Genomic DNA, 144,179 nt, shown 5'->3' with positions numbered 1-144,179 from the left:
TATTACTATAATTTTATAATATTATTGTTGTGGAACTATGAATCCCAGCAAGCCTCCACTGCATGCAGTGACTTGGAGAACCACAAGTCCCAGCATGCGGGCATTAAAGGGCCCACTGGACTCCTTCATGTGGATCACATCCTCTTGATTCCCTGTCATCATACAGGTACAGTACTTGGCAAAAAAACAAATCGAGTACTCGTTCCAATACAAACAGCAAGAAGCACTGAATGTAGTGTTTACATTCAGCACTTCTCGCTGTCCAAATAGCGCTATTGGCCGCCAAATGGCCAACCAGGAGCTAATTTTCTGAAATCGGTTTCTGATTGGCCACTAGATACTTTGAAGCTTGACTCCATGCAGAGGCTTCATTGGTATTGGTGACACCAAGTGGGTATGACACATGTTCCGAAGGTGTGTGTCTGAAAGGGGCATGGCCTCATAAAGGGGCATCACAAAGGGGCATGGCATTACAAGCATACTCAAGCTTGTGGGCATGGCCTAGCTAGCTAGGGGAATCGATTTGGGAAGCATGTCCAGGATCCCGAAAGATTCTGGATATCCCTGGAGACTGGGCTTATGTAGTGCCAGCTCTTCCTCTGTGACAGGAGGCAGTTGCTGCAAGAAAATGTTGGCGTCATCATCCCTCTTCTGCAAGTATGCCTGTATTTTTAAAGCTAAAATTATTCAAATGGCAGAACCGACTGGGTTTTGCTTTGTAAATGATCGATGACTCCTTGCAGTTAAGACACTGGAATTTTTTGTATGATCCAATCTCAAATGCATTATGTCATCTTTTTTAATTTCTTAATGTAAGCATAGTGTTCTCTCAAAAACATCTGTTATAGAGATACATTTGGATAAATTAATTGTTTCCACTCAACAAGAAGGTCTTGATCACACACAAGTTTGATCATCAGTTTATCATAAAAATCAACAATTTCTCTTTGAATTTCCAACTCATTAGACATTTCACATTTTAAACATATTTCTATGAAATTACGATTTGTACTCTAAAAATATGTTATTCTCCTGGCTCTAGCAAGATCAATCAGTGACTCAACTGCCCACTTAATGGCCAAGCATTCCTGCTCAGCAGTTGAGAACTTGCACTCTCTGGGCAATGATATATGGCTAAGGTAGAGGATTGGCTAATCCTCTCTATCTACCTCTTGGAAGTGAACTGCTTCTAATCCTGTCCCAGAGGCATCCATCTGCAACACACATTGTTTTCTATAGTCGGGACCTTGCAAGACAGGCTTGGTACACAAAGCTAATCTTAAATCCTGACAAGCATTTTCCACTGGTCTAGACCATGTTATTTTGTCTGGGGACTGTTTCTTAAGTCATTCAGCTGCTCTTTCGGCGAAATCTCTATTGAACCTGCGATAATATCCCACCACACCATAAAATGTCCTAAGTTGTGACTTATTTTTCGGTTTAGACCAGACGAGAACTGCTTCTACATTACTAGGCTGAGGTTAAACCTGTCCTCTGCCCACAATGTACCCCAAATACTTGGCCTAAATCATACCAATGGCACATTTCTCAGGGTTGGCAGTAAACCCGTGTGTCTGTAGAGACTGTAAGACAGCTTCTACCTTTGGTAGGTGTGACTCCCAGTCAGAGCTGAAAACAACAATGTCATCTAAATATGCAGCCGCATATTCCCTGTGGGGCGATAGCAACTTATTTATAGCTCTCTGGAAGGTTGCTGGGGCACCATGTAAACCAATTGGAAGTACTTTATACTGGAATAAGCTCTCTGGGGAAGAGAAGGCTGTTTTTGCCTTAGCAGCTTCTGTTAACGGAATCTGCAATAACCTTTTGTCAAATCAAGTGTAGTGAGATACTGACTATTGGCTACATTTTCTACCAATTCATCAACCCGGGGCATAGTGTAAGCATCAAACCGGGGCACTTGATTTAGTTTATGGAAGTCATTGCAGAGCCTTAAAGCACCTGAAGGTTAAGTACTAAAATGATTGGATTATTTCGCTCACTGGTGGATTCTTCTATAACCCCTAGGCGTAAAATCTCTTCCACCTCTTGCTTTACCACTGCCTGCTTCACTACAGGTATGCGATATGGCCTTTGTTTAATGCCCAACCCAGGTGGAGTCACAACTTCATGCTGGATGATCTGTGTCTTTCCCGGAATGGGAGTTTCTGAATATGATTAATGTTGACTTCAATGGGTACCTGGCATTCTGTGACCTTTTTTGCCACCAAAAAGGTCTGACTAGCACTTTCCTTTCAAAGTTTTAAGATTTACATGGTAGATTTATACCTCTTTCCTTCTTCCCTCCTGCCGAACCTTGTAATTGGCCTACCCACCACTTCTATGATATCATATTGGCCATGCTATTGAGCATACATCTTGATTTCAGTAGTGGGCACAAACAGTAGCACCTTGTCTCCCGGTTTAAAAGACTTGTTTAATGCGGTGATGTCATAACTATGTTTTTGATGCAGCTGAGCCTTTTCCATATGTTCATTCAGGAGTGGCGCAACCTGCCTTAGTCTGCCATACAATTTGGACACAAACTTAAAAATGTTAGGTTCTTGGCATGGTTTTTGCTCCCGCCCTTTCTATTACAGATCCAGAATCCCCCTGGGTTGTCTCCCATAGATGAGTTCAAAGGGAATAAACCCTGTAGAAGTACTGGGGTACCTCTCTAATTGCGAATATTAAACATGGTAGGATTAAGTCCCAATCTAATATTTCTTGAGATACTGCCCTCTTTTGTTTAAGGGGCTGATTAAACCTTTTTACCAGGCCAGCTGATTGCGGGTTATAAACTGAGGTAGTAATCCTATCTACCTTTAACAACCGGAATAGATCTTTCATGAGTTTTGAAACAAACTGAGTACCTTGGTCTGTTAGTATCTGCTTTGGTATTCTCAGATGGGTGTACAGTGTTAGTAACTCTTTAGCAATAGTGCTAGACTTTATATTATGCAATGGCACAGCCTCCAGGTATCAGGTGGCATAGTCCACTATTAAATCCATACCTATTCTCTCAAAAGGCACAGAGATGATAGGGAGGGGTACAGATATAGCCAGGCTCATCTTGACTAAATTTCTGCACCTAGGCGCAGACAATGCTTCCTTTCAACTATTGTTCTCAGATGCGATACAATAGATAGAACAATACAGCAAGGGGATTAACAGGGGATTAGTGTGACTGGTCTTTCTCAATTAATCCTATTAAAGGCCAAGAAGAAAGAGGCTACATCTGTACCAGGGGAGCCCTATACTCTGGCCAGGGTGCTGTCTTCTGACATACTCTATATTTCTGGCAATAGCTTTGGACTCTTGCATAGATACTTGACCAGAAGAACCTTAACTGTATGCATTGGAGAGTTTTCTCTTCCCCTAAATGCCAACCCCACAGATGCTTATGTTTAGCTCCCAATACCAACTGCTTGAGATTTCAGGGAACTAATAACAAATCTACCTTTTTCACCTGTAAAGTGGCAACATGATATAACAAATCTTTCAACACATTATATGGTACACCCTCTGGTGGCAAAGCATCGACCACCTTACCATTAACCACTTTCACAGTTTCAAACACATGTATTAATGTCCTGTAGTTATACTGTCTCACTACTGTCTCACTAACAGGGTTCCACTGGGCCTCAGTCTCTGTTTACAGGGTTGGTTCAGTGGCTGCAGTAGCTCTTCTGAAGGCCAAGCTTTGGTATTCTCTGGTTACCTTTGGATTGCTGCATAGATGCTTGACCAGAAGAACCTCTAGCTCCAGAGATGCCTAAGCTGCTGATTATTTGTGAACAGCATGCCATGTTACCAGTTCTTGCAGCAGCTGGAAGTCACGGCCTAGGATATGTGGATAAGGTGGACTGGAGGTCACTGCAGCTACCACTTTAAGAGCCAGTCTTGAACTGTCAAGGGTAAGTAGATCCAGGGGCACTCCTCAATATCACCATGAATACACAGCAACCTGACAGTAGGAAGGACCTGGTCAACACCCGGAGGAACCATATTGGCAGAGACAATGATAAGCTCACTGGCGGTTTTGCAATGCTCAGCAATAAACCCTACTTTGGGTGGCAAATCTGACAGGGAATCACATAGACAAGATTGAAACAAAGTCTGGTTCTTTATTTGTAGCAGGTACACAGCATACCAGGATAACAGCCTGGCAATTCTTAGGTTACAGTAATAAAGTTCTCAAGTTACAGCAATGGCAGGTTGCAGCAGGCAACACACAGGCTTCACAAAAGGGTATTCCAGAGATACCCTAACATAATCCCCACATTCCCCCCAACCTATGGCCCAGCCACTAAAAGGCATTTGCAACATGACCGTATGCTCTGGACAAACATGTCAGCAAGGCAAGTGCAATAGTCTCAACACTCACTAGATGTGGATTCTCACTTGCTCTGCTTAGGAGCAGTAGGAGTTCTTGGAGTGGATAATTTGATCCAGAGGGAGGTTCTTGTACCCAGTTTGGCAGTGTGGTCGGCAATTCTTGTGCATGCTTGTGGTCCTGAGGTCTGGTTCGCGACAGTTGGTAGGCTGGAATCAGTAGGAATAGGTCCAATGTTTGGATAGATGTTCAACAAGTAAAGGAGAGGCTATCAGGATAGCATACCTACAATAACCCCCCTCTGGATCAAATTCTCCACTCCAGCTCCTAAGCACAGCCAACAACAAGTGAGAATCCACATCTAGTGAGTGTTGAGACTATTGCAATTTTGAGGGTATGGTCATCAAGGTTCCAGAGATCACACCTAGGAACAGGACTTTATATGGTAAAAAAAATACCAATGTAACTACACCTTTTATTATGACATTTTACTATGTGTTTATTACATTATGTTTCTTATATGTATTTTACATTATCATCATAAATAATTATTAAATTAATTGTATCTATCCCAATGTATTTTAATTTCTACTCAAAACAGGACTGTGATTTACTGTTTTTGTTTGTTGCCTGCCCCAGTGGAGCTTATAATATATATTCCCTACCACATGTACACAAACAGACATTCTAGGGTTCATTTTGTTGGGAGCCACTTAACTTACCAGTACAGTATATTTTTGGATTAAGGTAGGAAACCGAAGTACCCTGTGAAAACCCACGCAAGTACAGGAAAAATATACAAACTCTGCACAGTTGGTGGGAATCGTATTGATGTGCTATCAATCCAAATACGAACTGCCATATTTTCGGGATAGTAAATGTCAAAAATAAGTGTATTTCTGGATACAAATACACCTATTTTTTACAAATTTCCTTTAGTAAATTTCCCCCTTTATCTCTCACCATTTTATCTTTCTAAGCTTTAATAACTATGCCCCATAAAGTTGGCAGAAAACATCACCAGATTTTTAGGAACCTTCTAGCCATTCCAAAAGAGTAGGCAAGTATGCACCGTGCTATTTTTCAGAAGGAACTCAAGTTCCTGGACCTCTAATTAAATATGACATCATCAGAACTGGGTTCCTGAACCTGTTTTGGGCCAAGATGTACTTTCCATAAGATGTTTTATTTTAAAGTCACCTGTGCCTTTGTTTCTTTTTTTTTTTTTTTTTCAAACAAATTTTATTTGGTTTTAAAGTGCATATAAATAAAGCTGTTTAAACATTACAGTAACAACGGACGCTGTATCAAAGTAGGCGACATACATATAGGGTACATAGTGGTCACATCTGATAACATAAGTCCACTTTGGGTAGATGCTTTTGATTCTCAGGATCTGTGTAGTTTTGTGTACTACATTTGGCTCATAGGGGTAATGAGGTGTCCAGGGCATCGCATTTCAGGGGGAGTATGGGTGCAGTCCCGCTCAGAGATCATCGTTTTTCTCTTTAATTATTGCGATGTCCCGTATTCTCATATCTATCCCAAGTATCCTTACTGTGTTTGAGTAGAGTCATGTTACCAAATGTTATTCTCATAATATAAAAACACATTTAAAACATTTAGAAGAGAATGAAAAAGAGTTGAAGAGATGGAATAGAAGAGGGAAAAAAAGGGGGGGGGGGTCGGAGGGGGGGGGTAACTTGGGTTAGCAAGCACTCTGATTTACATTCAGCATATTTTGTGTTCCTCGTGAGTCAAAACTTTATTCCGGTAAAGGGAATAAGAGTGTATTTGGACCTGTTGTCTACTGTTTTGAGATCCTCTCATAGGGGCCTTATTTTGGTTCATTCTTTCTGACAAAATCCTTCTTAGATGGACAAAACCATGTGCACTGCAGGGGGGCAGATGTAACATGTGCAGAGAGAATTAGATTTGGGTGAGTAATTTTGTTTCTGTGTAGGGAAAATACTGACTGCTTTATTTTTACACTGCAATATAGATCTCACTTTGAAGTAAAACCCCACCCAAATCTAATTCTCTCTGCACAAGTAACACCTGCCCCACCTGCAGTGCACATGGTTTTGCCCATCTAAGAAGGATTTTGTCAGAAAGAATGAACCAAAATAAGGCCCATAGTGTTCCCATCTTTTGAGGAATCCTGTGCTAGAGGACCTCGGGAGAGAGGAGTCGTATTTATCAAAGTACATCATTTTAGTTAGCATGAGGAGTAGGTTTTGTAAGGTTGGGGTATGAGGGGTTATCCAGTTTTTAAGGATCAGCTTCTTCGCTGCTGTGACCAATATGATAAGGAAGGGAATGTGTTTGGTCTGGTATGTATTTAGTTGCCATCTGTCGAAATTAGCAAAGAGCATGGGTATGGGGTGGAGGGTGGGGGTAATTTCAAAGTTTATCTTAATATAGTTTATAATTTTATTCCAAAATTTTTTGATGTGTCCACAGGTCCACAGATTATGGAGGATCGTCGCAGGATTGCCTTTACATTTTGGACATTGCCCAGTTTCTCCGTCTACATAGTGACTTCTTTGTGATTGAGTTATATAGGCTCTGTTTATTGTCTTAATATGCGTTTCCTGCAATAAAGAAGTTCTCAATACACTCATTATGTTCGAGTGGTATTTAAATAGCGTATCATGGGAGAGGGTGTCTGGTAGGTCTCGGGTCCAAGATTGTGTGATTCGGGACCAAAGGGCTTCAGTGTGTGGAGCTAGTAGTTCTACATAGATCATTTTTGTTTTAAATTTTTTTTAAAGGAATTTGGAGGTGATCCTGTAGAATGGGTCTAGAGGAGTTTGGGAGAAAGTGTCTATTGGGAGGGATTTGACATAGTGTGTGAGTTGCATGATAGGGAATAAAGTACTGTGGGGGAGTCCAAAGTTCTCTCGTAGCTGCGAGAATGAGTACGTGCCTCCTCCCGGGTCATAGACTTGGGAAGTGAGGCATAGTCCTTTTGATTTGATGTGGTTAAACACCGCTGAGTTTACAGCCGGGGTGAACACTGGATTGCCCCAAAATGTCAGCCAGGGAGAATTTGATGGGTCTTTTTTAAGAGTTTTACAGAGGAAGAGCCACGCCTCATACGTGTCTTTAAAGAAGATGTTGGAGGATATCAGGGTTGGTATTAGCTTTTTGGGGGAGTGCAGCAATGCACAGGGTGAATAAGGTGAGAGTACAGCTTTATCTAGGTCGGGGATAGTGTATTGGTCTCTGTCAAGGATCCAGTCTAGGGCATATCTGTTGAGGAGGGCTTTAGAATAAAGGAGTAGGTCGGGGAAACCAAGGCCTCCAAGGTGTTTTGGTTGTTGCAGCTTCTTCATGGATATTTTGGGCTTTTTTGAGTGCCAGATGAATGAGCTACATATTTTTGTGGTGTGTAGGGCATCTTTCCTTGAGATACTGAGTGGGAGTAGCTGCATGATATACGTTAGTTTTGGGAGGAGTATGGTCTTTACAACTTCAGTACGTCCCAACAGGGACAGAGGGAGATCTTTCCATCCTGCCAGGGAGTTTGTTATTTTCAAAATAGTAGGGGTAAAATTTAATTTATATAGATTTTCAATTTTATTTGGTATTCTAATCTCTAGGTTTGAATTCTAATGGTTTTCAGTTCTGGGCTATCTGGGAACTCCGGGGGGGGCCCAGAGATGTTGAGTAATTCAGATTTTGCAATATTTATTTTGTAGCCTGAGAATGTTCCGAACTGATTGATAATTTCTAGGGATGCGGGGATGGAATGTTGAGGATTTGACAAGAAAAGCAGCATGTCGTCTGCAAACAGTGACACACGTATATCTGTATGTCCTACCATAATACCTGTGAATAGTGGGGATGTGCGAAGAGCGACAGCTAGGGGTTCTAGGGCGAGAGCGAACAGGAGAGGGGATAGGGGGCAGCCTTGTCTTGTGCCTCTGAGTACTTTGAAATGTTCTGATATAGAGCCGTTACATATGATTCTGGAGGACGAGGCCCCATACAGAGTTTGCAGCCATAAAATAAATTCCTCTGGGAAACCAAATCGGTCGAGAGTGTGGAATAGGTGATCCCAGTGAACCATGTCAAAGGCCTTCTCGGCATCCAGTGAAAGGATTGCCCTTGAAGGCCCCGACATGGAACCCTGGGATTGGGAGAGTACTGCCAGGACTTTCCTGATATTCGTCACCGGGTGACGCCCAGCGACAAAACCAGTCTGGTCGGGGTGGACCAAACTTGGGACCACCGGTTTTAGCCTGTCTGATAAAATTTTTGTTAAAAGCTTGTAGTCCAGGTTTAACAAGGAAATAGGTCTGTATGAGGCCGGGTCCGACAGATCCCTGCCTGGTTTGGGTAATACTCTGATATTAGCAGAGTTAAATAGCATTGGGGTAGTTTTTGACTTTAGGAGGGCATTAAACATAGAGGTGAGGGCTGGAGCCATATGGGGTAGGAGAAGTTTATAGTATTCGGCCGTGAAGCCATCAGGGCCAGGGGCTTTTCCTGGCTTTAGTTGGGATATGGCTTCAGTAACCTCCTCCAGGGTAATTTCAGCTATGATGGACTCTCTTGTTTTTTCATCTAGTTGGGGCAATGTGATGTTATTCCAGAATTGGTCTCGGTGTTGGGCCGCTGAGGTTGGGAGGGAGTATAGGTTAGCGTAGAATTCATTTAGAACTTTTGCTATTTTGCTGTTGCTTGTTGTGTGTGCACCATCAGGTTTGATTAAGGGGTGGATCGTGGATGGTGGTCTCTGTCCCTGTAGGAGGTTCGTCAGGAGTCTGCTCGATTTATTTCCATATTTATGGAATTTATATTCTCTTTTAAAGGTGAATCTTGCTTCAAGTTTGGAAAGTAGTTTATCAAATTGGGTTCTCCTCAGGTTATAGGTATTGCGATTTTGTGGGGAGGGGTGGGATTTATATGTTTGGTATGTTTCTGTTAGGGCAGTTTGGGCTGAAATATAGTCTGCTGTTAGCTTACGTTTCTGATGTGTGGTTAGTGATATTATTGTGCCTCTGATGACGGCCTTAGAGGCTTGCCAATAGAGCATTGGGTTGGTTTCAAGGGTTTCCGAATTGGATTTGTGGTAATTCTCCCATGCCTTCAGGACCTCGTCTCTCAGAGAGTGCGAGGAGGCTAGGGAAGGTGGGCATCTCCAAGAAATAAAGGTGGAGGGTTCTGGGGAGAGGGCTAGTTTTATCCATGTGACTGCGTGGTCAGAGAGTGTAATGGACTCTATATTAGCCTCTTCGATATTTGGCAGCATGTTAGACGATGTTAGGATGTAATCTATGCGGGAGAGCCCCCCCGTGGATGCCGATAGGCATGTAAATTCTGAGTCTGTGGGGTGTAGTGTGCACCACACATCAATAAGGTGCAGTTTTGAAGCTAGTGCTGAGACGCCAAATTTGGGCTGTCGTCTCTTTGTTTTTGTCATTATTTGTTTATCTAGCACCGGGTGTGCTAGCATATTCAGGTCACCACATAGCAATATAGGGAGATGTAAGTGAGGGGAAATTAGGGAAACCAACTTATCTAAAAATGGTTTTGAATAAACATTAGGGGCGTAAACATTCACACACACATAGACTTTGTCAGCAATCGTGATATGACACAGCAGAAAGCGGCCTTCTGGGTCAGGTGTTACCTGGTCAACCTTTACTGGGACTGAGCCTCTAGATAGTATCGCTAGGCCTCTTGCCTTGGAAGTGTATGGGGCTGCGGCTTGCATTTTCCATCCTAGGGTGGATAGTTTTAGAGACTCAGTGTCAGTCAGGTGTGTCTCCTGGAGACATACAATATCCACATGTAATTTACTCAAGTATATCAGAATTTTCTTTCGCTTGCAGGGGGTGTTGATTCCCCCTACATTCCAAGAGGCTATTTTAACAGACATTAAACATTATTACATAGGAATTTAAAAAGTTTCATACTCACTGAGGGTGACTCTTCATACATAAGGTTTCGTCGGCGTGCTTGGGAGGGAGGTGGGGAGGAGAGGAAAGATAGGGGAAAGAATAGAAAGTGAAAGAGTAAAAAGGGAAGAGAACAGGAAAACATTTCCATTAATATTATAACATGTAAACTTCCGGGAGGAATGCAGTTCAGGTATGCAGTTCTATGCATCATAGGTGGGAACACTCAAAAGCTCCCAAGGCTCTTCAGCCCAATAGAAATAAACTTATTAACTGTAACGCCAACAGGGGAGGGGGGGGGAGGGGGGAGATTGGTATGGGGGAGCCCATGATTCAGGAGACTTTCCTTGAGTTCTGTATTCTGGATCTGGGTGTTGTAGAATATTTCTGGGCTGGGTAGCGCAGCAGGTGAGGATAGGGGGGGGGGATTGGGTGTACTTGTCTTCAGGTCGCGTTCGGGTAGGAGTTCTCAGAGACAAGAGGGAGTAAGACTATATAGATAGGTAGTCTCTGCGGTCGTTTCCTCTGTAAATATGGTTGAAATTTTGAGGGGTTGTAGGGTAGAGCCCTCAATCAGGTCGCGGGGCCTCTGCTCAGTGTGGATCATCTGTGTATGGGTATAGTTGCATGAAGGTCTTCGCATGGTTGGTGATGGGAGGGAGAGGATTGTGAATGGAGGTTAAGTGGAGAAGGTGCAGCATCTCTGAGGCTGAGTGTGCGGTAGATTCAGTCGCATTCCGACATAGAGCGGGGTGATGCGTGGGTCTGAGAGTCCTCATTCAGATACTGCTCAGCATCGAGGGGAGTGGAAAACTCTTTAAATGAATTTCCGTCGAATATACGCAGTTTGGCCGGGAATATAAGTGCAAATTTTCTTTCAGCCTTTATCAGCCTGGTGCATATCGGGGAGAAGTCTTTCCTTGCCTTTGCGACCTCTGCTGAGAAATCCTGGAATAGGAGAATTTTGTTGCCCTCCCACTCAATATTTCTGTGTCTGCGTGAGGCACTCCAGATTAATTCCTTGTGTAAATAGTTCAGCAGTTTGAAGATTACAGCCCTGGGTCTGGCTCCCTCTTGAGGGCGCAGAGGGCCTAATCTGTGAGCTCTCTCTAGAACCATATCTGTACATCTGTCCTGTATCTGAAGCAGGTTGGGGAGTGTGAGCTTTATAAAGTCATACAGGTTTTGGCCCTTGACTGTTTCTGGGAGGCCGATAATTCTCAGGTTATTTCTCCTGGACCTGTTCTCCAGGTCCTGGAGTTTGTTGTGAACCTGGTATAGTTCTTGTGTATGTCTGTGTGATTCTTGCTTGAGTTCAGCAATCGCCATAAAGTTCTCTCCCACCCTGTGCTCATTTATTAGTGTCCTCTGAGACAATTGAGCTATCTGCTGTTTAATATCAGCAGTTTGCTCCTTGAGTAAAGGTCCAATAGTAGCTCTTATGGCCTGAACCATATCCCCATATGTGACTGGGTGCGAGGGTGCTGGGAGTACCTGAATGGGATCTGGAGCAGTATCCTCCGACTGGAAAGGTGCTGTGCTGGTGTCCCCGCTATGGGGGGTCGGCGATCGGCGTGCTGGGGTGTCTGGAATCAGGAGGGGTCCGGGCGCGGCGTCTGATGTGCCGGGCGCCATCTTGGATTTTTTTTCAGCGTCGCGCTGTGCTCGGCTTTTGGCGGCGGGCATCGCTGTTAGCTGCGTCTCCATGCAGCGGAAGGCTTCTGGGGAGGGAGGGCTGGTGGATGGCGGCGTCTGGGAGGCAAATTTGCCGTGTGAAGTGTGGTCTGGGCGGCCTCGTGAGCGGAGCTGCAGCGTTCAGCCTCCTCTCATCAGAGAGCCGGAACCGGAAGCCCTGTGCCTTTGTTTCTAAATACAATATATACATCTCTTTCTCTCTCTCTCTCTCTCTCTCTCTCTCTCTCTCTCTCTCTCTGTCTCTCTATTTTTATTCAATCAATCCACCCCCAGACCCAGAGTTCCTGGACCTATTTTTCCAGAATATACATAAAGTTACATTATAGACAATGAGAAATGTAACTTTTGTGCAGTTGATAATTCATACAGTGCCAGAGCAGGGAAAGATCATTTCATCTGGATTTCAACACAGCTCACCCTGATAACAACACATACAGAGAAAGACAGACATCCAGAGAGAATAACAAGTATCTTTTGCGTGAAATACAATTTATCTTATTACAACTACAAAATGATGTAAGAAAACGAGAGAAGACTCACTGGGGAAATATGTAATGCCAGAACTTATATAACAAAACCCATTATCCTTTCTATGATTAGGATTATTTTCTTCTTTCTCTTCTCCACCAGCCTCCGTTTTCCTAATTAATAACATGAGAACTGTTTACAGTTCATGTATGGCAGGCACTTCAATAAGTACAGCATGTATTTGTAAATCAGTTTTATTTTAATTTAACTCCGTTGTTTCCTAAAGAGGATTATATCCTGCATACAGTTATCGCGCTGCCTGAAAATGCTGCCTTTTCTCAGGAGTGATATAAGCTGATCCTTCAGGATACACACATTCACAGCAAGTAGTAAATTGATCCGCAATCATGGAAACAGCAGTATTCACACGATTTATATAAATCAGAGCCAATTCACCATGTGGCAGGACGATCCCACTGCTTTATTTGTTTCAGCAGGAACCAATAAACATACAATAGAGGCTGCTTGGAATTACACTGCTGATAACATTAATAATTGTACAATACCATATGATCATATGTAAACGTTTAGAAGAAAAGATTTTGGTAATAAATCTGTGAGTGTGGAAACAGGTCATAACTCTTATCTGTCTCCAAGTGAACTGTATAAAGTTGTTGGTTTTTTTCCCCAAAACAAGCAAAGCTTTATTTGGTGATACATGTTAATACATTTTTTGTTTATTTATTTTTTATTATGAAGGGAAAAGTGATTGATAATTTGATAAAAATATAATGTTTTCAACTTATGATGGTTCATAATTAATAAGCATTGTTATACAGATATACCTAAACTTAAATATTTGCATTTTTTCTGGACAAGTTTTGTATTTGTATTAAATAAATTATGGGGTTATGCAGCGTAGGAAAAACAGTTTGTCCATAATTAAGTGTAAATTGTAGTATTTATTACTGTGCCTGTGTAGTAAATTTGCATAAGGCCCTCTTCACTAATGACTGCATACATAAAAGAGACATATTTGGGGATGTATGGAATGGGCTTGTGCAACATACGGTTCTTGTTAACATTCTCTGAATGTCAAGGAGAGCCCTGGTGATCTTCTTGACCCCCTAAAAAATCCAACAATTTCTCTGAGACCAGGATGTGTGTACACAACTCTCCACCCACTGTGGAGGAAACACTGTGGAGAAGAAGAAGGAAGTTGCTACAAGAAAATGGCCATCATGCTACAGCACACCGCTGGCTACATGCTCAAAGAATGTGTGATGACTTGAAGAGAATGTGTAACACATCGCATAAACCTTGTGTAATAGATACCCTTTTCACATCACACAAAAAAAGCCCTGTCGGCTCCGGGCTCAGGTTGAGGTGCATTGTTAACACAATGGTTATAAGAAGGGTGGTTAAACCCAGGTTGCCCTCTTTATAAGGGGTGGCCTAGGTTTAATCTAAAAGCACTGGACCAGGTCTAACCAAGGTTTGCGATGTGAAAGGGGTAGAAGTGAGTTAAGGCCACCACACACTTCAGCAACTTTTTCCCGCAGAGAAGTCAAACGCAATCCCCTCTTGAGCCACCCAGAAAGGTCCCAAGCATCAGGGTTGCATGCAATATATTGTTTAATGTCTCAGTGCTAGCTTTATTTTCCTTTACAGAGAGTGTGATAAACCGGAAATCAATGGAAGTATGGTGATAAGTATAATTGAACTTAAGGCCGAAATCATTAATGTTTACATTTTCCGTGAAATCGGTGAGTTAGGTTAGATCCAATCCCAAATAATAAATAAATCATCAATATATCTGCCAAAGAGGACCAAGTTTGCTCCAAATTGCTCACCCCACAAATGGCGCCCCTCAAAGGTGACCATGTATAGGTTGGTGAAACCGGGGCAAATGTCCCCTGTGTTTGTAGATTATAAAAATAATTGTGTTCTAATATAAACTTAATAAAGTGTAAAATTAGTGCACATGGAGAGTCTGTGATTTTTAAATCACTTCCTAGGTAGTTTCTCGCTACCTCTATACCCAACTCATGTGCAATGTTATAATATAGTGCTTCCATGTCACATGTAAACAGTACAAACTATCCTTCCAGTTTGTTATTTGTCACATTAAAAAAATGTTTAGTGTCCTTAATGTTTGATTTCAGACTCTCTATGTGACTTTGCAAATAGTGATCAACAAAGGATGACACATTATTTGTTAACGACCCAACACCGGAAATAATGGGATGACCGGGTGGGTTGTGGAGTGACTTGTGTATTTTTTTTAGAAAGTAAAAATTAGGAGTGATGGGTTGTGTATTAAATAAAAAGTGAAAAGTTTCCTTGGATATCGCTGGACTTCAGAAATTGACTACAAATGTGTATAGCAAAGGAAGGCCAATATCATATTCCAGATCAATTAAAAATAAACTATATTCCATGCACTTCCATGCATTCCAGCACAGTAGGTTAAAAAATAATTCTGTATTGCTTGGTTAAGCAACAATATAAAATCTTTCTTATAACCTAAGAGTGACAAATAAAACATGATATTAATTGCATCATTTTCCAGAAAATAAAATAACAAAATCCCATGTTCTGTGTTTAAAATAAGCATTTCTTGATCTAGGATCACCTATTAACTATGGGAAACAGAGATTAATCACTTACACTATCAGATGCTATGGACTCATTAATCTCCTTAAACTCATACAAGGAGATTAAACTGCTGCATTGAGCTTTTGAAGATCATCACACTCTACAATGATTAATTTTCACTTGTGCAGCACAAATCACTGTAAACAATTAGGGGGTTATTCTGGTTGATTTGCTCGAATGCAAATTTGCACCCTTGCAAGTCACCTAGAACCTGCGCCTGGGAATGATGGTATGTCCAAACCCCCCTCCCCCCCCCTTGCACTCTGTGTACGTTTGCACGGGCTGCAAATGGATGGTTTACATAAACATCCATTGGCATGCCAGGGGGAACCTCTCACATTTTTCGATGGTCGCCAACCTTTGAAAGATGTGGGCATGCACACATATATAAAGTGACTTATATATGTGTGCACATTCGGGAGGAAATGGGAGGGGCAGTTGACATCCGGTGATGTCAGCTGCCCACCCACGATACCCAGTGATTTCCATGAGAATGGCCAGCATTTACATGAGAACTCCCATGTAACACTGGGTGTTCCCATGGGCGCCACTATCCACCGCTGCCCCATGCCCACCACCAGAACCACGCTACCGCCCTATGCCATCCTGCCCGAACAGTATGTTCACCATGGCTGCACACACCATTTTTTTTTTTACAAATGTTTTATGTTTTTCTTCATTCATAATTTCAGATTATAATAAAAATGTAGGGTTCTATACAGTAAACTTTGGAGAAAGATGAATTACAGCAGTCATTTTCAACCTTTTTTAACTCACGACACACCAAACAAGATTAAAAAATTTCTAAGGCACACCATGAGATCCTCACAGGGAAAAACACACTGAACCCCACAGGAAAAAACAAACATAGTGGCTCCCATATGAAAAAACAACACTGGTTCCACAGGTAACTTTGGCATTTTACATGAAAACGAGTCCAGTAAATAACAGTCGAACTGGTGGTGGCTGTAATAAACTGGTGTGGACATCTTTAGATCCGGGGGGCACACTTGAGGCCAGCACAAGGCACACAGTGTGCGCCACAGCACTGTGGTTGAATAATGCAGAAGTAGAGAGAAAAAGTATCAACATATCTGCTCCTAACTGTCATTTTTCAAATGCAACCTGTGCTGTGACAGCTAGGATGGAGCTGATTGGTTAGTACTTAGTCTCTCTACGCGGCTTAGTAAATAGACCACTTATTTCTTAGTTTAAATAATAATAATAATAATAATAATAAAAAATATATATATATATATATATATATATATATATCAAATTTTAGAATCCATCTACTTGCTACATTTCGAAAAACAGTTAAGCCGTGTTTTGCATGTTGTTCCAAATTGAGAAAAATAGCCAAAATGTATGTGGACACATCTGTATACTGTTTCTCCATCTTTGCAGGGGCTGGCAAAACTATCACCACCCCCCGCCAGGGGGCGCACTCACATGAGATACTCGTGCACACCATGGTGACGGAGCTTCCCTCCGCCATCCGCTGCCTCCCCCGCCGCCAGAGCCGGTCCCCACTGCCGCCCGACTCCCCCTAATGCTGCCCATCTCCCTGAAGTGGAGATGGGCAGGGACCCTCTGCCCAGCCGCTGAGAGACTGTGATGCCCCTGCATGTGAGTGCTCACCAGAGGGGACGTTCTGGCGGGCGCCGGGCAAAGACAGGAGGGGCTCCATTTGTATATACAGTATACTGTATATATCAGTGGTTCAAAAACTGGGTGCTGTAGCACCATGGGGTGCCTTGAGCCCTTGCAGGGATACTCTGGGTTGGTGGTCTAGGATCAATTTAAATTATTTATAGCCAATTTAAAATATTGTTAGATGGATGACTTCAGGGAAATAAGCAGAGAAATAAGTACACCACTCTGATCAACTACAACCTGTGAACACATTCCTCTCCCTCGGATCAGAATGTCCTGCTCTTATCTTGTGTAAACACTTGAGGGAGTTGTTTAAGTCAGAGACATAAACCTGGACCCCATCCATTAGTTATTGGTCCTGTCAGCAGTCATGGCAGAGTTCCCTTCAGACCTACTGTAGAAGTAGTTTGCCGTTCGCTTCCATTTTCCATCAGTGGTGACTGTTATGAATAACTTGATAAAAATGTTAGATATCATGACAAAAGAGTCAGATATAATATGTAAATTACTGGTCACCAAAGGGTATATCTGCATAGTATAAAATAAAGTCCCCGGTAGGTGCCTGTATGTTTGTTTGGACTAATCCTGAAAACCACTGGATTGCGGTTTTCAAAATTCTTTAGGGCATTTGTTGAGTAAGGTTTGCAATATGTGCATGAAACATCCGAGCACTGTATTGGGTTAAAAAAAAAATGTGTATATAGTACCACTGGGGTGCTAAACAGGCGCTGTCACCGGCTCAATTCAAATCTAGCAGCAGTTTAGAAATAGGGGTGGTCAGCCCCTAAAAATGGAATCTAGAGGAAGGGAATCACAATAATCAATTTATTAAAAATTATATATATATATATATATTATGAATAATTTCACATTAAAACACTTTTTAAATAGGTGAAGTATCACACAACATTATAACATCTTCGAATAGGTAGGATATTGTATAACATCACATTGATGATGGCCTATGGTGCAAGCCAAATTGAGATGAATAAATGAAATGAAATAAAAACCCCTTTGAATTGATTTGGGGATATTTAGGGCAAGCACCCCACTGGTCCTTCCTATATGGATCCTATTTGGACTCCAAATGGACAAAAGTTAATGGGGGGACAGTTGAGTAACTCACATATCCAGGATGATAGCCACAGTTCTTTGTTGTGGTGGAAGCTGGTCCCCGTGAGATAGATGCACTGTCCTTATTTTGTGATTTTGTAGAACCCCACTGAATGGCACAGTCCACTTTTGTAGTCCTGGTTCAGGTATCCTTGTGTAGATTGAAGCTCTGGTCCACCGATTTGGTAGGAAGAAGAGGCAGGGGTGCTGTAGACTGACGCGTTTCGCTGGGTATCCCCCAGCTTTTCAAAGCATCCGTCTCACGGGAACCACCTTCCACCACAACAAAGAACTGTGGCTATCATCCTGCATATGTGAGTTACTCAACTGTAGCACCATGAAAATGTTTTTCAAAGGAAGTTATTTACTGTTTTGTTTGAAAAATCAACCAGTGTTATGTCTATAATACAAAGGTTTCTCTTCACACTCATTCCAAAACTCTACCGCATTTTTCTTAAAAATCCCATCACCTATTCAAAGTCTCATCTGCAAATCTTAAGCTGCAACTCCCGCCCCTCACCGTACCTGAGACGGGACTGGTATCGTAGCTTCATTGCCAGTACCAATAAAACTATAGAGAAGATAATGATTAATTGTTACCTAATGGGTACCCAAGAGGCATGGAGCATCTGAATATAAGCTGTAATATTCTATTTTTAATTACTTTAAAATAAATGTGCAGGCTTCCCCTTCCCTACTTGATCATTAATCATTAATCATTCTTTATTTTGTAAATCAAGGATCCCGTGCAGGGTAATGTGTTTTTGCATGCTATACCTGCTTCATATATTTGACTAAATAGGTTTATTGATTACATCTGCAACCATATAGATACAGTCATCACTATCAACTTTACACTAACACAAGTGTCAAAGCTCACCCAAATGAAACCCCTACAGTAGGCTTAGTTTGAGATAGTTAGTTTTGGCAGCCATTTTTATTTAACGTAAGTCTACATGCCCAGAGCACTCCCTTATTGTAGTTTTGCTGCAACTGCACACCATCAGCAGCTATTAAATCCCAGCCCCTAAGCCACAGGGACAGGGGCTGGCTGGCAACTTTTAGCCTGGGGGGCAAGTCCAGAGCACTGGCCCATAAGTAACAGCGCACCAATAAATGGAGTTTTTTTCATTTAAAAAATATCTATTAATAAAAATCTGCAGGTGCTGGTGGTCTCTGCTGGTGACACTGCCACCAGGCCGCCCAACTTCTTGCCGTCAGGCCGCCCATCTCCCTGCTACTGGTGACACTACTGCTGGCTCTTGAAACACAACAAGCTGTTCCACAGGCTCTCCTATAGGCCGCGCCCACCACACCACCGTGGGAGGGGGGACCCGCTGCACATCGCCGGCCACCGCCTTTGTGTTAATAATTGCATATGTTACTGCATATGCGATTATTAACAATGCGAGTGCCGGCGATGTGCGGCCGGGATTATTGGAGAATCCCGCCCTGTATATGTATTTAAAATTTACAATACATACACCAGCAATATATTTAAATGGTTTTCTTACATTAACAATCAGACAGTCAGCCTGACCTTACCCTTCCCCCACCTGCAGACTAAAGCTAACACTCCCCACATAATCACCAACTGGGATGCCGGCAGTCAGTAATCCAGTGTTGGCATCCTGACTGCCGGAAAATATATAATATGTAAATCAAGGATCCCGTGCAGGGTAATGTGTTTTTGCATGCTATACCTGCTTCATATATTTGAATAAATAGGTTTATTGATTACATCTGCAACCATATAGATACAGTCATCACTATCAACTTTACACTAACACAAGTGTCAAAGCTCACCCAAATGAAACGCCTACAGTAGGCTTAGTTTGAGATAGTTAGTTTTGGCAGCCATTTTTATTTAACGTAAGTCTACATGCCCAGAGCACTCCCTTATTGTAGTTTTGCTGCAACTGCACACCATCAGCAGCTATTAAATCCCAGCCCCTAAGCCACAGGGACAGGGGCTGGCTGGCAACTTTTAGCCTGGGGGGCAAGTCCAGAGCACTGGCCCATAAGTAACAGCGCACCAATAAATGGAGTTTTTTTTCATTTAAAAAATATCTATTAATAAAAATCTGCAGGTGCTGGTGGTCTCTGCTGGTGACACTGCCACCAGGCCGCCCAACTTCTTGCCGTCAGGCCGCCCATCTCCCTGCTACTGGTGACACTACTGCTGGCTCTTGAAACACAACAAGCTGTTCCACAGGCTCTCCTATAGGCCGCGCCCACCACACCACCGTGGGAGGGGGGACCCGCTGCACATCGCCGGCCACCGCCTTTGTGTTAATAATTGCATATGTTACTGCATATGCGATTATTAACAATGCGAGTGCCGGCGATGTGCGGCCGGGATTATTGGAGAATCCTGCCCTGTATATGTATTTAAAATTTACAATACATACACCAGCAATATATTTAAATGGTTTTCTTACATTAACAATCAGACAGTCAGCCTGACCTTACCCTTCCCCCACCTGCAGACTAAAGCTAACCCGCCCCACATAATCACCAACTGGGATGCCGGCAGTCAGTAATCCAGTGTTGGCATCCTGACTGCCGGAAAATATATAATATGTAAATCACCCCCCTTACACCCATCCCTTATGTACATATATGCCTATCCCCCCCCCCACATCAATTATACATACATATACATACGTGCCTGCCTATTACCCTCCCACAATCATTATACGTACATGACTGTAATCCCCCACATCCATTATACATACATATATGACTATCAGCCCCAGTGGCGTAACTATAAATTTTGCTCACCCCTGCCAAAAAGTTTGTGATTAATTATAGTAACCCTCTCCCCCTCCCATGGCATGAGATATATATGAACAGTGCCAGTCAGGCACAACAGAGAACAAACCCAGCTCACTTTAATATATGGTATAATAACAAGAAGTGAGTGACTGTGGGTGGGCTGTGCTCACTGCTCCCTCTCTGCTAGCTTCAGGCTCCTCTCCAGCATGTCTCACTCGCCCCTGCGTGATGCGAGGGTTAGGCTGCGAGTAGGGAGGGTTGGGTGCTATAAAGGGGGTATAAATATATAATCAGTTTCTATGGACCAATCGTATGCATATTGAACTATGTTCACACTGTAGTTGGACTACAAAACAAAGCACTATGGGTAACGTTCTGTCTCCTTAGTGAGACGCAGCCACATTACAACAGATGGCGACGAGCCCTTGTGCAAACTGAGGCGTGACACGCATGACGCGCCGGGACTACAGCGCGCGACGCTGTACGGCCTTCAGAAAGAGGCTTGACCCGGCCACGTAACGGGCATCGGGCGGAAGCGGATGTAACCGCTATAAATAAGCACAAGAGTGCAACAGTGAACTATCCATTTCCTGAGGAAGCCGCTGATCTTGAATAGGCAGAGAAACGCGTTCTGGCAGCACAAAGACCGGTACCATTGTCTTTTCCTTGACAAGACCGCAACAATTTGGATAAGCACCAGCGGTCGGGGAACACTATTGGGGACTGGCAGCCGAACCCTCACTTGCAAGTATTCACTAACCAACTAATAACCACTAATATGTGCATGAGTGGGGGAATGTGAACTTTATTAACATCAAGCTGGATACCAAAGTTTACAAATACTAATCCGTCACAAGGACAGCATGCATGCATATTAACCCTTACCACTGAGTGAATATAGCGGAATGTGTGTTTTATGTGTGTACGTCTTGTCTATGTTGCTGGCCACAACAGTATTAACACTGTATTTTAAATAAATTTTCTATATTATTTTGCACAAGCGCTGCTTACATTTTTTCTTTCTATAAAGGGGGAGTTAGGTGGTAAAAAAGGGGGGTTAGGGACTAAGTGGCAAGGGTTAGGCTGTGAGGGGGGACGAGTCAGGGTTAGACACTAAGAGGGGGGTGTTAGGCATTAGGTAGGGTGAAATAGGAGGGTTGGGGGAGAGGGTTACTATAATTACCCAGGCCCTCCAAGGCTCTACTGAACACTAACACCCCACCCACAGGCCAAACATAGTGAACCCAACTGTAGCAGTGTAGTAAGTTACTGTTGAGGATAAAGCAACACACACACATTTATACAATACACACATATGCACCCTCTACCACCATACACACACACACACACACACACACACACACACACACACAGGCACCCCTCTCCCATCATACACACAGGCTACCCCCCACCCACCATACACATACATACAAACACACACACACACAGGCACCCCCTTCACCCCCATCATAAACACACACAGGCACTCCATTCACACCATACACACAGATACTGTGTAAACCCCCCCCCCCCTCCCCCCGTAGTCACAGCTTACCGGGTCTCTGAAGTTGTGAAATCAGCCATGCCCATGAGCAAAGAAAAGAAGCAGGAGACACAGCATGGAGAGGACGCTGTGGGACAGTCACTCACAGACACAGAGGGCATGATGGGAGCGGAGGCAGGACAGGCGACTGGCGAGGCCAGCCTTTAAAGAAGTGCAGCTTATTGGTGGTTGGTCCGATGGGAGGGGCCAGCTACTGTACAGCACAGCAGCTGTTACATGATCCTGCCTGTAACCTGCAATCTCTGCCCAGCGCTGCACAGCAAGAAACAGCCCTCCCCTGCTGCTCCTACATACTGCCTGTCAGGAGCTGAGCTCCGATCGCGCTGTAATAGGAGCACAATGAGAGCAAGGTATAGTGCCCCCCCACCCCCCGAAAGACAAACCCATTCATCCCTACCTGTCTGTGGGGAGAGAACTTAGTGGCATGTCAATGCGCTGGGGGGCTCCAATTATCTCTGGACTTCAGTGTTGGTGCCGCTCCTGGATGCACTGTCCTCTGAGAACGCAGAGCTCTGTCTTTGGCCCCTGTGTGGGCACTGAGTACAGCCAGCCAGACAAATGTGGAAGCGGGAGCTGAACATTTTCCCCTTCCCTGCAGAGCGCAGTCATAGTAGAGCTGCCTGGGCGTGTGAGGTACCCCAGCTGGCTGCCGCAGGCTGAAAGGCAGCTGTCACCCTGCCCCGTTAATCAGCCTGCCCTGAGGTACTGGCCGGCAGCAGGAGGCGGCAGGTATAGCACTCTTGCTCCCTGTCAGAGCTCCCGGCCACTGCTACCTAGTACCAATGCGCTGGGGCCGGCTTCTTATTACTGACGTCAAAAGGTCGCGTCTATTTCTCGCATTCGTAACCCGCATAAGCCCGGCCGGGAGAAGGGTATGCAACACTGATTTAAGGCGGCCCGCTGCACTAATGGATCGAGCGGCCCGGGGGGCACATGGCTCCCTGCCCCCAGGCCCAGCCCGCCCCTGCACAGGGAGTCTTCAGACTGGAGACAGAAAAAATTACGTGTAAAGGGAGAAAATGTGACTGCCATAAATTACAGCATTTCTAAGCGAGAAGGCAACCTTGCACTTTATAGGGTATAAGCATTCCCACTATAGCAAAGCCATACCACAGTATCACAATTACTAATTTTGGGAGTTGTGATACAGAAAGCATTATAGAGATTACCATACAATACAGATTGCATCTCAGTGACTACAGTAGTACAGGTTAAGTATCCCTTATCCAAAATGCTCAGGACCAGAAGAATTTTGGATAAAGGATTATTCCGTATTTCGGAATATTTTTAAATTTTAATGATGTATCTTGCATTTATGTTGTATAAACACATCAAACACATGAAATACACACAAATATATATATTTTTATGCATAAAACTAGAGATGGGTGACGGGTCAGAAGATTTGGATTTATCGCTGGGATTTGGATTTGTCGAGCGGTGGTGAAAAGCTTTGGATTTGGATTTTTTTTTAAATGGTCAAAAACGCCCAAATCACATAATTTTTGCTTTTTTTTTTTGTCCCTAGAGTAATATTTACCTCAATAACATTAATTTCCAGCCCTTTCCAGACAATTTTGACCACTTTACAGCTCACAATGTTGTTTTCATTCAATTTAGGCCAAGGTCTGACAGTATCAGTATGGTGCTTTGGGGTGCAGTACACACAAACAATAAAGAAGAGCAAGATAAAAAATGGATGGGGCTTGTCCAACACTGTGCGGAGGCAGAACAATCACATACAGAACTTGTACTGAGTCTGACAGTAGAGTCTCACTATGGTGTATTGGGGTGCAGTACAGTGCAGTGCAGCACACCAGACACCACAAATAATGTAAAAAATGAAAACCTGACTGACACAGCCTGCCTGTGTATTGTACACTACACTACACTGACAGCCTCTGCCCTCTGCGCACTGACACACTGACACAGCCTAACTAATACGACCAGTACACTGACACTGCATACTTGCCTACTTTTGAAAACTAGTTTCAGGGAGATTATAGTTGGTAGAAGTATTTTGCACATCGCCCCATTGAGGGGGCGTGTTATGCTCCACTTAAAGGACATGTCTAGTTCCATATATGTAGAGATTGTGAATGTGGCACCTAGAAGCGTGGGTGTGTACTGCTACATCTGAGAGGAATCTTTTAAAATGACTGATATCCATATGTAGATGAGCCCCAAAGCAGTTAGTAAGAGATACTATACTTGTTAAAGTGCTGGGAAATGGTGCAGAGCTGTGCGCTGCTTGGGGAGGTGTGGGACAAATGGCGCTGAATCCACGGAATTGGAACCGCTCATCTCTACATAAAACAAGGTTTCAAAACATGAAACAAAATTTGTGTACTATATCAGATACTGAATTTAAATGCCAAGCAATCATTTTCTTGCACATATTTAGGGCCAGTTACATATTATGTCCTCATGAGTGCTGTTACAGATGTCCACAGTAGTGCTTTTAGCAAAAAAAAATATCAGTTTATGGAATGTATGGATTTCAGAATAATTTGGATAATGGATATATGGAGAAGGGATACTCAACCTGTACAGCAATTTGTGACAAATGTACTATACAGATGGAGCAGGCTTCTTCTTTGCTGGCGAATCGCCAGAATGTCAGCGCTGGCGATCCGCCAGCAGCCTGGCTAACCATCTGACTGAGACGCGTGTCTCAATCTCCATCGGTGGGGCGACGGGAACCCTGTCCGTCTCCGCTTCAGGGAGATGGACAGGGTTAGGGGGGGGTGCGGGCAGGCGACGGGGACCCTGGATGGCCGTCGACAAGCCGGCGGTGACCCGGGGGAAGCGCTGGAAGTGCGCGCGCGTCCCCTTCTCGCTATAGTGATGGTGCTGGCGGGGGATGGCGGTTGGCGTCTCCATCGCCATCCCCTGCAAAGATGGGACCTGCACCATCTGTACAGAGACAATTCTATTAACCAATATGCAATACAGAAAGCATTCTAGTTATAGAAATTCCAAAGACTTCCATATGGTAGCCTTTTAATTATCATTACTAGAATCCTCTGTATTTTAAATTATAGAGCATTTCAATTCAATATAGAGAACATCTTAGTAACAGATATTTAATAAACAAAGCCTGCTTGTGACCGATAGAATAAACCAAGCTTTCTAGAGACTCAAATACTATAGCAATCATCCTTGATACCATAATAAAATATAGAGAGCAAAATAAATAAAAGAGCATCCTAGTGACCATTATCCAATGTAGATAAAGTAAATTTAATTTATCACAACATAAACAGCGCTGTGAAGGAGAACATGGAGTTATTTAAATGACCACAGTGTTAAACCTGGCTAGAATGTTCCTGGTTGCACCCCTCCAGAAGTGCTAGCAAAGATATGACTATGGAAATGCTACAATGCTTTTTTATGCCTTTAATGTGGCACAAAAAGCATCACAACAGGCACATACTGTAGGTCGTACAGTGAGCAATTAAAAACAGAGCATTCTAGTGATCACCATGTAATATATTAGTGTTAAAAAATGGGTAACTTCATGACTGTTAATGAATTACATTAGAATGTAAAGTGATGCTGTCACTCTAGTCCTCCTGCCTGATGGTGTTCAAATATTATGAGGACTATCCATATGTTTCTGGATTAAAAGATCTACCGTGTCTAGATAGATAGTCAATAGGTCAATGGCAAAAGGTTGTGTCAACTTTTTGTTTACGTAGTGCATGCAGAGCTATTGGTGTCAACCTTTTCCTGTTTCCTTTATTCAATCCCACAACATGTTGAAGCCACGGTTTAAACCGTTTTTCTAAGTAAACACTGAGTGTATGTGAAATCTAAAATTTCAAACTCAAGGAGAGGTAAGTCCAGGATTAAAAATGGTTAGATAGACTGGCTTTTGGGATGTACAGTATGTGCTATATCTCAGTTGTGTGGGGTAGCAGACTATGACCAATACAATATTAATAACAAAATGTAAATTCAGAGCTTCAAAATGAAATACATCAGGGTTCATGTAATGTAAGACACATGCCTATGTAAACTCTAGGTCCAAACATTCCAGACTGATGTTTTCATTACCCCATCAATTTCTTTGCATGATAAACCACAAAAAGATGAAAATGTATCATAAATCTCCTGGTCATTCTTATAGGGAATCGTACCGTCTTTGGAAACTTGTGCCAACCGCTTTGAAATGCAAGTATAACTGGATGCTTTAGTATTTTTGATAAAATACTGCTCATAGACACTGGTCAGACCAAGTCGTGCTGTATCTACTGTAATTAACCTAGTAATAACTTTAATTCAAACTTCTGCCAGGGCCGTAACTAGGGGGGGGCTGGGGGGGCACGCGCACCGGGCGCTGGAGGCTGGGGGGCGCTGGAGGCAGGGTGTCGCTGGTGTGAGCAGCGGCAGCAGCGGGGAGCTAGCGCCGCAGACATAGATGTATGTCTGCGGCACCGCTGCCACATCAAAGATGGCCGCCGCCATGAAACAACAGACAGACACTAGAGGTGCGCTTGACCTCTAGTGTCTGTGATAAACACAGTGCGCGCCCAGCAATACGCGCTGGGGCTGGAGTCTGGACAAGCCCTGCCTGTCTCTTCATGGGGCAAACTACATCTCCCTCCTCCTGCAGCAGGCACCCCCTTCGCCCTGTCCCTGGATCCACTGGCTACCTGGACACCCTGCAGCTCCCCCCACAAATTGGTGAGTGCCCAGGGATTGACCCCCCTGACCCCCCTGTACTCCCTTCCCCCATGTGTGACCCCTGTTACCCCCTTCCTCTGTGTCTGTGACCCTATCTGCCCCAATTTCCCTGGTGTCTGATCCCCTCTTCCCCATATGTGTGTGTGTGTGACACCTTTTACCCAAATTAAAATGTGTAATGGGCATTACGGTGTGTGCTATAAATTGTAATGGGCATTACGGCATGTGATATTATGTGTAGTGGGCATTACGGTCAGTGGCATTATGTGTAATGGGCATTACAGCATGTAATATTATGTGTAAGGGGCATTGCAGTGTGTAATATGCGTAATGGGCATTAGCGTGTGTGGCATATGTAATGGTAATGAGCATTACGGTGTGTGTCATTTTGTATAATGGGCATCACAGTGTTTGGTATAATGTGTACTGGGCATTACGGTTTGTGGTGTAATGTGCTCTGGGCATTACGGTTTGTGGTGTAATGTGCTCTGGGTATTAGGGTGTGTGCTAGAATATGTACTGGGCATTACGGTGTGTTCTATAATGTGAATTGATACTACTATGTGACCACCCCCCCCCCCCCCCCCAAAAAATGCCCTAAATTTTTAACTGTCCCAGTTTAATGTCCCCCTTCTGCTGTCTATAAGCACACATAAATGGCTTCTGATTAATGTGTACTGGGCATTACGGTGTGTTCTATAATGTGAATTGATACTACTATGTGACCACACCACTCTCCCCCCCCCCCCTAAAAAAAAATGCCCTAAATTTTTAGTGCGACCTTCGGCGCGCACTGTCCCTGTTTACTGTCCCCCTTCTGCTGTCTATAAGCACACATAAATGGCTTCTGATTAATGTTTTTCTTTCTGTGCAAAACCAAATGCCAAATGTGTGCCTGCTTCTGGAAAAAAAAATAAAAAAAAATATTTTTATATATATATATATATATATATATATATATATATATATATAAAAAAATTTTTTTTTTTGGGGGGGGGGGGGGGGCACTAAATGTATGTCTTGCCCCGGGCACCAGAAACCCTAGTTTCGGCCCTGCTTCTGCATATACAGAAACACTTGATTTATTCAGTAACAAACATTATAAACATAATGCTAAGTATTTAGAGTTGGATTGTGATATTTTTGCTCATGCACACCAATGTTGCATAAGTATATACAGTATCCATATAAAGCATACTTGCCTACTTTTTAAAACTAGTTTCAGGGATATTATAGTTGGTAGTAGAATTTTGCACAGCACCCTGTTGAGGGTGTGTGTCATGCTCCACCCAAAGGGCGTGCCTCGTACCATAAATGGAGAGATTGTAAAAAGAGATTCTCAATGTGGCAACTAGAATCAAGTGTGTGTACTGCTACATCTGAGAGGTGTGTCATAAAATGACTTATATCTAAATGTAGATGAGTACCAAAGCAGTTAATAAGAGCTACTCTACTTGCTAAAGAAAAGTCACTGATACGTGTCAGGAAATGTTCATCTATTGCATTTCACACGTGGTTCCATATAAATGGCCATAAAAGTAGCCAGATATAGATAATTGTGGTTTATCACCAATGCTAGGAAATGGTGCAGATGATTCAATGTAAATGTATCTATTTCTCATTCCTTTTTTCCCAAAAATGTAACAGCTACACAATGTGGGCTAGGTGAAATGAGGGAGATTGCTAGACTAATCAGGGAGAGAGGGAGATTGCTGCTATTTCAGGGAGTCAATTGGGGTTTTCTTGAGCGCTAGGGGCACGTGTGCTGTGTGGTACAGAATGCTGCCCTCTGGTATAGGGATGCCGCCCTAACAAGAGTGCTTACAAAGAAAAGAGAGCCAGTGGGCGCCTTCTGTACACTAAAAAGATTTAATCGATATACACATAGATACAATACACAAAACACAGATTACATATGACGAATAGTATGCATGCATGCAAACAGAATAAAAATGTATATTCTGTATAGAGATATTCTAAAAATTGAAAACAAAATTATAAAAATTATAAAAATGAAAAAATGGATATAAAAACTGAACTGCAGCAAATATTTACCAAGTCCTGATTGGATGGTGTAGGGGCCAATATTTATAGTCCCATCACGGGTTCAGACCTCTCCAGAGTTATAATAGGAAGAGCTGTATAATAATGTGCAGAACGAGACGGGTTAATCACCTCTTGCCGCTCACTATTTGGATGCCTGATAGTTGTTAGTGGCACCTGTGTTGTAAATAGCACTTATTCACGCAAGAGTGACACTTCAAATCTTGTGTTAGACAGGGCTGAATAGTTGTCACTACAGCATCCCCTGGTTTTATCTTCCCACTGGAAATAGGCTTGCGCCTCAGTTGTAATCCACTGGCGTCTGCCGTACCACCTCTGTTGCCGGAGTCTGCCGCGTCGACTCTGTTGTTTGCGGTCGGCTGGGGTGATGTGTATCACAGTGGATGAAGGTACCCACTTGCGGGGATCAGGTCCTTGTAGGGCAGCGTGATTAGAGACCCGGAAACAGGCTTGCGCCTCAGTTGGTAAATTACCGGCGTCTATCGTGCCGCTTCTATTGTCGGCGTCTGCCGCACCGCTTCTGATGTCTGCGGACGGCTGCAGTGGTCAGTGTCACAGTAGTGGAAGATACCCTCTTGCGAGGATCAGGTCCTTTATAAGTGAACGTGACTTGGAGGCCGTAGGTTAGTGTCGGTCAAAAAGCACAGCGGCAGTGATGTGCCCGTCGGGTCCTAGGCTGCAGTGTTCAGTAAGTGACTCCTCAAGAAAACTAGTTTCGCCACGCTCAGGTGGCTTTTTCAATTCAGGAATGACTTGCGTGAATAAGTGCTATTTACAACACAGGTGCCACTAACAACTATCAGGCATCCAAATAGTGAGCGGCAAGAGGTGATTAACCCGTCTCGTTCTGCACATTATTATACAACTCTTCCTATTATAACTCTGGAGAGGTCTGAACCCGTGATGGGACTATAAATATTGGCCCCTACACCATCCAATCAGGACTTGGTAAATATTTGCTGCAGTTCAGTTTTTATATCCATTTTTTCATTTTTAAAATTTTTTTCAATTTTTAGAATATCTCTATACAGAATATACATTTTTATTCTGTTTGCATGCATGCATACTATTCGTCATATGTAATCTGTGTTTTGTGTATTGTATCTATGTGTATATCGATTAAATCTTTTTAGTGTACAGAAGGCGCCCACTGGCTCTCTTTTCTTTATTTCAGGGAGTCTCCTGCAGAATGCAGGAGGGTAGGCAACTATGATATAAAGATTTCACAATATCTTTAACAAGAGCTGTAAAGGTGGTAGAAAATATTTAATTTGCCAATTTTCAAGACTTTTTGTTAGTTACTAGTTACCAGCCCGTCAAAATGAATCGACAACAGCAATGTCAGTCCGGTATCTGTGTCCAAACGAAGTACTGAATACTTGAATTGCTCTGCTGGTCACCATCTTGTGGCCGCCAGCAGGCAAAACACTTGAATTAACCCCAGGAGGTCAGGAGCAGCATTATCCTTTTGTTATACACAGTAGGATATTAAATATATTAATCTCTCTTTTTTTTATATAATAGATTTCCGCAGTTGAAAACTAACTTTAACCAACTGGGGATGTTGAAAATCTATTCACCCAAAACTCATCTGAGGATTTTAATTATTTCAATTGAATATTCAGAAAAATTTTAATTGCTTTTTAAATAGGCAAAATCAGGAAAAATCGTATGAAAACTAAAATTCCATGTTTTAATACTTTTCAAATAAGCCCTTTAGAATTAAGCATTTAATGTCTTTCATATAACAGGCTAAAATGATGACATTAGAATTCTCAAATGTTCCATTAGACATGTCAAGTTCTGTTTTGGAGTTATTTATTAGATAAGGTAGAGGAAACATTTATTCGATTTTATTCTTGAGTTCACATAATGGTCCCAGCACTCAAACCTTAAACCATATTAATATTGTAATTGGGTAAAAAAAAATTACATTTGTTTTATGATTATGTATTTTAGTAAAACATACAGTATATGTTTACTATCTATCTATCTATCTATCTATCTATCTATCTATCTATCTATCTATCTATCTACAGATAGGGCCGGGCTCATCTTTGCTGGCGAATCGCCAGAACGTCACCGCTGGCGATCCGCCAGCACCCGGCTCACCATCTGACTGAGACGCGCATCTCAGTGTCCATGCGCCGGGGCAACGGGACCCTGTCCGTCTCCGCTTCAGGAAGACGGACAGAGTTGGGGGGGGGGTGCGGGGAGGCGGTGGGGACCCCGGGTGACCGCCGACAAGCCGGCGGGGACCCGGGGGAAGCCGTTGCGCACGTCCCCTTTCGCAAATACAGATGGCGGGTGATGGGGGATGGCAGATGGCATCGCCATCGCCATCCCCTGCAAAGATGAGCCCGGCCCCATCTGTATCTATCTATCTATCTATCTGATCCGAGTACACCGGCACTCCCATATGAGTAATGATAACAATGTAATAACAATATCAGTCCCGAGGTAGATGTCAGTCAGGAATTTTAAATAAGTACAGGTTGAGTATCCCTTATCCGAATATCCGTTATCCGAATTATTCCGAAAACCATACATTCCATTTTTTTTTTGATAAAAACTTACTGGGGTCATCTGTAACAGCACTACTGAGGACATGATATGTAACTGGCACTACTGGGGACATCTGTAACAGCACTACTGAGGACATGATATGTAACTGGCACAACTGGGGACATCTGTAACAGCACTACTGAGGACATGATATGTAACTGGCACTAAACATGTGCAAGAAAATGATTGGTTGGCATTCACATTCAGTACCTTAGATAGTACACAAACTTTGTTTCATGTTTTGAAACCTTGTTTTTTGAACAAATAAAATGTATTTGTTTTTATTTCATGTAGTTAATGTGTTTATACAGCATAAATGCAAAATACTTCAAAATACATCATTGAAATATTAAAATATTCCGAAATACGGAATAATCCATTATCCAAAATTCTCCTGGTCCCGAGCATTTTGGATAAGGGATACTCAACCAGTACACGCAACTGCAATCAAGTAGTCAACGTTTCAGGGGATGAGCCCTTTTATCAAGAACTGAAAAACAGTGTGAATAAGCAAGTACTGTATATATCAGGGTTGCCGACTTTAAGATTTTCCTCTCCGGGAGCCCGGAGAGGAGAGTTTCAGCAGCCGCTCAGGGGGCGGGGCTTACGAGTGACATCACTAAGCCCCGCCCCCATGCTGTTAAAGCATCGAATTCACGTATCTCCGTGGAGGGGGCGGGGCTAAAATGACGCGATTGTGCCGTTTTAGCTCCGCCCCCTCCTCTGAGACCCGAGGATTGCGGCATTTTAATGCCGCAATCGGGGGGTCAGCGGGGGTCCCCCCTGAATCCGGGAGGGTTGCCCACCCTTCCGGGGGACCGGGAGGGGGTACCCGATTTTCGGGAGACTCCCGGAAATTCCGTGAGGGTCGGCAACCCTGGTATATATAACAAACAACACTTACATTTGATGTGCGCCCTTCAATAACATTGCCTCCTGTTCGGGTCCGGTGACGACATGACTGCACGCCCACAGTGGCTCAGATGTTGTCATGGCAACCTCTGTTGTGTATAGCAACACAGTGCGTACTGTCCCGAGGAGAAAGAGTAGTGACCGGTGTCTTGCTAGAACAGCGCTGACGGACGGAACTCCTCTGGGAACTGGTTCAATATAAAAAACACGGGGGAGTACACTGTGGGAGAAAGATAATATACATGTAAATCACCTCCGTGCTAATAAAGTTAAATAAAGAATAGGACCAAAGCAACAAGGGGGACTGAGGAATGCTGCCCATATGTGACAGCGAGGGATGCATACAATAAGTGCACTAAAGAATTAATCAGAAAAAGGCATGTGACACAGCCATTGTAAAATGTCATATCAGTATCAGATTGGTGACCGAACTGTGAATAAATGCATACATGCTTTGATATACGAGGCTGTGTCCCTTGCTGGGGGGAATCAATGAGGGGAATCATTGCATTGGGGACATGCATTCATCCAAGGCAGTTGTATGACCTTCACTACATTCACATGGGCATGTACTGAATGACTGGCAAGTCATACATGCATGTGTATTAAGCAGCAATACAAGGGGACCGAGATGTGTTATTTAATGCTTTATTTCCACATCCTGATTTCGGGTTCATGACACGAGTCCTTCTGTGCATAAGTCGGATGAGGCATGCGCCTCATGGAACACGGGCCAATTCAGACCTGATTGGACGGTCACACATTTTCAGTGGTCAGCATTCAGGTAGATGCCACTCCGCCAGAGTTATATTCGCTGTAGATATTTTCGCAGCTGTGCGAAAATTATCAAAACCATTGGTAAGCCACTCACCATTGAATGATTTTTGTACTGGGCACCAGTCATGGCAAGCTGAGAGTAGTCAGAGACTTACTCGACGGCTGTGATGGATACAGGTATATCCTATATCCGGCCTAATGCTGATGTCACACTCCCCGAAAACGCTTGGGCATGCCTGCCTTTTCTCTGTCACTTCCAGCGTTTTCATCTGCCCGCCTGGTGTTTTCTTGGCACTCCCATAAAACCGCCAATTACCACCCCAAGGTACCTACTTCTTGTCAATCACCAGTGATTCAAAAATGAGCAGGACTTTATCACAGAACGTGCACACTTCATTCCATACGCATGCACAGTCTATCAATACTCGGTCACTGTGTGAATTTGTGCCCATGGAAACAGGTCTGAATTAGCCCCACTGGGAGGAATCCAAATGGAACCGCTTCTGTGCACAATACATAAAGAAGCCTATGACACTGCTTTATGGGTCCAAGCCCCCTTTGTGTGTAAAACCTGGCCAAATCTCAGCAAACCACAGTTTTCAGCATTTTGGCTGCATTTTGCTATTAGTACATATATCTGAAATGAACATTTATATATTTAACTCCAAACATCTTTCCTTGGATACAGTACAGCTTTTTTTTTTTTTTTTGCAGTACGCTCAGTAATAGCTGATCAGAAACAGCTTGGAAAATGTCATATATTTTTTTGAATTTTTTTTTGTGAAATGACTTAATACTATGGAAAAAGTGGTTCATTGTGATGGAGTGTTTATTTAGGATGTCATGTTGCGTTTGTTTGCCAGCTCTCTGTGAGTCTGTGAGGAAGCTAGCCAGACAAGTCTGCTCCCTGACCTCAGCACCCCTAGACTTTTGCAGTTGATTCCTTTCCATCCCAGCAGCACTTGCAGGAACTCCTTCTCCCTTTTTGGCAAAAAAGTACTATTTCTTTCATATGGAAAAATTATTTGAAAGTACCAGTTTAATGGTCTGCCTCTGTGCACTCCGACTTCTCCAGCTGAAAGGTTATACTGAAATAACCTACTTAAAAAAGCTATATTTTTTTTAATTTTCAAGTAGTTGGCAAAAAGTGTACATTAAGAATCATCATTTGCATATTCCACAAGTTTTGGTCAAATGTGATATTGGCAAAATAGATGGACATAAAAATAGTTTTATTCTGAAATTTATTTTATTCTTCTATATACTGTAGCTCAGCTGGTGGATTTAACATTGCTTATTACAAATGTGCTCATGATTTATTGCACTCACAGTGTCTAAATATAGGCAAAAGTATTTGCTGGAAGTCCCCCGTCTGTGTGGTGGAATGGTTGCAATTAATGAAACAAATTAAATTGCCTCTATACATCAATGTAAGGAACGACGCATACAGTATAACCTTTCTACATATTGACCTGATGCATTTTGTAATATGTACAGTATGTTTGTAAAGGGCAGGAAAAGGGCAAGCATTGGGAGCAGACAGCGAACATTGCTAAGGTCTGTCATGTGACCTGTCACCTGCATGCAAATTCTTCACATTCTCTCACGTCATGATTAGTTTTTTGTTTTTTTGTAGACTCCATGTTACTGTCCTTTACTGAACTCCAATGGTAGCAGAGATCCATCGAGAAGAAACAAAGCTGATTTTTACTGGTAGAGGAGACGGATCTCAGAAGCTCAGCGTTAACACCCATTAGCCACCCGAGAAAGAACTGCACATTATATACTTGCCACCAGGGAAAGGGCTGCACATTATAAACTAGCCACAAGAGAAAGGGCTGCACGTTGTTATTCTTATTATTATTATTATTATTACAATTATTGACTACCTTAATCACTACTTTTCATGCTCAAGTTCAAAATTTTGCCTGTGCTGCACCCCTTAAGTGGAATGCGATACCCCGCTCCATTATACTCTCCCCAACTCTGGAAAGCTTCAAATGGCAATGAAAACCCACTTATTCATCACAGCATACCCTTCTGCTGCATAACCTAGTCATGAGGATGCTCCTCCAACCCCATGCCTCATGCCTTGACCATCTCTGATTTTCTTACATCCTGTCATCAGACCACCTCCAGCTTGTTTGCATCCCATGTCATCTGTTTGTTACGCCCTCCCACTAGATTGTTAGCTCCTTAGAGGCATCCTATGCAACCGAGCATTTGACTCACCTTTCTCATTGCCTTGTTGCATCACTTTTCTGCCTGCAAGTCGCTTGAAATAGTGACCCCTAAATCCATTTTCCTCTTCAGTAGTTTGTAGTAAAGTACCCTTAATGCCATAGCTTTGAAAAGCTGGAATTCTGTAAGTTGTTTGATTTTAGATATTCCACTACTCTCTCTTTCAATAGTGTTTGTATTACTTCTCCCTACTATTGATGCAAGGCTTACTTATCAGTATTTACTTGCTTCTTTCTCTACTTTTGTGCAGTGGTACAACATTTTGAAGTCCTCTGAATTTGCACCTTTAGTGTTTTCCAGCACATTTTTTAGATCTTTTAGTATCCATGAATGTATCCGATTTGGACCCATTGATTTATCCACTTTCAGTTTTGAGAGGTCCTTCTAATTTCACTTATATACTTAAAATAAAGTTTTGCCCTCTATGTCTACTTGTCCATTTCATCCTCGCTTTTGCATTCCTATTCACCTTCTTAGCCTCCTTTCCTCTGGCAAGAAACTGTCATTATTATTTTGAATCTGTTTGTATTGCTGTGTATTTAGCTTTAACGTCAGTTGATACCTTGTTTTGTGAACTGCAGTACACTGGCTTCCTTTTCTTGGTGCTTTTCTTAACCCGTTTGATACAAATGTCTGTTGCTTTTAGTATTTACCATTTCTCCTGTACTCCATTCAAGTTCATCCAATCCACCATTAAATCACTTAAAACACACCACACCTGTGCATAGTCAGCCATCCGAAAATCCAACACTTTTTTTTTTTTGTGACAGGAGTTGTACCCTGTCTTTATACTGGCCATTGGGGAAAGAGCTCTTTATTGCAGAAAAGCCACCAGGGACAGGATTCTGTACTGTACAGCAGTCACCTGGCCAACAGGAAAAGGGCTCTGGTATACTGTACACAGCAAATAGTCTTAGTATTATATGCTAGCAAACAGACAAGGGGTCCAGTAATGTATAATGTAATTGGAGGTCAGAGTATTGTAGTGCCCCTATGAATTGTGTTCTATCAGTTGTGTAACTCCCATAGGTAAAGGAGACACCTGCCTCCGGCCGCCAAGCTCTGAAGAGGCCCCTGCATGTATAGCAGCACCTGTGTGGTTCACACGGGGATCCAGGTGTAGCTTCTGCTCTTCCAACAGAGCTCTGTAGCGCACCTGCTGCATAGTCATTTGGCTCTATTTCAGGAACCCTGCTAACACCCGCAATAGGGGGTAGGACTGCTTTCACGTAGTACCGCTCAGCCTGTGCTGCGGCAAGCGACAGCGTGGCACCCTGCTGCTGGACTGTGAGATGGGACCTGCTGGTGATTGCTGATTCTGAATGTTAATAAGTCTGACCCAACGGCCACTCTCACGCAGTGTAGCTGGAGCCCTGACAATTCTCTGTGGGCTCCAGTACACCTAATATTTGTTCTCCCTTTTTTATTAAGTAGTTGGGGGGGGGGCACCAAACTCCAACTTGCCTTGCCGTGATTGAGATGAACTTGAGCCCCGTGAGAACTAGCCAGTATATAATGGAATGTGTATTGCATACTGGTCACAACAGTTACTTTGGCATTTTTACAGTAATGGCAGTACGGGTGGTGTAATGGTTAGCATTACTGCCTCACAGCACTGAGGTCATGGGTTCAATTCCCACCTGGCCCTAACTGAGCGGATTTTGTATATTCTACCCGTACTTGCGTGGGTTTCCTCCGGGTACTCTGGTTTCCTCCCACAGTCCAAAAATATACTGGGAGATTAATTGGCTCCCAACAAAATTAACCTTAGAATGTCTGTGTGTGTGCGTGTATATGTGGTAGGGAATATAGATTGTAAGCACCACTGGGGCAGGGCTGATGTGAATGTTCAAATATTCTCTTTGTGAAGCGCTGCGGAATATGTGTGCGCTATATAAGAAACTGTTAATAAATAAATACATTATTGGGCAGATGTATTAAGCCTAATGAAGAGATAAAGTAGAGATAAAGTTGAAGGTGATAATGCATCAGACAAACATCTGTGTTTAAAAAGTTTTAATGAGTTGATTGGCTGGTGCGTTACCACCTTCCACTTTATCTCTTCACCAGGCTTAATACATCTGCCCCAATGTGTGAATAGTCATTGTGGCAAGACAACATGTCTTACTTGTGATGTTGGAGGCAGGAGTCATATTGCTAACTTTATCTTGGTTCCTATCAGTGCTTCCAACCAAGTACTAAAATGCACACACACTTCCATTAAAATGCAGTAAGTATGTGGAGCATTCTAAACCTGGTGAAAAATGAAAGCAATCCTGGTACTTGTTTCCTAGCATGGCCACAATCTTGTCCATCGTGTACCTTAAAGTTAAGGTACACGATGGACGTGATGGACCCGATTTCCTTTGAAATCAGGTCCATTTTGCCGGCAAAGGCAAAATCGGGACCATCGCGTCGGTCGCGTGCATTAACATGGCCCGCGACGCGACCGACGCGATGGACGCGATTTTGCCATAGGCTTTAATGTTAAAATATTTTTAACATTGAAATCGGGAGCATCGCGTCGGTCTTGTGCCATTATAATGGCACAAGATGAGATGGACTTGATTAAGTCCATTTTGCATATCATACAATGGCCCTTATTCTGATTGACGCGTACTTTCCCGCATACTTTCGGATCGCGTCTTTACGGCGTCTGCGCATGCGTGGAGAACGCCACGCGCATGTGCCACGCCTTGACTCCGTACCTGTTCGGGCAAATCCCGTACAAAACTGGTCACCGCAATCATTCGGGAAATATGGGCGTATTATGGGCGTCATGCGGAATGACACATGGGCGTAGTTTCAAAGTGGGCAAAACGGGGCGGAAACATGGGCGGACACGGGGGAGTACACTTATGTTGGGGGGCGTGCATTCGGATAGCACTCCGAATGCACGCGAACAAAAAGGGAAGAAATGTGCGGTGTCCAAAAGGCCACTATTGCTTTGCGGACACCACTCGTTCCTGCGGGAGGCGAACGGACCGCCTAATGACTACAAGCATTAACACCTGAACCCAATAAAATCGACTCCTTTACTCATTAATCACTAATAGGACGCTTGTCAGTGCTTTAATTGAAACCATTGCTGCTTCAAGGAAACCTTACTAATCACCCACATATGCTGTACTTCTGACACACTTTAAACCTGCTAACAATGGACATGACTGAATATTAATACTAGCAATACACATGTGTATGCGACATGTACTAATTAAACCACACAATTGTTGTAAAGTAAAGCAATTTATTTATATAAATTTCACAGTCAATGCCACTGTGATGCAATGACAAAAAAATAAAAATACCAAAAAAAACAAACCATGGCAGGAATGTACCAAAATAAATTATAATACAAAACAAATATAATTGCACACAGATGGACTCCAGCACCTCCTATGTGCCACTGCACATGCGGCCAGTGGGAAATGAGGAGGCTGCTGGCCCTTCTACAGCAGGCCAACCTGCACCTGACCATTCTACAGCAGGGCAACCTACACCTGGCCCTTCTGCAGCAGGCCAACCTGCAGCTGGCTCATATGCACCATCAGCAGAATCATTTGGAACACAACCGGGGACTTAGCAACATCACATCAAGTGCAGCTGACAGTAATGGCAGGCAAAAGAGGGCAACAGGGGAACCAAAAAGGACATTGGAAGCAAGGGCTCATCTGGTTACCCTCAGCACGTGATTGGACACAAGAAGCTGACACACACAGTACAATGGAAGATTTGGGATGAGATAACGGTGGAGATTAATGCAGCCACAAGTTCATTTTCGACCACGTTTGGCCTTGGTAGGCTCCTTGGCCTGTGCAGCAGCTCTTCGGCCACGGACAGATGCTGGGGCAGGTGGAGCAGATGCTGGTGAGGGGTTGGCTGGTCTACCCCTCCTGCCAGCAGGGAGTGTTGCTGGTGGTAATGCACCAGAAACGGATGACATTAGGACCCTGTTGCTGTTAACCAGCTCCACCATAAGCTCATTATGGTGGAGGAGGAGATCATTTTGGCGGGTGGCTTGCTCGGCCAGCACCTGAGCACTTGCAGCCATGGCCTGATGCGCCTCAGCCATGGCCTGCAGGCTCCCAGCGATGGCCTGCTGGGTGCTGACCAAGCTCGCCATGATCTCCTCGGTCCTATGCATCCGTTCTGATGCCAACTCTCCCTGCTGGTTTATGTCCCCAAGCATCTGGGCCAACCTGGCCAAATCGGCTTGGGCCGATGGCTGCTGCTGCACAGGCCTACCACTGGGGCCAGGTGGCACGGACTCCTCCACCTCCTGAGCAGAGTCGTCACCAAGCAGTGGGGTGTCTGTGGAAAATGATAAACACAATTAGGACACATTCTAAGATAATTACTTGCACAAGCTTATGGCATGACCAATATTTACCTTCCAGAAAAGACGCAAACACTTCAGCTGGGGCCTCGCTATCCATCGTGCTCACCCCCCTGACCTCCTCAACTGATATACAGCTCTCGGCCATCAACTCCAGGGGGGTGAGCTCTAGCCCTGATGGCATGGGCCCGGCCCCAGATGTCTGGCTGTGTTCCCACCGCTTGGTCATCTTCCTCTTCAGGTTGGTTTTGAAGTCCTGCCACCTGCAATGTAAGTTGACATATTAATACATGTCACTCCAGATGTTTGCTGTTGCAGCCATTGCTCTGTGCTACATATTACGACATGTGCTTAATGTCCAAAAGATAACATTACATGCAACTATGATATCAACCGTTACAATACACATTCACAATCACCATACTCTAACTCTCAACTAAATAACATGGCAATAATGTCTGTGTATCGTAACAACCTCACGGGCCATTTGCAAAATCCATCTAAGCATGAATTCAATCATTACTTGTCTATTACTGGGCACATGTATCACAAAACAACTTGCCTCTTCTTCACATGGTCCGTCTCACGAACTTGTGGCGCTACTTCATTAATCTCTGCCGTTATCTGTTCCCAAATCTTCCATCTGCGTGTGTGTGTGTGTGTCAGCTTCTCCGATGGACACTCAATCCAATCACGTGCTCGGGGAACCAGGATGGCAAGCTCCTGTGCTTCATATGCCTTATTTCTTGTAGTTGGTTCCTCTGTTGCCCTCGCTCTCCCCTTGCCACGTCCATGGCCACGCCCCCTGGCACGTGTCGCTGCACTTGAAGTGCTGGCCATGGTACTATCTTGTGAAGTCCCCGGTTGTGTTCCAAAAGATTCTGCTGATGGTGCATATGAGCCAGCTGCAGGTTGCCCTGCTGCAGAAGGGCCAGGTGTAGGTTGCCCTGCTGTAGAATGGTCAGGTGCAGGTTGGCCTGCTGTAGAAGGGCCAGCAGCCTCCTCATTTCCCACTGGCCGCATGTGCAGTGGCACATAGGTGGTGCTGGAGTCCATCTGGTCAAATAGTTGCTGCAGGTCTGGGTCCACCTCTGGTTGTGATCCAGACATGTTAGCAACAACATTGTCACCTTCGAATACACCTTTATATACTGTTTGTGTATCCTGTTTGGCGGACATCAGCGGCAGCTGCGTTCCGTGCACGAGCGTACGTCGCTGTTTTTTCGCGCCGCATACGGTGGCAGAAATTCCATTGTGTAAAACCTGGCGAAACTTCGACATGAAATACTGGTCACCAATTCTAACATTGCATAGAATCTTCTGCTACACCTGTGACTATCGCACAATACACATGCTATTTGGTTCATGACTACTGTGGTATTGTGGCGTTTGATTGCAAGCTAAAAGTAGCCCAATCCCTTAGAAAATCCAGGCCACAAGTCATGCAATACTCATCACTACTGTTATAGACCACACATGTGACAGGCCTATAAATAGTGAATTGCTGCTAGAATCATTTGTCTCCAGATCTGGACTTGTCAGGGTCTAAGGTAAGCTCTTCCATGGTCCTTGTAGATATGTTATCCATTAACAATGTAAGTGTATGAATGTATGCACCATTGCCTCACTGACTACAGATTGTTGGGCCAGCAAAGTCTTTGTAGCATTATTGCAACATGTCACATGTTCACTATTTCACTCACAGGTCTGAAACCTGTGTGTGTTCATCTATTGCAGGACAACATGTCCCAGCAATAGCTGGAATGTCTCATAGTACATGATGTCGGCAACAAATGCAGACACCTTTGATACTCAAGTAGTGTTTAGTAGTTCGATGTTGTAAGCATCTGTGTGTTTAGGACGGTGTGTATTGAGTTCATATTATTGTTACATCATTATAGAGTCAAATGGATCTTCGGGATTTTACGGGGCGGCCATCTATTGTACGTATTGAAGCCTACAAATCTATTTGTAGTGGGATATGGCCATTATGTGCATAGGTGCATCAGTATTTATGTTCATTTCTTTATAGGTTGCTGAAGCAATGCTGCGGGACATGGAAAGGAGGCTAAGGGCACTTGCGGCTCTCCCCACTCGTCGCCCAAGGAGGCCAGGACGTGCTAGAATCTATCGCACACGGGTGACTCTGTTTGCTATGCCCGATGATGAGGTACTTACTAGGTACCGGTTACCGCCACATGTAATTCTGGATCTGCTCTCGTTAATTGAGAGTGATCTGGAACCTCTACACGGGATCACGACAGCAATTCCGCCTCACACACAGCTGCTGGCGGTGTTGCATTTCTGCGCCTCAGGATCATTCCAACAAGTAGTGGCAGTACTTGCTGGAATATCTCAGCCGGCCTTCTGCCGAATCCTGAGGCGTGTGACGTCGGCCATGTTCAGGCGCAAGGGGCACTTCATGGCCATGACATTTGCCACCGAGACCCTGCGCAGAAGCCAGCAGGCCTTCCATCAAATTGCTGGCTTCCCTAATGTGATAGGGGCTGTGGATGGCACCCATGTACCATTTGTGCCTCCATCTCGAAGTGAGAAGATATATAGGAACCGCAAATTGTTCCACTCACTGAACGTGATGGTGGTATGTGGCCCATCCATGGAGATTCTCGCCTTCAACTCGAAGTTTCCCGGAAGTGCCCATGACTCTCATGTCATCCGACAAACCGGGATATGGCAAAGACTACAAGAGCTGGAAGGCCGTGATGCGTGGGTTCTGGGTGACTCCGGTTACCCATGTACGCCCTGGCTACTTACGCCGTACAGCTACCCAGCACCGGGCCCACAGGAGGCATTCAATGTGGCGCATGTTGCCACCAGGCAAGTGGTGGAGCGCTCAATTGGCCTTTTAAAGGGTAGATTTAGAGTGCTCCACCGCACTGGTGGTGACTTACAGTATGCGCCTCAAATGGTGTCGAGGATCGTGGGCCTGTGTATATTTTTCCACAACATTGCTGTGCGGCGTGAGATACCCTTTGATGAGTGGGAGGTACCATCTGAGCCGCAAGATCCGCCCATGCGCCCATCCCGCGCCCCTGAATGCCGGAGGGGATACCAGCTGCGGGACTCTGTGGCGCAAAGATACTTCAGGTACATTTTATCTAGTTGACCAGAACACACCAATTGTTGTAAAAATCACCCCTTCAAATAAGTACAGTGTGGTAGTTGTCAGTGTTACAAAACGACAATTATCCAGCCTGCCCTCCTAATGGCAAAGAAATAGTAGATATTTATCATATGTGCTTAGTTTTGGGGGAAGTACAATATAGGTGCTCATTATTATACCTTCTACAAGGGATCTTATGTGTTTGTTATATCTTCATTATTGTAGTTGATACTATCCCTGATGACTGGTGAGTACATTGATTTATTCTCTAATGTGTTGGGGATTTTTTCCTGTGTTGATGTATGATTTGTTTGCAGATATATATATATATATATATATATATATATATGATATTTGAATTTATTAACATGTTTAAACATTTCAAGGAGCAGGCAGGCAGGCAGGCAGGCAGGCAGGCACCCAGGCAGGCAGCCAGGCAGCCAGCGCTGGTGTATAATGCTGGACTCAGGATACCTGCAAGTATGTGTATGTGTCTTTTAAACATAAATGTACGCATACACATAGATGCATAGAGTAAGTAATGCTAAGTACAGCTATGCGTTGCTAAGCTATAGCACGCGTTGCTTGGCGGAGCGAGGCGTCATTGGATTTGCTAAGTGCATACACACTGTGTTTTATATATATCAGATTTGTTCATTGCCATACATCAGCACTACTGTTTTGAAGGCATGCGAATTTGTCACCATTTGTGTTGGCGCAGAGACGCTGCTCATGTAAAGATGAACAATAAAGTTATTAACACAAATAACTGTGATAAACCAATGCCACCACCTGATTGGTTGATTGATGCCATTGTTAACATGGCGGAGACACGAAGGGCAGACCCGTTTTCTCCTGCGGAGCTGAGGGTTCTTGTCTCCGTCATGGAGACAAGGCTGGGCCGTGCTGGGCCCTTTATCAGCAACCGACATAAACGCCGGGCCTATGCTGCGGCAGGGCGCAGGATTTACGCCCGCACTCGGGTGCGGAGGACCATCGGGCAGCTCGAGAGGCGGTGGTCGGACCTCCGCAGGCGCCAGCCCCAGCTGTTACAGCAAATTAGGGGCGAAATAGCTGATTGTGAGTATTTTAGCTATGAAATTTCGCACTTACAACATAGCATATAGAAACAATAAAATGTGTCTCATGATAAGTGGGTGTCCATGGGTTTAAAAGTCCATAGACTGTTATGTGTGCTTCTTCCTGGTTAACATGCAGTCATGTGGCTTTTATATGTAATGACATAGCATTGATGATTCTGATGCATACAATGTGCCAGATCTAATATGTGTTACACATTGATAAATGCCAGGGTTGTAATGTTTGAACAAATTACTAAGAATCACATAATATTTTAAATGTCACATTTTGGAGTCCATTAACAGTAAGGAGCTACTTTCCAGCATCGTTTGCCATCATTATCACCCTTCCATGTATGTCTTGTTATGGATTAATACATGTGCCCCAATGACCCGACATTGACCATGATTTTTTTTTCTACCACACAGCACGAGCCCGAGCCCGACAGGCACGTGAAGAGGCCGAGGCAGCCCTGGCCGAGGAGGAGGGGCAAGAGCCTGAGGAGGAGGAGGTGGCGGCAAGGGTGGAGGAGGACCAAGTGGAGGAGGAGGAGGAAATGTTGGAGGAGCAAGTGGAGGAGATGGTGGAGGAGATGGTGGAGGAGGTGGTGGAGGAGGAGGAGGTGCCTGAGGAGGTGGTGGTGGAGGAGGTGGAAGAGGAGTTGGTGGCAGAGGAGGAGGTGTTGGTGGCGGAGGAGGAGGTGGAGGAGGAGGTGGTGGTGGTGGAGGAGGTGGTGGAGGAGGAGGTGGAGGAGGAGGTGGTGGTGGTGGAGGAGTTGGTTGTGGCGGAGGAGGTGGACGAGGTGATGGTGGCGGAGGAGCTGGCGGAGGAGGGGGCTGAGGAGGCCACGGTTGCCCCAGAGGTGTCCGATTCCGAGGGGGAGGAGGCGTGTCAGGCCCCGGAGTCCCATCTGATCGGTATGTTTACATAATGCATCATTCATGAAGTAGTTGTACTGGTATTTGTTATGTAGCACTGGCGATAAAAAAATTTGGTACAATACTATTAATACAGACCCCAAAGTGGGTAGCTACAGATACAGGTACGGGTTAGATGGGGTGTCCAAGGCATCCCTTTCATCCAGGACACCTCTGAATTACACAGGTTTGTGGGATGGCTTTGAGCTCCATTTTGACTGCCACATAACCGTTGTAGTTAAACAGGATCCTGGAGTAAAGGGATGAGTGGATCATTTGTGGATTAAATTCACCTGCTGCAAGCGTTGATTATGACCCATCAAATAGTGGAATCTATATTGTTGGTGAATGTTATTTATAAACTATAGGATGTATGCTATAAATGGAGTATGGCCCGGCCTACCTTGGAATGGAGTCACAAGTTGCCAGTGTCCCAGGAGCCTCCTCTACCTAAACACCCCCTGTAGTTCAGATTGTTTTTTTGCCCTCACAGAATTGTAGGTTGGTTTAGACAGAATTATGATTTTGAGGATGTGTACTGTGCATTCCTGACATTTGCATAACTCCCATGCCACGAACCATCACTGAACTTAGACTGAGGAGATTGTGACAAGTTCTTATTGACGGAGGCCATGACATGCTTGTCATTGGTTAGTCATGGGTGGGTTGTGAGAAGATATATAGGAACCGCAAATTGTTCCACTCACTGAACGTGATGGTGGTATGTGGCCCATCCATGGAGATTCTCGCCTTCAACTCGAAGTTTCCCGGAAGTGCCCATGACTCTCATGTCATCCGACAAACCGGGATATGGCAAAGACTACAAGAGCTGGAAGGCCGTGATGCGTGGGTTCTGGGTGACTCCGGTTACCCATGTACGCCCTGGCTACTTACGCCGTACAGCTACCCAGCACCGGGCCCACAGGAGGCATTCAATGTGGCGCATGTTGCCACCAGGCAAGTGGTGGAGCGCTCAATTGGCCTTTTAAAGGGTAGATTTAGAGTGCTCCACCGCACTGGTGGTGACTTACAGTATGCGCCTCAAATGGTGTCGAGGATCGTGGGCCTGTGTATATTTTTCCACAACATTGCTGTGCGGCGTGAGATACCCTTTGATGAGTGGGAGGTACCATCTGAGCCGCAAGATCCGCCCATGCGCCCATCCCGCGCCCCTGAATGCCGGAGGGGATACCAGCTGCGGGACTCTGTGGCGCAAAGATACTTCAGGTACATTTTATCTAGTTGACCAGAACACACCAATTGTTGTAAAAATCACCCCTTCAAATAAGTACAGTGTGGTAGTTGTCAGTGTTACAAAACGACAATTATCCAGCCTGCCCTCCTAATGGCAAAGAAATAGTAGATATTTATCATATGTGCTTAGTTTTGGGGGAAGTACAATATAGGTGCTCATTATTATACCTTCTACAAGGGATCTTATGTGTTTGTTATATCTTCATTATTGTAGTTGATACTATCCCTGATGACTGGTGAGTACATTGATTTATTCTCTAATGTGTTGGGGATTTTTTCCTGTGTTGATGTATGATTTGTTTGCAGATATATATATATATATATATATGATATTTGAATTTATTAACATGTTTAAACATTTCAAGGAGCAGGCAGGCAGGCAGGCAGGCAGGCACCCAGGCAGGCAGCCAGGCAGCCAGCGCTGGTGTATAATGCTGGACTCAGGATACCTGCAAGTATGTGTATGTGTCTTTTAAACATAAATGTACGCATACACATAGATGCATAGAGTAAGTAATGCTAAGTACAGCTATGCGTTGCTAAGCTATAGCACGCGTTGCTTGGCGGAGCGAGGCGTCATTGGATTTGCTAAGTGCATACACACTGTGTTTTATATATATCAGATTTGTTCATTGCCATACATCAGCACTACTGTTTTGAAGGCATGCGAATTTGTCACCATTTGTGTTGGCGCAGAGACGCTGCTCATGTAAAGATGAACAATAAAGTTATTAACACAAATAACTGTGATAAACCAATGCCACCACCTGATTGGTTGATTGATGCCATTGTTAACATGGCGGAGACACGAAGGGCAGACCCGTTTTCTCCTGCGGAGCTGAGGGTTCTTGTCTCCGTCATGGAGACAAGGCTGGGCCGTGCTGGGCCCTTTATCAGCAACCGACATAAACGCCGGGCCTATGCTGCGGCAGGGCGCAGGATTTACGCCCGCACTCGGGTGCGGAGGACCATCGGGCAGCTCGAGAGGCGGTGGTCGGACCTCCGCAGGCGCCAGCCCCAGCTGTTACAGCAAATTAGGGGCGAAATAGCTGATTGTGAGTATTTTAGCTATGAAATTTCGCACTTACAACATAGCATATAGAAACAATAAAATGTGTCTCATGATAAGTGGGTGTCCATGGGTTTAAAAGTCCATAGACTGTTATGTGTGCTTCTTCCTGGTTAACATGCAGTCATGTGGCTTTTATATGTAATGACATAGCATTGATGATTCTGATGCATACAATGTGCCAGATCTAATATGTGTTACACATTGATAAATGCCAGGGTTGTAATGTTTGAACAAATTACTAAGAATCACATAATATTTTAAATGTCACATTTTGGAGTCCATTAACAGTAAGGAGCTACTTTCCAGCATCGTTTGCCATCATTATCACCCTTCCATGTATGTCTTGTTATGGATTAATACATGTGCCCCAATGACCCGACATTGACCATGATTTTTTTTTCTACCACACAGCACGAGCCCGAGCCCGACAGGCACGTGAAGAGGCCGAGGCAGCCCTGGCCGAGGAGGAGGGGCAAGAGCCTGAGGAGGAGGAGGTGGCGGCAAGGGTGGAGGAGGACCAAGTGGAGGAGGAGGAGGAAATGTTGGAGGAGCAAGTGGAGGAGATGGTGGAGGAGATGGTGGAGGAGGTGGTGGAGGAGGAGGAGGTGCCTGAGGAGGTGGTGGTGGAGGAGGTGGAAGAGGAGTTGGTGGCAGAGGAGGAGGTGTTGGTGGCGGAGGAGGAGGTGGAGGAGGAGGTGGTGGTGGTGGAGGAGGTGGTGGAGGAGGAGGTGGAGGAGGAGGTGGTGGTGGTGGAGGAGTTGGTTGTGGCGGAGGAGGTGGACGAGGTGATGGTGGCGGAGGAGCTGGCGGAGGAGGGGGCTGAGGAGGCCACGGTTGCCCCAGAGGTGTCCGATTCCGAGGGGGAGGAGGCGTGTCAGGCCCCGGAGTCCCATCTGATCGGTATGTTTACATAATGCATCATTCATGAAGTAGTTGTACTGGTATTTGTTATGTAGCACTGGCGATAAAAAAATTTGGTACAATACTATTAATACAGACCCCAAAGTGGGTAGCTACAGATACAGGTACGGGTTAGATGGGGTGTCCAAGGCATCCCTTTCATCCAGGACACCTCTGAATTACACAGGTTTGTGGGATGGCTTTGAGCTCCATTTTGACTGCCACATAACCGTTGTAGTTAAACAGGATCCTGGAGTAAAGGGATGAGTGGATCATTTGTGGATTAAATTCACCTGCTGCAAGCGTTGATTATGACCCATCAAATAGTGGAATCTATATTGTTGGTGAATGTTATTTATAAACTATAGGATGTATGCTATAAATGGAGTATGGCCCGGCCTACCTTGGAATGGAGTCACAAGTTGCCAGTGTCCCAGGAGCCTCCTCTACCTAAACACCCCCTGTAGTTCAGATTGTTTTTTTGCCCTCACAGAATTGTAGGTTGGTTTAGACAGAATTATGATTTTGAGGATGTGTACTGTGCATTCCTGACATTTGCATAACTCCCATGCCACGAACCATCACTGAACTTAGACTGAGGAGATTGTGACAAGTTCTTATTGACGGAGGCCATGACATGCTTGTCATTGGTTAGTCATGGGTGGGTTGTGACTGAGAAGAAACACTATGACTGTTATGTCTTCTGCAGAGTAAAGGGTAGAGGGAAAAAAACACAGTATGTAGTAAATAAGTTTGCATGTATGTATATATGTATGTGTCATATCTATTTATCTATGTGTGTCTCTATCTCTCTACATAGATATATATATATATATATATATATATATATATATATATACACACACATGTCACCTAGCATTTGTGCAATTTATGTAGCAGTATGTGAAATGTATGCATGAATATCATGACTAATTTTTGCCCCTTTGACATGCCCACAGATGACACCACACCGGCAGATGAGGGGGTTCGTGGGGCCCTCCTGCGGGCGGAGCACCATTTGAGGCTATTAGTAGCCGATCTGCAGGACCTGCGAGATCTCCTAATCTAATTTATTATTGTATATTTTTTTAGTTAAATGTTAATTTTTGATTCTAATAAATGTTTTATGCAAGTTCACAGTTGTTGGTTTTATTTGCACATTAAACAGTATATGTGTAGATTGTTTATAATCTTTTACACAGGGTCTAATACAAACCATTGCACTTAAATTGCTGTAAGGGTTAATGTGTGCAATGCATGTGTTAGGCATGCTTGTAAGGATATATTGGCATCTAATTGATTCCAATTCAAAATAAGCAGTTTTTTATGAGGATAGGTAATTGAATAAGTGGGTCATGTGATGTATTGCAGAAGATACATAATAGTGGGTTGTTTGGCGTAAATACTCCGCTTACGGGCGGTAGCACCGCTTGGCTCCCGTTCGGATGCGGTATTCCCGAGCATACTCTGTAATACTCTGTAATACCGTGCAGAATCTGAGTGTTTCTCCCGCACACGCATGGTTTGTATGTCGTCCGTAAACACGCCCTGTTCTTAAAGAGTGAGTCCGTCCGAATGCGGAGGACACGTGGGCGTTTCTACGGACGATGGCCGCACGCGGCAGAACACCGTGGCGTGCGGACCGCTCCGTAAGAATGCGGGAATATCCGCACCGATCAGAATAAGGGCCAATGTGAAATGGGCCAATATGACCCATTTCACATTGTATATGGCCCCGTCATTGTTAAAAAGTTAAGCAACCCCATTGGGAGCGTCACCCCACGATTGACGCCAACCCGGGAGGGGACCCGTATACCTGTGAAGTTATACGCATCCCCTCGCCACGCTTCGGGCTCGGTGGCTCGCTGCACTTGCCACACTTTATATTCTCAACTCCACGCCGACGTGGATAGTAGGGGTATGAAAAGGTCGGAGGACGCGTACCGCCGCCCCTCGCGGGCTCGCTGCGCTCGCCACGCTTTGGGTTGGCGTCAATCGTGGGGTGCCGTTGAGGGGGTAAAATTTGGGGTCTGGGGACTACTTTGTAAAATAGGGTCCCAGGGTCCCTATTCACATTTGATTCAATGTAAAAATCGGGTCATCGCGTCGGTCGAATCGCATGCGATTTGGTCGCATGCGATGCGACCGACGCGATTTTTCCGACCCGATCACCCCGATACAAATCGGTGTGGCCATGCTAGGAAACAAGTACCGCAATCCTTAATAGTATTTGTAGCTCATAAATGAAATCCAGTAGGACGTATAGCATTAAAAGCTCCACACTGCTGTAACCTGCGATGTCTACAACAGTTTAAAGTATTCCAAGTACACTACGGGATTAACTATTCTGTAATATAATAGTATAGCACATCATGATCAGCAAGCATATCAGAGGAGTAAAAATTATCCTGAACCTTGGAACATTCAAAGACTAAAAGCACAAGAGAAAGCTCAAAGCTAGGACGTTATGATATAAAGCTAGCAGTTATGATATAAGTATGGCTAGTGTCTACTATTAAAATGAATAAACTCACCATCAGATATCTCCAGGCCCACACTTTATAAACATAACCACACTTAACCATAACTTAACCTTAACTTAACTAATAACTTAACCTGAAATAAATACACGGACACAAGTGCTGGCATTTCAAAATGAATGTCAAAATTTATTTTGACAACTTAAACATAATAACTATAAATGGTGGCGGCACCAAAGAATGGTCAATAAAAGGAAAGTGGGGGTAAACATCACCATGCATACACACATCATTGGTGATCACTCTCCCTGCTCAAACCACCCTTGCAAATGGTGTGGCCATTCCCCGGGCAGAAGCATGGCCCATGACAATTGATGTCAAGGGAGAGTGCACCAACTATCTACATACACACAGAGCTATTAAAGATGACCGTTCTTTACCGCCTCGGAAGAAGGAAAAATAGGGAAGGGTGGGTGGGGCTTTCTAGGACAGAGGCAGATCACTCTAGCACGTGATCACTCCTAACCTTCCTACTCCCTCCCCCTGCTCTGATAGGCCTTATGCCTACCTCCTTAGCACAACACATGACTAACTACCGGTACTAAAGTGCAGCCTGCAAGAACCCTTCAGTGGATTATGTCTACCTCACTGCTTAATCAGCATGCAGTGTCTCTTTACTCTGGAAATGTAAGTGTAAAGGAAGAAAAAAAAACACATTTTTATTGCTCCTTTAAGTGGCAGTAATAAGTAGTCACACTCACAGAGAGAGCTGTAGAAATGTGTAAATACTACAACTCTACAATCATGTACTGTAGCATCTGCACTATAATGAATGATTTTCATGCCAGCAAGTATTATAGGGAATGTGCCAAAATGGCATTAAGAATTATTAGAAGTTTGCATGTAATATTTGCTACAAACAAGTACATAGAAATGTTTTGCTTTAAAAAAAAATCAGTTATTTTCTATAAAAGTATTACATTTGTGTGATAATTATCAAATCAATCCAATAAGTAAACATAGTTACAGAAGAACGGGTTTACATCAAAGATAATGCATTGCAGCTGTTGGTATGTTCTACATCAGTCTTCCCTTCAAAAAATGAATCCCACATGATACAGTTTTGGAGTCAAATGGGTTTATTGTCTAACATCATTTGGCACCGCATGAATAATGATCTATGTCATAAAATGACCTGTCCAAAATGGTGATGCTTAGAAAAATGCTAAACATTTGGCATCAATTGTGGCTGTAAAATACATATACAAGTATGTGTGCCATTATTTACAGTGAAAGAACATTGCTTTCTTAACAGAACCACTTAACGTTCAAGATGCAGATTAACAATATTTGCAGCAAACTGTAACGGCATCAAGATGTGTGTTTTATGTTTCAGCCAATCAAGATGCATTTTTGTGCTATACAGAAAAAGCATTTTGGGGCTGCTGAAGAGTTTAATCAGTAAAATTGGGAATTCCCATAGTGCATGAAAAATGGGTGATGCAGTGTTCAAAGCATGTTTATCTCATCTACACAGACAAAGAGGGAAAATGGAACAAATGCATCCATGCACACATGTATATGTGCGATCAGTTTTATATTGTTTGTACTTTGAATGCCTCTGCACACTGCTTATGATGCAAGAGCAAATGCAGGATTTCTAGGAGGTTTGCTAATGCTTGGTTTTATAATAATTGTACCTATGTAACATGTTATAGGGGCAGTGGCGTAGCTATAGCACCGCAGCCCCCGCGGTCGCGGGGGGGGGGGCGCTGTGCATATGGGGGCGCCGGGGGGGCTGCGGTGCTATAGTAATCCCCCCGCCCCCCATCCCCCGCAGGCTTACCTGTCCGCGCGTCCCGGCTCCCCTCCTGGCTTCAATCAATGCTATGGAGACGGACCACGATAAAATGGCCGCCCCATAAAGCAGACTGTTCTCTGAAACTGTCTGCGGTATGGGGGCGGCCATTTTATCGTGGTCCGTCTGCATAGAATTAATTGAAGCCAGGAGGGGAGCCGGGACGCGCGGACAGGTAAGCCTGCGGTAATGGGGGGGGGGCATGGGGGGCACGGGCAGCCAGGGGGGGGGAGAGGGGGCGCCCCCCCATTAACGCAGGCTTACCTGTCCGCCCCAAACAAAGCTACGCCACTGTATTGGGGTAAATGTAATACCCTGCCAACTGTCAATGCCTGCATTTCACAGACAGTTACATTTACCCATACCTCCCAACATGACCCTCTCCAGGAGGGACAGAATGCTCTATTCCTGGACTTCTGTCTTAATTTATGATTGCCATCACCTGTGTGGAAACGCCTTTCTTATCACTTAATCTGTTCACAGCAGGTGATGGCAATCATAAATTAAGGGGAAGTCCAGAAACAGAGCATTGTGTCCCTCCTGGAGAGGGTCATGTTGGGAGCTATGATTTACCCCATAGTCTCCCTCATACAAAGTGTAGTATACAGTATGCATACCTCCCAACATGACCCTCTCCAGGAGGGACACAAAGCTCTGTTCCTAGACTTCCCTCTTAATGTATGATTGTCATCACCTGTGTTGAAACTCCTTTCTCAGCAATTAACCTGTTCAACACAGGTGATGGCAATCATACATTAAGAGGGAAGTCCAGGAAAAGAGAGATGTGTCCCTCCTGGAGAGGGTCATGTTGGGAGGTATGAGTATGTAACTAATCAGATACAGATGTAGCCATACTCATTGTTGGCACGACAATTACCACATGCGATATCCATAGCGATTCAAGCGCTCCTGTCGCCATGCTTGTGTGTCTAATGTGTCACACACGTGGCTCATAGAAAAGCATTGAGCGGCGATGGTGACTGCTGCACCAAACAGGCACTAGCGGCCATATCAAAGCAACGATAAGTGCGTCTACATCCTGTATACACAGGGTCAGCTATCATAGTAAGCCAACAGATGCTGCATTATTATCGGCCCGGTTAATCTAATTTTTTATCTGGATGGAAGCCCCATTCCACAATCCCAGGCTCCTGCTTTGCGGAGCGCTAGAGACAGTCCAGGAGTCTGGGGAAGTGTCAGAAGAACCTACAGTAGCACCAGCACTGGAAAAGTACTGTATGTACACATTGGTTTCCTTATACCATATAATATACTGAATAGTGTATATAACACATGCAACTTCATAATAAACAGAAACTGTACATATTATAAGATGCAGTAATACAGTATTAAAAATAAATACACTATAAATGATCTGCAGCATAATCTGTAAGGGAGAGAAATCTAAAGAACAAACTTTTGGTATCTAACAGAAGGGAGGTTTCTGGGCATTAATTAGCCTATGGTCTTCATTAGCCTATGTGATGTATAAGTAAGCCAGATGAATATGTTACATGGGCAAGTGCAAACTACTCTATAAGACAGCCACATGTGCTACCTATGCATCAGTAATGTATTCCATATAAACCTCATCCTTGTCTAAATCTATTCATGTATATCAGATCATTTAGAATGTAATGATGATGTATTGCTGGGTTGCTGGCTCCTGACAATAAAGCTGATGGAATGAGTGGTTGATCCTCTTTTGGTAATTTCAATGTTAGGTTGTTTGCCATAGCATTAACCAAGCTAACTTTATTAACCATTGTTTATTAGCACATGGTCTTGTACTAGCGCCTAGTTTCCAGTCACAGCAAACAGCGGGTAAGGAAATTTTAGTCATTGTGTAGATTCCACTCATTGTTAGACTTATGGGGAATCAAATAGCCACTGTAATTTGTGGCTCTCCAGCACTATCTTCCTGTGACTCTCCACCTGATCACCCTGCATCTCTCCAGCACCACCCTCCTGTGACTCTCCAACATTATTCTCCTGCATCTCTCCAGCACCATCTTCCTGTGTCTCCCCAGTAATATCCTCCTATGACTCTCCAGCACCATCCTCCTTTTACTCTCTGGCATTACCCTCCTACATCTTCCCAGCACCATCTTCCTTTGTGCATCATTATACTCTTGCATCTCCTTACAACAATCTTTCTGTGTCTCTCCCATATTATCTTCCAGCACTATTTTCCTGTGTCTCTCCAGCATTATCTTCCTCTGACTCTCCAGCATTACCCTCCTGCAACTCTCTAGCACCATCTTCTTGCGACTTTTCATCATTATCCTCCTGCAACTCTCCAGCACCGTTTTCTTGTGTCTCATCAACATTATCCTCCTGTGTCTCTCCAACACCATCCTCTTGTGTCTCTCCAGCTAAGCCCCCTACTGCATATCTTTCCAGGTTTCCTTCTGGCTCTCCAGAAACCCATTCCGTCAGTTCAGTTCAGTCCCCACCTAATACCATACAACTTTAATCACTAGTATCAGTGTAAAAAAAAAATTGTAAAAAATGTATTAAAAAGAGGGTTTGTTGTTCTTTTACTGTTATATTGTATTTAAGGTATTGTGAAAAGGAATCACATACACTAGATTGAAATAAAGTATGGTTGTTTATTAGTAGCAGGTAGACCGCATACCAGCTTAACGGCAATTCACAGGTTGTAGCACGGCAGGTTTTCCAGCAGGCAACATAGGCTTCACAATGTGGGTATACTCCAGAAATCCCTAGCATAATTCCCCAAATTCCCCCCAGCCTATTGCCCAGCCACTAAAAGACATTGGGAACATTGACCCTCTGCTCTGGACAAACATACTGTATAACAGGAAATAACTGGCTCTAATGAGTCCTGCTGTCTAAATCCTTGACTGGCTATTCCACATTCACTTTATGTGGAACTATGCTTTCCCTGCAACAGTAAAAAGAGGATATAAATAAAGGGTGGTGCAATTCAAGGCATGCATGTATTGCTATTACTTTTGCTGGCATACCTGACTATTTTATCCAGCAAATAGTCACTAAAAGCATTTTACATGGTCACTTCTGAAATGCAAATAGTAAGGGTTCACCTTTGTTTTGTTTTTTTTAGCTATTTTATTGTAAAAATGTAAATGGTGACACTTATTTGGAACCTTATAAATTACTTATTTTATTTAGACTCTGTGCTTTATGTAATCACACTCAAATGTATAATTCTGTATGTTTTTCCAGCAAGCCCTAAACTACAACTACTGTTGCCAGCATAGGGACAGTTCTGATTGTTCTATTCTTTTAATATTCCCTATGTGTTTAGTAGGAAAAGGCTCATTGCAATGATTTCAACCAAAATTTTAATTGAAACAGAACAGAATTACACCCTGCTGATAGCTGCTCTGCACTATTGCTGTCAGGTCAGCACACACTCACTTCACAAGAATGTGAAAGACTGTTTGGATCTGAAGAGATAGAGCACAAGAAGGCATTAGCTAACATAGGCGAATCTAGGGGGTGGTCCGGGGGTGCACAGGACCACCCATTAGCCCATTTTGTAGCTGAGGGATGGGGCTTTCCAACGAGCCCAGCCCTGTGTCTCTAGCCCCCTGGGAACCGGAGATACGGCCAGGCAAAGCTGGAACGTTTTCCCTATAGGATAACATGGGACCTGCTAATTCCGACCCCCACCCAGTTCAACGGCTGCCAGTTCCCCCTTCGGCATCACTGAAGCTCGAGGTTCACTTCAGTCGAACCCAAATTGCTTGGCCTTCAATCTGATACCAGGCTGGATCCATATGGGTTAATTGGTTCCAGGGATATTGAGGTTAAACCGTTTTTTTTTTTCTTAAATGTAATTTCATGACTGTTTATGTTCTTTGAGGGCAGATTTCTCCCCCGACGTCACGCACAAAAAACAGCGCGCACAATATTTCAAATGACCACTCGGCTGGAGGGGACACCAGGAGGGGAGTGGGAGCGTTCTCTGCGCTGCGCTCTGCTCCTCTCCCCATAGAAGCAGCTGCACCGCTCTCCATCTCTCCCTGCAGCAGCAGCGAAGGCTCATATAAAAATTTACAGTAAGTGGCACTTTTGGGGGCATTGCTTAAGGGATGCTACAAGTGGCGATATGTGGGGGCATTACGCATAATGTGTGGCTTAATGTGTAAGGGGCATTACGGTGTGCAGCATCATGTGTAAGCGGCATTATGTGTGCAGCATCATGTGTAAGGGACATTATGTGTGCAGCATCATGTGTAATGGGTTCTATGGTGCGCGGCATCATGTGTAATGGGTACTATGGTGCCATCAAGCAAGAACCCCCTAGCAATGAGCACATAGGTAAGCAGCACTTATTTGGCAAATATGTAATGGACATTACGGTTTGTTATATAGTATGTAATGGGCATCATGATGTGTGGCATAATGTGTAATGGGCATTATGGTATGTGGCCTTATGTGTAATTGGCATTACGGCGTGTGGCTTTATGTGTAATGGGTATTAAGGAGTTTGCTAAAATGTGTAATGGGCATTACTGTGTATGGTCTAAAGTGTAATACCACACCCCTTTTTGTGATGCCACGCCTCCTTCTCACAAGGCCACACCCCCTTTTTGCAGCGTGGCTACGCCGCGCAAAGGTCCCCCTACTGTTGTGTCCAGATCTGGGACCACCCATTACCATAATTCTAGATTCGCCTATGTTAGCTAACAGATCCATGCTAAGCTATGTTTTCAGAGCTTGATAAATGGGATAAGACCACAGTTCCCAGATGGGAATATGGTCTTTGCGGTATTCATTACTATAATGGTTTAATTAAGGAGGCATATTCCATATGCAATGTTTTGAATACTTTGGCTACTGCACTGTGGGCCAGATTCTCTAAGCTCCAAAAGTGATAAAATGGAGAGTGATAAACAGCCAACCAATCAGCTCCTACCTGCCATGTCACAGACTGTGTTTGAAAAAATGTCAGGCAGGACTGGCTGTTTATCACTCTCCATTTTATCACTTTTGGAGCTTAGAGAATCTGGCCCTGTATCTGAATGCGAGATATTCATGCAAAAAACAGGCATAAGAAAGAAGCTGCTGACCCAGAGTTTTCACAGTTATCTTTGCATTAGTTCTCAAAACCACCTAGTTAATAAATGAGGACAAAGGAAAATGGCCAGGTTCAAAAAGGCAGGAAAGCAACAATACCTAAAATAGTGGTATGCAGAAAAGCATTTCTGAGTGCACAATAAACCTTGAAGAGCATGCTTTGAAGCAGCAGAAATTAAGGAACATGAAACTGAAGCTACAGTGGTATAGACTTACTATAACCAATGCGAAATGCAGGTGGTATACAGTGGCAGGGCTGCCACTAGGACTGATTTCTAGTCCAGGCCCCCTGGCCTGTCACACCATCACTTCAGGTACCACCTGGCTCTTGCTCCCCTACCTTCCTTCTGCTGTGCTGCCTGTGCTCAGTGCGCCGAATGAAGCCCTGGTCACAGAGCGCAGGTTTCTTTAACTCCGGATGCCGGCAGGCAATTAAAATGCGCACCGGCTGGTGAGATAATCAGAGATTGCAGCCGCTCTGATTGGTAAATGGTATGTGACCTCTGATTGGCTCACCACCTGGTGCCAAGCTTAAATTTGCCGCCGGAGTCCAGACGTGAAGAAGCCTACGCGGCGGGAACAGGGCTTTGTTCAGCATACTGCAACACAGAGGAGGCAGTCGGGGGGGGGGGGGGGACACCAAAATGAGTGGGCCCTTCCCTCTATCTCAGAGAGGCCAGGCCCGGGACAGATGTTCCCACCCCCCCTAATGGTGGCCTGTAACAGTGGCATGTCATACATTGCCAATTCAAGCCCTGGGCATAGCAGTTTTCTTGCACAGCTGTGACACCTCAACTCATTATGTTTACTTCTGCACTGATAATCTGCTCAGGATGCTGACAATCCCTATTCCTTCTCATTGGTGGAGAGAGGGATAGTCAACTCAAAGCCCCACCCTAGCCCATTGATTCACCACTGCTAGAATCGGGGAACGTGTCTTCCATCTGGACATAGGGACACCAAAATGTCAAGTGAGAGGGATCTTTTTAAACTTGAATCTACCCATTGCCCCCTCCCCGCACACTCACTTGCCTGCTAGCTAGTCAGAGAATTGGTAGCCAGTCGCTCTGCCATAGTGATACAGCTGCAGCTGGGGTACAATAGAGAGTAGAGAAATTGATAGGTGCAGGGGGTAATTAAGTAAGAATCAATTTTGTACAATTTAACAAATTGTCCTTGATTGTCCCTTATCGCTGGAACAAAAAAAAATGCAAATTTATTAACAAGCGGTTTCACTTGTATATTTGTCTTCCAATGGTGTGTATAGTCTAATTTTGCTGTGTGCAATTTGTTTTTGTGCTTTCATGTCGAAAGGCACTGCACAAGTCACTGTAAAATACATCAAAAGTCGCACTCCAACAAATGTAATCACGCCCCCATTTGCACCATTACATTAAGTTGTTGTGATTGACGCAGAAACTCTGTATGACCTCATCATCAGACACCGTATTGAGGTTCAAATGCCCACGGAAGGACCTAGCCCTACATATGCTCTGTGGCATTCATACTTGCTGGTTTGTCTGTTCTCTTTCTTGCTCCTGGGTCAGTCAGCTGCTACCGGCCTCATGAGACCACTGACTGCATTCAGGCTATTCCAGAACCTGCTTTTGCCATGACTGTGAGCAGAAAATGAGTGCTGCACATGTGTTGGTGAGCATTATTAGCATTAATATTGATTTATTGTTAATTACAATGGATTTCAAATGTTGCTTTTTTTGAAAGAGGGGTTCTGAAGTGTGATTTTTGTGTGTTTTTGTTGGTGCTTTTGGTGGATCTTAGACGAAAAAGTGGTTGTTCCAAATGAACACACTGAAAAAACTAAATGAATCCATTCATTTAGTGCATTGTGGTGCTACTTTGTTGTGATTCTGGTGTGACGGGACGCCACAGAAAATGAATTTTAGTAAATTAGTGATCGCCGATGATACCAATGTAATTTGGCCAATGTTTGTTGTAATGGCAACAAACTAGGAGTACAACTAGGCAACAACAATGGCAACAACTAGGAGTACAAAGACACATTTGGCATCCGATCTTCATAAAAATTAATCCTCAGTAAATTGCCAATTCTCAAAATCTTTTTGGTAGTGTCAGTGCTTGGTGAGCGCAATGTTTACCTGTGGGTGCTCCCTCGGTGGTCTGGTCCGGCAGGCGGTGAGACTCCAAAACTCCCCGGTGATCCCTCCAGGGCCTGTTGCCACCTCACGCCCCTTGCCTGCACTGGTAGGTGCGAATGGGATGCCGAACTAGCAGATGGAAAATCACCTGTGCGAACGCACTTGGGAGCGCGTGTATCAGAATAAGACCCAAAGTCTCCTGTATTAGCATTGCTGCATTCTTCAGTTTTCAGCTATGGTCCAGTAATCATGGTCAATTCTCCAAATCACGCATTTCTTCATTTCTTCAGCTCCTGTCCACTTTCCTGGTAAATATCCGGATTAAGCATTTCTTTGTTTCTTCAGTTCTTGTCCAGTTTCCTAGTAATTCTCAGGATCAAGAATATCTTTTTTCTCCAGCTCAGGTCGAGTTTCCTTGTAAATAAATTGGTTAAGTTCTACTTTGATTTCCTGTCATCAGCTCTGTCAGTCAGCCTGGTGATTATGCGGATCAGTATTCTTCGTCCTCTACTCCTGTCCACCACCCACCTACAGTATTCCTCAGTTGCCAGCTTCAGTCCATCTGTATGGAGACCCATACAGGGGTCCACGGACTTCTACGGTTGGGCTGCCAAATTCCACACTTCCTTGCAGTGGTTCTTCGTAAAGACTACTTGTCATGTTAAACTCTACGCCCCTGTACTGGGTCATGTCATCTCCTCTCAGAACTGTTTGTTGAGTCCTAGTTTATGTCTGAAGTACACTTCAAAAGGGGGGTACTGTCATGGCCCGGCGGGCGCAATGTTTTGCTGGAGCTCCCACAGTGTTCCCCTCCGATCTGGCGGGCAAAACTCCATGCTCCCTGATGATTGCTCATCCCTCTAGCGGCAGCTGGGTCCAGTATCTGCCCATAGTGTCCGGACACTATGTCAAGACGGACTCCTGCCCACCACCCAGAAGCCATCTGTCTTTATTACTTACTCCTTAGTCACCAGCTGTGGTCTTTCAATAAGGAGACCAAGACAGGGGGCACAACTTGCACAAAGTCCACACCACCAGAGGTTTTGTTGAATACAACTTGCCTTCATAGATTGTGTGCCCCTGTACTGGGTTCCAGCAACTCCTCTGAGAACTTTTTGTCAATTCCTAGTTTATGCACAAAAACTACATTCAGCCAGCAAGACTACAATTACCATCTACCATACTTTTCATGTTCTAGGACATATATAAGTTACAGCTTAAAGTAAGGCTTTTAAAATGTTCATATGAATTTCACTAAGAAATACTTAGTGATTTTTTTCTGTATATCTTGGAAAGAGAATAGCTAGGACCATTCAATATAAACTTTCAAATACATTAAACAAATTGCAGGAAGGAAGCATATTTCATAAAAGCAAGAATGGTAAAGAATAAGGTCATGCACCGAAACTACTAAATAACTTCTCAGAAAAATGTGAAAATGAACAGGATTAAATAAGTGTCCTGATTCCTTGCAGCAGTCCTGAAAAATTGGCTATAATCAGTGGTGACTCCAGACGTGGGCTGTAGCGCAGTCCAAAATTCAAATAGGAGAGTCACACCAACTGCCAGGGATTACTCGCCTTTGATGTTTGGCAGTGGTTGGGGTGGCAGATGGTGTGGTTTCCCTATTTGAATTTTGGACTGCCCTCCAGCCCCACATCTGGAGCTATAATTAATTAGTTAACATTAGTTACCATTGCTTATAATGGTGAATTATAATTTCTCTTTGAGTCCCAATTAAAGTGGTGCATTCCCCAAGCTAGGGCTTCTCTTGTCCAATTTTTTTGCTTGGACTGCTATATTGAGAATATCACTTTGAAGCTATTGTTGGGCCACAAAACAAAAAATGTGTTCGCTCCCCAGGAAAATTAGGTATAGATTTTTTTGCTCCTCTTATGTACTTATGGGCCAGCCCAGACTCAGAGCCAGACTGACAATGGGGCAGAAGGAGCATCAGCTCCAGGCATCAACATAAAAATAGGCCCATCATCATAACAGCATGATGATTACCAGACAGACACCACCTGGCTACACGGTTCACCAAAAGTAATAAGTATTAAAAATGCATTCCTATTTTATACATCTATGCAATTTGTGTACTTTTTTAAATTTAGGGAGACATTGAGGCATATAGGAGGTTATTCTGGTTTATTCGGTCCCCTGACCGACCCATGCGCAGATGCTTTTTTGCGTTTTGGTGTGCGCATGGTTGTCAATAACCCCAGTGATGTCTCTGGTCCAAGACCCCTACTTTTGCATTGAAATTCAATCCCAGAGTCCCCATAATGTATGTTACTATATTTTAGCCCAGGGTCCTTATTTATATGCCAGCACATGTTACTTACAGTACCTCTATGAAAATGTCCTTCTGCTGATTGCCTCTGGTTTTTCTCTTGTCTAGAAGTTTCTTCCATTGCCAGATGGCAGTCCGCATTGGCACATGCAGAAACAGAGAGAGAGTGGCCAGGCACCACATCACCATGTTACGTTACTACACAAAGTATTCAGACAGTTCAGACAGACGTGTTCAGAGCTACAAAGAGATCCTGGAATCAATGCTTATTTTACAGGTGTTATTAGTTATTTTAGAGGTGTTGGCTGTGTTTGGCCTGATGGACAAAGTTTGGCCACTAATGTTCTAAAGCATGGTAACACTAATTTCTGGATTTTTAGATGTGTAGAATATGTATTAAATTAATTCAGTGATGCAGACTACAACTCTTGTGCAATAATACAATATAGTGCCTTGTATAAGGGGAGGGCGAGGCAGCTAGACGGTATGGTTACAATTAGTCAGCAGGAGGGTAGGATGTGGGTGGAGGTTAGGGTTAGGTTGCCGCAGGTGTGGGGACAGTTCATATTAGGCTGCTAGAGGGGACGGTTAGGGTTAGTCCGCAGGGGGAATGTGTTTGAGTTAAGGTGCCCATACACGGTGCGTTTTCACCGTGCGATGCGCGCTCCCGCAGGCATCTCATCGCACAGTACAAAAACTATGTGCTGCACATACTTTTTGTACTGCCCTCGCATCGCACGCAAATCGCATACAAATCATATGTGTTGCGTTGCGATGCGATCCAGCCCATAATGGGTGCGGTCATTGCACCGTGTATGGGCACCTTTAGGATTAGAATAAAGGTTAGAGCTACACTTTTTACCAAATCTGTTGACATTTTGAATGTTGGGATGCTAATGCTGGGATTCTGACATCGGCATCCCGAGCACCAGGATATTGAACCCGACCTCATAATACTCAAATACTTTCATATATGTATTTAAGTCTTTGTACTATAATTTACATAAGCTGTGAACCAGTAAGAAAATTGTTGTTGCAATTATGGCATTGTCATTGTAGCATATTTACTAACAAATTGCATCTTTGTAGTATTCCATGGCCTATCAGGATCATTTTCTATTTGCATTAGGGTAGGTGGCAGAGTTTATTTGCTTACATATACTGTAGAGAATGGGATACATGTGAATGACCGTCCGTGGGGATGTTAGTGGTCAAAGTACTGATGGGATGGGCTGTGAGGATTCAAGTCTGTACTGTAATAATTATCTGAACTCAACTAAGAATATTGCTATTTTGTTAGGTGAACATTTAAAAGCCTTCAAGATTGTAACCTTCCTCCTACCTCCATGTAAAAACAGGTACCTTTTGTTATCCAGTTTGTTCTATCACTAGTATCTACAATTGTAAAGTGCAAAAGAATTTGCTGCACTATATAAAAAACTGTAATAAAATAAATGAATAGTAAGTATTTCATCTAGCCGGAAAATCAGTCAGGAAAAATAAGGCTTAAAAGAAAAAAAAAAAACAATAGAAGAAATCTTAGAATAGACTTTGGGTACAAATGCTTGAAGTTTAGGAAATAAAGCTCCAGACTGAATGGCCAGGAGGAATGATCTAGAAGTGGGTTGAGCAACCCCCAGCATGTGCTGTAATCGGCACACATATCGGTGAGAACACAGTAATGTGCGCAGCCTCCATGCCTGCCACTGTTATTTTCTTTTGAGAGAGAGAGAGAGAGAGATTTTGGCTGGCACACTGGTAGAAATTAAAAAAGGGTTTTAGAGCACCCAATATTGGGTGAGATGATCTGAATATTAATATCATGTAGTTGCAAAGGGATATACAGTATATTACGTCTGTGCTACTTAATTGACAATTAGAAGTTGCTTTGGACAGCTTCTTCATTTTATTTCTCCCCAAGGATTGATGTATCTTTTTAATGGTGTCATACCTGTGCTAATGCCAGATTACACTATGGGGCCCATTCATCAAGGATCACATTTACAATGTTATCTGGGTGGAATATTGCCACCCATGATCCCATTGTAAAATGCAATCCTATTGGTGGGATGTATCATCCCCCACATAGCAGGGACAGGGTTCCAAAAAAGCAATCCTTTTTATTTTTGCTCTTTTTGTTGGTTAGCAGGGCTTTCCTATCAATCTTATCCACCTCTCCTAATGTTTTGTCCAAAGTTTCATTGTCATACCCTTTATTCAGGAATTGGTTCTTTACTTCCATCACTTGATGTACATATATCTCATTATCAGTACAGTTTCGTTTTATTCTGCGGAATTGGCTGCCCGGCACTCCCCTCAGCCAATTGGGGTGATGGTTACTCTCTTTCCTGATGAACGAATTACTGTCTGTGGGCTTACTATAATTTTTGGTCATGATTTTGGAGTTTTCAACATATATCATTAAGTCCAAAAAATGGATTTGAGTCTCACTTGACTCAAAACTCAATACAATGCCCATATTATTATCATTGAGGGTATTTTTAAACATTTCCAGAGTCTCTTTGCCCCCCCGCCACACAAATATCACATCATCTATGTAGCGATGGTATGTGACCAAATTCGCCCCCAGTTCCTGCCATACATGTGACTCCTCCCACATGCCCATAAAAATATTGGCGAAACTGGGGGCGAATTTCGTCCCCATCGCCGTCCCGGCGCACTGCAAATACCATCCCTCCTCAAATACAAAATAATTATTTTTCAAAATAAAATCGATACTCTCTAAAATGAAAGCCTTCAAATCTTCATTAAAATTTTCCCTTGTGAGTGCTGCATCTACTGCCTTAAGTCCATCTTTATGCTAAATGATTGTATATAACGATGATACATCGGCTGATACTAATATATCGCCTTCTTTCCAGACTACACCATCCAATTTATTTATAATATCCATAGTATCCTTTAAATATGCCTTTCCTTTGCATACTATAGGTTGTAAGTGGTGATCCACCATTTCTGAAAGATTAGAGGTCAATGATCCCACTCCGGCTACTATCGGACGCATTGGAGGATCGTCAGTATTTTTGTGAACTTTAGGCAGCCCATATATCACTGGTATGACCGGTGTATCAATATTTAAAAACTCTTTTTCTTTTTCTGATATAGTACCCTTTTTGAAGTATTTCTCTGTGAGATTTATTAGTTTATCTTTTATTAATTCTGTGGGATTTTTTCTTAATGGTGTATAAGTTTTTTTGTCCAATAGCAGATCATTAATTTTTTTATTGTAATATGGGGTGTCCATCAGGACCACCCCACCCCCCTTGTCGGTGGGCTTAATTGTGAGGGATTCATCCTTTTGTAGATTCTCAAGGGCTTCTTTCTCCCCTTTTGTTATATTGGATTTAGAATATCTCTTTTTAGCGCACATCTTTTTAAGATCCTCCCCCACAAGTTTTCCATAGGTCTCCACGAAATTACCTCTACTGAATACAGGGTTAAATGTAGATTTTTTGCGGAATTTATGTGAATCCTCTTTATCCGCTTCCCTGTCCTCCTCCTCTGTGGGATTTATCTCTTCTATGTTTTTTTTGAAAAAAAATCTTTTTAGAGCTAATTTTCTTAGATGGCGTTGTACGTCTACATATAAATCAAAAGATCTTGCTGAGTTGGTGGGGCAGAATTTTAACCCTTTACCTAAAATATTTTTTTCATTTTGTGTCAATACATGTGAACTAATATTGTGAATTTTAACTTCTTCTAAACATGGTTTTTTCTGTGATTTTTTTCTTAATTCTTTCTTTTTAGTGAAAAATAACTTATTTCTTTGCTTATTTTTTTCTTTTCTTTTAATTAATCCCCCCCTGTGACCTCTTTTTTTATTATTTTTATTTTTATTTTTATTTTGGTGAGTATGGGAGGGTCTCACCTCCTCCAGTGATCCCTCCTTTGGTAATGTGTACCTTCTCCTAAAAAATCATCCAATCTTTCTTTGGTTCCGTGATTTTCTCTAATATCAAAATTATTATTATTTTTCTTACGGTTATCGTGACTGTAATTTTTGTGGTGATAGTGATTATCTTTTTGTCTTCTGTATGTGAATTGTGTATAATTTTGTCCCTGTGTCGTTTGTGGGTATGTTCTACCCCCCTTTTCTCTCAGCAAGTCATATTTGTTCCATATTGGTATATTGTAATCATAGGAATCTTCTCTATTAGACCTATATTTGCTGGGTGTCATGGGATCTCTGTAATCCCGTTCTTTTCTATAGGGGCTGATTTCTATTCTTTCTGTGCGGTCTTTTTTAGTGTGTTTCTTAGTTTTGGGGGCAGTTTTAATCTTTTTTTTCCCTTTTATTTTTTTAATGGTTTCTCCTATTTGTTCTTCCATTTCCAGCAGGTCATCTACCGGAATTCCCTCTAGGAGATTTTCAAAACTGTCCTCCAGATTATCTGATGTTGTTTCTAGAGATTCTTCCTGATCAAATATACCCTTGGTTGCATCCTCTCTGTCCCTCCCAAATTTTTTCTGTTTCTTTTTAATTAAGTCCTGCTCATTTTTCTTTACTCTGGCAGCGATCTTACTCTCCAATTCTTTACATTCCTCAGATTCTCTATAGGGATATACTAAACTTTTCAAAATTTCTATTTCTTTCTCTACTTTCTGCAAATTTCCCCTTCTCTCTTCCACAATAATTTGCATCAAAGATAGAGAACAGGTCTCCAGAATTTTACTCCATTCATGCTTAAATGCTTCTGAGCCTGTGTTGAAAGAGGGCAGTTTTTTCAGTCTTAGACCCCTGGGAATTAATTTATTAGTCATATACATCTCCAGGGTCGCCACCTCCCACCATAAACTGCTCTCTTTCATCAACAGTTTTTGTAGTCTCTTCATCATACCATCTAAATCATCATCTATATCACTTTCTGCATTTTCCATAGTTTTAAAAAGAGTCTTAATTACATCCTTTCGTTCTTCTCTGAAACCAAACATTTTTAGGCTTCTCAAGTACTTTGTCCTTCAGTTGAAAAAAGACAAGAATATATCACAAAAAATGACAAAGTCACTCCTCGAGCGCCAGAAAGGGATCCTGCAGCTGTTTGTCCTCATACGATAGTACAACTGTGATACTAGCAGGGTAATTTCAAGAAAAAAATCAACAAAGATTTTATGAGGATATCCTACAGCGCTGGACCTTTGGGATCAGTATCACCTGGATGATTAGTGGTTTCTATCAGTGAATGCAGTCCACTCTTTATTTAAAAGTTCAAGAGCAATTTATTCAAAAAAAACGTGAAAAACTCCACATCAAAAGTATCCACAAAATTGGCTTCCAAATGCCACAAAGCATGCATAAAACAAAGTCACACGGAAAAAACTAAAAATGAATAAAATATGTAAAATATCCAAAAAACATTCCTTTTTTCTATGCACTGGCTTCTGCCTCCCAGGGGGATGGGTGATGTGTGGATGACACAGACCAGATCTTTTCGGGGAGACTTATGATTATGTGAAAAAAAGGTAAATATCTCATAGGGAAAAGATGTTATTCCCGGGTATCCTCTATGGAGCCCTTTTACACAGTCTCAAAGCCACCTCTCCAAGGCTTGGAACACACAAATGAGGGAAAAAATATATAAGGAGATTTGCTCTCACCACTCCGTTTTTGCACACTGTTCAGGGACTTCTCCTTGGATGGGGAATAGCACGGTCAGCCACACTGCCACTGCGGATGTACCGTACAGACCCCTCTCCTCTGGATACCGTCTTGCAGGGGATGTAACACTCAGAGACTGCTCTGCCACTGCAGCCCCTGGGTTCCTGCCGTTTAGTGTGCACGACGCTGCTCACGTTGGAATGAATGCAGGGACTGGAGATGGTCCCAGTAACCGTCTCTCACTCCGGTACGCTACAGCCAGCTGCACTTAGCTGTGCGTCTCCTGCTCCCTCCGTGCGCAATAGTCTGATGGCTTTACGGATAGGTGGTTTAAACAGCGGGACTGTCCTAGCACCTGCCTGACCTCGGCCAGACAGACGCCGCTCAGCTACCCGCTTGTAAGCGCTCTCCTTTTTCCTCTCCAAATATCACACTTTCTCCTTGTCTGGAATAATAGCAGAAAACCAGACGGGGAAAACTCCAGAGCTGCTGCCGCCAACGCGTTTCTACCCTCTCAGGGTCTTTATCAAGGCACAGCTGGAGTTAGTATCTCCTGATTATTTATACCCTCCCTGAAAAAATCTGGTCTGCTGGTTCCAGGGCAAAGGCATACATATTACCTGGTTCTCTTAAAGGGAAAACCACTCTGCAAATGCGATCTCAACTTTACACTATCTCCCAGGTCGATACATTTCCTGAGGTACACAAATGTCTTGACATATTTATGTGAGCATGAAAAAGTATATAATAAAAACCATATAATAAAGAATCCTCTTTTAAACAATACAAAGCGGATTTGAGGCAGGGAAATCACTCATATTAAAAATTACAGGAACCATTTAGTTTCAAACTCTCCATTCAACCCCTTTGGCTGTAAAGTATCTAATTCATATATCCAGCGCATTTCTGCGCGTGCTAGATCGCCCATTATATCCATTTTCCTCCAATTACCTTTTATACAGTCAATAATTTTAAAACTGACAATATCATTGGGGGAACACTGGTGTACTTTTTTAAAATGAGCTGACATGCAGTGGGATTCCACACCTTTTCTTATATTGTTCAGGTGTTCTCTTAATCTTATTTTGAACTGTCTAGTGGTTCTTCCCACATATTGTTTCTTGCATGTACATTCTATTAAATAGATGACATTTTGGCTGTTACATGTGGCGAAATGTTCCATTTTATATGTTTTTTTTGTGATGTTTGACATAAAGGTGTCAATTTTATTTCCTTCTGACCCTTTACAATGCTTACAGCCTGCACAAGACCCGCATCTATAAAATCCCCGGCTCTTAATTCTTGTAAGCATATTGTGCTTAGGGGCCGATGCGCTTTTAACTACCCAGTTTTTTATATTGGGGGCTCTCTTATAAATTACCTCTGGTTTATTTGAAACAAGATTACCTAAAATGGGGTCAGCTTTAAGCAAGCCCCAATGTTTTTTTAAAATTTTCTCTATTTCCCTATGGTCCCTGTTGTAAACAGTGATAAACGATGTTGAGCAATCCTTTTTATTTTTGCTCTTTTTGTTGGTTAGCAGGGCTTTCCTATCAATCTTATCCACCTCTCCTAATGTTTTGTCCAAAGTTTCATTGTCATACCCTTTATTCAGGAATTGGTTCTTTACTTCCATCACTTGATGTACATATATCTCATTATCAGTACAGTTTCGTTTTATTCTGCGGAATTGGCTGCCCGGCACTCCCCTCAGCCAATTGGGGTGATGGTTACTCTCTTTCCTGATGAACGAATTACTGTCTGTGGGCTTACTATAATTTTTGGTCATGATTTTGGAGTTTTCAACATATATCATTAAGTCCAAAAAATGGATTTGAGTCTCACTTGACTCAAAACTCAATACAATGCCCATATTATTATCATTGAGGGTATTTTTAAACATTTCCAGAGTCTCTTTGCCCCCCCGCCACACAAATATCACATCATCTATGTAGCGATGGTATGTGACCAAATTCGCCCCCAGTTCCTGCCATACATGTGACTCCTCCCACATGCCCATAAAAATATTGGCGAAACTGGGGGCGAATTTCGTCCCCATCGCCGTCCCGGCGCACTGCAAATACCATCCCTCCTCAAATACAAAATAATTATTTTTCAAAATAAAATCGATACTCTCTAAAATGAAAGCCTTCAAATCTTCATTAAAATTTTCCCTTGTGAGTGCTGCATCTACTGCCTTAAGTCCATCTTTATGCTGAATGATTGTATATAACGATGATACATCGGCTGATACTAATATATCGCCTTCTTTCCAGACTACACCATCCAATTTATTTATAATATCCATAGTATCCTTTAAATATGCCTTTCCTTTGCATACTATAGGTTGTAAGTGGTGATCCACCATTTCTGAAAGATTAGAGGTCAATGATCCCACTCCGGCTACTATCGGACGCATTGGAGGATCGTCAGTATTTTTGTGAACTTTAGGCAGCCCATATATCACTGGTATGACCGGTGTATCAATATTTAAAAACTCTTTTTCTTTTTCTGATATAGTACCCTTTTTGAAGTATTTCTCTGTGAGATTTATTAGTTTATCTTTTATTAATTCTGTGGGATTTTTTCTTAATGGTGTATAAGTTTTTTTGTCCAATAGCAGATCATTAATTTTTTTATTGTAATATGGGGTGTCCATCAGGACCACCCCACCCCCCTTGTCGGTGGGCTTAATTGTGAGGGATTCATCCTTTTGTAGATTCTCAAGGGCTTCTTTCTCCCCTTTTGTTATATTGGATTTAGAATATCTCTTTTTAGCGCACATCTTTTTAAGATCCTCCCCCACAAGTTTTCCATAGGTCTCCACGAAATTACCTCTACTGAATACAGGGTTAAATGTAGATTTTTTGCGGAATTTATGTGAATCCTCTTTATCCGCTTCCCTGTCCTCCTCCTCTGTGGGATTTATCTCTTCTATGTTTTTTTTGAAAAAAAATCTTTTTAGAGCTAATTTTCTTAGATGGCGTTGTACGTCTACATATAAATCAAAAGATCTTGCTGAGTTGGTGGGGCAGAATTTTAACCCTTTACCTAAAATATTTTTTTCATTTTGTGTCAATACATGTGAACTAATATTGTGAATTTTAACTTCTTCTAAACATGGTTTTTTCTGTGATTTTTTTCTTAATTCTTTCTTTTTAGTGAAAAATAACTTATTTCTTTGCTTATTTTTTTCTTTTCTTTTAATTAATCCCCCCCTGTGACCTCTTTTTTTATTATTTTTATTTTTATTTTTATTTTGGTGAGTATGGGAGGGTCTCACCTCCTCCAGTGATCCCTCCTTTGGTAATGTGTACCTTCTCCTAAAAAATCATCCAATCTTTCTTTGGTTCCGTGATTTTCTCTAATATCAAAATTATTATTATTTTTCTTACGGTTATCGTGACTGTAATTTTTGTGGTGATAGTGATTATCTTTTTGTCTTCTGTATGTGAATTGTGTATAATTTTGTCCCTGTGTCGTTTGTGGGTATGTTCTACCCCCCTTTTCTCTCAGCAAGTCATATTTGTTCCATATTGGTATATTGTAATCATAGGAATCTTCTCTATTAGACCTATATTTGCTGGGTGTCATGGGATCTCTGTAATCCCGTTCTTTTCTATAGGGGCTGATTTCTATTCTTTCTGTGCGGTCTTTTTTAGTGTGTTTCTTAGTTTTGGGGGCAGTTTTAATCTTTTTTTTCCCTTTTATTTTTTTAATGGTTTCTCCTATTTGTTCTTCCATTTCCAGCAGGTCATCTACCGGAATTCCCTCTAGGAGATTTTCAAAACTGTCCTCCAGATTATCTGATGTTGTTTCTAGAGATTCTTCCTGATCAAATATACCCTTGGTTGCATCCTCTCTGTCCCTCCCAAATTTTTTCTGTTTCTTTTTAATTAAGTCCTGCTCATTTTTCTTTACTCTGGCAGCGATCTTACTCTCCAATTCTTTACATTCCTCAGATTCTCTATAGGGATATACTAAACTTTTCAAAATTTCTATTTCTTTCTCTACTTTCTGCAAATTTCCCCTTCTCTCTTCCACAATAATTTGCATCAAAGATAGAGAACAGGTCTCCAGAATTTTACTCCATTCATGCTTAAATGCTTCTGAGCCTGTGTTGAAAGAGGGCAGTTTTTTCAGTCTTAGACCCCTGGGAATTAATTTATTAGTCATATACATCTCCAGGGTCGCCACCTCCCACCATAAACTGCTCTCTTTCATCAACAGTTTTTGTAGTCTCTTCATCATACCATCTAAATCATCATCTATATCACTTTCTGCATTTTCCATAGTTTTAAAAAGAGTCTTAATTACATCCTTTCGTTCTTCTCTGAAACCAAACATTTTTAGGCTTCTCAAGTACTTTGTCCTTCAGTTGAAAAAAGACAAGAATATATCACAAAAAATGACAAAGTCACTCCTCGAGCGCCAGAAAGGGATCCTGCAGCTGTTTGTCCTCATACGATAGTACAACTGTGATACTAGCAGGGTAATTTCAAGAAAAAAATCAACAAAGATTTTATGAGGATATCCTACAGCGCTGGACCTTTGGGATCAGTATCACCTGGATGATTAGTGGTTTCTATCAGTGAATGCAGTCCACTCTTTATTTAAAAGTTCAAGAGCAATTTATTCAAAAAAAACGTGAAAAACTCCACATCAAAAGTATCCACAAAATTGGCTTCCAAATGCCACAAAGCATGCATAAAACAAAGTCACACGGAAAAAACTAAAAATGAATAAAATATGTAAAATATCCAAAAAACATTCCTTTTTTCTATGCACTGGCTTCTGCCTCCCAGGGGGATGGGTGATGTGTGGATGACACAGACCAGATCTTTTCGGGGAGACTTATGATTATGTGAAAAAAAGGTAAATATCTCATAGGGAAAAGATGTTATTCCCGGGTATCCTCTATGGAGCCCTTTTACACAGTCTCAAAGCCACCTCTCCAAGGCTTGGAACACACAAATGAGGGAAAAAATATATAAGGAGATTTGCTCTCACCACTCCGTTTTTGCACACTGTTCAGGGACTTCTCCTTGGATGGGGAATAGCACGGTCAGCCACACTGCCACTGCGGATGTACCGTACAGACCCCTCTCCTCTGGATACCGTCTTGCAGGGGATGTAACACTCAGAGACTGCTCTGCCACTGCAGCCCCTGGGTTCCTGCCGTTTAGTGTGCACGACGCTGCTCACGTTGGAATGAATGCAGGGACTGGAGATGGTCCCAGTAACCGTCTCTCACTCCGGTACGCTACAGCCAGCTGCACTTAGCTGTGCGTCTCCTGCTCCCTCCGTGCGCAATAGTCTGATGGCTTTACGGATAGGTGGTTTAAACAGCGGGACTGTCCTAGCACCTGCCTGACCTCGGCCAGACAGACGCCGCTCAGCTACCCGCTTGTAAGCGCTCTCCTTTTTCCTCTCCAAATATCACACTTTCTCCTTGTCTGGAATAATAGCAGAAAACCAGACGGGGAAAACTCCAGAGCTGCTGCCGCCAACGCGTTTCTACCCTCTCAGGGTCTTTATCAAGGCACAGCTGGAGTTAGTATCTCCTGATTATTTATACCCTCCCTGAAAAAATCTGGTCTGCTGGTTCCAGGGCAAAGGCATACATATTACCTGGTTCTCTTAAAGGGAAAACCACTCTGCAAATGCGATCTCAACTTTACACTATCTCCCAGGTCGATACATTTCCTGAGGTACACAAATGTCTTGACATATTTATGTGAGCATGAAAAAGTATATAATAAAAACCATATAATAAAGAATCCTCTTTTAAACAATACAAAGCGGATTTGAGGCAGGGAAATCACTCATATTAAAAATTACAGGAACCATTTAGTTTCAAACTCTCCATTCAACCCCTTTGGCTGTAAAGTATCTAATTCATATATCCAGCGCATTTCTGCGCGTGCTAGATCGCCCATTATATCCATTTTCCTCCAATTACCTTTTATACAGTCAATAATTTTAAAACTGACAATATCATTGGGGGAACACTGGTGTACTTTTTTAAAATGAGCTGACATGCAGTGGGATTCCACACCTTTTCTTATATTGTTCAGGTGTTCTCTTAATCTTATTTTGAACTGTCTAGTGGTTCTTCCCACATATTGTTTCTTGCATGTACATTCTATTAAATAGATGACATTTTGGCTGTTACATGTGGCGAAATGTTCCATTTTATATGTTTTTTTTGTGATGTTTGACATAAAGGTGTCAATTTTATTTCCTTCTGACCCTTTACAATGCTTACAGCCTGCACAAGACCCGCATCTATAAAATCCCCGGCTCTTAATTCTTGTAAGCATATTGTGCTTAGGGGCCGATGCGCTTTTAACTACCCAGTTTTTTATATTGGGGGCTCTCTTATAAATTACCTCTGGTTTATTTGAAACAAGATTACCTAAAATGGGGTCAGCTTTAAGCAAGCCCCAATGTTTTTTTAAAATTTTCTCTATTTCCCTATGGTCCCTGTTGTAAACAGTGATAAACGATGTTGAGCAATCCTTTTTATTTTTGCTCTTTTTGTTGGTTAGCAGGGCTTTCCTATCAATCTTATCCACCTCTCCTAATGTTTTGTCCAAAGTTTCATTGTCATACCCTTTATTCAGGAATTGGTTCTTTACTTCCATCACTTGATGTACATATATCTCATTATCAGTACAGTTTCGTTTTATTCTGCGGAATTGGCTGCCCGGCACTCCCCTCAGCCAATTGGGGTGATGGTTACTCTCTTTCCTGATGAACGAATTACTGTCTGTGGGCTTACTATAATTTTTGGTCATGATTTTGGAGTTTTCAACATATATCATTAAGTCCAAAAAATGGATTTGAGTCTCACTTGACTCAAAACTCAATACAATGCCCATATTATTATCATTGAGGGTATTTTTAAACATTTCCAGAGTCTCTTTGCCCCCCCGCCACACAAATATCACATCATCTATGTAGCGATGGTATGTGACCAAATTCGCCCCCAGTTCCTGCCATACATGTGACTCCTCCCACATGCCCATAAAAATATTGGCGAAACTGGGGGCGAATTTCGTCCCCATCGCCGTCCCGGCGCACTGCAAATACCATCCCTCCTCAAATACAAAATAATTATTTTTCAAAATAAAATCGATACTCTCTAAAATGAAAGCCTTCAAATCTTCATTAAAATTTTCCCTTGTGAGTGCTGCATCTACTGCCTTAAGTCCATCTTTATGCTGAATGATTGTATATAACGATGATACATCGGCTGATACTAATATATCGCCTTCTTTCCAGACTACACCATCCAATTTATTTATAATATCCATAGTATCCTTTAAATATGCCTTTCCTTTGCATACTATAGGTTGTAAGTGGTGATCCACCATTTCTGAAAGATTAGAGGTCAATGATCCCACTCCGGCTACTATCGGACGCATTGGAGGATCGTCAGTATTTTTGTGAACTTTAGGCAGCCCATATATCACTGGTATGACCGGTGTATCAATATTTAAAAACTCTTTTTCTTTTTCTGATATAGTACCCTTTTTGAAGTATTTCTCTGTGAGATTTATTAGTTTATCTTTTATTAATTCTGTGGGATTTTTTCTTAATGGTGTATAAGTTTTTTTGTCCAATAGCAGATCATTAATTTTTTTATTGTAATATGGGGTGTCCATCAGGACCACCCCACCCCCCTTGTCGGTGGGCTTAATTGTGAGGGATTCATCCTTTTGTAGATTCTCAAGGGCTTCTTTCTCCCCTTTTGTTATATTGGATTTAGAATATCTCTTTTTAGCGCACATCTTTTTAAGATCCTCCCCCACAAGTTTTCCATAGGTCTCCACGAAATTACCTCTACTGAATACAGGGTTAAATGTAGATTTTTTGCGGAATTTATGTGAATCCTCTTTATCCGCTTCCCTGTCCTCCTCCTCTGTGGGATTTATCTCTTCTATGTTTTTTTTGAAAAAAAATCTTTTTAGAGCTAATTTTCTTAGATGGCGTTGTACGTCTACATATAAATCAAAAGATCTTGCTGAGTTGGTGGGGCAGAATTTTAACCCTTTACCTAAAATATTTTTTTCATTTTGTGTCAATACATGTGAACTAATATTGTGAATTTTAACTTCTTCTAAACATGGTTTTTTCTGTGATTTTTTTCTTAATTCTTTCTTTTTAGTGAAAAATAACTTATTTCTTTGCTTATTTTTTTCTTTTCTTTTAATTAATCCCCCCCTGTGACCTCTTTTTTTATTATTTTTATTTTTATTTTTATTTTGGTGAGTATGGGAGGGTCTCACCTCCTCCAGTGATCCCTCCTTTGGTAATGTGTACCTTCTCCTAAAAAATCATCCAATCTTTCTTTGGTTCCGTGATTTTCTCTAATATCAAAATTATTATTATTTTTCTTACGGTTATCGTGACTGTAATTTTTGTGGTGATAGTGATTATCTTTTTGTCTTCTGTATGTGAATTGTGTATAATTTTGTCCCTGTGTCGTTTGTGGGTATGTTCTACCCCCCTTTTCTCTCAGCAAGTCATATTTGTTCCATATTGGTATATTGTAATCATAGGAATCTTCTCTATTAGACCTATATTTGCTGGGTGTCATGGGATCTCTGTAATCCCGTTCTTTTCTATAGGGGCTGATTTCTATTCTTTCTGTGCGGTCTTTTTTAGTGTGTTTCTTAGTTTTGGGGGCAGTTTTAATCTTTTTTTTCCCTTTTATTTTTTTAATGGTTTCTCCTATTTGTTCTTCCATTTCCAGCAGGTCATCTACCGGAATTCCCTCTAGGAGATTTTCAAAACTGTCCTCCAGATTATCTGATGTTGTTTCTAGAGATTCTTCCTGATCAAATATACCCTTGGTTGCATCCTCTCTGTCCCTCCCAAATTTTTTCTGTTTCTTTTTAATTAAGTCCTGCTCATTTTTCTTTACTCTGGCAGCGATCTTACTCTCCAATTCTTTACATTCCTCAGATTCTCTATAGGGATATACTAAACTTTTCAAAATTTCTATTTCTTTCTCTACTTTCTGCAAATTTCCCCTTCTCTCTTCCACAATAATTTGCATCAAAGATAGAGAACAGGTCTCCAGAATTTTACTCCATTCATGCTTAAATGCTTCTGAGCCTGTGTTGAAAGAGGGCAGTTTTTTCAGTCTTAGACCCCTGGGAATTAATTTATTAGTCATATACATCTCCAGGGTCGCCACCTCCCACCATAAACTGCTCTCTTTCATCAACAGTTTTTGTAGTCTCTTCATCATACCATCTAAATCATCATCTATATCACTTTCTGCATTTTCCATAGTTTTAAAAAGAGTCTTAATTACATCCTTTCGTTCTTCTCTGAAACCAAACATTTTTAGGCTTCTCAAGTACTTTGTCCTTCAGTTGAAAAAAGACAAGAATATATCACAAAAAATGACAAAGTCACTCCTCGAGCGCCAGAAAGGGATCCTGCAGCTGTTTGTCCTCATACGATAGTACAACTGTGATACTAGCAGGGTAATTTCAAGAAAAAAATCAACAAAGATTTTATGAGGATATCCTACAGCGCTGGACCTTTGGGATCAGTATCACCTGGATGATTAGTGGTTTCTATCAGTGAATGCAGTCCACTCTTTATTTAAAAGTTCAAGAGCAATTTATTCAAAAAAAACGTGAAAAACTCCACATCAAAAGTATCCACAAAATTGGCTTCCAAATGCCACAAAGCATGTATAAAACAAAGTCACACGGAAAAAACTAAAAATGAATAAAATATGTAAAATATCCAAAAAACATTCCTTTTTTCTATGCACTGGCTTCTGCCTCCCAGGGGGATGGGTGATGTGTGGATGACACAGACCAGATCTTTTCGGGGAGACTTATGATTATGTGAAAAAAAGGTAAATATCTCATAGGGAAAAGATGTTATTCCCGGGTATCCTCTATGGAGCCCTTTTACACAGTCTCAAAGCCACCTCTCCAAGGCTTGGAACACACAAATGAGGGAAAAAATATATAAGGAGATTTGCTCTCACCACTCCGTTTTTGCACACTGTTCAGGGACTTCTCCTTGGATGGGGAATAGCACGGTCAGCCACACTGCCACTGCGGATGTACCGTACAGACCCCTCTCCTCTGGATACCGTCTTGCAGGGGATGTAACACTCAGAGACTGCTCTGCCACTGCAGCCCCTGGGTTCCTGCCGTTTAGTGTGCACGACGCTGCTCACGTTGGAATGAATGCAGGGACTGGAGATGGTCCCAGTAACCGTCTCTCACTCCGGTACGCTACAGCCAGCTGCACTTAGCTGTGCGTCTCCTGCTCCCTCCGTGCGCAATAGTCTGATGGCTTTACGGATAGGTGGTTTAAACAGCGGGACTGTCCTAGCACCTGCCTGACCTCGGCCAGACAGACGCCGCTCAGCTACCCGCTTGTAAGCGCTCTCCTTTTTCCTCTCCAAATATCACACTTTCTCCTTGTCTGGAATAATAGCAGAAAACCAGACGGGGAAAACTCCAGAGCTGCTGCCGCCAACGCGTTTCTACCCTCTCAGGGTCTTTATCAAGGCACAGCTGGAGTTAGTATCTCCTGATTATTTATACCCTCCCTGAAAAAATCTGGTCTGCTGGTTCCAGGGCAAAGGCATACATATTACCTGGTTCTCTTAAAGGGAAAACCACTCTGCAAATGCGATCTCAACTTTACACTATCTCCCAGGTCGATACATTTCCTGAGGTACACAAATGTCTTGACATATTTATGTGAGCATGAAAAAGTATATAATAAAAACCATATAATAAAGAATCCTCTTTTAAACAATACAAAGCGGATTTGAGGCAGGGAAATCACTCATATTAAAAATTATTTTAAAATTATTAAAAACAATAGAAGAAATCTTAGAATAGACTTTGGGTACAAATGCTTGAAGTTTAGGAAATAAAGCTCCAGACTGAATGGCCAGGAGGAATGATCTAGAAGTGGGTTGAGCAACCCCCAGCATGTGCTGTAATCGGCACACATATCGGTGAGAACACAGTAATGTGCGCAGCCTCCATGCCTGCCACTGTTATTTTCTTTTGAGAGAGAGAGAGAGAGAGATTTTGGCTGGCACACTGGTAGAAATTAAAAAAGGGTTTTAGAGCACCCAATATTGGGTGAGATGATCTGAATATTAATATCATGTAGTTGCAAAGGGATATACAGTATATTACGTCTGTGCTACTTAATTGACAATTAGAAGTTGCTTTGGACAGCTTCTTCATTTTATTTCTCCCCAAGGATTGATGTATCTTTTTAATGGTGTCATACCTGTGCTAATGCCAGATTACACTATGGGGCCGATTCATCAAGGATCACATTTACAATGTTATCTGGGCGGAATATTGCCACCCATGATCCCATTGTAAAATGCAATCCTATTGGTGGGATGTATCATCCCCCACATAGCAGGGACAGGGTTCCGAAAGGAGCCAGTCCCTGCGATGTGCTGAGCCGGGCACCAGGGGATCTGCTGATCCCCCGCTGACCCCGGGCTATAGCCCATAGTCTAAAATGGGCTACCACCATCTCAGAATTGCAGTAGTGCAGGGATGAAAAGAAACCTATGGGGGATGCGGCTGACGGCGATGCAGGAGAGATCGCAGTCCCACCCTCCTACATACATTCTTGATACATTCTTAATATTTGCGGCAAACCTTCGGGGATTGATGATAAATGGGCCCCTTATTGAGAAGGAACAGAAAAGAAAGATGAGTCGGGTCTCTGTACACACACAAGAAAAAAGCAAATGTGGGTGATCATCAATAAAAGGATATGTAATACCTTTGGTAGCTTTACCTCTGCCTGCAGTGGACTGGAGGGGCTCTGTTACAGATACAACCACTAGTAGGGACAATCTAAGTTCCCTAAAGGAGGCAGATTTTCAGAAGTGGAGATATTGCAAATAACACTCAATTAGATTCTGGCTATTATCTTCTAGAAGGTGCTAGGTAAATTAGAATCAGAATTTGATTGGTCCACATCTGCACATATGAAAACATACTTTAGTAAATATACACCTAAAATGACTGAGGATTTACTTTAGGTTTTAGGTATTATAAATGACTGTAAAGATTAGGGATAACACATTACACAAAAGAACAAAGGTGTTAGGAGTAGGTTACTTTGAAAATGAGTTGAGTCATTAATAATGCAGAAGCAATGGGAAAAAATTAGAAAAAATAACAGGTATATTTTAGGCAGGTTAGGGAAACCCTGGGCCATGCAAATAGAAACACTAGCCCTTATTCTGATTGAGTCGGACGGCTGGGTGTGCGGTCCGACGGCCAATGTTTGGTGTTTGCGCATGTGCAGAGGCGTTTCTGCGCATGTGTGAATGTCTCACACGTCCGAACACAGCGTGAGTTTCGTGTAGAAAACGATCGGTCGGAACCATCCGAGCAGGGGGTGGAGAGGGGAGTGAGGGGATGTTTGGGCTCATTACCATATGTGTATGCCCCCCGTGTTTCATGGGCATTCCCATGAAAACAGTGGGCGTACGTATGGTAATCCGGCCGTGACGCACATGTGGGGGGCGGACATATGACATAGCCAGATCTCAGCTGCCTGCCCATATCCCTACTTTCATACGGAAAAACGTCCGAGTGGTCTGGAGCACTCGGAACTGCCTGACCGCTCAGTCCATCATTCGATGGTCGGCGACCATTGGAAAATGGGGGAGGTTCCCACAGATGGGGGAGGTGTTCGCATGAAACATCCACTCACTGTCCATTCGCTCTGCGTCTTACCGCATTCGGACGGTGTGAGCGATCCGTATGGTAGGCGGGGCTAAGAACACTCGGTGCCCATCCAAAATAGGCATCCATCTGATTTAACTAGAGTAAGGGCCCCTGTTTTAAAAATATTGGAACCACTAGAAAAAAAAATGTGTTTAGGAAATAAAATGAGACTCAAAATAATGGAGTAAAGCAGTATATGTGGTTAAGCAGGAGTATGTTAATGAATAAATCAGATGTGCATGTGAGAAAATGACACCGTAACTAAGGAAAACACTTTTAAGATTTTTTTAAAAAGAGGATAAAAACTAAAAGTAACAGTAAGACTAACAATGGAAGGAGAACATGTTTTTTTCTATTGCAGATCATTTAAATATATACAGTATATTTGCATAGTATTTGCAACAAGAGAATAAAAAAGGAACCTCATTTAACTAGCAAGAAAAATGATGCATAGAATCCTGAAATGAACTCTCTTGAGAAAGCTCAAATTTTAAATCAGAAAATTTAATCGGCCCAGATGGATTTTATTGTAAAATATAAAAAGAGCTTGTTGTGCTGGTAACACCATTATCTGACTTTTTAACTTGTAGTTTTAAACAGGCGATCACCCAGAGTACTGGAAGAAATCAAGTACAGTATAGTAAGTGTCAGTAGAGATGAGACTGTTGACTATGGAACAGTCAGTAGTTGAGAAAAAAAATAATGAAAGCACCATTGAAAAAATGTCAAAATATCTTATCTATATGTATTTATTGGGGAGAGATAATGGGGGGTATTCAATCTCCTGCCACTATTCACAAAGGCCAGTTTTGCCGTTCGGCAGGCTGGACATCCCGCCTGCTGATTACCAGTCGAGCCAACCGAGAATAAGACAGGGTCACGGCTGTCAAGCCAGCCCGACAGTCATGACCCAGGATTGAATATAAGGGGGATATTCAATAGAGATGTGCAGGCTCTGATTTACTCTGATTTCAAAGCAGGATCTTATTGGCTATCCCAAATCACATGACAGTTCTTGACAGTTGATAGCCAATAAGATCCTGCTTTAAAATCAGAGTAAATCAGAGCCTGAACATCTCTAATATTCAATCCCGGGTGATAACTGTCAGGCTGTCATGACTGGCAGGCTGGCCCGACAGCTTTAACCCCATCCTGTTCTCGGCTGGCTTGACGAAGAATCAGCAGGTGGGATTCAATGTCCCATCTGCCGAATTCTGAAAAGGGGGCGTGGCCATGAGATTTGGTCATGGATTGTCTAGCTGTGCCCGGGAGCTCGACAATCCACCGACGTTCTTGTCAGAACAGGCCGACTACTTCTAAAGTCGGGCCTAATCTGACAAGACCCCTGTTCATTGCTGTCAGGAAAGACAGCAGTGAATAGGGCACTGCCGCTATTTTACCCATCGGGAATAGCTTTGGGAGATTGAATATCCCCTTAGTCTACTAAATCTGATTGATATTGGTTTTTAAATGGATGTCTAAAGTTATGGTAGAGCTGTAGATGAAACTCACCATAAATAAAGTTCATCAAGGTGTTATCAACATCAAAGATTAATATTTATGTTGGAGTGATTAAAGCTGTATTATAATAAATTAAACACATTCATAAGACTTGGAGGTTTCCCAAGAAAAAATATTAAAGATACGATATAGGAAATTGGTGAGCCCACACCAGTTCTGAAAGTCATATCTCCAGAAAAACATACCATATATACTCGAGTATAAGCCTACTTTTTCAGAACATTTTATATGCTGAAAAAGCCCCCCTCGGCTTATACTCGAGTGAGGGTTCCACTTGGGTCAATAAGTTTTCCCAGGTTTTTTGTTGTAAAATTAGGTGCCTCGGCTTATATTCGGGTCGACTTATACTCAAGTATATACGGTAAATAAATTAGAATTTGTGCAACAAAGGGCTATTATTAAAATTGTGTAGAGTCTGCCATCAGATGCATCAGTATTTTGCCACTCTTTGCAAGCATAATGGTGTTTATTAACACCATATGATTGAAAAAATTCCAATAAGAGCTGTCCTTCTGCAAATATAAGACTTCTGGGTTTATAACTGCGAATGAATCTAGTGACACTGGGGGGAACACAATAGAAGCCCATAAGCAATTATAGGGCAACACCATATCAAAATGATATTGCTCACCGCATCCTAACCCAGGATTCACATTCCAGAACTTTGTGCATATGCAGTAAGTGGCCAAACCTCAGGTTTAAAGCTTGGCTCATTTCACTATGCATCACAAAGTTATCAGGAAAGGCTAAAGTACCTTAAAATGTGTAGGTTGAAGCAGAGAAGTGCAGGAGAGATAAATAAAGAAGTCTTCAAATATGTGTCGGGTTTTAACAATGTACCAGTGGAAAGCATTCTACATATGAAAAGGGAGTATTAAAACAAGAGCCATCGGCAATTTGAAGAATATTTTTTTTTTACAGAGAAAGTAGTATGTACTGTAGTGTACGTGGAACAGGCTTCCAACAAAGGTGGCAGAATTTAATACCATAAAGGAACTTACATTTTCATGGGCTTGACATACTGTATGCCTGTAGTATATCTGGAGAAGAAATAAAGGATTGAATATAGTGATGTAGTGTGCTGTTTCTGGCAATACAAATTGTCACACCTGAGGGCTGATTCTGGCTTGGGCAGGTGTGGGGTGTTGAAGCATAAGCAGAAACCACATACTGTAAATGATCCAGCTCTTGCGAACAGAGTGTCGGGTGTGAAGTAAGTAACTTGGAAGAATCATGAGATTTATAACAAACCATATGGGGAACTGTATTCCACAGGAATGGAATTAGCAACTGGAACTGATCTGGTAATAACTGGGAATGGTATCTGAAAGGAACCGGGAGGACTTGGAATGCAGCTGGAACTACTGTAGAATGGACCTGGAATATAACTGGAGCCGGAATGGAGCTGAAATACTGTATAACTATAGCTGGCCTATAGCTGATTACAGCTACAACCAAACTGGATCCAGCATATAACTGGAGCTGAACTGGAGCATTGTACAGCTTGAACTGGACTGGACACAGAATATAACTGTGGCTATACTGGAGCAGAGAACAGCTGGAACCAGAGTGGAATAGAATACAGCAGGGTCTGAACTGGAACAGAATTTCAGCTGGAACAGAGTACAGCTGGAACTGGACTGGAACAAAGTACAGCTGGGAATAGAATGGACTAGAGCTGGGACTGGACTAGAATGGAATATAGCTGAGACTGGACTGGTACTGGAGTAGTTATCCTTAATTACCAGAATGGTACTGAAAGGCTGAGGAGTGCTGAGTCAGATTACAAGAGCAGTATCAGATGGAGAGCAATACTGGCATAGTCGGAGCAGGATAACCAATATCAAGAAGCACAGCACTGGGTGGTCACAGAAGTGATGTGGGTCTTGGCAGGAAGTCCCTCTTATAACTTAGAGCAGAAGCTGATTGGGATCTGTGGTCAGCTGGTCTTCAAGCAGCATCCAGATTGGCTGTGTCAGCTGACTACTGTACATCCAAGATGTTTTTGCCAAGTCATAAAAAAATTCCACCCTTGGGCATATTTCACATGAGCATTTTGATAGTGAATAACGTAATGTGTATAAAATATTTCGGTACTTGTTTCCTAGCACGGCCACACCGATTTACATCGGAAAAATCCTGTCCTGGTCCTGTCGGAAAAATCGGGTCAATCGCATCGCATGCGATTTGGTCGCATGCGATGCGATCGACGCGACCGACCGATTTTCGACCCGATTTTTTTTTTGAATGAAATGTAAATCGGGTCCCTGGGACCCGATTTTACATTGGATTCAATGTAAAATATTTCCAACCCCCCCCAAATTTAACGGCGTACACCCCACCCCACGATAGACGCCAACCCGAAGCGTGGCGAGCGCAGCGAGCCCGCGAGGGGCGGCGGTGCGCGTCCTCCGACCTTTTCATTCCCCTACTATCCACGTCGGCGTGGAGTTGAGAATAGAATAGTGTGGCGAGCGCAGCGAGCCACCGAGCCCGAAGCGTGGCGAGCGCAGCGAACCCCGCGAGGGGACGCGTATACCTGTGAAGTTATACGCGTCCCCTCGCGGGGCTCGCTGCGCTCGCCACGCTTCAGGCTCGGTGGCTCGCTGCGCTCGCCACACTATTCTATTCTCAACTCCACGCCAACGTGGACAGTAGGGGAATGAAAAGGTCAGAGGACGCGCACCGCCACCCCTCGCGGGCTCGCTGCGCTCGCCACGCTTCGGGTTGGCGTCTATCGTGGGGTGACGACGGGGACATCTATAATGTGAAATGGGTCATATTGGCCCATTTCACATTTTTCACATTTTTTCACTATTTCAATGTTAAAAAATATTTTAACATTGAAGCCTATGGAAAAATCGGGGGCATCGCGTCGGGACCATTGTTAATGGTCCCGACCGACGCGATGCCCCCGATATTTTACCTTTCCCGACACGATTTCAATGTTAAAATATTTTTTAACATTGAAGCCTATGGGGAAATCGGGGGCATCGCGTCGGTCGCGTCGGGACCATTGTTAACGGTCCCGACCGACGCGATGCCCCCGATATTTTGTCCTAGCCGGCCAAATGGACCTGATTTCAAAGGAAATCGGGTCCATCGTATGGATCGTGTACCTTAACTTAAAGGTACACGATCCATACGATTGTGGCCGTGCTAGGAAACAAGTACCAATATTTCTACTGTATAATAGATGGTGGATATTATTTCCTCCGTAGGCATTAATAATTATACATGAGGTAGAGAGATGGCTTACAGTCAAAAGGTCAATCACGGTGGTTTACTGTGTCTTCTGGGGGTAAAGGTGCGGGGTTATTTTCAATAATAGTATTGGCAGAAATATATATAATTTTAATAGGGATAAAAACAGATATGTTTGGCTCTGCATTGCCATACATTTTTTAACAGTTATAGTGATAGGAAAGACATGGTTCAAATGATAAATGGTTGTGTTACTGATAAAAATAATGAGGAATTCTCTCTTCAAGACATTTATCTAGCTTCCCTAGGCAGTAATTCCCTGAGCCAATTTAAATAATTCACGTGATATTTCTATGATGGGGCAGGATATATCTGAGACGTGGTCTATGTATTCAGCAATTACTTACCAAGCTACACTTATATTATGTTAATTAACAAATCTGCAAAAAAAATTCATTATATATATATATATATATATATATATATATATTACTCCCTTTTTTTCTAAAAGGTTTACAAAATGTTTTCCTATACAGTATATATATATATATATATATATATATATATATATATATATATATATATATATATATATATATATATATATATAGGAAGGAACGAAGCAGGCGGCACTCAGAGACGATATCAAAAGTGAAACCTCAACAGGTTTATTAGCAGTGCGGCTATATATATATACTGTAATCAAGAATTGAATGCAACAATCAATCAATCAAGAATTGAATGCAACAAAGTTTGCTTAATTACCTGTAGCCAGTAGGTTTCAGCTGTTGTTGTCATGTGTCAGAGCTGACATGGATAATATAGTACACAGTCAGGGGTGCAAGTATGGCGGTACGGGGTGGTACGGTGTACCAGTAAAACATATTGTGCCGGTACCCTGTACCGCCATAACAAATGCCCCTGAATTGATTACTGCTCATGCGCGCATATGTAAGTGGCGGGGGGGCTTGGCCTCCGCCGCCCCGCCACAGCTGACATCACGCAGGGGTGCCGGGACGCTGGGGAAGCCAGGGACGCTGGGACGCCGGGGAAGGAAGGATGCTCAATGCGCTTTCCTCCCCGCCAATGAACACACTGCACAGAAGCAAGCGGCAGCAGCGGGGGACTGGAGGGGGAGAGGACACCAGAAGGCAGCCAGCACTGCAGACACACGTAGGGTGAGTTGTGCTGCTGCTGGCTTATTCTGGCACTGTGGTGGCATTTATGTGTGGCACTGGGGGGCATATCTAGCACTGTGGGGCATATCTAGCACTGTGGGGGCATATTGTGTGGCACTGTGGGGGCATATGTGTGGCACTGTGGGGGCATATGTGTGGTACTGTGGGGGCATATCTGGCACTGGAGGCATACTTAGCACTGTGGGGGTATATGTGTGGCCATTTGGGGGCATATCTGGGGCTGGGGGCATACGTAGCATTGGGGGGGCACTGTGGGCATACCTAGCACTGTGGGGGCATATGTGGGTACTTGTGTATTATCAGGGCGCCCGATGTAATGTAAATCGTAAACGATATCGCATCCGATTTGCGGCTGATTTTTGGCCGATTCGATCTGCGATGCGATTTAGCGTCCGATTTGCGTCCAATTTGCGTCTGATTTTCGGCCGCTTTTTTGCTGATTTTCAGCCATTTCATGCCGATTTGCATGCTATTCCATCCTTGCACGCCCCCAGGTACTATGCGATGGTATGCGATGGTATGCGATTTTCGGGAAAATGCCCCTGATTGTACAATTAAATATTGCATAGTGATGCGTTTCGCAATGTTAAATGCACCCCCATTGTCAACGCCACCCCCACTATCAACACCAACCTGGCGGTATGCGTCCTCCGACCTTTTCATACCCCCACTATCCACATCGGCGTGGAGTTGATTTTAGACAGTGTGGCGAGCGCAGCGAGCCCTGCCAGTGGACGCGGATTACTTTACATGTATTCCGCGTCCCTTCGCCACGCTTCGGGCTCGGTGGCTCGCTGCACTCGCCACGCTATCTAAAATCAACTCCACGCCAACGTGGATAGTGGGGGTATGAAAAGGTCGGAGGACGCGTACTGCCGCCCCTCGCGGGCTCGCTGTGCTCGCCACGCTTCGGGTTTGCGTTGATATTGGGGGTGGCGTTGACAATGGGGGTGCATTTAACATTGTAAGCACCCATCAATGGGGGTGCTTGTCCAATTAAAAATCGAATTGAAACACATGCATTGCATGGCATGCATCGCATGCCGCTATATTGCATGTGATGCGATGCACTACAATGGAAATCGGGGGTGTGCAAGGTGTGCAATGATGGAACAGCATACAAATCGGCGGAAAATGCGAAAAATCTGCCAAAAATCTGCCGCAAAATCGCATCCGATTTTTGCATGCGATTTGCGGCCGATTTTCGGCCAATTTCGCGGGCGCCCTGATAAAAGTACCCATATGTGTGGCACTGGGGGCATACTTAGCACTGTGGGGGCGTATCTAGCACTGTGGGGGCATATGTGTGGCACTGTGAGGGCATATCTGGCACTGGGGGCATATGTGTGGCACTGTGGGGCATATCTGGCACTGGGGGCATACTTAGCACTGTGGTGTGGCACTGTGGGGCATATCTGGCACTGGGGGCATATGTGTGGCACTGTGGGGGCATATCTGGCACTGGAAGCATACTTAGCACTGTGGGGGCATATGTGTGGCACTGTGGGGTAAATGATATCTGGCACTGTGGGGGCATATATGTGCACAAGCCCAAACAGAAATGTCATTGTGTTTTAAAGTTTTGTTATGTAGCCACTCCCCCTCATGTCATATCACCACGCCACTGACCACACCCATACCCATGCCCACTTCGGCGCGCGGCCCAGTACAACTAAGACATTTTTTTCAACTTGCACCACTGTATACAGTTCAATTTGTATGGTATCTAGTCAGAAGATCAACTGTAACTGTGCATCAAGTCAACATACAGAATGATCCACGTAAACGTGATGAATGTTAACATCTTCGGTTTATTTTTATTTTTTTAAGTTTAAGAATTTTTATTGAGATTTGATATATTGAAAACTTAACAAAACAAAAATTAAAAGCATACATAGGTTATTGTGATGGATAAGGCATACATTTGATATCATATCATAATGCAAGACAATACATTTAGGATTATAGTGTCCAGTCAAATATAATAAGTGTGTCCAAAAAATTCTATCTCAAGTAAGTGTAGCCTTAGCCACCCGAAGGCGCCATTCGGGCGTAACCCAAGCAACCTAGAGCATGTCATAAAGTATTAAGGGGGAAATTTACTAAAGGAAATTTGTAAAAAATAGGTGTATTTGTATCCAGAAATACACTTATTTTTTCATTATCTATCCCGAAAATACGGCAATTCGTATTCGTATTGATAGCACATCAATACGACTACAAATTGCCGTATTTTCGGCATAGTAAATGTCAAAAATAAGTGTATTTCTGGATACAAATACACCTATTTTTTACAAATTTCCTTTAGTAAATTTCCCCCTAAGTGTGCAGATCACATTCAGGACATTTCACATTATTATACAGGTATAATTGTATGCATAGCAGATTGGGCAGGCAGATTACTTACACATATCTAGCCATCAATAATAATAAAAAATAGAGCAGAATGAAAGAAAAAACAAAACATAACCCCGAAAATAAACCTTCCCATAGCCCCCCACCCTGTATAAACAACCCCCAACTCTGGCATACTTGGATCCCGTAATAGAATAAACCCCTAAGCTATACACTTATACATCTACCCCCCCCTCCCCCCCCCCCCCTCAAAAGCGTAGTAACATGGAGATAAGAGCAATCAAACATTTTTGGAAATAGAAGTTTCCTCAATTAAACATAGTATAGTATAATATCAGTCCGGCCATCCGCGAACACGACGGTGCGGGGTAGATAAAGCACCAGTTTCAGTCCCATACAGTCCAGTATGTATATCATCACGTGTAGCAAATCTGAGTGATAGAGACTTTGAAAGAACCAGAAAAATCGAGGGTAATATCATTGGGAAAAGTGCAAGTTGCTGTAGGCCTGTAACTCAGGTATAGTCATGAAAGGAAGCCGGTTATCATCACGCATAGGTTTAATTTGGATTGCAGAGTTACTGCACGTAAATATAGTAATCTCCTCACCAGTCTTGGTTGCTTCAAGGGTGAGTACATGGAAAAGGCAGTACAGATGGTGTAATGGTTAGCATTACTACCTCACAGCACTGAGGTCATGGGTTCGATTCCCACCATGGCTCTAACTGTGCGGAGGTTGAATATTCTCCCCGTACTTGCGTGGGTTTCCTCCCTGTACTCCAGTTTCCTCCCACAATCCAAAAATATACTGGTAGGCTAATTGGCTCCCAACAAAGTAACCCTACAATGTCTGTGTGTATATGTTGTAGGGAATATAGATTGTAAGCTCCACTGGGGCAGGGACTGATGTGAATGTTCAAATATTGTCTGTAAAGCGCTGCGGAATATATATGCGCTATATAAGAAACTGTTAATAAATAACAATAAATAAATAAATAAAAGGGTATCTAAATCCAAGACTGTAAGAGTCAACAGAAACGCAGGAGTATAATGATCAAAGAGAGAGTTGCCCTTCCTGTCTGTCCCTGTCTCAAAAGCACGTGAAACGGAGGGCAATTTCACCTATATGACAGGATGTGTATAGTTTACAGAAGTATAGGAGGTAGGTGTATCATCCTTAACCCCTCCATCACCTTTGCCAGGATTAACTGCAGGGGAAAAAGCATCCAGGTGGTTTACCTCAAGTTTGAGAAATAGTCTCTGGGTCGACGGAGTCTCTGGAAGAGACAGGAGAAATCCAGAGTGCACCAAGTCCGCCACACATTGTGTACAGAAGGATTGAGGCTTCAAAATGGCCACTATTACACCTTGCTTTCCGAGACACTGCAGCTGAGCGACAAGGGAGCAAGCAGGAGGATCTGGTAAGTATCAAGCAAATAGCCCTCACAGGCTCTAAGAACAGTCTCGCAGCTCTATCGAAAAGAAGGCAGGGGAACTCACCTGCTCAGCCCAGCGCTCAGTGATGACTGACATTGCAGTCCGGAACATGCGAGGAAGGAACAGCCTCCATTGGTGTCAGCCGCAAATGTAGAGGGACACAGGGGAAAGCCTGCCAAATAGCCACAGATGGTGCAGGAGAGAGTCCCCAAGCCTCTAAGTCCAAGTGGAGGAAGTAATGCTGTATGAAAAGGATAAATTCAAGATTTTAGGTGGGAGAGCCAGCAGACAAGTCTACTCCCGGTCACTCCAGGCCATGCCCCCCTGACATCTTCAGTTTAACCATGTCAATATTATCAATAACTCGCACACAACCCATTAGTATAACTCTAAAAAAATCATACAATTGTAAACCCTAAATTTGGGCCGTTCTATGAATACCTTGCTTACAACAACTAGTTTTATAGATAATTTTATTCAGGCTCAGCACACATCATTGTCACCTCCAATTATGCCAAAGAAGTGGGCTCTGCAGCCTATCTACACTACAAACGTGCACATCACATTCCCTGGAAAAAGGGGATACCTAAGGGACAATTTCTTTGTATGTTTAGAAATTGTTCAGATATCAATTTCTTTGAGAAACAGGCTAAAGAGATGATGGCCTCTTTCGAATCCCGAGGATATCCCAAATCCCTACTTAAAAAATCATATAAAGAAGTAAGATATCTAGATAGGAGTAGAATCCTTGAACATAAACAGATTTCATCTCCCTCCCAACAAAATAACTCCTATCCAGTGCGTAATCAACAAAATCAATACCAAATGGCATTTGTTTCAACCTATAATCTGCCTGCCCAATCTTCTCAGATACAAGAAATTGTTAGAAAAAACTACAATATACTTAAACAAGATCCTCTCCTTACAGATTTATTACCGGATAAACCAGTTTTTGTTTTTAGAAAAAATAAAACCTTAAAAAATTCTTTAGCTCCTAGTTTCATTCATAATGAAAAAACTGAAACCAAAAGGACTCCAGAAATAAGGCTTAATCCCTTTCCAAAAGTTTTTTTTTAGATGTGGCAATACAAAATGCATAACATGCACATACATTCCAAAAGAATCCACCTCACAGTTGATTGACTATGAAGGAATTTCACATCCAATTAATAGCTTCATCAACTGCAATTCGGGTTTTATCATATACATGCTTGGGTGCCCCTGTGGCCTGAGTTACATTGGTAGAACAACGAGAAAATAAAAAATCAGATTCTGTGAACACAGGAGGATCATTTTAAAACAAATATCGACACATAGTGTATCTAGGCATTTTGCCGAAAAACACCATGGCAATCCCAAGGGAATGACTATAATAGGCATAGAACATATTCCCCAAACCATCAGAGGAGGGGACCGCTTAAAAAAAATGTGCAAACAAGAAGTGTTTTGGATGATCAGGATGCAGTCCATACATCCTGAGGGTTTAAATGAGGCTATTGAACTCAATATGATTAGTTAATTATCAATGTCTGCTCTTCTATTATAATCCCTCTTGCTACATTTATAGATTATTTTATGTTATTCTTTACACTGTACTGTTTATATTATATTCTCTTTATTGTTATGTAGTAACTTTCCGACCTTATCTGTTTTTGTCCTCAATAACTTGAACCAACTAATGGAAAAATAAATAAATATAAATAAATAAATTATTTTATTATTATATTTTCATAAACAATGATCCTTAGAAACATAAATATATGTTTTTTACTTTATTATGACTATATTAATTTATTTTTAAAGAATTCCCTTTTTTACCATACATATTTCTATTTAGACATATGTCCCTTTTTATTACAAACTCCTATCAGAATAATGTATTATTTATAATATCAGGAGAAGTCCTATTTCTCCGTAATTTTATGTGATGAAAAAAATAAATTGGGTACTTGTGTATTTTGGCGGCGCCCATCGCATCGCATACCATAAGGCATACGATGGTATGCGATGCGACGCGATATCGCGCGATGCTGTACAATGTCATACAATTTAAAAATTGTATGACATTGTACATGGCATACAATGCCATACAATGCGATGCGATTAAACATTGTATAAGCACCCTAATGGGTGCTTACAATGTGAAATGCACCCCCACGCCACCCCCCCACTATAAACGTGAACCCGAAGCGTGGCGAGTGCAGCGAGCCCGCGAGGGGCGGCGGTACGCGTCCTCCGACCTTTTCATACCCCCACTATCCACGTCGGCGTGGAGTTGAGAATAGAAAGTGTGGCGAGCACAGCTCGCCACCGAGCCCGAAGCGTGGCGAGCGCAGCGAGCCCCGCGAGGGAATGCGGATACCTGTGAAGCCCGCAAGGGGACTCCGATACCTGTGAAGGTATTCGCGTCCCCTAGCGGGGCTCGCTGCGCTCGCCACGCTTCAGGTTTGGTGGCTCGCTGCGCTCGCCACACTTTCTATTCTCAACTCCACGCCGACGTGGATAGTGAGGGTATGAAAAGGTCGGAGGACGCGTACCGCCACCCCTCACGGGCTCCCTGCTCTCGCCACGCTTCGGGTTCACGTTTATAGTGGGGGGGGGGGTGGCGTGGGGGGTGCATTTCACATTGTAAGCACCCATTAGGGTGCTTAAAAGCACCCTTTATGGTGCTTATACGATCTTTCATCGCATAGGAGGCAAAAGTCGCGTCGTATCGCATGCCATGCGATGCGACGCGATGAAAACATCGCGCGATGCACATCGGGGGCGCCGCTATAATACACAAGTACCATAAATTGTTCCTTTTGTGTGTCTATAAAGACAATCTAATGGTGAGCATAAGTTCACAGATACACAACAGTATTTTGTTACACAAAACATCTATATTGAATGCGTGTCAGGAAATTCGGGATACCGACTGTGCGTTCCACACACAGGATACATGTTCTCTGCGCACTGACGTACCAGCGTCCTGCCATCTCATATTAGAGACGCCAGGCAACCCACTACATGGTATTCCGAACTACATGCATGAGCGCTCGTGCCCAGGTAAGAGCACAAACGTGGCGTGCGTTCCAAAGCCTGGAGCTGACCAAATTTACATACTTCCGGTATCGGAATGTTTGCTCTAAAAAGTATTTTCTCGTGTATAAAGGTACCTTTTGTATTTTTTGATATACATTTTATATATATATATATATATATATATATATATATATATATATATATATATATATAAAAATAGGTCTGTCTCCTTCTGTTTATATGATATAATTTTTACTGGTATTATTGCTACATTTTTGATTTATTACTAATTGATGCGGTCAGGTGTGTACAACATTGGTTATTATGAAGGGTATTTAAACCCAGTCAGCTGAATGAACAAATCACCTTGAAAAAGCTGCTGAGGGCAGCGAAACGCGTAGGTGCATTACAAGTGACTTCAGATCTCCTCTACACCCGTTGCAAGTTGCATTTACCTTTCTCCAATACAGTGAAACAAACAGAGGTCCACCAAGGAGTTCCAGCCCATTCTTTGTTTGGGACTTGGGACAAGCTCTCATGATTACAATTAACTGGTGCACTCACTGCACTCCGTAGCACAAGATTTATTTTGGGGTACGCCACCTCCTAAAAAGTCCGGCAACAATTCTGTGGTAAAAGATCCAGTACTACCTGATCCCCAGTTTCCAAGCATTTGGATTACAACTATCCTATCCAATTGTGGATACACACACAAACCCACTTTGGAAATCTACTGGCATCTTGGAAAATATAGGGGTGACTATTGATCCGAACGTTACTTTTTATTTTGAATATATGTTTTTCAATGTAATCTAATGTCTTATGATTAAAATTGTCTCTTTTTTTACACACCTGACCATTTTAAATCAGTTTGTTTTAACTAAATCCTACCGAACCCCAGCGCAATCAACCACTTTCTCTTTCAGCACACACTCCCTTGACCCCTAATGCTCGGTCTACGAGTGAACATGCACTCAGAAGAAACATAAAAATTTCCAATTAGTGTCTAACATTTGCAAATAGACAATTACATGTGGGTCCATCCCCATGAACTGCTGTTTTTATCTGCCCCTGACCATCTTTCTTAGACACATATTTGTCTTTGTCATGGTCTGCCTTTATTCACAAATCTGGGAACGTGTGTGCCATAACATCATATACCAAGGAAAAGGGAGTGCTATTACCTATACTGTACATGTAAAGTAGAGAGGTCAGCTTCTACTGTATCTCACACCTTGAATAGTAGGGAGAACCATTGCACTTGCACTCACCTAGTGTCACCAGTTGGGGTGCCAAAGGTACGCAGTGACTCTGCTTCCGCAAATATGTCCAATAACCCAATGGATTGGGAAAAAGCATTTGCCAAAAATTGATGAAGAAGGCAAATTAATCCATATATCAAATGACATTAAAATAGTCAGGCATATAATCCATCCAACGTTTCAATCCTTAGTTCAGGACATTTCTCAAGGATATAGCATCGAAAGTACAAAGGACATCATAAATATTACCATTGTGAAAGCCAGCAGATCATAGTTTGCCAGGAACTGGAGCCGGGCAATCTATGGTCTGCTGGCTTTCACAATATATCCTTAAAGAAAGGTCCTAATCTAAAGACAGAAACATTGGATGGATTTTATGCCTGACTATTGTAATGTCACCCCCTTCATTCTGAGCATTACAGCCGTAACAGGGTATGTAGAGAGCTCCTTGATGTCAAACAAACTGACTAATCTTCAAAACCAGTGCTCTTTGCAACACTCAACTTTGACTTGTGCTGTGCTGACTTCCACCATTTTGAAGGACAAAGCTCTGCTTCACGCAGCACAGAGTGATCTTGGGAGGTCAACTTAAGACAGATAGAAAGTAATACATATTGGCTCAACACAGAGGGCCTTATTCTGGTTGGTGCGTACATTTCCGCATACTTTCGGATGGCGGTTTTTAGCCGTCTGCGCATGCGTGGGGAACGCTATGCGCATGTGCCACGCATGGTCTCCGTACTTGTACTCACTAATACCGTACAGAAATGTGCACCGCAATCACTCGGGAAATATGGGCGTATTAGGGGCGTCATTCGGAACTACACAGGGGCGTAGTTTCAAAGTAGGCTAAACGGGGCGGAAACATGGGCGGACACGGGGGAGTGCACTTATTTTGGTAGGCGTGCATTCGGACAGCACACCGAATGCACTCGAACAAAAAGGCAAGAAATATGTGGTGTCCATAAGCAAGTATTGCTTTGCGGACACCACTCGGTCATGCGCTAGGCAATTGGAACGCCTAATCACTAAAACCATTGTCAACTGAACACAATACAATCCACTCCTTTACTCATTACTTGTTAATTACACGCTTGTCACTGCTTTAATTGGAACCATTGCAGCTTAAATGGACCATTACTAAGCACACACATATATGCTGCACTTTTCACACACTTTTACACTGCAAATAATGAGCACAACTTAATATTAATAATATAAATACACATGTCACTTCTACATGTATCAATTAAACCACACATTTGGGGGAAACAAAAAAACATTTATTACATGAACTTATAAAATAAATTAAAAGGTACCATTGCAGGAATAAAATTAAATAATATATAATAAATACATGTATTCTTGACATACATAGCCACAGCAGAATCATTAGGAACACATCAGGTGGCTTCACAACCAAAGTATAGCACCAACACTTCAAGTACAGCAGACAGTAATGGTAGCCGAAACAGGGTAACAGGGGAACCAAACATGACATTCGAAACAAGGGCAAATTTGGGTACCCTCTGCACAGAATTGGACACAGGAAGCTGACACACACAGCTCAATGAAAGATTTGGGAAGACATAAGGGTAGAGATTAATGCGGACACAAGTTCATCTGCGGGCATGTTTGCCCCTGGCAGGCTCCTTGCCACGTGCAGCAGCTCTTCGGCCACGGCCACGGCCACGGTCAGATGATGGCCCAGGGGGAGAAGATGCTGGTGAGGGGGGGATGCTGTTCCCCCTCTGGCAGCAGGGAGTGCTGATGGTGGGAATGCACCAGAAACGGATGACATTAGGACCCTATTGCTGGCAACTAGATCCACCATAAGCTCATTATGGTGGAGGAGGAGGTCATTTTTCCGCAGGGCTTGATCAGCCAGCACCTGCAGGCTATCAGCAATTGATTGCTGGGTGGCAGCCATAGCCTGCAGGCTCCCAGCGATACTCTGGTGGCTGCTGACCAAACCCTGCAAGACCTCCTCGGTCCTACGCACCCGCTCTGATGCCGACTCTCCCTGCTGCTGAATATGGGAAAGCACCTGCACCCACCTGGCCAATTCAGCCTCGGTCAGTGGCTGCTGCTGCTGCACGGGCCTGGCACTGGTGGCAGGTGGCACAGACTCCTCAACCTCAAAAGATTCTGGCCCAAGCGGTGGGGATGCTGGTGAAAGAGAACATTACAATTACAACACATTCCATGCAAATTTAGGACCAGCTACTTATGGCATGGCAAATAATTACCTTCAAGCAAAGAAGCCATGACTTCCGCTGGGGACTCGCTGTCCATGGTGCTCACCCCCCGGACCTCCTCGACTGCAATGCAGCACTCTGCCATCTCTTCCAGGGGGGTGAGCTTCAGCTTTGATGGCATGGGGCCAGCCCCAGAGGTGTGGCTGTGTTCCCACCGCTGGGTCAATTTCTTATTGAGGTTGGTTTTGAAGTCGTGCCACCTGCAATCAAAGTTTACATATTAATACATGTCACTCCTCATGTTTGCTGTAGCACCCATTGCAATCTGCAACAGATTACAACATGTGCTTCATTACACCAAACTTACATTATATTAAATTCGAAAACCAACCCTTAGAAGATACACTCACACTCACCCTACAATAACTATCAATTAAATGACATGGCAAACATGTCTGTGTTCCAAGCAACGTGACCGGCCATTGACCAACTCCATTTAACATCTAATGTAAACATTACTGGTCTTGTACTGCTCAAATGTAACACACATGAACTTGCCTCTTCTTAACGTGCTCCGTCTCACGAACTTGTGCAGCCACCGCATTAATCTCCGCCGTTATGTCCTCCCAGATCTTCCATCTCCTTGTGTGTGTCAACCTGTCCTGTGGACACTCGATCCAATCCCGTGCGAGGGGCACCAGGATGGCAAGCTCCTGCGCTTCGAATGCCATGTTTCTGGTGGTTGGTTCCTCTGTTGCCCTATTTCGGCCACGGCCACTGGCACCGCCACTGCCACTGGCACGGCCACTGCCACGGCCACTGCCACGGCCACCTGTCGCTGTACTCGAAGTGCTGGCCAGGCTACTCTGTTGGGAAGCCACCTGCTGTGTTCCTAATGATTCTGCTGAGGCTGAAGATGGGCCAGCTGCCGATTGGCCTGATGTAGATGGCCCATCTGGCTGCTGTTCTCCCAATGGCTGGTCTGGGTTGAGGGGGACATAGCTGGTGCTGGAGTCCATGTGGCCAAACAGGTCCTGCAACACCTGGTCTTCCGCAGAATCTGAGCCAGCCATGTTTGCAACAACATTGCATTTTTCTTGCACACCTTTATATCCTATTGGTGTACATCAGCGACACCCTGCGTTCCGTATGGCAGCGTTCCGTACGGCAGCGTCGACCGTGCGGCGCATAGGCCACACCCAGGGCCAGATTTCCAACTAGGCCCGTGAGGCACGGGCCTATGGGCGGCACCTGCTGGGGGCGGCAAGTAGTGGCGTGATTTGTCACTTTTTTAAAATGACTTTTGCGCTGCGCGGCAAGTACTGCCCCCCTCCCCTAGCTCTGCCTTCAGCTTCTGGGAAGTTGTGTGCTGGGGATCAAGTGCTCACCAGCGCTGGAAAGAGGCAGCCCTGTCATGGCACTTTCGGCGCTGGAGAACGAGTCGTGCTGCTGAGCACCCGGCGCCAGGGAAAAGCAGCCAGCATAGTGCTTCCGGCGCTGGGGATAGAGTGATGCTGCCCTGCGATGTCCCCCTTCCCCACCCGTTTGCAGCCTGGGCTCCTCTCTGCCTGACCTTTGCTGAGGCAGGAGTGGGGACCCGTTGGCGGCCAGATAGGGACTTGGGAGCAGGCGTCCCAGCACGGTGGTGACTGTGGCAGCTAGATGGGGATCAGGCCCCGCCCCCGGCTTTGTGCTGCCAGGGATCAACCCATGAACTGCAGCCCTGCGCTGCTGAAGGTCTCCGTCTCATTTGGGGGGGGGGGGGGCGGCAAAAAAAATGTGGTGGCTAGGGGCACTATGGCACTGAAATACGGCCCTGGCCACGCCCCTAGCTGCGGAAAAAAAATTAAAACCTGGCAAACTTAGTAAGTCTGATTTAGTAGGTAATTGCAGATTTGTACTCCAATGACCAAATAAAACTGAGGTCAGACATGAAATGTATATGTGAATGTTCATGTGTACTGTGCACTTGTTTGGTATGTAGTACAAATGACACTACCCATTCCATATGTAAATCCAGTCCACCACTTAGGCAATAGTAATCAGTGCTAGCATCCAAATCACATGTGAAAGGTCTCCAAATTCTGGCTTCATGCTAGCTACATTGCATTCCACATCTCTAGTGTGGGCCAGTAGAAGGTAAGTGTACACATGGCACCATGGCCTAATATTGGGAAAAGGTCTGGCACTATTTGCTATGTTTCTGCTGTATAGCTTTCACTATAATAAAGCTGTTTAGTACCTTGTAGAGTTAGGTGTAACTGGCTAGTGATGCAGACTATTTCACCTGTTGCTTTAACCCATGTTTGGTGAATGTAATCGATTATATATAATGGGTTCCCAACTTATTTTACACTGTCTGTTTAGGAGATAGTAAGTAATGGCATGGTCTGCTCAACTATGCTAAGGTACAGCAAGTGTGGGTTTGCGATGCAATGGGTTCGCCGTCTGTTGTGGCGCATACACGCTGTTACTGTCAAAATGAACAATAAAGTTAATACCAAATATCACTCTGATCAACCAATGACAGGACATGATTGCTTGAATCGTGCCATTGCTAAGATGGCGGCCTATGGGAGAGCAGCACCCTTCTCTCCTGCGGAGCTGAGGGCACTGGTCTCCGTTATGGAGACCAGGCTGGGGCGTGCCGGCCCTTTTATTACTAATGTGCAGAAGCGCCAAGCATATGCAGCGGCCCGCAGGCGCATATTCGCGCGCACCCAGGTGCGCAGGACCATCGCACAGCTGGAGCGGCGATGGTCTGATCTCAGGCGGCGCCAGCCTGATAAGCTCCAGCAAATACGGGCATTGCTAGATGTAAGTGTTTACCCATTACATGCCCAATTGTACAATATTGCTGACATGACCATTTTTAAACCAATAAGGTAACCTGCCTGATCCATGAGTTAAACATGGCATACACTATATGTGTGGTACTTTCTGTTTGACACCCTGTAATGGTGATAAAATATGTAATTGGGTAGGATTAATGTTTGTGATGCTTACAATGGCCCAAATGTCACAGCATAACTGCCATGTTACAGCCTGTGTTTTCTAAAAGCCACTAAGGAGCTGAATGGCTGTACATTTATCTGTACTTATAACCTTTGGATTTATAGCTTGATAAGGCTTAATACAAATGACCCCTAATTGGCACTTTTTTGTTTTTTCACAAACACAGCACGGGAACGAGCAAGACAGGCCCGAGAGGAGTCAGAGGCGTCCCAGGCCCAGGAGGAGGCGCAAGAAGCAATGGCCGAGGAGGTTGTGATTGAAGAAGGGGTGGCGGAGGAAGTGGAGGCGGAGGAGGTGGCAGAGGAAAGGGAGGAAGTGGAGGAGGAGGTGTGGGCAGTGGAGGCGGAGGTGGTGCCATTAGAGGACGAGGTGCCAGATGAGGAGGAGGTGCCAGATGAGGAGGAGGTGCCAGATGAGGAGGCCCCAGAAGAAGAGGAGGCCTGTGAGGTGGTGCAGGCGCCCGAAATTGGTATGTATAGATAAAGAATCAGTATTCCTTTTGTCATCTACTATTTGCTATGTAGCACTGGTGATTCAATTGTGTTTTTAAATACTATAAAGTGATAAAACAAACTGGGTAGCAACAGACACACTTAGGGGTTAGATAGGGTGGGCAAACCATCCCTTTCATCCTGGACACAGATTAATGACACAGGTTGTGGGGATGGCTTTCAGGTCGATTTTAAGTGCCACTGAACCAGTGTAGTTAATCTGTATCCTGGAAGAAAGGGATGACGTGCTCATGTAATTGTTACATGTCCCTGCTGCAAGCGTACAATCTGTAGCCTCATATAGGTGAGTAGAGTTTACAGGTGATTAATTTTACAAAACTAGATTCAGTATGGCATAAATGGAGTATGGACAGGCGTGGCTTAGAATGGAGTAACAAGTGGTCAGTGCCCCTGGGCCCTCCTCTAGCTAACCACCCCCTGCGGTCTGCATGTATTGTTGGCACCATAATTTTGTGTTGAATTGGTCTTAGTAATGATTTTGTGCATGGGAGTGGGTTAGTGCTGCAGCTTCACCTAACTGGCATTATGACAAGGATTTATGGAGCAGACCATCAGCAGGCAAGCCATGCTTGATTGCACAAATGTACTGTGCATTCCTGAGATTATTTAATTGATGTATGACTATGTTAAATGTATGCATGATTATCATTACTAATTGTACCCTTTTTAATAGAGATGTGCACCGGACACTTTTTCCCGTTTTGGGTTTTGGGTTTTGGGTTCTGATTACCTTCAGGTTTTGGGTTCTAATGGGTTTTGCCAAAACACCCCCTAAAGGTTTTGGGTTTTGGGTTTTGGGTTTTGGGTTCTGATTTTTTTGAAAAAAGCATAAAAATGGTTAACATTGCATAATTTAGGTGTTTTTTTGCTCCTATGCTATTATTAACCCCATCAGCTTTCTTCTCCACTCATTTACAGTCTATTCTGAAGACCTCACACCTCACAATATTGTTTTTAGGCCAAAATGTTGCACCGAGGTAGCTGGATGACTATGATAAGCAAGACAAATGGGCGGCACAAACACGTGGCCCATCTAGGAGTGGCACTGCAGTGGCAGATAGAAAAACTAGGCCCCAAAGAGCACATTATTCAAAAGAAAAAAAGAGGTGCAAGATGGAATTGTCCAAGGGCCCTCCCACCCAAACTAGGCCCCAAAGAGCACATCATTCAAAAGACAAAAAAGAGGTGCAAGATGGAATTGTCCTACGGCACTCCCACCCAAACTAGGCCCCAAAGAGCACATTATTCAAAAGACAAAAAAGAGGTGCAAGATGGAAGTGTCCAAGGGCACTCCCACCCAAACTAGGCCCCAAAGAGCACATTATTCAAAAGACAAAAAAGAGGTGCAAGATGGAAGTGTCCAAGGGCACTCCCACCCAAACTAGGCCCCAAAGAGCACATTATTCAAAAGACAAAAAAGAGGTGCAAGATGGAATTGTCCTACGGCACTCCCACCCAAACTAGGCCCCAAAGAGCACATTATTCAAAAGATAAAAAAGAGGTGCAAGATGGAAGTGTCCAAGGGCACTCCCACCCAAACTAGGCCCCAAAGAGCACATTATTCAAAAGACAAAAAAGAGGTGCAAGATGGAATTGTCCTACGGCACTCCCACCCAAACTAGGCCCCAAAGAGCACATTATTCAAAAGACAAAAAAGAGGTGCAAGATGGAATTGTCCTACGGCACTCCCACCCAAACTAGGCCCCAAAGAGCACATTATTCAAAAGACAAAAAAGAGGTGCAAGATGGAAGTGTCCAAGGGCACTCCCACCCAAACTAGGCCCCAAAGAGCACATTATTCAAAAGACAAAAAAGAGGTGCAAGATGGAATTGTCCTACGGCACTCCCACCCAAACTAGGCCCCAAAGAGCACATTATTCAAAAGACAAAAAAGAGGTGCAAGATGGAATTGTCCTTGGGCCCTCCCACCCACCCTTATGTTGTATAAACAGGACACGCACACTTTAACAAACCAATCATTTCAGCCACAGGGTCTGCCACACGACTGTGGCTGAAATGATTGGTTCGTTTGGGCCCCCACATCACAAGCTGCCATTTAATATGTCCCTGCACAAACTGGCTCTACAGAGGCAAAAGGTCGTCCTCATCCTCATCCAGCGATTCCTCACCACCATCAGTATCTTGTTCTTCCTCACCCTCACAGAGTATTAATTCGTCCCCGCTGGAATCCACCACCACAGGTTCCTGTGTACTTTGTGGACGCTGGTCTTTCTCGTAGAATTGATAATTCATTTTTATGAACATCATCTTCTCCACATTTTTTGGAAGCAACCTCCTACGCTTATTGCTGACAAGGTTCCCAGCTGCACTAAAAACTCTTTCGGAGTACACACTGGAGGAAGGGCAACTGAGGTAATATAGAGCCAGTTTGTACAGGGGCTTCCAAATTTCCTTTTTTTTCTGCCAGTACTGGTAAGGACTCTCTGACATGCCTACTTGGGTGCTGTCACCCATATAATCCTCCACCATTCTGTCAATGGTGATAGCATCATAGGCAGTGGAAGTAGACATGTCAGAAATTGTTGGAAGGTCCTTCAGCCCAGACCAAATGTCCAAACTTGGTCCTTTATCACCACCAGCGGGGGGTTTAGGAAATCGCAGTTGTTTCCTTGCAGAACCAGTTGCTGGAGAAAATGAAGGAGAAGGTGCTGCTGAGTCACTTTCCACTTCAGAAGATGACAGTTTTCTAACCAGCAGTTCTTTGCACTTCTGCAGGCTTGTGTCCGCCGGAAAGAGTGACACCACGTAGGCTTTAAACCGAGGATCGAGCACGGTGGCCAAAATGTACTCCTCTGATTTCAAAATTTGTACCACCCTCGAATCCTGGCAAAGCGTATGAAGGACTTCATCCACAAGTCCCACATGCTTAGAGGACTCGCTCCGTCTCAGCTCCTCCTTCACTTTCTCCAACTGTTTCTGCAAAAGCCTGATGAGGGGAATGACCTGACTCAAGCTGGCAGTGTCTGAACTGACTTCACGTGTGGCAAGTTCGAAGGGTTGGAGAATCTTGCACAACACTGAAATCATTCTCCACTGTGCTTGAGTCAGGTGCATACCCCCTCCTTTGCCTATGTCATAGGTGGATGTATAGGCTTGAATGGCCCTTTGCTGCTCCTCCATCCTCTGAAGCATATAGAGGGTTGAGTTCCACCGCGTTACGACCTCTTGCTTCAGCTGATGGAGGGGCAGGTTCAACAGTGTTTGCTGCCGCTCCAGTCTTTGGCATGCAGCCGCCGAATGACGAAAGTGGCCACAAATTTTTCGGGCCACCGAAAGAGTCCCCTGCACAGCTCTGTTGTCTCTTAGAAAACTCTGGACCACCAAATTTATCGTGTGAGCAAAACAGGGCACATGCTGGAATTTGCCCTGCTTTAATGCCCGCACGATATTGCAGGCATTGTCTGACACCACAAATCCCCAGGAGAGTCTAAGAGGGGTAAGCCATTGCCCAATGATTACCCTCAGTTTCTGTAAGAGGTTATCGGCGGTGTGCCTCTTACGGAAAGCGGTTACACACAACGTAGCCTGCCTAGGAAGGAGCTGGCATTTCCCAGGTCCTACTACTGGTGCTGCTGCTGTTGTTGCTGCTGGACAAGGTGATTCATCTACCCAGTGGGCTGTCACGGTCATGTAATCCCTAGTCTGCCCTTTTCCACTTGTCCACATGTCCGTTGTTAAGTGGACAGTGGGTATGACCGCATTTTTCAGGGCACTGAGAACACTTTTATGCACTTTACTGTACAGCTTCGGTATCGCCTGTCTAGCGAAGTGGAATCTTGACGGTATTTTGTAACGGGGACACACTAAGTCCATCAATCGTCTAAATCCTACTCCAGCAGTTATGGACACCGGAAGCACATCTAATACAATCAGATCTGCTAAGGCCTCAGTTACCCGCTTTGCCATTGGATGACTGCTGTCATACTTCATCTTCATGGCAAAGGACTGTTGGACAGTCAATTGCTTAGTGAAATAAGTGTTCCGACTTCCCCTCCGGGATGATGAATGACTCCCAGCAGCAACAGCAGCAGCGGCAGCAGTAGGAGGCGTAGCAATGCAGGATCCTCCAGAAGAATCCCGGATAGGAGAGGAGTCAGTCAGGCAAGTAACATGGCCTATAGGACTACTCCCAATCCTCATTGAGGAAGAAATTGACGAGGAGGGACTTTGCGGTGTAGTTGGGCACGTGGACACAACAGGACAAAGGGATTTAGTTGTCCCTGGACTGTGTACATTCTTAGCCACAGTTTCTGAACTAAACAGCAACTTATGAACGCTCTTCAAGTGACGTAGAAGGGAGGATGTCCCTAGGTGGGAAACGTCCTTACCCCTGCTTATTTGAGCTTTGCATAAGCTACATATGGCAAAACAATTGTTGGACGGTTTGGGATAAAAATAATTCCAGACCGAAGAGGTGGATTTATTGGTCTTCTGTCCAGGCATGGTGATGCCCTTTGGGATCTCACGGACAACAACTGTCTTGCCCGGTGCCTCATTTAAGCAAACCGCATCAGCATCGTCCTCCTCGTCAATTTCTCCCTCAGCACCAGCTTTATCAATATCCTCCTCCTGGTGTACAACACTGACACCTTCATTATCGACATCTGCAACTGCACTGTCTGTGATCCTTCCAGCACATGCAGAGGGTGTGCTGCGAATGCTGAAAGGAGCATCCTCTTCCCGTACAGTGATGGGAAGGTCAGGCATCGCAACCACCAACACCCTTGGACTCTCCACTGGGATTTGTGATACCATGTCTTCTTTGGAAGGCAGAGTTGTTTGCTGGATTTTTGTTGGTGACACCTTAAATCTCTTAAATTTTAAAGTGGGAGAAGGGGGAGGAGGAGGAGGAGGAGGAGGAGGAGGAGGAGGAGGAGGACTTTGATCATCTTGTGAAGCTGAGCCACTAGTCATGAACATAGGCCATGGCCGTAGCCGTTCCTTGCCACTCCGCGTTGTAAATGGCACACTGGCAACTTTAAGTTTCTCCTCCAATGATTTGCTTTTTCTTTTTAAGGGCCTTTTACTCAACTTTGGCTTTTTGGATTTTACATGCCCTCTACTTTGACACTGGGCATCGGCCTTGGCAGACGACGTCGATGGCATTTCATCGCCTATGTCATGATGACTAGTGGCATCAGCTTCAGAAGCACGACGAAGTGGCTCCTCATCTTTTCCTTTTTTTTTATCCTCCATATTTTGGATATCTAACGGTAGGCAGCGGTGTCAGCAAACTGGATACCGAGATATCAGCTGGTTGTTGTCACTATCCAGTGACAACAGCAGCAAGATACAAAAGTGGATATATATCAGTAACACAACAAGTGGCGTCAGCAAACCAGAGTTATTTACTGCGATATATGTAACGGCAGCGGTGGCAGCAAACTGGATACCCAGATATCAGCTGGTTGTTGTCACTAGCCAGTGACAACAGCAGCAAGATACAATATTTATTTTGTGGATAGATACACTGGTAGGTAACACAACAAGTGGCGTCAGCAAACCGGAGTTATTTACTGCGATATATGTAACGGCAGCAGTGGCAGCAAACTGGATACCCAGATATCAGCTGGTTGTTGTCACTAGCCAGTGACAACAGCAGCAAGATACAAAAGTGGATACACTGGTAGGTAACACAACAAGTGGCGTCAGCAAACCGGAGTTATTTACTGCGATATATGTAACGGCAGCAGTGGCAGCAAACTGGATACCCAGATATCAGCTGGTTGTTGTCACTAGCCAGTGACAACAGCAGCAAGATACAAAAGTGGATACACTGGTAGGTAACACAACAAGTGGCGTCAGCAAACCGGAGTTATTTACTGCGATATATGTAACGGCAGCAGTGGCAGCAAACTGGATACCCAGATATCAGCTGGTTGTTGTCACTAGCCAGTGACAACAGCAGCAAGATACAATATTTATTTTGTGGATAGTTACACTGGTAGGTAACACAACAAGTGGCGTCAGCAAACCGGAGTTATTTACTGCGATATATGTAACGGCAGCAGTGGCAGCAAACTGGATACCCAGATATCAGCTGGTTGTTGTCACTAGCCAGTGACAACAGCAGCAAGATACAAAAGTGGATACACTGGTAGGTAACACAACAAGTGGCGTCAGCAAACCGGAGTTATTTACTGCGATATATGTAACGGCAGCAGTGGCAGCAAACTGGATACCCAGATATCAGCTGGTTGTTGTCACTAGCCAGTGACAACAGCAGCAAGATACAATATTTATTTTGTGGATAGTTACACTGGTAGGTAACACAACAGGTGGCGTCAGCAAACCGGAGTTATTTACTGCGATATATGTAACGGCAGCGGTGGCAGCAAACTGGATACCCAGATATCAGCTGGTTGTTGTCACTAGCCAGTGACAACAGCAGCAAGATACAAAAGTGGATACACTGGTAGGTAACACAACAAGTGGCGTCAGCAAACCGGAGTTATTTACTGCGATATATGTAACGGCAGCAGTGGCAGCAAACTGGATACCCAGATATCAGCTGGTTGTTGTCACTAGCCAGTGACAACAGCAGCAAGATACAAAAGTGGATACACTGGTAGGTAACACAACAAGTGGCGTCAGCAAACCGGAGTTATTTACTGCGATATATGTAACGGCAGCAGTGGCAGCAAACTGGATACCCAGATATCAGCTGGTTGTTGTCACTAGCCAGTGACAACAGCAGCAAGATACAATATTTATTTTGTGGATAGTTACACTGGTAGGTAACACAACAAGTGGCGTCAGCAAACCGGAGTTATTTACTGCGATATATGTAACGGCAGCAGTGGCAGCAAACTGGATACCCAGATATCAGCTGGTTGTCACTAGCCAGTGACAACAGCAGCAAGATACAATATTTATTTTGTGGATAGTTACACTGGTAGGTAACACAACAAGTGGCGTCAGCAAACCGGAGTTATTTACTGCGATATATGTAACGGCAGCAGTGGCAGCAAACTGGATACCCAGATATCAGCTGGTTGTTGTCACTAGCCAGTGACAACAGCAGCAAGATACAATATTTATTTTGTGGATAGTTACACTGGTAGGTAACACAACAAGTGGCGTCAGCAAACCGGAGTTATTTACTGCGATATATGTAACGGCAGCAGTGGCAGCAAACTGGATACCCAGATATCAGCTGGTTGTTGTCACTAGCCAGTGACAACAGCAGCAAGATACAATATTTATTTTGTGGATAGTTACACTGGTAGGTAACACAACAGGTGGCGTCAGCAAACCGGAGTTATTTACTGCGATATATGTAACGGCAGCGGTGGCAGCAAACTGGATACCCAGATATCAGCTGGTTGTCACTAGCCAGTGACAACAGCAGCAAGATACAATATTTATTTTGTGGATAGTTACACTGGTAGGTAACACAACAAGTGGCGTCAGCAAACCGGAGTTATTTACTGCGATATATGTAACGGCAGCAGTGGCAGCAAACTGGATACCCAGATATCAGCTGGTTGTTGTCACTAGCCAGTGACAACAGCAGCAAGATACAATATTTATTTTGTGGATAGTTACACTGGTAGGTAACACAACAAGTGGCGTCAGCAAACCGGAGTTATTTACTGCGATATATGTAACGGCAGCAGTGGCAGCAAACTGGATACCCAGATATCAGCTGGTTGTCACTAGCCAGTGACAACAGCAGCAAGATACAATATTTATTTTGTGGATAGTTACACTGGTAGGTAACACAACAAGTGGCGTCAGCAAACCGGAGTTATTTACTGCGATATATGTAACGGCAGCGGTGGCAGCAAACTGGATACCCAGATATCAGCTGGTTGTCACTAGCCAGTGACAACAGCAGCAAGATACAATATTTATTTTGTGGATAGTTACACTGGTAGGTAACACAACAAGTGGCGTCAGCAAACCGGAGTTATTTACTGCGATATATGTAACGGCAGCGGTGGCAGCAAACTGGATACCCAGATATCAGCTGGTTGTCACTAGCCAGTGACAACAGCAGCAAGATACAATATTTATTTTGTGGATACACTGGTAGGTAACACAACAAGTGGCGTCAGCAAACCGGAGTTATTTACTGCGATATATGTAACGGCAGCGGTGGCAGCAAACTGGATACCCAGATATCAGCTGGTTGTTGTCACTAGCCAGTGACAACAGCAGCAAGATACAAAAGTGGATACACTGGTAGGTAACACAACAAGTGGCGTCAGCAAACCACAGTTAAAAATTTAATTACTGAGTCTGCGATATCTAACGGCAGCCAGTGGTGTCAGCAACAACAACAACTTAATTATTTTTTTTTATATTTTTATATATTTTTAATTTTTTTTTTATTTTTTTTTATATACTCTGAGAGGTAGGTACAAGGTAGTGGCACTGGCAACAACAGAGGTGACTGCCTGGTAGGTGTTTACAACCATATAACAGGTAGCCAGGCAGCACAAAAACCCTCTCTGGCAGCACAATAAAAATTATTAAACCCCCCTCTGTCTGTAGTATTCTGTAGCAGGCTAGCAGCAGCAGTGACACAATTAGAGATGAGCAGGCTATAGCAATATAGAAAGAAAACCCCCTCTGCGGCAGTACAATAAACCCCCCTCTGTCTGTAGTATTCTGTAGCAGCAGCAGTGACACAAATTACAGATGAGCAGGCTACAGCAATATAGAAAAAAAAATCACTCTCCAGCAGCACAATAAAAATGATTAAACCCCCTCTGTACTTGCAGCTCTTTAGCAGCAAGCAGCACAGTGACACACACAACGCTCCAGCAAACCCCCCTCACGGAGCAATAAATAAAACCCCCCTCTCTGGCAGCACTGCTGCCTGCTCTGCGTCGCCCCACAGAATGAAGATGGCGGCGGCGGGTCCCGGCTTTTATGTAATCCGGATCTCGCGAGAATCCGACGTCACCAATGTGACGTCGGGCCTCGATTTCGGCTCCGGGCCTGCGCGGGAGTCCGCGGACGTCCTGGATCCGGATTCGGATTCAGGACGTCCGTGCGGATCCGGATCTCGGAGATCCGGACCCGCTCATCACTACTTTTTAACATGCCCACAGATGAGCCACCCCAAGCAGATGAGAGTATCCGTGGGGCCCTTATGTAAGTGAAGACCAACATGCAGCTGGCGCTTGCAGCTATACAGGACCTCATGGACCTGCTAGATTAAATTTTTGAATACATTTGAATAAAAAAAGTTATTAATAAATAGTTGTCAATAGTTAGAAGTTGTCTGTGTGTTTTTTTGACAGTAAACAGTATATGTGTAAATTGTTTAGATTATTTTAAATTAGTAAAATGTACATACTGTATATAGATGTATGTTATGTTCACATGATGTAAGGGTTAATGTGTGTAATAAATGTAGTAGTAATGTGGTTCAGTATGTATTAGGATTTAATTGATTCAAATAGAAAACAATCCCTTTTTAATGAGGTTGCCTAATTGCATAAGTGGGTCATGTGATCGATTTCTGTGCTCAGATAAATAGTGTTGTATTTAGCATAAATACTCCGCATCGGTGCGTACGGCCAGGTTCCCGTACATTCTGACGCGGTAAGACCGTGCTTACGCTGTAAGACCGTGCAGAATCTGTACGTGTCCACCACACACGCAAGGTTTGTATGTCGTCCGTACACACGCCCTGTTCTTAAAGAGTGAGTCCGTCCGAATGCGGAGGCTCGATGGGCGTTTCTACGGACGATGTCCGCATAGCGTTGCGTGCGGCCCGCTCCGTAAGAATTCGGGAAAGTACGCACCGATCAGAATAAGGCCCAGAGTGACTTGTTGATTGAACACTTTTCCGATGTTCCGATGAACATTTTTAATAAGTCAACAGTCTGTGATTTACTGACTGTCAACAGTCCATCCTAATTAAATGGAAACTACAGTATTAATAACCTCAAAATTCCCAAATAACAATATCCAAAGGAAATACTTAGTATTCAAATAATAAAAATTAAAATATTGAAATAAATATTCACAGGAATGTATAATTTAAATAAAGAGGTTATTGTATTTCTGGTTATTGTTGAGCAGTAATGTAAGCACTTGATACTGTATTGTCCCTTTGATTGGGTATACTGTTCTTGCCAGTTTTCACTCAGTAAGTTATTGAGTGTTGGGTGACTGAGGGGTAGATTTATTAAGCTTGGTGAAGTGATAAAGTGTCTGTTTTTTATCACCGGCCAATCAGCTCCTACCTGTCATTTTTCAAACCAAGCCTGTAACTTCACAGTTAGGAGCTGATTGGCTGGTGATAAAAACCAGACACTTTATCACTTCACCAAGCTTAATAAATCTGCCCCAGAGTGATTGGGATGGACGGTTGACACCATATTATTGTGATGAACATTTTTTTCTTTGCATAAAGCACTGTAAATCATGTGTGTGTGTGATTGTAATGATCTGCTATGAGGTCATTCTAGCATTGTGGGAGTGATTCAGGTTTTCTCACTTAATAGCGAGTTTGGTCTGGGGTTCGATGTTTTGGGTCTGTGCATGCATGCTGGGCGTGTACAGAAAAATTGTACAGTAGGTGTGCCCAGAAAAATGCTGGGTGTCCCAATGTGAACTCAGGCATGGCGTAGCCTGTACGGGGTGGGCAGCTGGCATCACATGACACTTTTTTGTGTATCTGTAGGGAAGGCATTCCCAACCTCGGTCCTCAACGCACACCAACAGTGCAGATTTTAGTGATATACAGTACAGGCAACTTAATTAGTACTTCAGGTATTTTGATTAAACTACTGTATCTGTGCTGAATCGGGAATATTACTAAAACCTGCATTGTTGGTGAACCTTGAGGACCGTGCTTGGGAATGCCTGTTGTAGGGTATCACAGTGTCCCAGGGGATGATGGAACCTGTAGTTCTTTGAATATCTTAATGTATAAGTGCATCCACCAGAAGGCAGAGCAAGTCTTGATTACAAGTAAATAATAATAGATACAGTATAATAAATGATGTCAACTTAGTCAAACACATCTTAAACAGAACATTACATTGTTATGTTCATTTTATAGAACATGAAGTGTGTATTTATTTAAGTGACCTTTTATCCATTTCTCTGACATTTATAAAAGCTATTTTTAATTGAATTCATAGAATATTGCCTAGGGACAGATGTGACAATTTCTCTGTTTATCCCATATTGTTCTGTACACATTTAACCACTGAATAAGAATAGGTTTTCGAGGATTTTGAATCTGCTTTTCTCCTTACAAAAATACAGGGTCATGTTTTATCATTCATGACCCTATATACCATAAGATTCAAATATACCACACTGTTACGTAATATTGGTTGCAAAACTAAGCTGACATGGTGTGCAACAGTGTGCTACATTTTGGCCAATGTAACAAATATCTAAACTGTACCCATGCATATGTTTCTATCAGTTCTTCACTGAAATACTGTATGTAATGAAGATAATGGGGGCTGGATGTAATATCGGCTGAGATCGGAGGCAGTGCGGGATGCTTGCTGAAGTCTGAAGTTTTTTTTAAAAGGGGAAATAACTTACAAGTCATGGTTTTGCCTTGTTAGTGATTGCCCCTTTAAAAAAGTCTGGGTTCAGACGGCACTGACAACTTTGTGTACTGTAAGTTATATGAGAATTCCACTATTGTAAGCAGTATGAGCCTGGTGTAGAGATGGCAGAAATGTGGACAAAATTTTGCACAGGAAAAATTTGTATATTTCCTCATGTGCAGTGATTGTGCATCTCAAGTTGTGACCGCAGCTACACTCTGCAGTATAAAAATTATTCTTAACCCTCACTGGCAATTAATATACATTTGCTGAATATGGTAAGTCCTCCTTTAGGTAGGCATTAGGCATTGTAGGCATAAAGGGGGAAATTTACTAAAGGAAATTTGTAAAAAAAATAGGTGTATTTGTATCCAGAAATACACTTATTTTTGACATTTACTATCCCGAAAATACGGCAAATCATATTCGTATTGATGTGCGGGATAGTAAATGTCAAAAATAAGTGTAATCCTGGATACAAATACACCTATTTTTTACAAATTTCCTTTAGTAAATTTCCCCCAAAGTCTCACTACTTGTATAATAGGGATTTTTTCCGGGCTGGGGTCAGGACAACGGACCCAAGGCCGGAAAGAATCCCTATTATACAAGTGGTGAGACTTTATGCCTACAAAGCCTAATGCCTTAAAATGGTCTACCAAAGGAGGACTTACTGTACCATATTCAGCAAACGTATATTAATTGCCAATGAGGGTTAAGAATCATTTTTATACCATTATCCTTGCAATTCATGCTTTTATCGTTTTTATTGCATTATTATTGTCTTTATAATAAATATAATATTTTCAGGCAATCCCCTGATGTTTGTTATAAATTTATTACTTAGTAGCGCAGCCTGTTTAGTGTTGTTTTGTGGAGTGAAACAGAAGCTGGGTTTTTTAATTAGTTTGGACTGCATATATACAATACTAACCACTGAGAGCAATGTAGGAGACCTAAAGGCATGAGGGTTGAAGAAGTCACTTGAAGACTGGCTTCAGCCGATGTAGGCCATCGATGGCGGAGAATATGAAGGGAGCACTGCAGGTAAGTATGTAGGTCATGCTGGTACCACTAACACAGACACTGAAGAGTTCCACCGATGATGACTGTAAATGATGGTATTCACCGATGGTGGTGGCATCGATGTTGACTCTGAATGGTGGATGGTAATGGAGATGGTACTTATATGCAACCAGGTAATAGTAGAAGTAAGCAGTGAAGGTAGCAGGAATGATAAATCATCAATGGTACTGGAAACAATGAAGTTTGTGCTGGACTTGGTAGAGCCAAGGCAATTTCCCAGTCTGGACACTGGAAGGAGTCAGGCTGCAGCAAGGTGGTAAGCCGCAGAAGCTGTGGAAAGCAGGAAATACTCAGAAGTAACAGGAGACACTGTTGCCCTAAGGACATCATTGCACTGGCTGTTTCTTGGCCCAGCTGTAGCATATTTATAGGCAGAGAGTGCAGCGGATTGGTTATAGTGGAGTGATGTTAGACTGGCCAGTTCAGGATTGGCTGAGAAACTCCTGTGTATCAAACCAATATGGCCACGCCCATGTTGGAGACTGAAGTGATGTTTGATGTGCATGCGGAAAGGCCTGAGGCCTGTACTGGAGAGAAGGCACAGTGAGTTTGTGAACAACATGACCACAGACTGTATTCAGTGGTGCCCGCTGAATGACATTGTGGGAGGCACTGTGTAATGGTTAGCCAAGCCTCTGTGGCAGTTGGTCACACCCCCTCTGGAGACTGGCTACACCCCTAAACATGGGCCCCTACTACTATAGTCCTCCATTGGGCCCTTCATACTCCATTCTGACATGGCATACGCTACGCTATGCACTGAAGTATATACTGTAGGACTCAACTGTGATTTAAATGAGGAATCATGCACATTACCTACATGAGGACACCGTGTTAGAACCCATTCCACCTCATTTCAAAATGTAGGTGCAATTGTAATTCATATGTAATTAGAAAATGTGGGAGTGACACTTGTGATAACCTCTTTCATTAAAATGGACCATCAAAGGATTTCCTACTTATGGTAATTATAAAGAGTGTTTTGGAAATGTTCATGAGCAATAACTAACAAAGCTTGACGAGATTTGCATTGCTTCTACTGAAAATAGTTCTTTTTTCCCTGGCATTGGAGTGAATTATAGCAGGTACAGCATGAACATAAAAAATTATGTTTGCTTAATTTTTCACACTAGATGTTTTTTTTTCATATTCTTTGATGCTCCAGAGCTTCCTGTATGAGACTTAATATGCATTTAGCCTACGTGAATTGTGACATTTCTACTACTGAGAATAAAAAGGCTTTTACTGCTGCTCCTGGGTCTCCAATTTAACTAAAACACCTAAGTTTGTTGTCAAGCTGTGACCCATTAACTCGTCCTCGACACTGTTTGATGAATTGTATTCATTTAGAAGCAGGTAATCAGCAAATATGTATGAAAGGCCTTACATTTCACAAAATAAATTACCACTAATATTATCAGCATTCAAAATTGCTCATTATATGTCTCCTTCACACAATGCACAATGATCTTAAAGCAAAATGACTTGTAACAGAAATTCTTGGCACTATCGTAATTCTTACAATAATTCCTTCCTAAGCAAAATATTTATATGCTAGTCTTAAGGCCTGTCCGATGGACAGGCAAAAGTTTATCCTTATGCAATTCTTGTTCCACCTATCCTAACCAACCACGGCAGAGCAGAAACTGCTGCAGCAGCCAGAGCAAGTCTCCAACTATCCACCGACCCTTCCCAACCACAGCAGAGCAGAAGCTGCTGAGGCAGCCACAGCAAGTCTCCAGCTATTCACCTTCCCTTCCCAACCACAGCAGGGCAGGAGCTGCTGCAGCAGCCAGGACAAGTCTAAAACTATCCACCTTCCATTCCTAACCACAAAACAGGTCTTCAAAGCAAGAGTCCAATTATACTCTCAAAATGGCTTTCATGTGAAATTTGACAGTCTATTCTTGTTGATTGAAACAGAGAACAGTACGAACAGGCTCAAACCATAGTACAAAGAGAAGTGGAAGGCCCCAGTGTACAACTGAGCAAGTAGGCAAGTACATTAGAGACTCTAGTTTGAGAAATAGATGCCTCCCAGGTCCTCAACTGGCAGCTTCATTAAATGGTACCTACAACACGTCAATGTCTACAGTGAAGAAGCGACTCAGGGATGCTGGCCTTCTAGGCAGAGTGGCAAAGTAAAAGCCATATCTGAGACTGGCCAATAAAAGGAAAAGATTAATATGGGCAAAATAATACAGACATTGGACATTGGAAGATTGGGAAAAAAGGGTTATGGCTGCTTTGGTGCTGGTAAATTGGGAGATTTGTACAAGGTTAAAGGGATTTTGATTAAGGAATTCCATTTAGCAAAGCAATGTCATACCTTGTGGACAGCACTTGATTGGAGTCAATTTCCTCCTTCAAATTATGCAAGAAGTATTTAGGGAAGAAGCAGGCAGCTGGTATTCTGGCTGTAATGGAGTGGCCAGCACAGTCACCAGATCTCAACCCCATTAAGCTGTTGTAGGAGCAGCTTGACTATATGGTATGCAAGAAGTGCCCACCAAGCCAATCCAAATTGTGGGAGGTACATCAAGAAGCGTGGGGTAAAGTTTCTTCAGATTACCTCTACAAATTAACAGCTAGAATGCCAAAGGTCTGCAATGCTGTAATTGCTGCAAAAGGAGCGTTCTGTGACAAAAGCAACGTTTGAAGGATATAATTATTATTTCAAATAAAAATCATTATTTCTAACTTTGCCAATGTCTTGACTATATGTTTTATTTATTTTACAATAAATGGGTCACTTACCAAAAAAGCAGTTAATACAACTGCAGCGATAATGGCATATATCACAGTGTTTCTCACACAAGTTGGAGTGGTTACATTCTCTCCTTCTCAAACTCAATGCTAGGCCACGCCCCTACATGTTTCATCATTGAGACTTTGTCAGAGGGCTCGCCTAGTCTCGGTCAGTTACCTCAATATGGTTTTCTTTCTGGTAGTGCTGCGCTTTGCTCCTTGGGGTTTGTGTGGGTGTAAATGAATGGATGATTGCTGAGTGGTTAAGAATTGCGTTTTATTTCAACAAGGTGCAGGTTTATACAGGTGCATACAATGTAAATACAAAGTATCGGTGTCCCTGTTACATAACGTGCAGTGGTAATTATAAAGTTAAAAAAGGTTAATACAATAATGCGTTAGTAATGCGAGGGTGGCAGTGGTGACCGTTGTTGTGTGTCACCTGAAGGTGGGACAGGTAGCGGCGTCCCGCTTGCCTGTTCCCCGGGTGTCCTCGATATCCTTGAATCGGTGGTGGTAGGTGGCAGAAAGGTTTCTGAGTCCTTGGGTGCCCAGGTGTGCCTTTCGTCGGTGGGGGTAGGGTTATGGTGGGGGTACAGTCCGAGGGGAGCCGGCGGAGTTCTTAGGTCTCCTTTGGTGTTGTCCTGACAGGTGTTCTCAGGTCAGTGCTTGCAGCTAATTGGAGCGCCTGGGTAGGGAGGTTCGTTATGGCCGGTCTGGACTCACCGTGTGTTGCTTTCCCGCGGGTGGGTCTCCCCGTTGAAGGCTGGATTGTGTCCTGCCTTCCCCGGTGTAACTCGCCGTGGGTACCGCTAACGTGGTGTGTCTGGCGGGGGTCGCGGGCGGGTGATGCTTGTGATCGCAGCCCGCCGCCCGTAGTTTCCCGCCGACGGACCTGTCAATACTCACCTCCCCTCGATCCGTCTTCTGGTTCGGAGTGTGTGGCTTGCTGCGTGCCGGACTGGCGGGCGTCCTGGTTCCTGGCTCCTGGCTCGTCTGTGCTGTACGCTGCGATGTTACTTCTGCTGTGCCGGTGGGATTGCACAGTGCAGTTGCGCAGAGGTCTGTGACGGCGGACGGAGGTGATGGGGATATCGGGGATGCTTCTCCTGGTTTCTGTCACTCTCGTGGGTGCTTCTTGCTGTGTGTGCACCAACGCGTTTCGGCCTACTGGCCTTCTTCTTGGGAGTTTTTTATTTAATTACCACTGCACATTATGTAACAGGGACACCGATACTTTGTATTTACATTGTATGCACCTGTATAAACCTGCACCTTGTTGAAATAAAACGCAATTCTTAACCACTCAGCAATCATCCATTCATTTACACCCACACAAACCCCAAGGAGCAAAGCGCAGCACTACCAGAAAGAAAACCATTTGCCAAACCATCCGGATCGGTCACCGGACAAGTGCAGCAGCTAGCACCGCACCACCCCAGTGCGCAGGACCCACCCCAAGAAAACCAAGTTACCTCAATATACTCTGCCTTTGCTCTTACGTCAGACACAGCTGATAAATGTCACTATCATTATCCAATGGCGGAGTATATACAGGTTGAGTATCCCTTATCCAAATATCCGTTATCCAAATTCCGAAAACCATACATTCCGGAAAGTGAAAAAAAAAAAAATTTTTCTTGCTAAAAGCACTACTGGGGACATCTGTAACAGCACTACTGAGGACATGATATGTAACTGGCACTAGTGGGGACATCTGTAACAGCACTACTGAGGACATGATATGTAACTGGCACTACTGGGGACATCTGTAACAGCACTACTGAGGATCTGATATGTAACTGGCACTAAATATGTGCAAGAAAATGATTGCTTGGCATTCAAATTAAGTATCTGACATAGTATACAAAATTTGTTTCATGTTTTGAAACCTTGTTTCATGTAGAAATAAAATATATTTATGTTTATTTCATGTGTTTGATGTATATGTACAACATAAATGCAAGATACCTCAAGATACATCATTGAATTATAAAAATATTCTGAAATACGGAATAATCCTTTATACAAAATTCAAGGGATGCTCAACCTGTACACACATTATTTTTTTCAATTACACTGATTGTAAAAATGACATATAAGACATGTCATTTGTTAGTCTATACCTATAAAATTAATTGAATATACTGTAGTTTTCACATTAATAAAAAAGTACATATAACAAACACATATACAAAAAACAAACACACACACACATATAAATATATATAAAATATATATAAGAAGCAGGAACTCCGGCACTCTGGCTGTTTGCTCTCAAACGGTCTCCTTACCCCGGTGCCCTCCTCAGACCCTTGCAGGTCTATGTAAACAGACGATTAGGCAATAAGGCGTCACTCGGGGAGTTTGTTCAAGTGAAAAAAGTCAGGTTTATTCCGACATGTTTCGGGCTGCTTTGCCCGTCCTCAGGGAACAAATGTGCTCACAAATCATACAGAATAATATACCCTAGTGAAGTCCCACCCCCAGCAAACATAATTAAGAAGGAGGCATACTCACCTGCACCGTATAGTCAATCCGCCGTCATCTCCCTTCCGTTCGGCCGCTTGGAAGCGCCGATGACGTCACGCCAGGCGCCGTCACATGGACCCAGTCTGTGTCATCATCATGCGCCCGCGCACGCCGTCGGACCTCTGATGCGGCTGACAATACTTCCGGGCAGGCAGTTACCATAGAAACAATATAAACAATCTGTGTAAGATAAAAAAATGATCAAAATTAGAAATATAGAAAATAAACATATAATAACAAATACATTTAAAATACAAATAGCAAAGCTGCGGCCATACTTCCTATAATACCATATTTAATTTAATTATACAAATATGACGGTAATATAAACTTATAACCTACTCACATGCTATCCACAAGTTGTTCCCCCAATACTGTTAATAACCTAACTTCATGTGCCAAAATCGGCATCAATTATTTATCACAAGAATTCCTATAAGAAATGATGCAACCCCAACTGCTCATTAAGCCCTTTTGGGGCCAAAGTATCTAGGCGGAAAATCCACCTTGTCTCCACTTGTAGGAGGCGCTTACTTCTATTGCCTCCTCTAATAGTTACAGGAACATGGTCAATTATTTTTGACCTAATACTGGCCACACTGTGTCCATGTTGGGCACAGTGTCTGGCCATTGGCTGGTCACTTGTCCCCGTATTTAGGGCCTGTCTGATGGCCAGCCTATGGTTCGCCATTCTTTCTTTAAACTGACATTCTGTCTTGCCCACGTAATACAATCCACATGGACAAGACAGAACATATATGACGAACCTTAGGTTCGTCATATATGTTCTGTCTTGTCCATGTGGATTGTATTACGTGGGCAAGACAGAATGTCAGTTTAAAGAAAGAATGGCGAACCATAGGCTGGCCATCAGACAGGCCCTAAATACGGGGACAAGTGACCAGCCAATGGCCAGACACTGTGCCCAACATGGACACAGTGTGGCCAGTATTAGGTCAAAAATAATTGACCATGTTCCTGTAACTATTAGAGGAGGCAATAGAAGTAAGCGCCTCCTACAAGTGGAGACAAGGTGGATTTTCCGCCTAGATACTTTGGCCCCAAAAGGGCTTAATGAGCAGTTGGGGTTGCATCATTTCTTATAGGAATTCTTGTGATAAATAATTGATGCCGATTTTGGCACATGAAGTTAGGTTATTAACAGTATTGGGGGAACAACTTGTGGATAGCATGTGAGTAGGTTATAAGTTTATATTACCGTCATATTTGTATAATTAAATTAAATATGGTATTATAGGAAGTATGGCCGCAGCTTTGCTATTTGTATTTTAAATGTATTTGTTATTATATGTTTATTTTCTATATTTCTAATTTTGATCATTTTTTTATCTTACACAGATTGTTTATATTGTTTCTATGGTAACTGCCTGCCCGGAAGTATTGTCAGCCGCATCAGAGGTCCGACGGCGTGCGCGGGCGCATGATGATGACACAGACTGGGTCCATGTGACGGCGCCTGGCGTGACGTCATCGGCGCTTCCAAGCGGCCGAACGGAAGGGAGATGACGGCGGATTGACTATACGGTGCAGGTGAGTATGCCTCCTTCTTAATTATGTTTGCTGGGGGTGGGACTTCACTAGGGTATATTATTCTGTATGATTTGTGAGCACATTTGTTCCCTGAGGACGGGCAAAGCAGCCCGAAACATGTCGGAATAAACCTGACTTTTTTCACTTGAACAAACTCCCCGAGTGACGCCTTATTGCCTAATCGTCTGTTAAAATATATATAAAGTATTTATTTATTTACAGTTACTTATATAGCGCCGCAGATTCCGTTGCGCTTTAGAATGGTAGACAGTGATAAAACAAACTGGGTAACAAGACAGACTTGGCGGTTAGAGGGCCCTGCTGCAAGCTTACACTCTATAGGGATATAGGAGGGAAACACAAGGACAGGCACCAGTAATACTGTAGCACAGCAGTCCCACCAAGTTACAAGTCCAGAAGGGAAGCTATATAATACATAAGTGCCTCAGAGGGTTATGCGTGTAGAACTTAAATATCATAGGCTTGCCTAAGGAGGAGAGTTTTAAGGGAACACTTGAAAGTTTGGAGGCTAGTGGAGAGTCTTATTATTAAAGTATAATAATACACAAAAAACAGCACATAATGGCATATTAACACAGATATGTTTACAAAGTATTCACAATGCCCAATTCTTTCCCCTATGTTTAATAGAAAGTTCATATCATTTGGTGACTTCTAAAACAATAAATGAAAATCCACAGGGAAGTTGCTATATAGAAAGGACAGCGGAAAGTGGCGTGCTAACAAAGCTATGCACATAACTATTTACTAAGTTACTTTTTTGTAGCATTGCAGGTGTATATAATACATCTCAAATACATGATTACACTACCATATCTTTAAATACATTATGAGAGAGTGATATCACCCAGCACCTACTCCCATAGGTCTTGAACTTACTAGATGTTGCTCTCCTGGCTCCTCCCTGCACATAGGGATTGCTGCACCTCCCGCCTCCCTGCATGCCCACAATGTCTGGTTGGTGAATAAATGAAACTGTTCACCAATCAGACTACAGCATGCTGTCCCATTTACTGTACAGGCACTTCCAGTGGCAGTAAAAGACTACAGTAATGTTAGGACTAATTAGGTCACCCAATGCATCTGGGACTGATTTTGCATTACTACCAAGATTATGGTGGGTGCCATACTGCATCCACTAAAAGCATTAAACTTGGCCCCTTTACGCCCTGTATCTGCAGTAGGAACAAGCATGCAACATTATACTTCTGCTGAACGCCTGTCTTCATTTTTATGTAATTGTAGAAAGTTTCTGTTTTTGAAATAAATTCTATAATCTTATCCTTGCGTCAGTGTGTCAAAAACGAGTTTGCTTATACAAAAAAAGACTAGTTAATTACATATTTTTTAAACAAATATTAACATAAACTTATCTCAGACTGCTTGTTTCCAAATGGCATTGGCACAGCAGCATTAATATTTATTGACTTTTCAAAGGTTAGATTTCGGTTGAACAATTTCAGCAGCAAAGCTAAATCCACCTGGAAGTAAGATAATGAGCCAGCACAGGGAAGGTATCTGGCTATGTCAGCATCTTGTCTGACTGTGGAATACAACTCATTTACTCACCGTGCCAAAAAACAGCTGTACAAACCAGTATAGTATGACAGCTCACAGAAGGTAATCTTCACCAGCTGTTTCCCTGCAAATCCTCCCTTAACCTTACTGCATACATATATCACTGAACATTATAAGCGGTTTGCAATGTGGTAGTAATGGATGGTTCTGATAACTAAAAACACACACATAAGACATGAACATACTTTTTCTCATTACATAAGTGTAATATATTTCCATCTAAACATCGCTTAGTTTTAATTACTCATTTGTGCAGACTTAAAGAGCTCGAACTTCTGTGCTATATTTGAAAATAATCTAACATTTCAGAAAAAACACTAAGCAGCCTGCAGTTGCCAAGTGAGGTAAATAGTTCACTCTTCTCATATATCCATATTTCTGTTTCTACAATTGCTGTTCTAGAGCAATCAAATAGCGTAGCACATTGTCTTCCTGCCCATTATAAATATGGGACAGATTCCAGGCACTAAAAAACCCTAAATCCTGCATTTGTCAATTTTTAATAGATCTACAAAATATTTTATTGACATTGGGTATCTGTAATACTGGGCGTTCAGTTGTATTATATGCACAGGGCTTATGGAGGTGATTTGGCATTTGACAACTGATAGATGAACTTTGGGAAGGCTTTTTCCCAGGCCTAACACACCAACCACTCAAAATACAACATTTCTGTGGTTTAGAATGAGATTAAATCATTTATTAAACTCACAGTCTGTGATTGCATTAAAAGAAAAATTGTGATACTTTATTTTTTGATTCAGAGTTGCACACTACTGTGACCGCTGTAGCATTTTTTGTCCTAGTTATACCTGAGACATTATGCTAATGTAAGTATAAGCCCACACCTAAAATGGACCTTTTGTGTGCACCTGATTAGACATCTCCCAACCCTGTCCCTCACCATGAACCCTTCAGCCTGTCACTCAAGCATTTTGCTTCTGACTCAGAAATAGCATCTGGATTGGAGGTAGAGTCAATGTGTTTCGTCACTACTCTTTGTGGTGTTTTATTAAGTACACAGGAGCCTGAGGCAGCCTATTACATTCACAGAGGCAGTCCTTGCACTCCAGTACAGCCTGCCATGAGTAAACTGAAGTAGGATTATCCCCCCACTTATTGTGGCTATGTTCTCTATGCACCTCTGGTAGAGTGCAAAACTCGGATGTATTTTAAAGGTGCAATAACTTACAACCATGCCTTGTAAGTTATTGCCCTTTAAAAAAAATCCTAAATTCGGCTGACCACGCACAGCCGGCGAACTCAAAGGGGGAAATTTACTAAGGGAAATATGTGTCAAAATTGTATTCATATTTGTATTTTCAGCATTTACTATGGTGAAAATACATGCTTTCGTATTTGTATTAATGGCACATTCGGATTTACAAATACAAATGTATACGCCATCGATAGAATACGAATGGGAATCACCATTCAAAAGATATATTACATACAGTCACTAATTGCCGGTAAGCAGCGGGATACAGCCAGTTGGCAGAAGCCTACACGGATCAGTCAGGTCCCTGCAGGCTTCAGTGTAAAATTTTTTTGAAAAATAAGTAAAATAATAATAATAAATAAAATAATAAATATGGGTCCTCCAATGTAGATCGTGTCCTCTTCGGTCCAAGTAGGCATCCATGGGTCTTGGCAAAAAAAAAACAACGAATCACCCGGCACCAGAATGAACTCTGCACAAGCCGCAGGATGTTTGTTACATCATGCTGCTTCTCCTCCCATATACTGCTATTGGTCACCTAGCAGCCAACCAGGAGTCGCTAGGCCACTTTGAGCTTGGTGCCGTGAGCCTCCATTGTCTCCCGCAGTTCCGCCACTGCATCCATCAAAGATGTGCAGTCATAGGAGGCAGAGGAGGCAGGGGAGGCAGTGCTTCCCCTGTAATTTTGTTTAAATTACAAAGAATATACCTATGACACATTATTCTGTGTCATAAATATTTTCTTTAAATTGTTTTTGCAATTTGCAATATTTACAATAGTTTGAGAGGTACCGATAAGTGTGCCTCCCAGTAATTAGTGTAAGGTGACGAAGCGGGGGGCTAAGCCTTGGGCTAGAAAAAAAACATTAAAAATAATGGCAAAAGCGGCACTTCTAGAAGTGCTTCCTTGACAGGGACTATTGTGATTGGACAGGAGATCCAGCTGCTGTCCGATCAAAGCAGCCCCTGTCAATTAAGCTTCTGGAAGTGCCACTTCAGCTCTCCCATCCCCTTTCACCTGTATCCCGGCTCCTCCGTCCATGTGTCCTGGTTCCTTGTAACTGTGTCTGGCTCCCCTCTCCCCTGGCGAGTATAATCTTTTTGTTCGGCCGCCGGAGGTGGGGTTGCAGGGGTTCGGTTGTAAATTGTGTGTAAGTGTGTGTGTGTGTGTGTGTGTGGGGGGGGGGGGGGGTAGGGGGTTTTGGTGGCTGTGACTTTGCCTCTCTGTTCATAGCCACCTCCGCACATCACCGGCGTCTGTTTCTTTCATCTAGCAAATGACATCACCATTTTATCAAAGGCACACACATATTTTGAGACGTCCCATTTATTTACAACAATGTAACTTGCTAAAAATATGATTTTTTTTTGTCTTGTCTAGGAATAATACAGGGTATGGGGTAAAACTGAACTGAAGTAAGATTTTTACACCGACAAGACAATAAATAGCCAGCGTTATAGCAGACTTATGCGGACAACTAATCAGTGTGCAACCACAATTACAGTATATTGACAACTACTTTTACGCAATAGCTATTACAGCAGGTATAAGACCATAACAATAAGGAATAGACTCCAGGAAGGAGGTTGCCAGAGGGCCCTGTTAGCTATCATAGGATAAATGTAGTTTTTCTTCCTCTAATGTAATTAGAGTTAAAATTACGAAATATATATATATATATATATATATATATATATATATATATATATATATATATATATATATATATATATTGCAAATTGTAAGCAATTATAATTAAACAGTAAAATAATAAATCAGAATAGTGTCACTAAATCTCAGTAATGAAAAGAAGATGTTGCATTCTTGGAAAAAATAATTTATTATGAAGAGGAAATTGGGGTGGTGGGAGCCTTTAGGGGATGTAAGGTGTTGAGTGACATATCACAAAACAGTTTCATCAGTAGAGGTGTCTGGAGTCCTGTGATCAGAGGAAGGTGAGGAACGGTGCTAGAGTAACACCTCATCAAGACTGCATATAAGCAGAAATAAAATGTCTTCATTAAGGGTATTTTTATTGTAACCAGCTGAATCATTTCTTTCACTTCAGAGCGGCTTTGCTACAATCTTTTGAAGTTGCATTTAATTGTTGCCCTCTGTTTCATGGAAATAGCTTTTTGTGGTCTAGAACGGTATCATTAGCAGTACAGGCAGTTGTGTCTAGCCTGCAAGCTCATCAAGCCTCAGATGTTGTATAAAAGTGACACTGTTATTATACTTTGTACTGATTTGTAGCTTCTGTGGATAAATTAGGGATTTAGCTGATAATTCATTCCAGATTTCAAGCAGCAATTATTAATTGTGAAAATACTTGTTCAACATTTAAGCATTTAAGCATACTGCACAAAAAGCAGTCTATTCCTATTCAATTAATATGTGTGAATTATCAAAAGCCTTAGCCAATACTCTTTATTTTTCTTTTGTTCATTTTTTAGCTACGATATTTCCAGAAGTTAGTATAAATCTTGTATAAATCTGTAAGTAGGTGAGTGCCGGTGACTGTTTCTCTGGTTACCAGTACCACCTACCATAAGAATAAAAAAAATGGTAGCTCAATTTAATTTCTGTGGCTCGTGGCAGAATCAAAGCTTTATTTGGACACAGTGCTACTCAGTGGCATCAAATATCCATATAATTTACAGAAGTATATTTCCCTATAAATCTTGAATTTTCCATGTAGACTTGTTGGATTCCTGATCATATCACTACTCTGATCACTGGAGACATTTGTCTTGCAAAAGAACATGTACACGTTCAAGTTGTGATATTTCTGTGGTTTAGAAGACCAATGAGTTGCTAGGATTCTCCCTGCTTTTCTTAAAAACATAAGAATTCAAAATAAAAACAAACAAACATCGAAGGCATTCTGGGGTATTTTGGTCTATTTTTTAATGAGTAAGTAAAAAAATGTTTTCCCACCTTCCCCCACATTGAAACCAACACTGGCTAAACCATCCATGGGGTGTTTGGAATAGCCCTTATTCTTTTAGAAGGGGCTGATAATTCATTGTAGTGTATACTATAAATACCCAGTTTGTTGCATCACTGTCTACTATTGTAATGCACAATGGAGTATGCTGCGCTATATAAGAAACTGTCAATAAATAAATAAATAATACTGTGGAGAAGGGATTTGAATATTTCAACTCCAGGCTTTCATACGAGATCAGTTAAATGAGAGATTAGGGTTCAATGATTGGTTTAATTAAAGTGATCTGCTTCTGATATCCTCTTTCATGTATCTATTTGGGGTTCCTTTCTCCTGTTTTCTTCCCCCATTCATCTGTTTGGGATGCAGTCATTAGGTTGGCACAAGAAAGGTCGAAACTCCTTAGGTCAACACCGGAAGGTCGACAGGCAGAAAATCAACAGGGTCCTTGGGTCGCCCGGCGGAAGGTTGACAATGCAGAAGTTCAACACTATTTTTTTCCCCACTGTGGTTCCAGAACAAGTGGTAGTTCATGCCTTACCATCCACTAGGGCATGGAGGAAGAATAAAATAGTGTGCCCAAAGCAAGACCCAAGGACCCTGTCGACCTTTGGTCCTTGTCAATCTTTGGCTTGTCAATCTTCCGGTGTCTACCTAAGGAGTAGTGCTCTTTCTTGGGTTGACCAAATGATCCATACCCATCTGTTGAGCATGTGGTGCAATCTAAAGTGCCATCCAGCTCTTGAAAAAATGGTGGATAACAGTGAAATGCGTAGATTTTGGGACATCCATCAGTCATCCATCAGTCACCCACTGCATAACTCACTCCTCCTGGTTACTACTGGCCGAATCTTTCAGAAAGTCTTTCAGAAAGTCTATCAACCAGCTCCAGAAAAATGTATGCAATTCACACCAATCTACCCAAACAGATCCAATTGCACCTGATCAACTGGATTTCTTCCAGGGGAGTACACCATGGGCACATATCTGCCTACTGTGTTCTATTGAATACCCCTCTATCAGCACCCTAACAGGGACACATTTGGGATCAACCTCAAAGCCCATAGTAACTTTATATGTGCCTAACAAAGAGCTACAGTATAATATCTCACTGAGGAGCCAGGAACATTGCTAATATATTAACCCAACCAAGAGTATATGCAATATGGAAAATCTTACATATTATGGATGTAAAACTGACTAAAATTATGTTTTATTTATTAATTTATGCTCTTATAACTGAACAGACAATCCTACTGTGAACACTATCTAAAATAGTGCATTAGCACTGCTTATTGCACCATTGTGCATTGTTGTTTTTTCTGTTGCAAATTTGAAGGGAACCGATTATTTCTCCTCCAAGAGCAGCTGCATAAAAGGGGGAAACCACTCAAAGAAGTGCCCAGATTGGTTATAAGTTATTAACCCCACTCCTTATTTTCAGCTCCAGAGATGTACCTATCTTCAACCAGTGGCAGTATTGGGTTAGTTTACAAAAAACAGGTACAGTACCATTATAACATTACTACATATTATAATGTCTTAAACCAACTTGGAGGTGGTTAACAGGAAGGACCTATTTATTTTAATTTTGTATTTTGACTGAAAAAAATAATTTAAAAAATCCTTAACAATTATGACTATGATATTCACTTATGAATCATATCTTAGTGCTACATCACACATTTATTCTGTTAAGGGAAGATTCTATGTATTGAATCATTTATAGTATGTTATAATCACATTCGGTCAATAGCGCCAACTGCACACTTACAGCTATCCTTTCTTTTTACATAGCATTTTCTATCAGTTTGTTGTTGTAAATTCAAAATGTGGTTCGGACAGCACTAATTAGTACATACATACTTGGCAACTAATTAGATGAAACTCTGTACACATCAAAATGAGCGAATGGAGAACGTTTCTGGTACTGTTTCCACTTTCCACATGACTTTGCAACAGGAGGAGCAGATAGATGATAAAGTGGAATCAGGGTTGGATTGCACCACAGAGGAAATCCCCAGTAGGCTCCACTGCTTGAGCGGCCCACCCCCACCTCTAGGAGTCAGGTTCCAGATTGTGTACTCAAATTATAGAGATAAAGAGTGTCAATTGCACAGAAGCCTCTTCAATTCTGAGGGAGGACTAGGGGGTCCACCTCCCTCAGAATTGAGTGTATCACTAAAGTGCATCACTAAAGTGTATCACTAAAGTCAAGTAGGGGGTGTGCTACCAATAGACAAAAGTTAATGACAACAAAAGAAGAAAGCTGTAAGTTATGTGGTGCACCTACGGTCTCTAAAATAAAATATAACCTTTAATGGATTTATTTAAGAACTTGCAAAATATAAAATATAAAATATGTATATATATATATATATATATATATATATATATATATATATATATATAAGTTCTTAAATAAATTAATTAAGGTTATATTCTATTTCAGAGACCGTAGGTGCACCACATAAATGACAGCTTTCTTCTCCTTTTGGTACTCAAATTATATATTGTTACTCTGTCATACACCTGGTGGAAGACTCTCATGCTTGATCCTGCATTCATAATCATGTGCGACCTATGGGGGTTTCCAGGAGTGCAGCAATTAGTATTACTGCATGTACAGATACTGAAAGTGGGCTTCTGCCATCATGATGTACAGTAAGTGGAGGTTGTTTTGTAGAAACCTCCACTGATCCAAATATCAGAGACAGAGCTGGGCAGCTAAATGCAGCTGCTATCAGTGACTTCAACACAAATCAAGTAGGGTCTCCAGTGGTATTATCTGGTATTATCTGGTGCAATGCTTTAGTATTCAGGCTAAGCTGTTTTAGCGCTATGCTCATCTTTTGAAGAGCCATTTTAGCAGTGCCCTGCCAAAACTGTCTGTTGCTGTACTGTCAACACATTATTAGAGAGAATAGATATGTTGAGTTTTTGAATGTGCATCTTTGCATACTGTATGTCCGTACTGCTTTTATATGGATCTGTCTATCATTGAAATAGGCTATTTTAGGGTGAGATCTGGGTGGTGACAAACTGACAATGTGATAACACATAACTACCCTAACTTGGGAGTGTTGTGGGCATGCACAGCATTAAAAGTATGCACATGGGAGAATGATGCCTGAGTTGAATCTATTGCACCAAGCATGGGGCTGGGGCAAGTGCAGCTACAAATGACGACATTAAATAAAAGTGGGTGTGTCTCAAAATTAGGCCCTCATTCTGGTTGGCTCGCAAGGCAGCGTTAGTTTGCTGCTTTGTGAGCCTTGTGGCTCCACCATCGTGTGGCCAAATGCTGCCCCCCCCCCCCGCTACTCAATGATTTTCTCGCAGTGCTGAGAATGAATGTTTGCATACACAACCAGCAGCCTTGCAGCCTTCTCAGTGAAGTATTTTGATTTGCAGGCCAAAATAAGAATGACATTAGCCTTTGGAGTTGAAAGATAGATTAGGAAATCATTGCTAAATACAGAGTGTGAAATAAAGGCTGAAAAGACAACATTTACTTGTTCATTCCCTGTTTCCCAAAAGACGGCACAGCCTTTTTCTAGAAAACACTTAAATGTTCCTGATTAGTGGTCTCATGCTGTACCTCTGATGTGATGCTTTCACAAGGCTGGATTTACGTTTTAAAAGTTTTCTATTTTAAAAGTGCAAAAAAATTTTTTTGAAACCCACTTACATCTTCAGGAGAGATCGAGATCGCATGAACATATCATTTTTCTAATTATACGGACTAGGCATTCATCATGGTAGTCTCCAATCCCCAATGCCCAGATACCTGAGTCCATCATGAGCAGCAATAGAACCCAACTGCGGAAAAATATGAGATCACTATGAAATAGAGTTCCGTGACTGTAAATTCCCCACTCCCTGTATACACTCATTTCATAAGATTTACATTGTATTCTTTTTTAGCCATTAATAATATAAAAGACAGTATGTGTTATATCTTTCACTACAACAGTCCTTTCATGGGAGCCAATTTAGCGTGCTCTTAGAATCTTCTGTAAAGAAATAAATAATAGCACTTATTAAAGTCTAAATAACTTCCACTGTTTTGCTGACAGATATCTGGACACAGGCTGCTTTATTTTTGGAGCTTACAGTTAATTTGGTTTCCAAACTTGAGGAAAAGTTAGTTCATTGCTGACATCAATACAATACATACAAGTAACAGCAATGTAGCAGAAAACTCAGTTACGCTGTGCTAGACTAGGAATGTCCATCAGCAATCGATGATTAATAATCATCAAACACTTTTTCCATCAACGGGAAGAACTAGATTGTTTCACTACTTTTATGTTTATATAACATTCATACATACATACATACATACATACATACATACATACATTCACTGTCGCTCCCATTCATACATTGCCGCTCCCATTCATACATACATGCACTGTCGCTCCCATTCATACATACATGCACTGTCGCTCCGATTCATCCATTATTCATACACTACTGCTCTTATTCATACATACATGCACTGATGCTCTCATTCATACATACATACATACATACTTGTACTGCTGCTACTATTCATACATACATACATGCACTGATGCTCTCATTCATACATACATACATACATGCACTGATGCTCTCATTCATACATACATACATACATACATACATACATACATACTTGCACTGCTGCTACCATTCATACATACATACATGCACTGATGCTCTCATTCATACATACATACATACATACATACATACATACATACATGCACTGATGCTCTCATTCATACATACATACATACATACATACATACATGCTCTGCTGCTACCAATCATACATACATACATGCACTGATTCTCTCATTCATACATACATGCACTGCCACTTCAATTCATACATTATTCATACACTACTGCTCTTATTCATACATACATTCACTGATGCTCTCATTCATACATACATACATACATACATGCACTGCTGCTACCATTCATACATACATACATGCACTGATGCTCTCATTCATACATACATATATACATACATACATACATGCACTGATGCTCTCATTCATACATACATACATACATACATACATACATACATACATACATACATACATACATACGTACATACATACATGCACTGCTGCTACCATTCATACATACATGCACTGCCACTCCAATTCATACATTCTTCATACACTACAGCTCTCATTCATATATACATGCATGCACTGATGCTCTCATACATACATACATACATACATACATACATACATACATGCACTGATGCTCTCATTCATACATACATACATGCACTGCTGCTACCATTCATACATACATGCACTGATGCTCTCATTCATTCATTCATTCATTCATACATACATACATACATACATACATGCACTGCCGCTACCATTCATACATACATGCACTGACGCTCCCATTCATACATACATGCACTGCTGCCCCAATTCATACATTCTTCATACACTACAGCTCTCATTCATACTTACATACATACATACTTACACTACTGCTCTCATTCATACATACATGCACTGATGCTCTCATTCATACATACATACATACATACATACTGTACATGCACTGTGGCTACCATTTATACAGACATGTACTGCTGCTACCATTCATACATATATGCACTGAAACTCCAATTCATACATTCTTCATACACTACAGCTCTCATTCATACATACATGCACTGATGCTCTCATTAATACATACTGTGGAGACCGAAATTGCATCTCTATGCTATTAATGTATTGCGAATGATCTCTATGCCATTTGACTAAGCTATTTGCATAGATCTAGTTTAAATCAAAAGAATCTTTAATCGATCGAGGACGGATGTAATGCATTAAGGTCTAATCATACTGGCACTCCCGACATATGTACATTATGTATTTCCCAATGTATTGGAATATGATCGTCCATACTTTATTGTTTAGTATTGTATAGACCACCGTCACAGACGCAATCTCATTAAATCAATAGCAATGTGGATAAATACACAACCCCAGAGAGAAGTATCTACACGTGTAAATAACTCCAAACAAACCACAAAACTGTAAAGGTAACCGGTTTGAAACAGTTATATCTCGTGGCTAAGAAGGACCTCAGATTGGACACCTGAAACCTAATGAATGAAGAACCAGTGTGTTTGTTGCTATGTGTTGGCTGTACCTGCATTTATTTAAATCATTGTATGATTCATATCTATTGTATATTTTGTATTGAATAATTGTTTCAAAGTATTGTTGGTTACCCTCTTATCACCTTTGTCCATTAAGGACTTCAATATACTAGGACACGGGGTTAGATCTGTGATCCCACCACAACTGATTGTCTGTGCGTATAAATTATTTTATAAGCATATAGCGTATGAGACGCTTTAAAAGGTTTTCTCATTCTTGGTGAGGATAAGTGTAAATAATACAAAGTATTATTCGAAGGTGATCTAAAGGGTGAATAATATTGTATTTATATTACATATTCTTATCAGTCTCAGTCGCACTAGCGTCTGAGTCACATGCTTAGTTATATGAGCGGCTGTGTATAGAATACGGTAAGTGTGTGAACTAGTGTACAAAACAAAGTGTGAGAACTAGTGTACAAAAATCCCCTGCAGCTGGCCAGACTCTTGATTGCGCAATTTGTCCAAATAGAATTTTCTAGATGTGCATTTATGAAACTCCCAAAGTCAGGTCATTTCCCTATGCAGTAATCCTGTAACACCTACAGTATTTCTTTAAACATTTAGATGCAGAGTCAATTAGCTGCAATGAACACTCTGCCCTGAGCTGTTCAATTAAGAGTTGCTACGCCATGCAGTAAGCCCCAGGGGATGAAGTTATCATGGAATTTTCTTCACAGCTTTGGGAGCTGCAATGAAAAAAGTACACCATCTTGGGCTTACCACAAGGGTAACCAATATTTTCTGAGCACTAATCTTGACATTTACTGTTAACGTGTGTTATCCGTGGGCAAATGCCTTATAATTCGATAGCTCCATGGCTAATTAAATCTGTCCCTTAATGTATTAATTGTAGTGTAGAAAGCTGATATAATGAAAGACAATTTCACAGTTTATAAAGCTATAACATGTGTATGTAACCCACCATTGTTTTATATACTGTACCCCTGACATTTTTATCTGCAGTTTTGTACAAAATTGGTTCATACTGTGCATTATGTTTGGTCATTTTGGTAAGGTTTTTTTTTTTTATATAAAAATGTATGCAGCATAATTCTATTCGCTCTTAACAAGGTAGCTATTTATATTGCCCAATAGTTACTTAATAGTTTAAAAGTATTCGAAACATAAAATCAACAGTCTACTGTAAAGACAGGGAGGACTTCCAAAATAAACCAAACCTATGAACTTTTCCTTCTATAAATCATAGCAAATGTTCAGCTTGTGGATGCATCTGCAGATAAATGGTCAGTCCCCTGAAAGCAGCTTCACAGAGATTGCTGCAGACCTTAAAGAAGATTTTGAGTTTATATACCATTAATCATATATGTCTCATGCATGATGAAACAGGGATATAGAAACGTAATGCCTCCTACTGTATGGCTCGCCTAATAAATACACAATGTATTTACTCACTTATAATAATATTCTCTTCTATGGAAAACATGTAAGATCTCTGACTGGAAAATTATAGTTTGTTCTGTAAACTGGAATGTGTTCTAGCTGATTTATTTCCAAAGCGCAATGCAAAATGGGTGTCCTTGCTTTAATATGCAAGAATACTTAAGTTTCTATGTGTATTGGGGCAATTCAGACCTGATCGAATGGCCGTATATTTGCATGGCGGCAAATTATCGATACACCGCAGATGCGCATAGGCCTGTAGTACGCATACACAAGGCTGTCCTGCTATGAAATACTCCTACTCTTTCTATTCACAAGCCGTTTGCAAGGCGTTTAGAGACAGCTTTAAAAAAAAACGCAGGGGTGCCAGAAAAAAATGCTAGGTGTGCCTGAGCATTTTTGGGGAGCGTGTGTGATGTCCAGGCCCGATTTCCATTGAACCGCCGAGTAAGTACTCTGAGCCTGAGATGACTGGTGCCCAGTGTAAAAATCATTGGATTGTAAGCTTGTCACGATGAGCTTTGGACGTATTAATTTGGCTGCGAATAGATATATACGTGGATACAAGGATGTTATCAAAAATCACCCAGGAATGTGTAATATAAAGAACAATATCACCATATGTTCCCTATGCACTTGTAGTATTTGTTAAACAATGATCCAATCACGGGATTACACTCACTTCGTTAATCAAAAAAAGAAAGACATTTTTCTACATAGTGTGATACCGTTAACACAATAATAAATTCAAAATAAACAGAGATAGATTTTTAATGCTCGTACCCTGTGGAATTTTCTATGTTTTTACACAGTAGACAATAATCGCATTCATTGGAAGTACACCAGGTTTTTCTTCCTTCAGGGCTAAACTCCTCCTCCACCAAAGAATATAAATAAAGGAAAAAAGAGCTCCAAATAGTGTGATGCCATTCGAATGATGTCTACCAAACCACCAATAAAAATTCTGAATACTCATACCTCAAAAATGGTCTACGTCTCATACAGTAGACAATAGCACCTGTTATCAGAATAGAATAAGGGCCTCTCCATATCTAGGTCCACTCCTCCCCTTTCCCCTCCAAATCATGATATCTAAAAAGAGAAAAAGCTCAAAATGGTGTAAACACCCTTTTTATTAACAAAAAAAAAACATTAAAAACCAGAAAAGCAGGCAGGACTCTCACCCTTTCATCAGGTCCACAAACAAGTTGCAGACTATAACAATATCCAACAGGAGTAACTGCAGGAAGCTGTTCACACCCAGGGTCACAAAGTCCAGCAAACGTTCTCAAGAGATCCCTCTTCCAAATAGTTTCGATACAGGGCTGTAGCTTTCTCAAGATAATGGATGGAAGTCCATATTCCTATCTTTATAAAACCACACTTCCTAGTTCCTGCCACATGAAGGTTGTAATTCCACACATGGATTCACCTAATTTCTAAGATAATATGCTTCATTGAAGTCCTATTCCACCTTTTTTAATTTCCTTGATGTAGGTGGGAACTCATTTCCTGACTTCCTGTTCTACCGCAGGAGCAAGGTTGTATTATTGGTGTCAGTGTGCCTACTCCTCGCCGTCTTCCATCATGCATTTGGGTGGAAGTGACGTATCGAGCTCAGTATCTTGGCTTGCGGTTCATAGGGTATGTAGTTTTGCGTTCCACCAAATCCCTGAAACATATATTTATATTTATATCATGGTGTCACTTTACCGGAGTCACTTAAATAATACATACAGTAGAAAGAATTACCATACACAAAACAGGATGAGAGCTTAGCAACAATAAATACTATAAAAAATAGCAGCATTACACGGAACAATCTGATAGAGAGCGCTGTTCCCGCTCTTTGACCGGTGAGCTTTGTGGACTGCACACAGCGCATTTCCGGTTTCTGCACGGTGACAGTGGTGAGGGGGGGACAGTGTCCGATACATCTATTATACTCTTCCATTATAAAGAATTTTACTGTGATTAATAGTGATAACCAATCTCGTGGTTATTCTCCACCAGTGTGGTTAATAAGCAAGACAATCAAAAACGTATAAAATGTAAATCATCTTAATATATACTTAGTGAGAATTATTATCGTGATAATATACAGAGGATAACCCTTGGTCAGATGTGGTAAAATGTACTTATAGTGTTACAGGTAATATATAATCAATATTGTGTTTCTATCAAAAACTTGTAGATGTAAAATGTAGATCATCTTAATCTATGCTTAGTGAAGATTATTATCGTGATAATAAACGGAGGATAACCAGTGATGCCAAATTTGGTAAAATGTACTTAACCCCTTCCCGACATTTGACGTATATATACGTCATGGCCGGGATGTACTTCCCGACACATGACGTATATATACGTCATGACTTTAAACTGTCCCCGTCTATAGACGCGGTGACAGTTTAAACATGTCTGCTGTCCCTGACAGCAGACATGACCCTGCATGCCCAGGGGGGGCGGCGATGCCTCCCCCCCGTCGGCGATCGCTGTGATTGGCTGTTCAATGTGAACAGCCAGTCGCAGCGTTTTCCTGTGTTACCGGCGAATCAGACGCTCGGTAACACAGGTGTCAATCACCGCTGGGTGTGAGGGGGCGTGAGGGGGTCACCGGTGATGACCACACCTCACCCCACCTCACCCCACCTGTCCCCAAGGCTGTGATTGGTCCGTCGGACCGACGGACCAATCACAGCCATGGCGCGTGATTTAAACTAACGGTGACTGCGCTGCAGACGCCATTCCGGTCTGGAATTGTCACCGTGCCAATCTGTCGTGATATACATACCTGATCCTTGCCTGATACTTACCTGATCACCGCTGGTAGCGTGCTGCCAGCAGCTGGATGCTTCCTGGATCTTGTCACTTCCTGTGTGCTGCTGCTGCAGTGTCATAGAGTGACAGATAGTGAGATAGTGAGAGATAGTCAGAGATAGTCAGAGATAGTGAGAGATAGTGACAGAGAGTGATAGAGAGTGCTATATTTTGTGTCTGCTGCCCCCCCTTTTGTGCTGATCAGTATATCTGTGCTGATCAGCAACTTTTTGGGGGTGCAGGGTTTTTTTTTTTATATATATACCTGTCAGTTGCACCAAAGCTTGTGCTGCCTGTGCAACTGACTGCTGCCCCCCCCTGCTGCCCCCCTTTTGTGCTGATCAGTATAAATAAACTGATCAGCAACTTTTTGGGGGTCCAGGTTTTTTTTTTTATATATACCCTGTCAGGTTGCACCCACAGTTGTGTGCCTGCTGCCCCTCACTGCTAATCAGTGTTGCATCACTGCATCACTGATCTGCAGTTTTTTTTTTTTGGAGAGTGCAGTGGGGTTTTGTTTTTACACCCACGTTGCTTTTGTGGGTGTCCTGTGGCCACTGAGCGCTGATCAGTGACATACATCACTGAACAGCATTTTTGGCACAGGGTAGATATAATTTTTTTTCTGCAGTTTTTTAAATTGTTTTTTTTTTGGAGAGTGCTGTGGTTTATTTTTTTTAAATTGTTTTTACACCCACGTTGCTTTTGTGGGTGTCCTGTGGCCGCTGAGCGCTGATCAGTGACGTACATCACTGAACAGCATTTTTGGCACAGGGTTGATATAATTTTTTTTCTGCAGTTTTTTTCTGCAGTTTTTTTTTTTGGAGAGTACTGTGGTTTATTTTTTTTAAATTGTTTTTACACCCACGTTGCTTTTGTGGGTGTCCTGTGGCCGCTGAGCACTGATCAGTGACGTACATCACTGATCAGCATTTTCGGCACAGGGTTGATATAAAATTTTTTTTTTTTGGATCAAATTCCTGTTGCCTTTGAGCGCTGTTCAGTGACGGACGTTACTGACCAACATCTGTGCTCAATTTTTGGCGCAGGACCTTTTTTTTTTTTTTTTTTAACCCCTTCAATTTTTTTATTTTTTTATTGGGATCAAATTCCTGTATAAAGTATTTTTTTTTCTGCACTACATACACACTACACACTACATACCCCCCGTGTTGAAATAAAGTTTGTACCCCCCCTACACTATACACGTGTTGAAACATTACACTTACAGAAACACAAAAATAAAAATGGCATCCCAAATGTCATCCCAAATGTCATCCCAGTCATCCAGAAGAATGTATTCAGCGGAGGAGGCATATGCCATGCTTGCCTCTGACTCTGACACAGCCAGTGATGCAAGCGGGGAATTTGAAGGATTCGTCTTAACCTCATCTTCCTCCTCTAGTGATGAGGGACCCCCTCAAAGACGCCCCCGTAGAGCAGCTGAGACCCCCCCCCCAAATGATTGATCCCGTATGGACCCCACCACCAGACAATTTTGAGCCCCAGGTTCCTGAGTTTTTGGCCACCCCAGGAATCCAATTTGATTCAACAGGTCTCAGAGAAATTGACTTTTTCAAATTATTTTTCTCTGATGATTTTATAAATTTAATGGTGGACCAAAGTAATTTATATGCCCAGCAGTTTATTGCTCAAAACCCCACGTCATCATTTGCTAGGTGGACCCCTGTAGATGCAGTAGAGATGATGACGTTTTGCGGTCTGGTGTTACATATGGGCATAGTAAAAAAGCCAGAAATTAGGCAATATTGGAGTACAGATGTTCTGTACAGCACCCCACTTTACCGTATGGCCATGACTCGGACTCGTTTTGAGACGATCCTTAAATTTTTGCATTACAACGATAATGCCCAGTGCCCACCCAGAGATGATCCCACCTTTGACCGGCTATTCAAAGTCAGGCCGGTCATTGATCATTTCAGTGCCAAATTTGCAGAGATGTACATCCCTGAAAAATTTATTTGTATCGACGAGTCCCTTATACATTTTAAAGGAAGGGTTAAATTCCGCCAGTACCTTCCCAGTAAGAGGGCAAGGTATGGCATAAAAATGTATAAACTGTGTGAAAGCACCTCAGGGTACACCCACAGGTTTAGGGTATATGAAGGGAAGGATTCAAGAATTGAACCGCCAGAATGCCCCCCCTCCCTCGTAGGTGTTAGTGGAAAAATTGTCTGGGATTTAGTGCACCCCTTCCTGGATAAAGGTTATCACCTCTATGTGGATAACTTTTACACTAGCATCCCCCTGTTTAAGGCCCTTGGTTCAAGAGGTACAGCAGCTTGCGGTACTGTGCGCAAGAACCAAAGAGGCCTCCCAAAAACGCACATTGCCCAAGTACTGAGAAGGGGTGAAAGCAGGGCACAATCCACCGAAAATATGTTGTTGGTCAAATATAAGGACAAGAGGGATGTCCTTATACTGACAACAATTCATGGAGACAGTACCACCTCCGTCCCTGTACGAGGTACCAGTACCCACACCTCAAAACCTAATTGTATCCTAGATTACAATAAGTACATGGGCGGAGTGGATCTTTCAGATCAGGTACTGAAGCCGTACAGTCCCCTGCGGAAAACAAAAATCTGGTACAAGAAGCTGGCCGTGTATATCATCCAGATGGCACTGTATAACGCTTACGTGCTATTCCGTTCTACCAGCCAGAGGGGGACATTTATGCACTTTCAAGAGGAAGTCATAAAGGGCCTAATATTTGGGAACCAGCAGGCAGAGGGCCCCAGTACTTCTAGTACTGGCCCCCGTATTGTACCAGGGCAGCATTTTCCTAACGAAATCCCCTCCACTGCAAAAAAGGGCAGGACACAAAAAAGGTGCAAAGTTTGCTATAAAAAGGGAATAAGAAAGGATACTATTTTCCACTGTGAAACTTGCCCCGACAAACCCGGCCTATGTATAAAGGAGTGTTTTAAAATATACCACACATCTATGGATTATTAGGTTCATCATTTCACCGTGCTTCGGGGGTCTTGCTAATGCCACATAGCACCCACCATTCATTCCACCAAAATCTGAGCTGCAAAATCCAAAAATCACTCCTTCCCTTCTGAGTCCTGCCATGCACCCAACTGGTATTTTTTGGTCACATATGAGGCATTGTCATACTCGGGAGAAATTGGGGCACAGATTTTGGGGTGCTTTTTCTCCTTCATACCTTATGAAAATGAAAAATTTTGAGCCAGAACAGCATTTTTGTGTAAAAAAATGTAATTTTTCATTTTCACAGCCCAGTTGTACCAAAATTGGTGAAACCCCTGGGGGTTTGAAATGTACACTATACCCCTAGATGAATTCCCTGAGGGGTATAGTTTGCAAAATGGGGTCACTTGTGGGGGGGTTCCACTGTATTGGTGCTTTGGGGGTCTTGCTAATGCGACATAGCACCCACCAACATTCCACCAGAATCTGTGCTGCAAAATCCAAATATCACTCCTTCCCTTCTGAGTCCTGCCATTTTTTGGTCACACATGAGGCATTGCCGTACTCGGGAGAAATTGGGGCACAGATTTTGGGGTGCTTTGTCTCCTTCATTCCTTGTGAAAATGAAAAATTTTGAGCCAGAACTGCATTTTTGTGTAAAAAAATGTAATTTTTCATTTTCACAGCCCAGTTGTACCAAAATTGGTGAAACCCCTGGAGGTTTGAAATGTACACTATACCCCTAGATGAATTCCCTGAGGGGTATAGTTTGCAAAATGGGGTCACTTGTGGGGGGGTTCCACTGTATTGGTGCTTTGGGGGTCTTGCTAATGCGACATAGCACCCACCAACATTCCACCAGAATCTGTGCTGCAAAATCCAAATATCACTCCTTCCCTTCTGAGTCCTGCCATTTTTTGGTCACACATGAGGCATTGCCGTACTCGGGAGAAATTGGGGCAAAGATTTTGGGGTGCTTTGTCTCCTTTATTCCTTGTGAAAATGAAAAATTTTGAGCCAGAACTGCATTTTTGTGTAAAAAAAATGTAATTTTTCATTTTCACAGCCCAGTTGTACCACAATTGGTGAAACCCCTGGGGGTTTGAAATGTACACTATACCCCTAGATGAATTCCCTGAGGGGTGTAGTTTGCAAAATGGGGTCACTTGTGGGGGGCTTCCACTGTATTGGTGCTTCGGGGGTCTTGCTAATGCGACATAGCACCCACCAACATTCCACCAGAATCTGTGCTGCAAAATCCAAATATCACTCCTTCCCTTCTGAGTCCTGCCATGCACCCAAATGGTATTTTTTGGTCACATGTGAGGCATTGCCGTACTCGGGAGAAATTGGGGCACATATTTTGGGGTGCTTTGTCTCCTTCATTCCTTGTGAAAATGAAAAATTTTGAGCCAGAACTGCTTTTTTGTGTAAAAAAAATTAATTTTTCATTTTCACTGCCCAGTTGTACCACAATTGGTGAAACCCCTGGGGGTTTGAAATGTACACTATACCCCTAGATGAATTCCCTGAGGGGTGTAGTTTGCAAAATGGGGTCACTTGTGGGGGGGTTCCACTGTATTGGTGCTTCGGGGGTCTTGCTAATGCGACATAGCACCCACCAACATTCCACCAGAATCTGTGCTGCAAAATCCAAATATCACTCCTTCCCTTCTGAGTCCTGCCATGCACCCAAATGGTATTTTTTGGTCAAATGTGAGGCATTGCCGTACTCGGGAGAAATTGGGGCACATATTTTGGGGTGCTTTGTCTCCTTCATTCCTTGTAAAAATGAAAAATTTTGAGCCAGAACTGCATTTTTGTGTAAAAAATTTAATTTTTCATTTTCACTGCCCAGTTGTACCAAAATTGGTGAAACCCCTGGGGGTTTGAAATGTACACTATACCCCTAGATGAATTCCCTGAGGGGTGTAGTTTGCAAAATGGGGTCACTTGTGGGGGGGTTCCACTGTATTGGTGCTTCGGGGGTCTTGCTAATGCGACATAGCACCCACCAACATTCCACCAGAATCTGTGCTGCAAAATCCAAATATCACTCCTTCCCTTCTGAGTCCTGCCATGCACCCAAATGGTATTTTTTGGTCACATGTGAGGCATTGCCGTACTCGGGAGAAATTGGGGCACATATTTTGGGGTGCTTTGTCTCCTTCATTCCTTGTGAAAATGAAAAATTTTGAGCCAGAACTGCATTTTTGTGTAAAATATTTAATTTTTCATTTTCACTGCCCAGTTGTACCACAATTGGTGAAACCCCTGGGGGATTGAAATGTACACTATACCCCTAGATGAATTCCCTGAGGGGTGTAGTTTGCAAAATGGGGTCACTTGTGGGGGGGTTCCTAACTTTTAGCATCTTATGGTGCCTAGAAACCTACATGGTGCCTAAAAAATAATCTCATAAAAAGGAGGCTCCAAAATCAAGTAGGTGCTCCTTCTATTATGAAGCCTGTGGTTTGGTCAACGTGCACACTAGGGCCACATATAGGATATTTATGAAAACAAAAGAATTGGGGGAATCAATTTTTACTCACATTTCTCTAGTAAAATCTACTGTGTTCCTTAGAAAAATGTATTAAAATTGCAAATCTGCAAAAAAAATGAAATTTTGAAATTTCACCTACACTTTGTTTTAATTCCTGTGAAACACCTAAAGGGTTAACAAACTTCCAAAATGCTGTTTTGAATACTGTGAGGGGTGCAGTTTTTGAAATGGCATCATTTATGGGGGTGTCTCACATACAAGTCCCTCAAAGTCACATCAGAACTGAACTGGTCCCTAAAAAAATCAGTGTTTGAAATTTTCTTGAAAATTTGAGAATTTGCTATTCATATTTTAAGCCTCCTAGTGTCCAAAAAAATTAAAAGGATGTTGAAATAATGATGGAAACATAAAGTAGACATATGATCTATGTTAGTTATTAACTATTTTGAGTGGTATGATTATTTGTCTCACAAGCAGAAAATTTAACATTTTGAAAATTGCTAAATTTTCCATTTTTTTTACGACATTTTGGTATTTTTCACAAAAAAACACAGACTGTATCGACCCAAATTTACCACTAACTTGAAGTACAATGTGTCACGAGAAAACAATCTCAAAATCACTGGGATAAGTAAAAGCAAAAAAAAGTTATCCCCACTTAAGTGATACCTGTCAGATTTGAAAAAAAGGGCTCTGTCAGGAAGGCAAAAACAGGCTGCGGCGAGAAGGGGTTAAAGTGTTACGGGAAATATATAAGTGTTTTTCGTGTTAAATTATATAATTAACTAACTTCTTCCAGCAATTAATGTCTGGAGCTTTATTCGACATCCATGCCCTGCCCACAATTACCTTTGCTATAGAACACAGACTGTTTATATATATTATTTTCTTTACCGGGTTACTCCCTCCGACAATTCCTAAGATACAGCACCTAGATGTAAGAATCTCCTTGGATATCCCAGTGTCTACTATTACTTGTATTACTTTATCCCAGAAATCCACTACCATTTTACACTCCCAGAGTAAATGTATAAGCGAACCAGGAAGAAGGCTACATTTAGGGCAATTTGCCGAAGACCTCCCTGCAAATTTCGCTAATTTTGTAGCAGACATATATGATCGATGGAGAATAAAGAGTTGAGTCTGCTGAATACGAAGAGAGTTTGTGTCTGTGGTTACCGAGGATTTCGCCAATGTCCACTCCTCATCGCTTAGCAGCCCAACATCTTTTTCCCATTTCCCCTGTAGGGACATTAGCCCTTCATTGTACTTTACTTTCCCCAGAACTCTATAGATCTTTGAAACAAATTTTTAACCCATCAATTGATTTTACAATCTTTTTGATCGGGGATTCCCCAAATTTTGGGGGATGGTTTGGGAAGTAAGCTACCAATGCACTCCTTGTGCACAACTGTAAATAACAAAAAAAAGAACGTCCTAGGCAAATTGAACTCCTCCATTATCTGAGAAAAGGATTTCAGCCCGTCTGGGCCATAAATTTGAATAAGTGTAGTCACTGAAAACGGATGCCACACCTCTCTAATTTGCAATGCTTTGGATTCCCTAGGAGTAAGCAGCATAAAACCAATTTTAATAAAAGTAAAGCAGATAGGATGGGGTCACGTACCACAGGTGGCAGCTCAAAGAATTGCCGTGGTTCAACAGCATAGAAATCAGTGCACAGCACCTTACAAACATTGGAGCAGTTACATTTGCCTTGGTTCCACAATCAAAATGACTCTAGGCCACATCCCTGTGCGTTTCGTCATTAAGGGGGATATTCAAACACCGGCGAGCATCTCCCGTCGGGGAGATGCCCACCAGGCCCTATTCAATGCTGTCTTCCCCAACAGCATTGAGCAGGGTATCTCAGCAGAATGAGCCCGACATCACAAGCTGTCGGGCTCGTTCTGCCGAGAACAGCCGGAAAGTGACGAGCTGCCGGCTGCAGCTCACCTCTTCCCGGCCACAACTCACCGCCACGCCCCCTTCTCGTCCCACTGCAGGCAGGACATTGAATCCCGCCTGCATGTTCTTGGTCGAGCTGACCGAGAACGAGACTGGGTCATGGCGGTCAAGCATGCTCGACTGCCATGACCCCGACATTGAATACCCCCCTGAGACTTTGTAGACTGGCCTTGCGTCGCTCAGTTACCTTTCATATATCTCATTTGCAGGTGCATTTAATTCTTTACAACTGCCGTATTTACACCAGCAACCAAGTGGTCACCATTGCCGCTCACAGCAACTATCACATGTTATGAAGAAAAAGAAAAAACACTCAAATATTTGTGCATTGAACACAACAAAAAAAGAATACATTATAAAATGCTGATATCTTACAACATTAAAATTATTGCTAGAAATGGCACTTCTATCTTCTATTTCAGGAACGGAGTTATTTCCATTCCTTGATTTAAACCTAAAGACAACGGGGGAAATTTACTAAGATGTTTATTCTACTTCCCATGTGATGTTGTTATGGGCAACCAATCAGAATCTACTTCTTATTTATTTAGCATCCTCTAGAAGATAGTAGACAGGATCTGATTGGTTGCCCATAGCAACATCACATGTGAAGTAGAATACACATCTTAGTAAATTTCCCCCAACGTGTCCAGCATATATATCCAATGTGATTCCTTTTTTTAAAAGTAAAGTGTCCCTATTGCCCCCTCTTATTTCCAAAACTAAATGCTTAAGCCCTATGAATTTCATTCCTGCCGGATCAGTGGTTTGGCAAAATTCAAAATGAAGGGGAAGGCTATGGTTATTTGTTTTATTTTTGATATTCCGATATTGATATTTTAATATTCTCAATTTCAACATCCTTTTAATTTTTCCCACGTATCTTTTACATGTCGACCCATGTCGACCTAATGCTTGTGTCGACCTATGCCCCTGTCGACCTAACCAAATGTCGACCTTCAGTCATGTCAACCTTCAGTCATGTCGACCTTCAGTGGGCAACTTAATGACTGTTAACCTAATCCTTGTCTATCCTATGATACATACAAC

The 144,179-nt window shown here is 42.7% G+C and overlaps 1 long non-coding RNA gene across 1 annotated transcript; it reads right to left on the bottom strand.

Annotated features, from left to right (window-relative positions):
* Positions 1-32,403: 32,403 nt before the first annotated feature.
* Positions 32,404-134,509, bottom strand: LOC146072550 (uncharacterized). The gene is made up of 3 exons (XR_014473180.1): positions 134,065-134,509; positions 133,859-133,972; positions 32,404-32,627 (listed from the first exon to the last, which is right to left on the bottom strand). It is a non-coding gene; the product is annotated as an uncharacterized LOC146072550 (long non-coding RNA).
* Positions 134,510-144,179: the final 9,670 nt, after the last annotated feature.

This window comes from Crinia signifera, chromosome 4 (genome assembly GCF_055691185.1).
Source record: "Crinia signifera chromosome 4, ASM5569118v1, whole genome shotgun sequence".
In the NCBI taxonomy this organism is placed as follows: Eukaryota; Metazoa; Chordata; class Amphibia; order Anura; family Myobatrachidae; genus Crinia; species Crinia signifera.
Note: the sequence above shows the minus strand (reverse complement) of the source record. Positions and strands in the feature narration are given on the sequence as shown.